At 46.0% G+C, this 127,594-nt stretch overlaps 1 protein-coding gene across 3 annotated transcripts; it reads left to right on the forward strand.

Annotated features, from left to right (window-relative positions):
• Positions 1-35,273: 35,273 nt before the first annotated feature.
• Positions 35,274-114,406, forward strand: SMOX (spermine oxidase). Of its 3 annotated transcripts, none has more exons than XM_021001103.2 (7): positions 35,274-35,413; positions 93,879-94,113; positions 103,360-103,586; positions 108,344-108,517; positions 109,508-110,267; positions 112,592-112,752; positions 113,912-114,406. In XM_021001103.2, exons 2-7 carry the CDS (start codon positions 93,906-93,908, stop codon positions 114,047-114,049), a joined length of 1,668 nt encoding a protein of 555 aa, XP_020856762.1. In that variant the 5' UTR covers positions 35,274-35,413; positions 93,879-93,905; the 3' UTR covers positions 114,050-114,406. The 3 variants fall into 3 exon arrangements, with proteins under 3 accessions (XP_020856762.1, XP_020856761.1, XP_020856763.1); XM_021001102.2 differs by lacking the exon at positions 35,274-35,413 and adding an exon at positions 41,706-41,812; XM_021001104.2 differs by lacking the exon at positions 35,274-35,413 and adding an exon at positions 76,312-76,446.
• Positions 114,407-127,594: the final 13,188 nt, after the last annotated feature.

Raw genomic sequence — 127,594 nt, forward strand, 5'->3', positions numbered from 1 at the left:
CAGTGCACACACTGAGCCTTCTATGGAATTTCTCTCCAAGTACCAGCTCTAGTCAGAGCTGTACAGGATAGCTCCGTGGGCTCCTGAGAGCCAATTGTTACATTTTCAGTGTGAACATTTGCATCTAGATACAAATCAGGTCTTGATTAATTGTTTCATTGGTTGTGTAGACTTAAGAAAGCAATGGAGAAAATTTAAATAATGCAAATTAAATTTATAAGTGTGTTATGTGGACATTCCATACATTCAGTCACTCACTTCTCAGTGTCGCAGCAATTCCTGGGTCCCTCACCGTTGTCTCGCCACTGAACTTTGATGATTCAGGTGGAGAGATGAGGCTGATGACTTTGTGCAGCCCCGCCTCACTTAAATCCAATTCACACAAGTCCAGATGTTACAAGTGATGTCATTGGTTATCTCTGAAAATGAAGGAGTGACAAGATTGCAGATGGTACACGGTTGATCTGCATTGCTGGAGGGAGTTTATACAAAGGGAGTCGCTGGTGAAATCAGTTCATACCTGCTGATAGAGCCCTTTCCCCAAATAAATGATAGGCACTGAATTGAGTCTTGGGTAATGTGGCCCCCTGGCCACCGTGGTCTCTCTCAGCCTCAGGCAACTCTCTGGGATGGTGAAATGTACTGGGTTTGATCTGTTTAGGTTAGAAGGAATTCTCACCTCAGGAGCTCACACCAAATCCTTGATATACTGACAGAAGAATAGCTTTGCTCAGCTGTGTAGAGGAGACCAGAGCAAAGTATCCTAGAGTCTCTGCCCTCAGGCAGCTCCTAGTCTTACTGGGGAGATAAGATTTAGTCAAGAAAAGTCAGCTAAGGAGGAAGACCCACTTGTGTGTGGCCATGTTTGGTTCTGATATCCAGTGTGACACTCTGCTGGGTCCTGTAGAGACAGGGGAGCAAAGAGTATGGCTGAGTGCCTGGGTCCTTGGGTTTGTGCCTGGGAATGGTGGGAAGCAGTGGGCGGTCTGGAGGCAGAATTAGAAATAAAACTAAATCATGGCAAGGAATTGGAGTTTTTGGTATTCCAAGCTTCACCCAGACCTCCAGGGACGGAGACACGGGGCACAAAGACTGCTTTGTCAGGGGTGGAAGAGGGGCAGAGGATGGGGAGGAGTGGAGGCCAGGGTGCTGGGGAGGATCTTCTCCACTCCCTCTGGGGCACTCAGGAACTCCTGACTCCAGAGCCCAAGCCAGCTGGACCAGGCTCCAGGGCCTTAACCCCTTGCTCTTCTTCTTAAGTGGGAAAAGCTTAATTCAAGCCAGCCCTGCCAGCCCTGTGGCTGGCTTGGGTTCTACCAGCTGGGCCTCGAATGAGCAGGGGACAGGCAGCAGCCTGAGCCGAATGTGCATCGTCCCTTCTAAGATCAGATGTTGCACTGTCCTTGGGATGTTTCCTTGTTCGTAGTAACCAAATTTAAACTTATTCTAACCACATTCTAAACTTACTTTAAATCTACCTTAACACTAAATCACTTCGCCTCTGCCTGCCTCAGTTTCCTCATCTGTAAAATGAGTTGGAGAAGGAAATGGCACTCCAGTATCTTTGTCAAGAAAACCCCAAATGGGATCACGAAGAGTTGGACGACGACTGAACAACAGCAGTAATAATAACAGCAACCATTCAACAAACATTTATTTAGCCCCTGATGTATGCCAGGGACTGTGTTGGATGCTGAGGATGCAAAGGCTAAAGAAAAATGGTTCCTGTCCACAAAGAGCTTACATTCCAATGAGGGGAGACAACGTATAGCTTCCTCATCAGTAAAATGGGGATTATAACTGCACCAGCTTCCCAGGGCTGTTATGACGATCGAACGAGATATTTGTAAAACTCTTTGCAAACCTTAAAGTGCTATCTAAATGCTAGCCGTTATTAACCCAACCCTAGCCAATTGGTCAATTGCTAAAACACTTCCTGTTGAAGCTCTTACTATGTGCCAGGCACCGTGCTAAGCCTGGAAATAAAAAGAGAGGTAAAAATCCTCTTCTTGCCCTCAAGCAACTCACAGTCTAGTGGGGAGACAAGCGGAGAAACAGCGTCCAGACCAGGTGGCTATGTGAGCGCAGAGAAGGGGACATTTGGGAGATGCCTTGAAGGTAGAATTGATAAAACCTGAAAATGGATTGGCTAGGGATCACAAATCTAGAGCTAAAGGGGGCCTCGGCGGCCATCTGGTCCAGACCCCTGATTGTACAGACGAGCAAACTGAGACCCGTGGTAGTTCAGTGACTTGTCCAGGGTTATCCAGGGAATAACTGTCAGAGGTAGGATTTGAACTCAGAGCCTCTCGTCTCTAGAAGCAGAGCTCCTCCATCGAGCCGTAATGGGTCACTACAGTCTCTCCCAGCTCTGGATTGATGAACAGCTGTGGAGTTGGAGAATGGGGCTTCTGGCATAGGGGCTGTCCCGGGGTTCTCACTAAGAGACGGTGACTGAGATTTTGCTTAGGGAAACAGCGGGAGTTTCCCGGACTATTTCTGCTCTAGAAATATCCTGACCTTTCTGGATCCGTGGGTGGTTCGGGACCACAGAAATGTACGAGCCGGCGCCAAGGGAAAGTCAGCGACCAGTTCTTAATTCCCCCATTGTCCTCCACGTAAGTAGGAGGGAGATCAGTGTTGAAATCACTCTCCCCATTTTAACAACCTCGGGGACTTTTCTTGGGAGTCTTTCTTCTTCATGATTAAGCAAAGAGAAAGCGTTTATACTCGCTCCAACCTGGGAGGGAGCACAGAAATGAACTAGTGACCTGGGTTTGAATTCTACCTCTGCGTGACCACGGGCTGGTCCGGGGCCTTGAGGCCGCATGTGGCCCTCTAGGTCTCAAGTGGCCCTCTAGGTCTCAAGTGTGGTCCTTAAGGGCTGCAGGTTCCCCATCGCGGGCTAGTCTCTTAACCTCTCTGTTGTTGGCTTTGTCATCTATAAAACGAGTGGGTTAGACTAGACGGCCTTTGAGGGGCCTCCCAGAATTTGAGTCTATGATCCTGTGATCTGGCTGGTCTGGTTAGGGTAAAGGGTCAGGATACCTGTCACCCGAGCAAACCTGGCCTTCCACAGCATATCGGACAAATGGCCATCTGGTCTGGGAGCTCCCCGGGCTACTTTCACACGTAGCTCCTGGTTCTCCTCTCTGGGGCTGAGGATAAGAAGAAGAGCGATAACTAGGAATGTTTATGCCTGGGGTGAAGGGAGGAGCAGTAGCCAGCAGTGGGCTGGGGATGGGGCAGCCTGAAGAGGACCATCTGCTTGGGCTAGATGCCGTGATACTGGGCGATGGAGAGACACGTCCCCCAGAGGGCACAAATGCCCAGCCCCTAGCTCCCATCCCTCTCCTCCAGGGGGTCTGGGAAGGCAGGCCCTGGGAGAAAGGGGCCACAGTAGCAGGTGATCCTGGGGTCCTGTGAGGAGGTCAGGGTGGTCAACATGAGGAACAAAAGGGGCGGGAAGGTGCTTCCCCTGGTCCCCTAATGTTGGTGCCCTGGGACATGAGCCACTCACCACCCTAATTATACTTCTGAAAACATTTGTAATTCTTCTAAGGAAGCATTAGAGCCCTTTGAGACCCTGCAGGCAGCTAGAGCTGTGGTCTCTCATTCCCTTCACCTGCCTCTGCAGGTGATGAGGGGGCAGAGTATTTATGTGGCCTCGGAGGAACTGGGTTCAAATCCTACCTTTAACATTGGGCTTAGTCCCTTCTCTGAGGAAGACAGTGCAGAGACGAGGTGAAATGTAAGATGCCTAATCCTGCAAACTGTTTCAGTTTCTGATGAGGTTTAAGTATCAGCCTCTCAAGAGAGTGTAACAAGAGGTGCAAATTAAGTTACTAAAACCTGTTTTAAGTCATTCTTTCAATGTACATCATGAGTCTTCTGGGTTTTTGCATTTCTTTTGTGGGTAAGAAATAAGTAGCCGTCCCTTACCTGATTTACATTGTACGTTAAGAAATGTTATACTCACTACTTTGAGGAGACCCTAGGCATGGACCAACTCTTAATCTTTAGGTAATTTTTCCCCTGTGGTGTCTGGATGGGGCATAATGAGCTGAAGGGTGTGAGAAAAGAGAGCCCAGCTCTTCTCTTTGGAGGCCAAGCTTCCCTAGGATGGATTCAGTTGAAAACTCTGTGTGTGGGTCCAGAGCAAGAGAGTCCCCATAGTGGAGAAAGGAAGGGGTGTAGTGGCTCAGTAGCAGGCATCAGTGTCTGCTGCTTATAACGTCATGCATCCATCTTACTCAAAGGAGCTCTCTGCTTCCACCTGCTCATTTCAGCTCAATTCAATAAACATATATTAAGCACCTACTATGTGTTAGGTGCTGGGCATACAAAGATAAAAAAAAATCCAACTAATCCAGAAACATTCCCTGTCCCCAAGTAGCTTACGTTCCCTCTCTTCCTTCAAAACAGAACTCAAGCATCACCTTCTAGGCTCCTTCTAAGCTGTCAATCTATGATCCTGTGGTCTGACCTGTGATATCTTGGGGAAACCCTTTCCTGAGCCCCTCAGCTGAGGAGCCTCCCTCCCTATCTTATATTTGTTCTCTTTATATTTATTTGATGTCTGTTTATATGTGTCCTTGTCATTTCCCTCTGACTGAATAATAATCACTAGCATTTCTAGAGAGCGTTAAGGTTGGTTGCAAAGTGCTTTACGTATGGAATCTTAGAGTCTCACAACAGTCTTGGGAGGTAGATGCTATTATTATCTTTGTTTTTACAAGATTATTATCTTGAGGAAACTGAGAGAGGTGACGTGTTCCAGGTCACACAGCTATTAAATGGTTGGGGCAGCATTTGAACTCGTGTCTTCCTGCTGCCAAGGTTAGCATTCTATCCACTGAGCCCCGTTGCTGAAGAATGTGAATTCCTTGTGAATAAAGATTGTTTCATTCTTTGTATCTGTGCTCCCAGTGCTTAGTAATACATTAACTATTAGATAGCAATAAAAATGAGATTTTAAAAAGTCTGTGATAACAAGTTGTACATAGTTATGCATAGTAGATTTGTAGTTTCACGTGCAATCATCTTTTTTTTTTAAATTGTACTATGTTATGGAAATGCTTATTTTATTCCATAAATTAAAAATTTAAAAAGTCTATGGTGTGGTGGGGAAAGAATGGCCTTCTGCTGGACCACAGGACAGTGGGAGAACCTTCGATGTTCCTGGAAAGGGCTGGATGAGATTACCTCTGGTGTGCCTTCCAGTTCTGAAATTCTGTGATTCTAGAGTTGGATTCATGGCTCCTGTTAGGGAAGTCCTTCAGAGACTGCAGAGAATAATGTGAGAGATGAGATCAGGGGTGAATATTTAACAATCAGATTTCTAGAAAAAAATGGAGGCATGGCACTCTTATAAGGTTAATCTGCATTAGTGACATTTTCTTCATCAATTTTTTATGTCTAGGTGATCAACGAAACAATAAAAAAAACCCCTTGATTTGTTGCAGATTACTCACACTGAAAACTTAACAAGCAGTCCTCAAGAGTGGTTGAAGCCAGGCTAACACGCTCTGGGAGTGTCGTTACCAAAGTGAGTTTGGGTAGGGAAAGGACATGGAAGACAGGGAAGGTATGACGGAAGAGAAACCGAGTCTCATTTGGCACCACGGAAAGAGCATTGGTCCTAGAGGTGGAAGATCTGGGTTCGTATCTTCCTTCTGCTATTACCCGTACTATTGTTGTTATTATTAGATCACGTCCGACTCTTTGTGACCCCATTTTAGGCTTTTCTTAGCAAAGATACTAGAGTGGTGGCCACTTCTTTCTTTAGCTCATTTTACAGATGAGGAAACTGAAGCAAACAGGGTGAAATGATTTGTCCAGGGTCACACAGCTAGTAATGTCAGGCTGGATTTGAAGTCAGGTTTTCCTTCACCACCCAGCTGCCCCACCAGATGATAGGACTGAATGAGCTCACTTACCCAAGGTGGTGAGAGCAGTGTCCTAACGCCCTGCCCCAAGCAGGTTAGGCTAACTTTTCCTAAAAAGATGTTGAAACTCTCCTTGGGATTGAATTGGCTTAGGGGACTAAAGCTTGGGATGTTGTAACACTTTCCTGTGTACAGAAAGTAGCCAGGACACAGAGGCTGGAGCCCTTCCCTCAGGGTTCAGACCACAGACCGCAGACGAGCAGCATGACTAGCACACATGTGACAGCTTTGCTCAGTGGAATCAGCTGTACCTTCAGTGAAAATCCTTCCCTGGCTGCCCTTCTTTTGCTATGGCTTGTAAACCTCCTTTTGTTAGCAGTGAGAGGGCTCTGAGGGCAGCCAGGTGGCGCTGCAGGGCCTGGAGTCAGGAAGACCTGGGTTCAAATCCAGCCTCAGACACTTCCTAGCTGTGTGACCCTGGGCAAGTCACTTCCCCCTGTTTGCCTCAGTTTCCTCATCTGTAAGCTGAGCTGGAGAAGGAAATGCAGACCAGTCCAGTATCTCTGCCCAGAAAACCCCAAATAGGGTTATGGAGAGTCGGACACAACTGAACAATGAAGATGGGCTACAGGTATCTCATTTTATTCCAATTACAAACCTAAGGTACCAGGTTAGAGACCGGTTAGATTGTCCTGCCACAAGCCCTCTCTGTTGCGGCCTGACGTGCAACGGTCTCTAGCATAAATATTCAAGTTTTTAGATTCATAGGATTTTAGAGTTAGTTGGTGTCTCAGAGGTCATGTCATCCAACCTCCCTGTTTCACAGAGGGGGGAACTGAGGCCTAGGTGAAATGACTCTTCCAAGGTCACCCAGCTAATAAGCAGCAGAGCCAGGATTTAGGATTGTAGGATGATAGGGATGGGAGCTAGAAGGGGCCTTGGGGCTCATTTAGTCAACTTCTTCATTGTACCATTGAGCCAACAGGACTAGAGAGATTCTGGCTGTCTAAGTCTGTGACTGTATCCATTTCCTAAACCCTATGCTACTGAAAGTATTAGTTGTGTGACCCTGGCAAAGTCACTTGGCTCTCTGTGCCTCAGTTTCCTAATCTGTAAATTGAGATGGTATTGATTTTACTGATCTCAGTCTGTAAATGGAGAAGGCATAGCCTTCCACCTTGACAACCTTCTGCCATTTTCCTTTGTTGTATCACTTCCAATAGAACATATATTCCTTGAAGGTAGAAACTATTTCACTTTTGAGGCTGTGTCTTCTACCTGGAGTAGTAGATAGGGAGCAGACCTCATGACAGCATCTTCTGGGTTCAGGTCCCGCCTCTGATATATATTGACTGTGTGACTTTGGCCAAGTCATTGAACTAAGCAAGTTCATACTGTAAGTTGTAGAAAAGGTGCCAACCTGCTTCGGTCGAGAGGGTTTCCTTTCTAGGAGTTCCTTCTAGTAATGATATCACAGGTCCCATGCTAGGCACATAGTAGGCACTTAATAAATTCTTGTTGATTGATTGGTTAAAATGAGAGATGCCCGGAGTTCTTGAACTCTCATGGCAGCTCCCATTCCCAGGTGGATCTAGCGAGTCAAACCCTGGAGGTCCCTGGAGGTCAGCTGGCTCTCTTGGCTTCGTCCGCTGATGGCACCAAGCCCTGCTTACGCACAGTGCAGGGTCAGATCAGACCACTGTTGGAGGCCAAAGAAGCCGGGCCTCGTGGTCAGTTCTGTGGGGAGACCCGGGGAGCAACAAAGAAGAGTTTGTGCTTGGCTCCTCCTGCCCGTCAGGAGGACAAAACATGGGGCTGGAGACAGCTGCCAAGAAAGGCCCGTTCGGAAAAGCTAAGGAGAAGATTTAGGGGTGGAGTTGGAAGGGTGCAGGACTTCCCTGAGACGGTCTTCCTTCCTCTCCTCCTCCTCCTCTTCCTCCTCTCCCAGCCCTACGGTAGACAACTTTCCAAGAGGCTGAGAGCTGACCTGGAAGGGAGAGGCTGCGTGCTGGGGCAGAAAGACACCCAGACCTGAATGGAGAAAACAGCCGTGTGCTGACACCTGAAGAGATACCAGAGACCAGGATATATGACAAGAAGTACTTTTCCAACGAACGACCGGCACCGTTGGAAGAATGATGGATTGGAAGTCAGACGACCCAAATTCCAGTCCTGACCTGGCTATTTAAATATGTGTGTGTGGCCTCAGAGAAGTCATTTCCCTTCTTTCTTTCTCTGTAAAAGGAAGGTGATGGACTAGACAGAAGGGTCAGCCACGTAACCTTTGAGGTCCCTTCTAGAATGTGGGACTGTATTTATTAAATTGTGCACTGGAAGCAGAGCCCTGAGTTAAACACTGGGTGAGATACAGCGTTTAGCCTGCCTGCAGTCTTAGGAGGGAAAGCAGACACAAACATAATTAACATACACAACAATACTTTTTAAGGGCCGGAGTCCGTACCAAGTGTTAGGTTAGAGTTGTGGTTGTTCAGTTGTGTTTCCTTGACAGAGATACTGGGGTGGTTTGCCATTTCCTTCTCCAGCTCATTTTACAGATGAGGAAACTGAGGCAAAAGGGGTTAAGTGACTTGCCCAGGGTCTCGTGGCTAGGATGTGCCTGAGGCTGCATTTGAACTCAGATGTTCCTCACTCCAGGCCCTGGGCTGTATCTACTGTAGCGTCATTTAGCTGCCTAAGAGGTTGGAGGGGGAAGAGTCCCTGGAGAAGGTGGTGTTTGAGTTGAGCTCTAAAGGAGGGCTAAGAATGCTCAAGTCCAGCCTCGGGTGAGTGCCAGCTGTGTGACCCTCAGCCAGCCCCTTAAGCCCTCTGGGCTCTAGACAGCTCCCTAAGACTAAATGCTGCAGAGCAGGGACCTTTGAGGGTGTTTCTAGGCCAAAAAAATCATAGACTGTCCTAGGGATATAAAGTGAATATTAGGAGGCTTCTGAAGGGATCTGTTCTGGCTGGAGGTTTGATGACAGCGTTGCCTACACAGCGTAATTTGAAGGGCTCTGGGAAAAATTTTTTCATCCCCTGAAAGAGCTTTGCTGACTAATTTGTCACTGGGCCAGAAAGCCACCATTATTAGACAATGAATCCCCGTCGACTCTAAAGACGGAAATGCCTCCCCCTCACCCCACGAAGGGAAACATAGTCAATTGCTCATGAATGAATTCATCAGATCCTCCTTTTACGTGACCTGAAATTCTCTCCCTCCATTAGATTCCTCTCCTGGATTAGGCAATAAAGGGAGGTGGGTGTCTCTAGAAGGCCCCTGTGATAATTCGTGTTCATTGCACGTCAGAGTTATGCTTCACTCTGGCCCACTGGGCCTGACACACAACGCCCTCCAGTCTGGGGATTCCTAAAGTGCCAGGCTTGCAGCACCAAAAAGCTGGTCACTGCCTAGTAAATGTGTGCCTTCATTCTACCCTTAAAGGTAGAATGGGCTTTCTGGACTCTGGTAGGGCTGTGTCTCCACACTGCTGCTGGCAAGAAACCCAATTAAATTCGTCAAACCTTTATTAAACACCTGCTATGTGTCAGGCACCATCCCAGATGCTGGGGATATAGTAATAATTTTAAAAAATAAATAAAAAAGGAAGTCCTTGACCTCAAGGCCCTTACCTTCTATGGGGGGGGGGGCAACAACGTGTATTTGAGGAGGTAGAGAGTTCTAACAACTGGGACGGATCAGGGAAGACTTCCTGGAAGAAGTGACACCTGGTCTTAGCCGTGAAGAAGACAGTGAGTCTCAGAGGGAAAAGTGAAATGAGAAGGGAATGTATCTCAGGAACTGAGGTTGTTCTTTAGCCATAGGAGATAGAACGTCAAATACGGGGCCAAGCAAGTCTGCTTCAGGGAAGAGAGCTCAGCCTCTGGGCTAGAGGACCTCGGGGCACATCTCACCTCTGGCACTCACTACTGTGCGATCTTGGGCAGATCACTTACGGTCTGTGGGTAGCGGTGTTCTCTTCTGTAAGATGAGGGGAGTGGACCGGCAGGCTTCTGAGATCCTTCACTTAACCCTGGGGGACTGGGATGTCTTTTCTAACTTTCCCCCATAGCACCTCACCTACTTGTCACCAGAAAGGAAGAGCTTTTAAATGAATTCAATTAACAGTTCCAGAAAGGAGCAATATGGACTACGGGGCATTTGACTCAATCATTAATAGGAGTCAGGAAAAGTCTCTCTAGAGCATTGATCCAGAGACTGTTGAATCTGAGTCAAGGGAGATATGGGTTCAAAACCTGCCTTTGTCAGTTACTACCTGTGTGACCAGAGGCAACTCACTTAATCTTATAGGACTTCAGGTTCCCATCTATAAAATGAGGACAATACTAGCCACAGCTCAGTGTTTTGCGGACAATAAAATTAGATAATGTACACTTTGTAAACCTTAAATTATCATGTACAAGCCAGTTATTACTAGAACTCTTATCTTAGAAGGTACAGAAAACAATAATCTCTGTGGGGATAGGATAGACCTGGTATAGAATTCATATAGTTCTTATGTGTGTCTTAGGAAGCAGGCTCCCAAATATTTTATATATTCCGCCGCTATTTTAAACGTAAATACTCTTTCTTTCTCTTCTTGATGGGTTTTGTTGATAATATACAGAGTTGTTAATGATTTGTGTGGATTTATTCTATATTCAGCAAATTTGCTGAGCTTACTGTTTCAATTAATTGTTAATTGACTCTCTAGGGTTCTCCAAGTCAACCACAGTATCATCTGAAGAAAGTGATATTTTTTTCCTCTCTTTTCACAATTTTTTCCATCTTATTGCTACAGCTAGCATTTCTAGCGTTGTTTCAGATAATTGTGGTGATAATTGTTATCCGTGTTTCACCTTGGATCTCATTGAGAAGTCCTCTAGTTTATTTCCATTACATACAACTTTGTCTCTTGGCTTTAGATATAACTTATCATCGTAAGGATCGTTCCATTTATTCCCATATTGTCTAGTTGTCTTTCTTGATAGTAATGGGTATTGTGAAGATGGCACAGTGGATAGAGCCCTAGACGTGGAGCTGGGAAGACTCATCTTCATGAATTCAAATTTAGCCTCAGACACTAGTTGTGTGACCCTGGGTAAGTTGCTTAACCCTCTTTGCCTCAGTTTCTTCATCTGTCAAATGATCTGGAGAAGGAAATGGCAAACGGCTCCAGTATCTTTGCCAAGAAAACCCCAAATGGGATCACAGATAGTTGAACATAACTGAAATGATTCAATGATGAAAATCTTGTCATAAGTATTTTCTGCATCTATAGACATAATCCTGTACTTTTTGTTTTCATGTTATTGATATGGTCTATTATGTTGATAGTTTTCCTAAAATTGAACCAAATCTACATTCCTCATATAATAGTATAGGTTATTTGTGGTACATTGCTGTAGTCTCCTTGTTAACATTCTATTTAATATTTTCACATCAATGTTCATTAAGGAGATCTATAATTTTATTTTTCTGTTTTGCCTTTCCCTGGGTTAGGTAATAAAATCATATTTATATTATAGGCTTTGGTTGGAGCCCTTCTTTTCCTAGTTTTTCAGTTTATATACAATTTCAGTTTATATACAATTAGAATTAATTTTTATTTCAAATTTGATACAATTAACTTATAAATCTATCTGTTCTAAGGGTTTTTTCTTTGGAAGCTCATTTGTGGCTTGTTCAATATTTTTTTCTAAGATTGGGTTAAGTCATCTATTTCTTGTTCATTTTGTATTTTGTAAATATGGTGAAATAGTTTCTAATAATTTCTTTTATTTCTTCATTTGTTGTGAATATACTTTTTCATTTTTGATAATGGCATTTTGTTTTGTTTTTGAAACTAAATTAGCTAACAGTTTATCTATTTTTATTGGTCTTAAAAACCAGCTCCTACTTTTATTTTATTAATGCAATTTTTTTTTGCTTTCAATTTTGTTAATCTCTTCTTTGATTTTTAGGATTTGTATGTTGATGTTTAATTGCTTTTTTAAAAATCTTGTTGATTTCTCTAGTTTCCTTAGTTGCATGCCCATTTAATTGATCTGTTTCCCTCACTCTCTTTTATTAATTAAAGTGTTCAGAGGTATAAAATTTCTACTAAGGACTACTTTGATTGCATCCCCAAAATTTTATGTTGTCTCATTTTTATCATTTTCTTTAACCTAATTATCTATTGTTTCTATGATTTGTTCTTTGTCTCAAAAATCCTTTAGGATCAAGTTGTTACTGTCCAGTTAACTTTTAATCCTTTCTTCACTGTCTCTTTATTGATAGGGGCAACTAGGTGGGTAGAGTGAAGAACTTGAAGTCAGGAAGACTTGAGTTCAGATCCTGCTGTAGTCATTTGCTAGCTTTTGTACTTCAGTTTCCTTATCTGTAAAATAAGGATAATAACAGCATCTACCTCACAGGATTATTGTGAGAGCTAAATGAGTTAACGTGCAAACCTTAAAGTGCTATATGAATTCTGGCTGTTATCATTATAATTTTATTGCATTGTGTTTAGTACGAAATGTATTTGATATTTCTGCTTTTCTGCCTTTGTGAGGTTTTTATGCCCTAATACATGGTCATTTTTTTTTTGGGTAAAGGTGTCATGCTTAGCTGAGAAACAAGTTTGTTCCTTTCTTATTCCCCTTCAATAATCACCAGCAAAGCATTGCACCTAACTAGATCTTAGTTTCCTTACCTTTTAGTTAGGGATAACAATTAATATTTCCCCTGATCTTACGACTATGATGTTGTTCAGTCATTTTTCATTTGTATGTGACTCTTTGTGACCCCATTTGGGGTTTTCTTGGCAAAGGTACTGGAATGGATTGCCATTTCCTTCTCCAGCTCATTTTACAGATGAAGAAACGTAGGCAAACAGGTTCAAGTGACTTGCCTAGGGTCACACAGCTAGTTAGTGTCTGAAGCTGGATTTGAGCTTGGGAAGATGAATCTTCCTGACTCCAGGTCTAGCACTCTATCCACTGTGCCACCTAGCTGCCTACAGGACTATGATGAGGAATAAATCAGGTAAGGAAGGCAAAATCTCTCAGCACCCTGTAAAATACTAAAATACACCCTATAAAATACAATGAGCTCCAAGAGAAGAATCCTTGTTCAGAGGCAGATTGGTTGGAACATGGCAGGAGCACATATTGGGGGGCTCATATCTTGCATGGGAATATCAGGCCAGGACTGAGGGGTGAAGAGGAAAGGTCCTGTTTAATGGGATGGGCAGGGCTGGGCTAGGGTAGAAATTGGGACTAAAAGGCACTGAAGATAGACATTACTTAATAGTATTAATTTTTGGTCTTGGTCAGGTTTGAGCAGGCTTGAGGCAAAGGTGGAGCCCGTGAGACCTGTGCCACTGCTGTTTTCAGATACTTTCCCAAGTCTACACAATCCCTTCCCCTGAATCAAGTTTTATGGTGATACTGATTTGGAAGGCTGGAAGGAAGCCTCTTCTTAGCCCCTTAAAATATTTGTGGAGCCTATGACCAGGATTAGAGATCTGTCTCTAGCTAAAGTTTGAGGGCAGTCTCTGGTCTTGGTTGGGTGGGTAGTGATGGTGATGGTGAAACTGTGGCCAGGTTCATTGCCACTGTCAGGGTTAGGGCTAAATCAATGTCTGGGATGATTGCTCAGTCTGTAGTTGAGCTTAAAGTCATTCTGTAGCTGGGATTAAGGCTCAGTATACAGTGAGTGTTAAGGGCTCACTCCGTGACTGGCATTAAGCATTAGACATTTTTTTGCTGTCCTATTTCCAGCGCCAAGTTCATTCTCCTTGGGAGGGAATAGAGACAAAATTGAGACTTAATTAAACAGTTCTGCCTTCTCCATTGCCAGTTTTCACTGTCCCCTTCATCCCAAGAAAAGGTCCAATCTCTTCTTTGCACCTCCTTTTTCTCCCAATGTAGCTAAAGCCCCCTTTTTGTTCTTCACTTCCCTTACCAGCCTCAGCTTATTCTGAGATTTAGAATTCACGACACCATTTTTAACAGGATGCCATGTTCATATAGTCATCCTTGGCTACCTGGACTTACTTCCTTCTTATGTGTTTTTCTTCATAACATCGAAGTTGATTGGCGAGTTGCCTGTGCATCTATGTTGATTTTTCAGACAAATCCCACTTTGTCTTTTTGTCATTATGAGTTATTTCCCTTTGTGTCTTAAGACTTTCATTTTTAAGTATCTCCCATCCCTGCTGGGATCACTTTTCCTGAAGCATTTTAGTACATGGCATCCTACCTGCTTTCTTTGAGCCTTCTGAAATATGCTTTACCAAAATCTCATTTCCTGGTCTCTATCATGCCCTCGAAGGGGTTGGTCATGTTGCCTGAGAGTTGTCACCATTCTCTCCTCCCCTCCCAGCCCCTTCAACCCGAGCCAAAAGTTCTTCCCTCTTAGTGAGACTCAGATCCAGAATGGAATTTCCTCTTATGGGCGCTCTACACTTTGAGGAATGAGATTTCCATTGAGGCAAGTCAATTTTGTGGGACAGCTCAGTAGTCATTTGACCTCAGCCCTGACCTTCCTGAGCAACTTCCTTAAGGTCCAAATCTGAGGAGCCAGAGCATGGCTTAGTCATCTTCTCCAAGAAGGATGTAGCTGCAGGAAACCCTTCCTGTGGTTATTTAGCACCAATGGAGGAACCCAGGAACTCCTCAACTTCAGAGGTAGCAACTCCCCCAAAGTCCATTTCTTATAATCACGGTTCAGTTGCCTATGCTCAGAAGAGGCAGCCAGAGTCTCAGACTCATCTAAGGCAACACAGATGCTCTTACTGCCATTTGTAAGCTGCTGCCATGGCCACCAGAGAGGAGAGGAGCCCTTCTCCTCCCTCATGGAGAGAGAAGAGAGAGGCCCACAGAGTCCTCACATACTTGGTGGATGGGAAGAGAGAGAGAGAGAACCAGCGGATGACTCTCTCCTTTTAAAGTCTACCGAGTGGGGTGTTCTTTCTGGGTCTGTATCCTCACCATCATGTGTCACCAGAGGTGGCCAGAAGAGCTCAGTTCAGCTCCGCTCATGAGTCATGGGATATTGTTAAATCAGTTAGTTGTGTCTAACTCTCTATGACCCCATTTGGGATTTGCTTGGCAAAAATACAAGAGTGGTTTGCCATTTCCTCCTCTATTTCATTTTATAAATGAGGAAACTGAGGCAAAAAGGGTGAAGTGACTTTCCCAGGGTCACATAGCTAGTAAGTATCTGAGGCCAGATTTGAATTCAGGTCGTCCTGACTCCAGGGCTAGTGCTCTTTACATTGCACCACCTAGCTGCCCAAGCCAAACTCTGCTACCCCGTCTTCCTCACAATCCTGCGATGGTTTGGGTATTGTACACCATTTTCAGGATGAGGAAAATGGGGCTTCCTAATGACATACTTTGGTGAGGAGTAGAACTCTGGTCTTATAACTCCCAGGCAGCACGGCACAATTAGAAAATAGGTACTTTCTGGGGAGGAAATAAATACTTGTTATATGCCTGATCTATACTGTACATCGAGTACCTTTTTGATCCCCTTTGGGGAGAGCCTAGAGATGAGCTAAACCTCAGCTTTAAGTAATTTTCCTTCTGGTTCCAAGGTGGAGACGGAAAGAGCCAGAGTCATGTGAGAAAGTGATGGGCTCCTCTTTTTAGAGGCTAGGCTGTCTGAGGTCTAAACCCATCCTCCATGATTCCAGAGTTGAAGAACTCCTCAGTGGGGAAATGGGCCCTATAGCTCCTGGACCATTACTGGCCTCTTGTTGTCCTGGCATGAGTATGCTTCACAGGTGATTCAACTGGGCTTGAGTCACTGTTTCTCTGTCCCTCAACTAACTAGCTTTGTGCTTTTGAACAAGTGGTTTAACCTCTCTGGGCCTTAGTTGCCTCATCTGCGACATGGGAATAATAATGCCTTATTGCTAGAAGGTAGGGCAGGATCTGAGTCAGATTTCCAGGTCTTGTCCCGCTCTGAGTTTTATGAGTCAATGAAATGAGATCATCGCTAGGAAAGCATTGATGACAGGGAGGGTAGAAGCTACTTTACATTCATATTGGCCTTTGACAAGTGACCCTGACCAGGACATTTCACCAATCTCTTATATAAGCATTTAATAAATGCTCGTTGATGGACTGAGTGGACATCTTTGAAATATTCAATTGGCACAAGAGTTTCCCTCTGAGAGGGCTGCTTATTTTTCTTTTCTCCTTTATTTTTCAATATTGTTATTTGTTTTGTTTGAATGTTAATTATTTTAGAAGACAATTTTATTGATATTTTCTGTCTTATTGATATTGATGTTATTTTACCATCATATTCGTAGTCCATTCTATCACTCTCCCACCTCTTCCCAGAGAACCCTCCCTTTGCAATAAAGAAAAAAGTTTCAGAAACTAACCAAAATACTGAAAAAGTGTGCTATGGTATACAGTGCTTCACATCTATGGCCCACTACCTTTGCAAAGAAGTAGGACTGTCTTCTCATGTCTCCTTTTTGGGTTGCTAGGTCAATACTATTTTACTAGTTGCTTGGGTTGGAGGCCCTTGTAAAGACTAGGCAGGAAGTGACCCATGGATAAACTTTGCAAAGTGTACTTTGTTTATTGAATTTTTGTAACTTTGTATTTGAGGCGATGATAATCTAGAGTTTACAGTTGTGCACCAGCAATGATAGGGTTAGATTCTAAGAAAACACTTAATTTGGGGGTTGTCTAAGAAATATGCAGAATGGCCTGCTTGGGACTCTTTACTTAGCATTTAGAAGATTGTTAAAGAATTGTAGCATGTGGAATTTCTCAAGACACCTTAGTATAAGGCACTGGAAAGGACAATGCTTGAACCTCCCTAGAGACCTTTTCAGAATCTGGGGTATGGACAACTGCTCCAAATGTACCCTAGCTGATTTGCTGAGATTGTTATTTAACTCGGGAGTATAATGGTGGTGACCAGGAACCATGGCCTTCCCCAGTGGACTCTTGCTACGATAAGCCCCATGGAGCACTTGTGCACTGAGTTGAGCTAGCCAGATCACTTCTGGTGAGCCACATGTCCTCTTTCTTAGTGCTGGAGGACTTCGCATATCAGGATGATTTAGAAATTCCTTGGTACCCATGACAGCAGCCAGAGAAGGGGGATGTATCCAAAGAGAATAGGCCACTGAGCCAGAAATTGCTGCCCACATGTAGAGCCAACTTCTGCTTTCACATGATTCCTATCTGCCAAACATTTAGGGAATCCACATCAACTCGCCCTTGGGTTTTCCATGAGGGGAGGATGGACACCTGTACCCTCCCTCAACCCACTAGCCATGGCAACTGCTCACCTATGGCTTTACGCATAGGTGCTGGTTACGTAAATCTGAGCTTGGATCTCAAGGCCTCAGCTAACTCTTCTGCTTCTGTTTCTTTCCCTGAGGATCCAGGAGTGGCTACCTTGAGAGTTCAGAAGCTGTTGGGGTCCCCAGTCAGTGTTGACTGGTAAAAAGAGTTTTGTGTGTCTACACCTTTCCTGGAAAAGATGTTCACCGAGAGAAGAGGCCCAAATCATGCCCTGGCTTGTCAAAAGACATGAACCTTGACGGAATTGTTTGGACAGTGAAGAGCTGAGGTGAAGGTGACTGGCTGTCCAGCAGTCCTACAGAATGTCTCCTGCTTTGATGTTTTAAGAATCAGACTCTCAGAGGATGCCCATCAATTGGGGAATGGCTGAGCAAGTTGTGGTATATGAATGTAATGGAATACTATTGTGCTATAAGAAATGATGAACAGGCGGACTTCAGAAAAACCTGCAAAGACTTATGCGATCTGATGCTGAGTGTAGCGAGCAGAACCAAGAGGACTTTGTACACAATAACAGCCATGTTATGCAATGACTAATATTGTTAAACTGAGCCCTTCTCAGCATTACAAGGATCTAAGACATCTCCAGAGGCCTTGGGATGGAAAATGCTGTCCACATCCAAAGAAAGAACTATGGAAGTCGAATCGCTATCACTTATTTTTACCTTCTGTTGAGTTTTGTTTCATCTTTCTGATGGTTCCTCCTATTGGTTTTAATTTTTACTTACAACTTCACTAATGTGAAAATACGTTTAATAGGAATGTAAATGTAAAGCCTATATCAGATTGTGCGCCATCTTGGGGAGGGTGGGGGGAGGAAGGGGGAGGAAAATTTTCAACTCAAAAGCATATGGAAGTGATTGTTGATAAATCAAAATAAATTAATAAAATTAAACAAAAAAGAATAAGCCTCTCAGGAGGCTGTAATTAGAGATATGGGTTAACACAGCATGTTTGAAGTCTTTGTTAATGCGCAATTATGAGATGTAAAGGAGGAAGTAAGTAGCTGACCCATACCTGATCTACTGACCCATCTGATCCCTTTTGGTAAGACTCTTGACATTAGCCAAACCTAAGCTTTAAGTGATTTTTCTTGGATTTCAGGTGATTAGAAGAATAACAAATCAAAGAGTATGAGAAAGTCCCTTACTCCTTTTTTTTTTTTAACTGACTTTATTTTTTAAAATTAATTTATTTTGATTTATCAACAGTCACTTCCATAAGCTTTTGAGTTTTAAATTTTTCTCCCCCTTCCTCTCCACCTCTCTCCCCAAGAGGGCATGCAATCTGATATATACCTTCCTATTAAACATATTTTCACATTCGTGATGTTGTAAGTAAGAATTAGAACCAATAGGAAGAACCACCAGAAAGAGGAAACAAAACACAACAGAAGAAAAAAAATAGCAAAGAGTATGCTTCTATCTGCATTCAAACTCCATAGTTCTTTCTTTGGATATGGATAGCATTTTCCATCATGAGGCCTTTGGAGATGTCTTAGATCCTTGCATTGCTGAGAATGCTAAGTCTATTATCGTTAGTATGTAGTCTTCTTGCTTATCTCTTTTGATAAGATCTATTTTTGCTTTTGCTTTGTCTGAAATCAGGCTTGCTACCCCTGCTTTTTTTTTTTTTTAACTTCAGCTGAAGCATAATATATTCTGCTCCAGCCTTTTACCTTTACCATGTGTTTGTCCCTCTGTTTCAGATGTATTTCCTGTAAACAACATATTGTAGGATTATAGTTTTTAATCCATTCTGCTATCCACTTCTGTTTTATGGGAGAGTTCATTCCATTCACATTCATGATTACTATCTGTCTTTCTCTCTATCTTCCCCCCCCTCCATTTATGCTTTTCTTTCTCCTTTCTCCTATTCCCTCCTCACTAGTGTTTTGCATTTGACCCGTGCCTCCCTCAGTCCTGCCTCCCTTCTATTAGCCCCCTCCCTTTTCTTCCCCTTTACCCTTAGTACTTCTCCTTCCCTTCTATCTCCCCTCCCTTTTCTTTCCCCTTAACCTCCTACTGCCTACAGAGCAAGTTAGATTTCTATACCTAACTGATTATGTTATTCCCTTCTTGAGCCAAATCTAATGAGAGTAAGGTTCAAACAATGCTCATCTCCCTCCCTTCTTTCCCTCTGCTGTAATAGGTTTTTGTGCCTTTTCCTGTAATGTAATTTACCCTTGTCTGCCTCCTCCTTTCCCTTTCTCTCAGTACATTTTCTTAGTTAGATCAGATTAATCCACTTACTTGGATTATTTGGCCCACTTGCTTAGATTTTTTTTTTATCATTACATCAAAGTCAGCTTATACCCACCTTCTTTATGTATACCCCTTTAACATGGTGTAATAACAATACAATTCTCAAGTTACTAAAGTGTCATCTTCCCTTGTAGGGATGTAAACAGTTTGCCCTTATTAATAACATGTTGTTTCTTTCTGTCCTGTTTACCTTTTTATGTCTCTCTTGAGTCTTGTATTTGAAGATCAAATTTTCTGTTGAGCTCTGGTCTTTTTATCAGAAAGGTTTGGAAGTCCCCTATTTCATTGAATATCCATCTCCTCCCCTGAAAGATCATGCTCATTTTCGCTGGGTAGTTGATCCTTGGTTGTAATCTAAGCTCCTTTCCATATGGAATATCATATTCCATGCCCTATGGTCTTTTAATGTAGAAGCTGAAAGGTCCTGTGTAATCCTGACTGTGGTTCCATGATATTTAAATTGTTTCTTTCTGGCTACTTGCAGTATTTTCTCTTTGGAATTTGGCTACTCTATTCCTTGGCATTTTCAATTTGGAATCTCTTCCAGGAGGTGATTGGTGGATTCTTTCTATGGCTATTTTACTCTCTGGTTCTAGGACCTCAGGGCAGTTTTCCTTGATGATTTCCTGAAAGATACTGTCCAGACTCATTTTTTCATCATGATTTTCAGGTAGACCAATAATTTTTAAATTGTCTCTCCTGGATCGATTTTCCAGGTCAGTTGTTTTACCAATGAGGTATTTTACATTTTCATCTATTTTTTCATCCTTTTGTTTTTGTTTGACTGATTCTTGCCCTCTCACAGAGTCATTAGCTCCCATTTGCCCAATTCTAATGTTTAACAAATTGTTTTCTTGTATTAGATTTTGTACCTCCTTCCCCATTTGGCCAACTGTATTTTTTAAAGGAGTTGTTTTTTACAGTTAATTTTTGTCCTTCCTTTTCCAAGCTATTGATTCTTTCTTGCATACCTCTCATTTCTTTTCCCATTTTTCTTCTACCTGTCTCATTTGACTTTTAAAATCCTTCTTGAGCTCTTCCAAGAAGGCTTTTTTGGGTCTCAGACCAGTTCATATTCCCTTTGGAGGTTCCAGATGTGGGTTTGTTGACAATGTTGTCCTCTTCAGAATTTCTGCCTTCATCTTCACTGTTCCCATAATAAGAATATATTGTATGTTTCTTTTTGCTCATGGCGTTTGCTAATTTCCTGGCCTTTAAAGAGATTGAGCTGTCCTGCAGGGGAGCGGAGGGCACTGACCCAAGCTTCTTGTGTTGGGAGCCTAGGGCCTGGTCGCTGGCTTTGTGTGCTGGGGCCTCCAATGCTGGCCATTGGAGGCTGTAGGATTCTGGCAGCTTACCTAGTATTGGGTTGGAATCAGCAGGATTGGGTAGTGTGGCTCCTGGAGATTTCCTGCTCACTGGGGGCCTTTCCTTCCTTTAGCATTCTTCAGCTCCTTTCAGATGGATGTTGCAGGATGTTTATCCACCTGGGGCCCCTTGGAGTGCTGCTTCGCTTAATTTTCTAAGGCATTGGGAGAGCCAGTTGCTGTAGAATGCTGGGGCACCTGGTGGTTTTTCAAGCTGGTGTCCACTGGTTCCCTAGCCCTTACTGGGGGGGGGGGTATCCAGGTGTTGGTGTTTGCCTGCCTCACCACCTGGGTTTCAGGATCTCTTCTGGTATTCTGAGGTGAGGCTTTCTGCTAATTTGCTGGGACACCTCCTGTTCCATATTGCTCCTCTTCCCCCAGGGCAAGAGGAGCCTTTCCCATTAATCCCTCAAACTATGTGGGCTTTCTGTACCCCATCTTTCTTCTAATTCAGCTATTCCAGGGTTTTTCCTAGGGTGACATTTTCTGGGCTTTCAGAGGTTAATCTGCTTCTTTCTTTAGAGGTCAGATTCCCACCAGAACTAAACCCGGTCTGTTTCTGAACCCAGAGATGAAGGACTCTTTGGTGGAAAAGGATCACATGACCAGAGATTCAGGTTTGGAAGTGACTTTTCAGGACTTCTGGTTCAAACCCCATCATTTTACAGAAGAGGAAAGTGAATCCCAGAGAGAGGAAAAGATTTGTTCGAGGTCATACAGTTATTAAGTAGCTAAGCTAGGGTTTAGATCTAGGTCTACATTCCAAACTCTTTCCACTAACTATCCTGTGACTTGACCACAGCTGTACAGTGGATGTGAGAACTAATACTAGTATACAAGTCCCATTGTTTTCAGTCCAGAGCTCCCTTCACAGAATTCCAGAATCTGAGATTTGGGAGGGACCTCAGAACTGCTTAGCCCTTAAATGGATGGATGGATAAATGGACAGATGGATGAATGGATGGATAGGTGGGTGAATGAATGAAAAACTTTTATTAAGCACGTGTGTTAAGCACAGTGCTAAGTGCTGAACATAGAAATGCAAGAAAGTCTGTGTTCTCACCTTACATGCATTTTAATAGGACAGATAATACATAGGCCAGGGACAGATGGTTTGGTCTGGCAGGGCACACAGATGATGAATCAGTAGGAATATCCTACACACTATCCTGGGCAAACACAGGCTCCCAGTTTTTCTCTCTTTCCACTGACCTTGATCTGTCAGCCAATTTTTTTAGTGTCAATTGTCGATGCGGTTTGGGTTGTAGCTGCTCTGACCTCAACCACTGTTTGCTCGTTAAATTATCTATGAATTTGATGCTAGCTTTGACCTTTCTTCAAACCGTTCAATGGCCTCACTACATAGGCATGACCAATTCTGAGTTGACTTCCTCCATCAGTAACTACTCATTTCCTGTCTGTTAAAACATAATCAAAGTCCCATTTTATGATGACGTCAGGCGCTTGCCACATCTGACCTTTCCTATTCTCTCCTTTGAGAAAGTCTTCATGAGGTTTAGAAGAAGGCTTCTGGGCAGCTCAAGATCACAGCGAATAGGGATTGCTTCATTCTTTGTATGTGTATTTGCATCACCTAGTACAGCGCCTGGCTCTTAATAAATGATTGTGGATTGATTGAATGAATATGACCCTTGACCTCTCTCATTTCTTTATCCTAAATAATATCCTAGACAATATTCCTAAATAATCCTTCCCTCCTTCCTTCCCTCCTTCCTTCCGTCCCTCCCTACTTTTCTATCACTGCAGCACCATCACTGGGAAAGAGAAAGCGAGCTGCCCGGGTAAGAAGGCAGTTTTGGCCTGATGGAATGCCATAGTGATCAGCATTTCTGAACTTGATTTGCCTGGGTGTGGGGCCAATATATAGTTGGTCTCTTGGCCCATACTCCAAGCTTTTCCACAATAGTAAGGTCTGACAGTGTATCTACTGTTAGCTCAGGCTTCGAGAACGCGGGCTCGTTCTATGGCAGGAAGGGGCATCAGCACAAGACTTTTGTGAAGGAAGGAGAACTATACAAAAGCCCCATGGATATTATTTATAATAATAATAAAAAAGAAAATAATAGCTCCATTGCAGTGTAAAAAAGTCACAAATATTGAAAATGCAAGGAAATTTGGAAGGGCACATCCAGTGATATACCATTCCTCCCACCTGGGTGGCCCTTCCCTCCTTTCTAGTTTACATTCTTCCTTTCCTTCAAAGTCTTTTCTCCAGGAAAACTTACCTGGCCACCCTGCCCCAAAATGAACTCTTCTAAATCAAATAGGCAGAAATTTAACATAAGGATGAGTGTAAAAAGTCTTAAATTTTTTTTAATAGCTTCACAAGTATGATATTGACGAAATGTGATTAGACAGCAGGTTGTCTGAAAAAGACCCAGGGGTTTTTTCAAACCGCAGGTTTGACATGGAAGCCAAGAGAGAGAACTCAAACTTAGGCTTCATTAAGGAAGGCACAGAGACTACTAGCACTGGCATAGCAGTAGTCCCACTGTACTCTGACCTGGTCATACACCATCGGCAATATCGTGCTCAGTTCTGGACGCCGTGGTTTAGGGAGGAGATTGATAAGCAAGAGACTAAGCAATTAGGCTGGTGAAGGGCCTCAAGTCTGTGCCAATGAGGATCACTTGACGTATCTGGGGATGTTTTATCTGAAGAAGACTGAAATGGCTCATTTTCCTCTCCTGACTCTACTTTGGACTTTCTGAACTTTGCTATCATGCCTAACTGCCTTCTTACCTGGAAGTTCCCTCCATGACTGTGGTGCGCTAACTCTTCTCTTGTGGGCTTCTCACCGTGGCACATCCCTTCTCCTCTGCATCCCTCTTCTCTCATTGGTGAGCTCCTTCAGGTACCTTCATTTTGTGGAAGGGCCCAGGCCAGCCAGCCTTTATTTCCTCTCCCTCCTCTGCTCTGACCCACCAGACTTTACCACTACGTCCCCACCTGTGGAATCCCACATCCCACTTTTCAACTGTCTCTTATGTATTGTCCTTCCCATTAGAAAATAAGCTCTTTGAGGACAAGGACTGTCTTTGCTGTTTGTATTTGTATCACCAGGGCTTACCATAGTGTTTAGAACTTAGTATGTGTTTACATCCATCCATCCATCCATCCACCCGTTATCCATCCATTGAATTTTTAGGGATATTATGCAGGACATTTTTCTTCAGCTGGGACAAGATGGTGTCATAGACCCCTTCCAGCTCTGAGATTCTGTGATTCCGAGACCTCTTACCATAGTCACACTTGTGGCTTGAGACTTAGTATCCATCACCTAATATTTGTTGCACAGCTTTGTATGTGTAACAAACGCCTTGTTCCTTCACTTAGATTATTAGCTCTTTGAGTGTAGGGGGTATGTCTCAGACTTCTTTTGATTCCCTTCAGTCAAGGACAAAACTGAGCAAAGGATGGTCATGGAACTGGTTTTTCCTTTTCACTGAGATTCATAACCTTGGCATCACTTTCGACTCTTCTGTCTCACTTGCTTCAGTTGCCAATTCCTGCCAATTTTATCTCCGTGATATCTGTACTATTTTTTTTTCTATTCACATAGCTATCACTGCAGTTCAGCACCTTGCTCGGACCTCTTACTGGGACTATTGTAATAGCCTCCTAATTGGTCTTCCTTTTTCCACTCTCTCCTGTCTCTCATCCATTATACATACATATTTTGTTTATGGATGGCCATAGTAAAATTCCCAAGATACAGGTTTAACCATATCACTTCTTTGCTCAAAAGTTTTCAGTGGTTTTCTATTACCTCTAGGCTAAAATAGAATTTCTGTAGTTTAGGATTTAAGGTCTTCCACAATCTGCTACAACCTACTTTCCTGATGTTATTTCACATTATTACGTTTCATGCATTTTATGAGTAGCAGCTGGGGCAACCCCTTTTTCGTGTAAGGGTCCCCTGAATAGCGATCCAAGTTTAAGGCACTCTGTGTGTCCACAGCCACTCACAATCAGTATTTATAATCCCTCACCAATGTGCTAATTTGTTTTTCTCCCTCGTCAACCAGAAGGCACAATTAGTTTAAAGCAAAAGCATTTTATAAAATAGCATAGCAAGAAAAGTTGTAGTAGAGTATTCCTCCCGTAAACACAGAGCATAATCTCTTTCAAATATACAGATCTTGGGGCAGCTAGGTGGCACAGTGGATTGAGCTCCAGCCTTGGAATCAGGAGGACCTGAATTCAAATCTAGCCTCAGACACTTGACACTTAACTAGCTGTGTGACCCTGGGCAAGTCACTTAACCCTGGTTCCCTCACCAAAAACAAAACAAAACAAAACATACAGATCTTAATATGGAGTTTGGATAAGCAAAGAGATCATGAATTAGAGGCACGATTGTGGGGAATGCAGAGGTTAGGTCGTAGGCATGGGAGGGTAACTCACAACTCCAGTGATTATGGACCATCGATATTCTCTGGTGATATTATAATTTTCTCTCTGTTGGGTCTGTTGTCACTAGTTGTCTTGACTATGTAGTGACACTGGTAGTCTTTGCTGGTCCCCTTTAGTCTACCATGTTGTAGCGGACTACATAGAAACCCTCCCTAATAAGGCAGGCTGATGGCTTTTTAGTCACAGCCGCTATCTCCAGGTAACAAAAGCCAGACATGACGTCTCTAGCTTAAGATTGTCCTTTTTTCACCTCAATGTTTGGGTGCAGATCAAAGCCCTCTGTTATAGATAACTATCTGATTTAGTTGCTCTTGACTATGTCCTGATGGTGATGATGGTGATGATGCACTCTGGTTCAGCATGCAAAGAAATTTGAGCCAGAACCAAAGGATAGGTCATCATTCTTCGCCCACCTAGCTGGCATTCTTGACTTTAGTATGCATATTTCAGCAGCAAAATCTGACTGTGTTGGCTTTGTGTTTTTTGGCCAGCAAAATCTCTGTCTCCCTCTCTATGTTCTAGCCAAATTAAAGTGGTAGCTGTTTTCTGAACTCTATCCTATATCACTGCTATGGAGTTGTACAAGCTGTCCCTCATTCCTGAAATTCACTCTTTGTGCATCTCTGAGGCTCAGCTCAGGGGCCACCTTCTCAATGAAGCTTTCATTAATTTTTTCCTCTCCTCCAGTTGTTAGCACTCTCTCCCTTCTTAAATTATTTTCTGTTTGTATGGGTGTTGTTTTCATATCAGTAGAGTGTAAGCTCTTTGAGGGCAAGAACTGTGTCGTCAGCACCAAATACAGTGCCCTATACGTAGTAATTATTTAATACATATTTGTTGAATTGAATAGGATTCCTTTGATCATTTGTGTTGTTCTCACAAGAGGAATGGATGTGCATTTCAGGCTAGGCTGGGGAGGGAGAATGGTGTGATGGCTAAAGTTGGAATGGGGTTGGTGCTTTCTGGAAAACAAAAAGGAACTTTGAATTCACCTTCCTTGTTCTTGCTTTCGCACTTGTTTATGAAGAGGAAAATGACCCATTTGGCTGGAAGCCGAAGGGATGGTTGGTTAACAACTTTAAAAGGAAGTGGTGACCACAAAGGACCAGCACGGCTTCATCAAGAAGAAGTCATGTTAGGTTAATCTCATTTCCTTTTTTTGACAGTTACTTAACTGGTAGTTATGGGGAATTTTATAGATATTGCTTACTTAGATTTTTTTTTTGCACTGTAATAATTGCCATTTTTTGTGACTCTGAACTTGACAAAGATGAACATTTCCCTGTATGAAGAATAGAAAAAGAGGATAGTGTATAAAATCACAAATCTCTATTATGTACAGTTTTTTTAAAAAAAGATATAATGAATTTCTGCTAGTTTCAAAGCTGTCCTACTTGTTTATGAGTTTTCTGTTCTCTTCTTTCCATTAAAAAGGTTCAATGATCCTCTTTTGTTTTTTTCTTTTTTGATATTACTATCTTCTTCCTAAATCCCTTCAATTAAAAAAAAATCCCTTGCAACAAATAATCGTAGCCAAGCAAAACAAATTCATACATTGGCCAGGTCTGAATAAGTATGTCATTTTGCACCTCTAATCTATCATCTCTTACCAGGAGTTGGGTAGCATGCTTGTCACCAATCCTCTGCAAATGTGGCCGGTCATTGCATGGCTCAGAGTTTTAAAGTTATTTTCATTACAAAATTGTGGTTACTGTATAGATTTTTCTTTTGATTCTGCTTACTTTGCACTGCATCAGTTCCAAGAAATCTTTGCAGGTTTCTTGGAAACTATCGCTTTCATTATTTTTTTATGAGTGGAAAGAAAGAAGAAAAGAAGGAAGAAAACAAGCATTTATTAAGCTCTTACTATGTGCCAGGCACAGTGCTAAGCAACATGGCACAATAATATTCTGTTGCATTCAAATACCATAGTTTATTCAGCTATTTCTCACCTCGACTTTTGGCAAAGTGTGTGATAAAGCATCTCATGTTCTTTTAGACAAGAAGAAGAGTTGTAGTACAAATAGATGGATTTGGTATTAATTGAGTAGTCAGACAGAGAGTAGTAATGAATTGTTTTGATGTCAACTTGGAAGAGACTTTTCAGTAGAATGCTCCAGGGATTTATGCTTGTCCCTGTTGCTTTTCAATATTTTTATTAATGACTTGGATAAAGGTATATATGTTGTGCTTACCATGTTCACAAATGATCCAAAGCTTAACGATGATAGTCAGTACTCAAGAAGCTTTTGACAGGTTTGAACATTGGATTGAATCACCTAGACAAAAATTCATATGCAAAAGATAAGGGGGCAGGGAATTTAATGCATAGAAAGCACAATATAAGTCAACAGTCAACAATATGGCAGACAAGAAAGCCATTCAATCTCTCATAAAGGAAAGAGAAGCGGTCTAGAGTAAAATCAGTTTAAAGAAAGGGTGGCAAAGCATCCAACTAAATAAAGTCATTCTGATGGCATTTAAAGATGAAAATGGAAGCAAGACAACAAACAGAAGAAAACCGGGAAAGATCTGCAAAGATTTTTTTAAACAAGTGCTTTTACTATCAAAGATAGCAGAACTATCACACTTGGACTCTAAACTCATAGTCCAAAATACGCTTATTCAGGAGGTAGAAATAGTAAAGAGAATGAAGATAGGAAAAGCAGGAGGGGTGGACCAAATACACACAGAGGACATCTATGCTAGAGGCAACACAATTGTGAGATTGTTGTGGAAAACAAGAACAAGATATTTGGAGGAAAGATTCCAAAAGATATGGAAAAATCTTGGACCTTATTAATACTGAAGAAGGATCCGATAGAATAATATATGTAAAATGGTTTGCAAAACTTAAAGTGTTATATACATGCTAGCTGTTTGTATTAAAATGGCAACTGAATGAACATAAATAGCTACCACTCTATTGGTTTTCTTTCCTTCTGTACAAAACTTTATGAGACTCATCTGCATTTGTAACATGAAAGCAATCGATGAAGGTATTAGTTGAAAACAGGTATGCTTTAGCAGATAATATTCTGCAATGGACCACATCTTTATTACCACACAGTTAATTGAAAGATGTAAAAATACGATTCCATTACTTTTATCATTTGTTTCTTATGAAAAAGCTTTTGATTTGAGAGAGCAAAACAAAGCCTTAAGTCTCTCTTCCAACAAGATATTTCCCATTCACCCACCAAAATAATTCAAGATTCCTTGAAAGACAATATCAAAGAAAACCTTGTTCAACAATCTTCTGATCACAAATGTCAATATTCAATGTCAACATTAATGTCAATGTTTAACAATTCTTGGGACTTGAAACAAGATGTGGAGGCTAGCCAGAGGGATTTGTCATTATGATGGAGTAGAGTTCGAACTAAGCAGGAATTCTCAGTGGATGATGAGGTCCACTAGATGTTCTTGCTGGGGATGACATTTTGCTGGTGGGTGCTTCAAGCCCCAGAACATTCACAAAGATCCTTAACTACCTGAGAGAATCTGGCCCAACCATCCACACAGGAAAATCTGAATGGATGAGGAATGTCTACTGGGAAGATTATGATATGCTGTTGAATAGACAACCTATAGCACTTGTCTACCACTATGTATAGTTATACAGATGGTGTAAATGATTATTGAGCTGGGCCCAGGATTAAACCAGAAAAAGAAACTAGGTTAGATAGCCTTCAAGAAATTGCAATACTTCTTTAGTGCCTTAAATTTACTAAGGTCCACCTTTTTAATATCAATATCAGCTAATTGATAATAATAAAAAAAATAATTATTATAACAACAATAACAACAGTTGCATTTATATGATGCTTACTATGTGCCAGGCATTGTGCTAAACACTTTACAATTATCTCATTTCAGCTGCCCAACAGCACTGCAATGTAGGTGCTATTATTATCCCCATTTTACAGATAAGGAAACTGAGGCAATCAATCAATGAGTATTTATTAAGTGTCTATTACAACCACTACTACTTCTAGTAGTGGCTAGCATTTCTATATAATACTTTAGGGTTTGCAAAGTACTTTACAGATATTATTTCATTTTATCCTTCACAACAACCCTGGAAAGTAGATATTATCTCCATTTTTACAGATGAGTAAATCAAGGCAATGAGAAGTTAAGAGATTTGCCCAAGGTCACAGCTAGGAAGTATCTGAGGGAGAATTTGAACTTAGGTCTTCCTGACCCCATGTCCTGATGCTCTCCCTAGCCACTGGGCCACCTTGCTGCCTACTGCCTGCTAGGCATTGGAGACATAAGTATAAATAATGAATCAATCCTACTTGAAATGAACTTTCATTTTAATAGGAGAGATAACAAGTACATAAAAAACTGTTTTGCCAGTTTTGTACTATGGCCATGAGGCGTGGAGCTCAACAGTCTTCCTGACTCTAGGTTCAGTGCTCTATTCACTGAGCCACCCAGCTACCCCAGTGCAAAGGCATGAAATGGGAGCTAGAGTGCTCTGTGAGAGAAATACCTAGGAGGCCACTGACGCTAGGTTGGGGGGAACTTTCAATGCCATGCAGAGGATTTTTTATTTGATCCTGGAGGTAATAGGGAGCCCATAAAGCTCCTGGAGCAGGGAGTGACATGGTCAAATTTGCCCTCCAGAAAAATCACCTTGGTTTCTGAGTGGAGGTTGGATTGGAGTGCAGAGAGCCTCAAGCCTGGGAGACCAGTTAGAAGCCTCTCACTACAGTATGAATGGTAAGGGGCTGCCCCAAAGTAGTAGCGAAGAAAAGGGGACATATGCTCCAATCAATCTGTGATCTCATTAATGGAGGTGCCCTCTTCGGTGATATAGATACCCAGCCCTAGCTGGTGTGACTCTTGTCTACATTCTCCTATCATTCCACCACTGGGCATCCACCCAATGTGCTAGAGGCCTGCCTCGATTTCTTCTGACCTCACTGTGGGTAGTGATTTTCCTAAAGAGATGTGGTGGAGGTAGAAATAACAAGATTTGTCAACTGGTTGGATATGGGGGTGATGGTAGGAGTTGAGGATGGCACCGATGTGCTTGGTTGACTAGGACTGTAACTGAAAAGTGTAGGTGCAGGGAGGGTTTTGGAGGAAAGACAGTGAATGGTGTTTTGTACACGTTGAGTTTGAGATGCCTGGGGTGCATGTTGTATGAGATATCCATATGGTGATATGTGGGGCAGGATATATAGATATAGGAGATCATTAGCACAGAGATGATGCTCGAATTGGGTGTTAATAAGATCACCGAGTGAAATGGTATGGAAGAAAAAGAAAAGGGAATCCCGAGCCACCCATGCTTGTTGTTGAGTTGTTCAATCTTTCTTTAGTTTAGTCTGACTCTTTGTGATCCAATCTGGGATTTTCTTGGCAGAGATACTGGAGTGGCTTGCCATTTCCTTCTCCAGCTCATTTTACAGATGAGGAAACTGAGGCAAAGAGGGTGAAGTGACTTGCTCAGGGTCACACAGCTAGTAAGTGTCTGAGGCCAGATTTGAACTCAGGTCTTCCTGACTCTAGGCCTGGCACTCTAACCACTGGGCCACCTAGATGCCCATGATTAGGTCAGAAGAGACTGAGGCAGGGTTATGGGAGGATGCAGGCAAGACTTACATAGGCTGGGCAGGCATGAGTGGGTTGGGTATCTACATCGCTGGAGGGGACATCAATAAGATCACAATTGCTTGGAGTATTGAGTTCCACGTGTAAGGCACTGTACTGTGTGCTGGGGTTGTATAGACAAAACCCCTTAGCAAACAGGTCCTGCCCCCTTAGAAAGAGGGATCTCCTGCTTTTTTAGCTTGAGAACCACTTAGGGTTACATTTAGCTCTTCTGTGAGACAAACCCCAACCATCCAGCTAGAGAAATTATCTGATTTGGGGTTAGACAATGACTTTCAACCCCGTTCTCTTCTGTGTCCTTTCCTGTGTCAACTCTGTGGACTCCGCTTAGGAGCTGGGGTGACTAGGCTTTTGTTCAATACCTGTAATGCCCTTCTTTGCCCTGCAAATTAATGTAGAACAGGACCTGGAGGGTCTGGAGGAACTGATAACCTCTGTGCCAGTTCCTTTGTCTTATACTGATGCCTTTTTAATGCATTTGTTCCAGCAACAAAATACACTTACAAAATAATAGAAAGTAATTTCAAGAGGGAGAAAGCACTAAAAACTGGAGGAAATCCGAAGGCCCCATATACTAGGTGGCTTTGGAAAGCAGAGGAGAGAAGGGATAGCATGTCAAGCACAAGGGGTGTTGGGTCACTTGATCAAGGGTCTGGAGGCGGGAGATAAGGGAACAGCCAGCACACCAGTCTGACTAGAACAGAGGGTGGGTGGCAGTGAGTATCTTGCTTTGAAGATATCCTCTTGTTTTTCTCATACATCTCTGTCTTGCCTTTTCTGTTGGACCTGGGACCCTTGAGAGCATATTTGTGCTTCTCACATCACACGTCTGTATCTAACAACCTTCTTCGTTGTCAGGAAGTCCTTCCTAAAGGCTAATCTCGATCCACTTCTTGTTTTGATCTTGGAGGGGCCTGGGTAGTAATGGCTGTCTAGGCCAACTTGTCATTTTATTGATGAGGAAATTGAAAACCAAGGTCATATAGGAAGTAATCATTAGAGGCAGAATTTGAACCCAGGTCTTTTGACTCCCAGTTCCTTTGAGCTTTTCCCACTATGGGACTTAGGAGACCCATAGTTCAGTCCCTTTCTTTCACGAATTCACTGTCTGATGTTGAGCAAATAATTTCACTTCTGCAAATCCTGAGATCCTCATTTTCAAGGTGGGGGGAAGGGCTTCAGATTGGTGACACTCACTGTGTGAGCAGAATCTGTGTCTGCTGAGTGACACATGTCACTTTCTGCTGAGTATCTCTAAGGCCCTCTCCAACTCTAAATCCTGTGATTCCGGGATCTGGTGAATCTAGGACTCTAACAAGGATAGGGGCTAGTGGACTGCTCTATCCTGACTCCTCAGTACTTTCTCCTTGGGGCAGGACCTTAATCCTGGACCTGTTCTGTCCTCTGAGGTCACAGAGGGGAATCATCTGAATCACCTTCTTTCATAATGGCCAAACAGAGGCCCCCAGTTGTTTTGCCCCCAGGGCCAGACAGTGAGTCAGAGGAGGAGTGCCAGATGCAATCCCACATACTCTGCTGACTGGGCCCATGAATGAGTGCCCCCAGCTGTGTCCTAGCCTGACTCACCATCCTTGGGAGGTACCTCTGGCCACATGTGTATGCTGGTTATAATAATAATAACTACTAACATTTCTATAGCACCTACTATATTCTAGGCACTGTGCTAAGCTTTGCAGATACAAAAAAGAAAAAAGAGTCCCTGGCATAGATTACAATCTAACAAGGAAAGATGCGGATAGAATGAAGCTTAAAAGGGAGGGGAAGGTGCTTTGTGTGCCAGTGTGGGTGGGGAAGTCAGTCAGAGAAGTCCCAAGGTAGCGCTGCCAGGTCAGGAATAAGATGTCTGAGGTGAGCTCTGTCCTTCAATGGAAGTTTGGTGTTCATGGCCCCACCCTCCAATCAGAGAGGCAGAGCAGGGTGAGGTGGAGTCCCAAGGCTGATGATATCTCACATGATGATGAGGTTTTCCGTGTCCTTCTCCCTAATGTGGATGCACTTTGCCTCAATTTCCTCAACTGTAAAATGGGTATAATAATAGCACCTACCTCCCAGGGTTGTTGGGAAGGTCAAGAGAGGTAACATTTGTAAAACTCAAAACCTTAAAATACAAAATCAATGTCAGTTATCATATTGATGACCTCATCAGCTTCCATGAGTTTTTAAAATTTATCATCAGCTAAATGGTATAACGGTTAGAGCACTGGACCTAGAGTCACAAGGAGCTGAGCTCAAGTCCAGCCTCAGACATCTACTAGCCAGGCAACCCTAGACAATTCATTTAACCTTGGTCGGCCTCAGTTACCACATCTGTAAGATGGGATAATAGCACCTACCTCCCAGGGTTGTTGTGAAGCTCAAGTGAGCTAATATTTGTAGAGTGCTTTGCAAACCTAAGAGTGTCATATCAATGTCAGTTATTATTCTTCCTATTATCATATACAGGTGACTCTCAGGTAACCAACCATAATTGCTCTCTTGAACTCAAGGTGGCGCCATCTTGTGATGCCTACAAGATCCTAGTTGATGCCTGGTGAGCATCTTCCATTGGATGTCTCACAGGCATCTTAAACCGTATTTCTAAAACAGAATACATTCTCTTTCCCCTCTCTTTGCCTGACTTTCCTGTTTCTATTTAGGCCACCGCTACCTTTCCAATTAGGGCAGCTAGGTGTGTGGTAGATAGTGTGGTGGGTCTGGAGTCAGGAATATCTGAGCTCAAGTCTGACCTCAGACACTTGTTAGCTGTGTGACCCTGTTTGCCTCAGTTTCCTCATCTGTAAAAAAAAAAAAAAGGAAATGACAAACCATCTTTGTCAAAAAAAAACCCCAAATGAGGTCATGAAGAATCAGACATGACTCAACAACAAAACCTTTCCAATTACCTGCATTTGAAACCTCAGAATCATTCTTGAGTCCTCATTCTGCCTCATCCCATGGATCTGACTAGTTGCAAAGTCTGGTTGATGCTACCTTCGCTACATCTTTTCCAAGGGTCTCCCTCTCCCCACTCACAAAACCACTGCTCTAAGTGGAGGCCTTCATCGCCCTTCCTCCCTTGGACTATTGTAAAAGCCTCCTCATTGATCTCCCTGAATCAAGTCTCTCCTGACTCTGTTTCACTCTCCAGAGCTGCCCCAGCTTGGACAAGGTCATGCTCTTGCTCAGCAAGCTTCAGTGGCTCCCTGTTGTTCTTGAGATAAAACATGAATTTCTTATTTAGTATTTAAAGTCCTTCCCAATTACACTGAAGCCATTTTCCCCGACTGATCTCCAATGACTCCCCCATCATACTTTGTATATTCCAGCCAAGCTGGTCTGCTCACTGTTTCCCCTATAGGACATTTCATCTCCTGCCTTGTAAAGGCTCCTAGAGGGCACAGTGCATGGTATGCAGCAGGTGCTTAATAAATACTTGTCGATTGATTGATACATCACATGAGATGGCCTCTGACTCTGCCTCCATTTAGATCCAGTACCAACCACAGACCCCAGATGGCACAATGCCCAGGAGTCTTCTAGGTGAGCCACAGCTTTTCTCTGCATCCTCTGGGAGCTAATAAATGGATGGGGGAAATTACTATGATGGTGGGTGAAAGCAGAGTTCAGAAACACAATCTGTTTACTCTAATTTTGCTAAAGATGTTTGTCTTTCCGCTCTAGAATCAGTGTTTTCTGATCACTGAGTTACAGACATCTCACTATTAAGTGAATATCCATCCTTCCCTTCCTTCTTCCTTCCTTCCTTCCTTCCTTCCTTCCTTCCTTCCTTCCTTCCTTCCTTCTTCCTTCCTTCCTTCCTTTCTTCCTTCCTCCCTCCTCCTTCCTCCCTTCCTTTCCTTCCTTCCTTCCTTCCTTCCTTCCTTCCTTCCTTCCTTCCTTCCTTCCTTCCTTCCACCTTGCCTCCCTTCCTTCCCTCCTCCCCTTCCCTTCTCCTTTTCTTCCTCCCTCCCTCCTCTTTTCCCTTCCTTCCTCTTCTCTCCTCTTTCTTTTCCTCTCTCCTTCCTTTTCTCTCATCTTCTCTTCACTTTCTTATCTTTTCTTCTCTTTTATTCCTCCCTTTCTGCATCTGGATCTTATCTCTTTTCTCTCACCCTCTTTCCTTCTTCTAGCTCACCCCCTCTTCGCCCCCAAACACTCTCTTTTCCAAAGAGCTGCAAAGGCAGTGGTGTCTAAGCCTCTGTGTTTTCCGGTTTGGACGCTAAGCCCAGCTGGTTGCCAGGGCAGCGATGACTCCAGCATGTTTACTTGTGGATGACAGAGTGGGCAGCCCCCGGTGGGGTGTGCTGCTCTCTGCAGGGGTGGGGGTTGGGTTGAACCAGGATACACAGGCAGCCAGACGTGGTCGGGGTCAGGATGACCCATAGGGAGATAAGGAGATCTGAGGACACAACAGGGCTGTGTTAGACTGAGGCCTGGAAAACAGTGTCTTCAGCAACTTGCTCCCGTGACCAGGATGATGAGGATACAACCAGTCCAGGCTACAAGCGATGTGGTAAGTTCAGCTGTATTTTGTTAATGTGTAAACTCCGCCCTTGACCCCCCTCCCCATTCCCCAGTGCCTAGCATGGGATTGAACTGAACTGCTAAAGGATGGAGCAGATGCGAGAGACTGGGTGCAATGTAGATTGACCTAGGCAGAGCCATAACAAGTGTGGGGCAGTTAGATTTTGACCCAGGCGCTAAAATTTAAGCTGCAGTGATGGAATCTCTGATCTTTTAGAGTAGAGAAACAATCAAGCTTATCACTCAGTGCCTTCCTTTCTCCCCCTTCGAGAGGGAGCTTAACTGCTCCCAGGTTTGGACGGCTACCTTCCTTCCAATGCTTTCCGATAAGATAAAATGCAGGACCACTAGGTCTTCCCTTCTCTATCATCTGACATCCAGGCCTTGCCATCTCTCCTGTGGCTACACCTGAAGGATTCTGGGGCCTTTCTGCCTGCCCTGCAGCTGAACTTTCTTTCATGTGTTGTCTGTTGTCTCTCCTAATTACAGTAGTTGCCCTACATTTATGAGCATATGCTATGTCTGGCACTGAGGAGAATCCAAAGATGAATAAGACTTAGCAAGCAACTTCTTTTTTTCTGGGCCTCAGTTTCCCCACCTGTAAAATTATGATCGCTAAGGTTTGACTTTTTTTTCTTTCTAGCTTTGATTTTTTTTCCTTCTAGTTTTGACTTTTTTGAGGGGAGACTCTTTGATGATAGATACTTAACTGGGTCAAATTGAATTATCGGAGACAGTATATCCTGCCTCATTTTGTTTATAAAATGGGACCAACTTGAGATTGTGGAGAATAGTAGTCCACATAAATAAAAAAAATGATACATTTGTGACCCCATGGATGCACAGCTTCTCCCTGAGATATCTTTTTCTAATTGTATTCTTCCAATGATTTCATATGACTATGAGATATGGAAAAGTGTCATCTACAAGGAAGTGAAGTGAAGTGTAAGATGTGCGAGGGTGTTTCTTCCAGTGGTGCAGACTGCAACCCATGCCCCATTGGACATGGGATCTCATCAATTTGGAAGTACTCTGCAATAATTCCTGCCTGACCTGGACAACTCTTGTCCATTCTGGCCAGTAAGTTTGCCATGAGGAGTCTACCTAATGTATTAGAGACCTTCTTCAAATCCTCCTGCCATCTTGGGGATGCCAGGAGAATATGACGGTTGGCTTGTCATGTCACTTGTCCCTTATTGCCTCTGCATGACGTGTTCTTCTTTTGATCAGTCATTTATGCTGCTTTCTCCCACATTACTCTTTGTCTATTATGTCTTACACCCTACCGCCACCTGTCATCTACCTCTCTTTGGATAGTTGGTCCACACTCAACTTCAATTCTTTGTACACATTCCATATCTCAGAGCCACCGAAGATCATTGCAAGAATAGGGATATTAAAAAGATATGCCAGAAAGTGTGTGTGTGTGTGTGTGTGTGTGTGTGTGTGTGTGTGTGTGTGTGTTGTGTATATATATAAAGATATATATGTAAAGTGTTTTGCAAAACCATAAATAGCTGTTGTTATTTAACTATGCAAAATAGTAATAGCATTTATTAGTGATTTAAGATTTACAAAGAGCTATAATATGTTATCTCATTTAATTCTTACAGCAACCCTTGCATATAGGCAATGGAAGGGAATAAGTATGTATATAGTGCCAATTATGTACCAGGCACTGACTAGGCTAAGCGTTTTAAAAATATTATCTCATTTAATATCCCTTCAAGATAAGTGCTCTTATTATCCTTATTTTACAGTTGAGGCAACTGAGGCAAACAGAGGTTTGAGTGGTTTGCCCAGAGTCACAGAGCTAGTGTCTGAGGTCACATTTGAACTCGGGTCTTCCTGACTCCAGGTCCAGTGCCCCATCTACTGTGCCACCAAGCTGCCTCTGTAAACGCTATTATTATCCCCATTTTACAGATGATGAAACAGAGGCTAAGTGGCTTGTCCGTAGTCACACAGCTAGTATCTGAGGCAGGATTCAAACTCAGGCCTTCCTGAGTCCGAGTCCCACACGCTATCCACTAGCTGACTCTAAATAATTAGGAAGCATCGTGGTATAGAGGAGAGGGTGTTGCTCATTGTCTAAGAGAACCTGAATTCAAATCTCAGCCCTGCTACTTATCACCCGTGCGACCTTAGGCAAGTCACTTCACCCCTGGGCTCATCTCTAAAATGGTGGAGTTCCTTATTGGTTTTTAAGCTATGGTTTGGGGAGAGGAAGTCATTTAGGAAAGCCTGTCTGTTTTCTCCTTAGACCTTCATCAAGGGCTGAGTCCCAATATGTGTGTGGGTCATTTTCATGAAGATCTTATAGAAATAAGAAAGTATTGATCAATAGTTGCTGAAATTTCCACGATCATTTTCTTTTTCTGTTGTACAGCTGGATGGATTTCCCCTCAATTGTTTAGTATTTTTCCCTCTTTCAGTTATCCTAAGAACCAGTCCCTTTAACACTCTCCAAACTGTTGGGTCAAGGGCGGATTTCCTTTGTGTAAATTTGGTCTGGTCCATCCACTTTCCTGTTTTTGTCTTATTTTGTGCCTCACTGGGGACTGAGATATTAGATTCCAAATGTGTCAGTTCCACTGTCATTGATGAAGAAAATACTTTCTTACAGAAATGACGACAAATCTGTTCCATTTTTAATCTATTTGTTCTCTTTCCAATTTCAACTTTAAATGCCCTTGGGGTGATTTGGCTTAATCTGATCTCTTGCCAAGCTTCCCGTGAACTCAATATCCCCTCCACTGCTTTTCATTGTATACCACTTAGAGTCCTCTCTCAAGGTTTTCCTCCGAAGTTTAAATTCTGAGTCACTATTGCCTTGGCTCACTGCTTGGCAAGAATATTAGGTTTTTGTCACCTAAGGTGATTTATGGGCCCCTTTGACCTTCTTGCTGTGGTGATTGTTTAACATAGGTCAAACTTTCACAGGACATGGATCTTTTAGATAGTTTTTCTTTTTCCCGTTTTCATTTTTCAAGGCCAAAAATTCACTCAGGTAGGTGAGGTTGGAGCTGTTATGATTACAGGTCATATGTCTTCTCACCCTTATCCTTTCTTCTGACTTGGTGTTGGTTTTGACTGTTCTAACAAGTTGTTGGTCTGACTGCGCATAGTCAATTGATTTGGATATGCCCCCCCCATTAATAATGAATTATTTTATGCTAATTAAAACCTGGATGTTTTGGAGTATTGAAGAGCTCTCTAAATTACATTTTTTGTGGTGAAGAATACAAATTTTGAATGACTTTTTCTTTTTTATGTATTTTATTTTTCCCTGATTACCTGTTAAAACAATTTGTTAACATTTCAAAAAAAGTTTTGAGTTCCAAATTCTATACCACCTTCCCTCCCTCCCCCTTCTTCCCCAGACAGTAAGCAATCCAATATAGGTTATACATGTGTAATCATGTAAAACATTTCCATATTAGTCATTTCAAAAAAACTTGAATAAAAAGAATGAAAGAGAAAAATGCTTCAGTTTGTATTCAGACAATTTCAGTTCTTTTTCTGGAGGTGGATGGCTTGTTTCATCATGATCCCTTTGGGATCGTCTTGAATCATTATATTGCAGAGAATAGCTAAGTCATTCACCATTTTTCATCATACAATATTGCTGTTACTATATATGATGTTCTCCTGGTTCTGCTCATTTCACTCTGTATCAGTTAATGTAAGTCTTCCAAGGTTTTTCTGAAATCATACTGCTTGTCATTTCTTATAGCACAACAGTGTTCCATCACAATCATATACTACGGCTTGTTTAGCCATTCCCCAATTGATGGACATCCCTTTGGTTTCCAGTTCTTAACCACCACAGAAAGAGCTGTTATAAACATTTTTGTACAAATAGGTCCTGAAGGGCATTTTCTAAACATACTGGTTGATGGATGAATGACTGCTGAGATGCATGCTTGGGTGTTAGGAGGGAATTTAGGATTTAAATCCTTTCCCCTAATAAGATGAAAATAAACAAATAAAAAAGCAATCCCAACTTAAAACCACAAAATATTGCTATATATAGGCTATAAAAATAGATAGTCTACATTTGGGTAATTGAGAGTTGGCTACTGTCATTTATTCCTGGCAATTGATAGTTCTCAAGGGTTACAAAGCCAAGATTGAAGAAAGGAAGTGAATACTTGAGGAAAGATTCAATCTTTCTCCTGGATTAATGGTGTGATGGAAAGAGTACTTGGATTTGCAGTCGAAGCACCTTGGTCTGGTTATGGGAAATAATGGTTCTAAAGTCAGAGGTTTCGGCTCAGTCGTTTTTCAGTCATTTCTGACTCTTTGTGACCCCATTTGGGGTTTTCTTGGCAAAGCTACTAGAGGATTTGCCATTTTCTTCTCCAGCTTATTTTACAGATGAGGAAACTGAGGCAGGGTAAAGTGACTTGGCCAGGGTCGCACAGTCAGTAAGAACCTGAGGCCAAATTTGAACTCAGGTCCTCCTAACTCTAGGGCTGGCATTCTGCTTCACCACTGAGCTGCCCCAGAGTCAGAGGACTTGGGTTCAAATCCTTCCTGTGACACTTATTTCCTGTGTGATCCTGGGCAAGTTACTTAGCCTTTCTAGCTCTTTCTTTTCCTCTGTAAATGAAAGGCTTGGTCTCCAAGGGCTTTTAACTCTCTTCCAGTTTAAAATCTGTAACCTCATGATGGGGGAGGGAAGAGGGTGGTACAATACTCTTTCTCCTCTACCCCTCAGATGATTGACTGGAAATTTATCTGAGGATCAGGTCTAGGGGCTACATGGTAGGAGGGTCCAACAGTCATGTTGTATCCAAAAGATGTACAAGCAGGAAAGGAGGCGGCTTGGCCGATTAGAGAGAAGGAGGGATGACTGATGGCCAGATTGTGCATGCTGATGGTACCAGCTACTGTCAAGAAACCCAGAGGAAGGCCTCCTGTGGGGAATTTTAGGGGGTATACAGACAGGCATGTCCTGGTTTGAGAAGGTATAATTGGCTTGTGATCTTTGCCATTGTGTGGGATTGCAGGAGGCTGCAAGCAACAAAGTTGAAGGGTGTGAGTTTAAGTCTAATTTCCCCCTCTTACTGATGAAGAAATTGAGGGCCAGAAAGGCACCGGGACTCATCCACAAATTAAGACTCTTGAGTATGCCACAGGGCATCCCTTCAGTTTTATTGAGGTGGGGTGAATTTCAGGCCTGGGGTGTGGGGGTTGTGGGGTGAGTCTTATAGCCTTTTGAGGGAACAAAGCTTACTGTGTAGAGTGAGCCAGAGAATGAGAGAGGGAGCTTTTTTTTTTTTTTAAAGAGATGATACTGAAGACCATATTCTTGGTGTCTCTAAGGAGGCAGCCTCGTATGGCAAAGAAGGATTTGTTTCAAATCCATCTTCAGATACTTACTAGAGGAGTGACCTTGGGCAAGTCACTTAACTTCTCTGTGACACTGTTTCCTCATATGTAGAAAGAGAGTACTAGACTTGATGGCCTATCCGATCCCTTCCAGTTCTAAATTTGTGATCTAGAGAATAGAGAAGTAGGAGGAGTAGGTGTGAAGGCAGGGGGAGGGAACCTCTACCTTCCAGACTATGGGCAAGGCTTGGAGGAAAAGGCCTGGAAATCCCGGAGCCCTGCATTCTGGTGCTGGCCAAGGGCCAAAATGCCGCATCCAAAAAACGGGGCTTAAAAACCTCTGTCCTGCCTAGCCCACAGGTAGAACCTGATTCGTTGCCTCATAGGATTTAGAACTGAAAGGGACCTTTAGAGACCACATAGTCTAACCTCCTCATTTGGCAAAAGGGGAAACTGAGGCCCAGAGAGGAAGATGGCTCGCTATAGCTCACAGATCCGACTATGCTTGGGAGAAGTTTCAAAGCTAAAAGCACATAGGGGGCTGGGTTTGGGTTTAAGGGGGAGTGTGTTAGGGCGCCAAGACGGGCTTTTCAGACTAGTGGGGGGATATGTCTTGGGTTCCCCTAAAAGGCGGATCGGACTATGGCTCCCAAATTCCAGGAATTGCTGCCCCCCCGCCCCCCATTCCCGGCCCGTTGGCTGTGGACAAGCGCCCCAGGGCGGAGGAGGGCGGAGCGCGGAGCCCGGGGCAGCCTCCGGGGAGGCGGGGCGGCCCGGGAGGGGAGAGGAGGGGGCCCGAGACGGGGAAAGCGAGGCGGAGCCGGGAGGATAAACAGGCCGCGGTGGCCGGGCCGGCCCCTACAGTCCCGGCGGCGGCGGCGGCTGCAGGAGGAGGAAAGGAGGAGGAGAAGGAGGAGCAGGAGGAAGAGGAGGAGGAGGAGGAGGAGGAGGTGGAGGAGAAGGAGGAGAGAAGAAGGAGGAGGCGGTTGCCGGGCAGGAGGCTGGAGCTCAGCACAGCCGCGATTCACTTCCCCGGGCTCGGCAGGGAAAGGTACCACGGGCTCCTCCCCATCGTCCCTTCCCACCGCAGCTCCGCGATGATCCCCAAGCGCAGTGTCCGCGCTCGCGCGTGTGCGCGTACGCAGGGTGCGATGTTGACTGGGCGGGGGGGAGGGGGGACGGGACCCCAGGTGGCCCCTGGGGGATATGGGAGCAAAATCAGTCCCTGTTAACGTGGGTGTCTGTTAACTAGGGTGCGGGAAGCGCCCTTCAAGAAGCTTTACGAGATTGACAGGCGCCGAGTTTCCCCAAATGCCAGTGCCTGCCGGTCAGAGAGGACCGCGACCTCCTCCCCTGAGCTGCAGTGATCGGAAGTGGGTGACTCCTGCGGGGGAGTGGGGGGGTGTATACACTGCTCTTGAGTGCGTGCGTGTGTGTGTGTGTGTGTGTGTGCGCGCGTGTGTGCGCGTGTGTGTAGGTGCGGTGCCCGAGGGGTGGGGGAGGATGCGTGTGTGTGTGTGTGTAGGTGCGGTGCCCGAAGAGTGGATGTGTGTGTGTGTGTGTGTGTGTGTGTGTGTGTGTGTGTGTGTGTGTGTGTATGCACGCACGCACGGGGGCCGGGGCTCGGCTGGCCGAGACAAAGCCTGCCCCAACTCTGGCCCCTCAACCCCTTCTCCCGGGAGGCGGCTGCTCGGAAGGGTGCTGGAGCTCTGAACCTTTCTCTGCCCGCTTCACTTACGCGGCCTCAGCCTTGGCCATGGGGGGGTCAAGTGTGTAGCTGCCTTTGTGCACTAGGTGTGTTTGTGCCTTTGTGTGGTACGGAGGCCCTTTGTGTGACTGGCGCTGATGTGTGTGTGTGTGTGTGTGTGTGTGTGTGTGTGTGTGTGTGCGCGCGCGTCTGTCTGCCTGTAGTGGCTGTGTGTGTGACCCTGTCACTGGAGGGCACCGGAGGTAACTCCAGGCAGGGAAGGATTTCTCGGTTTCCCAGCTCTCTTTCTTTGCTTTGAAAGCACAACCTGTCTCACTCACACACCCACACGGGACTCCCCCCACCCTTAGGCAGCCAGGAAGAGGCCCTGAGTCAGTGAGCAAACCAGAGACCTCGAGATGGGGTGTGTGTGTGTGTGTGTGTGTGTGTGTGTGTGTGTGTGTGTGTGTGTGTGACAGAGACAGAGAGACAGAGGTGGATGATGATGATGATGATGATGATGATGGTGTGAGAGGCACAGAGACAAGAGAGAGAAAGAGAGAGAGGTGGACGATATATGTGTGTTTGAGAGAGATGCAGAGAGACGGAGACAGAGATTCAGAGACACTGGGAGACAGAGAGATGGGGTGTGTGAGAGAGACAGAGTGTGTGTTGTGTTGTGTTGTGTGTGTGTGTGTGTGTGTGTTTTGTTGGTTAGGATTCCAGGGTGGTGGGTGGAGCCTCTTCTACTTCCCATTTCTTCCCCCACACTGGGGCTGAGGTGAAGGGTGCAGAGATACTTGTTTGTGCATGGTGGCTTTATGGAACTCATATGTAGAATCATAGATTTTGATGGAGCTGGAAGAGACTCCAGAAGTCATTTAGTCTAATCCCTTCATTTTGCTTTTAGGGCAACTGAGGCTAGAGAGGTTAAGTCCCACTTAAGTGGGAAGTATCAGAGGCGGTCCTGCCAACTGTGCGTTTTTGTGTGCTGTGGCCAGAATTGTAACATGAATAGCGCATTCATAGACTAGGTGATGTGTGTATTCTTTAGGGGGTAGCCTTAGGTGCACTTGTTTAGATGCCTGTGTTGTCATCAGCTGTTAGATAAAGTCATGGCCTCATAGGGTTTGGAGCTGAAAGGGAGCTCAGAAGTCATCCCAGTCCAGCTTCTTAACTTTGCAGTTGAGGAAACTGAGGCGTAAAGAGGAAGTGATTGCCTGAGGGTTTAAGCCTCTCCAGCCTGTGCTCCTCCACTATTATCAGGGCGCCTTGTTGAGGGCCAGTGTTATTATGTATATGAGGGGCTGCAGAACCAAAGGGTCTGACATGTAGTAGGCACTCATAAAATATTAGGTGACCTGAGTGGAAATACGATGTGTTCGTTTGCGTTCCCATGTGCTCTTTTTCTGTCGTAGCATGTTGGGTAATGGGTCCATAAGTTGTGACATGTGCTGTTCATATATGTATGTGTGCACATGCATGTGTGCATACACTGTAATACATATAGGTTCCAAGCTGTGTATGTGCAAGGGTGCACATATGTATGGTATGGTTTGTATGTGGTAGATAGGTGTAGGTTCTAGTAAGGGGGCACATGTTGGTGCTGGCCAGATATAGCAGCAAGAATCCCCCCATGGAATCAGACAGATGACTTGGATTTGAATCTTGACACTTCTAGGTCCTAAACTGTGTGACCTTGGGCCAATCACTCTTCTTTCCTGAGTCTGTTTTCTCCTCTCTAAAATGAAGGAGTTGGGTTAGATTTTCTCCAGGGTTTCTTCCAACTCTGCAATTCTGTGTGTGGGATGAATTCCATTCAACACTTCCCCTTATTTACAAGCTGTAGAGAAGAGACTGCCAGCTTCCGAGTCAAAAGACCTGGGTTCTAGTTCTGCCCTTGACATATTCTGGCTGGTTGACCATGGGCAAGTCATTTAACCTCTCAGGGTCCCAAGGCAACTCTGTAAAACTATGCTACAGTTAGTCAATAAGCATTTATTAAGCACCTACTATGTACCTGGCTCATTGCTAAGAGCTGGGAGTACAGAGAAAGGCAACAGATAAATCCAGCTGCTGATCTGTCTTGATGGAGGGATTTTTCCACAATGGAAGTTCTCCTTATTGATGGAATTAGTGTCTGGTTCCTGTACAAGGGAATATCAGCCCTCAAGGACCTTATGGGCCTCCATGGAGGGTCATAGATTTACAGCTGGAAGGGGCGCTAGTGACTGTCATAGACTGAGAACTGGAAGGCCATCTAGTTCCCCCCTCCCCCCATTGTATAGTTGAAGCCCAGTATCTTGGCCAAAGTCATACAGATGGTAAGTATCAAAGGTGGGATTTAAACCCAGGTCCTTTTGATTCTACAGCCAGCCCTTTTCCTGCTGTATTTCACTGTCTCCTTGTCCAGAATCATGGAATTTAAGGGTGGGAGAGGACCTGTGCTACTCTCAAGGCCACGTCAAAGGAATCCTCATTATCATTTACCCAACAAGTGGTCACCCCTGACTTTCTTGGTGATCTCTGAGGCCCCTTCTAGGGATAGGACCAAGATTCTACTTGCTTGGTACCAGATGTATTTGGATGGAAGGCTTCCCCTTAGGAGTTCTATGGCCTTTTCTCTCCAGGGGCATAGCGAGCGATGGTGTCGGAGGCAGCCTTCCGACAGAGCACTGTTCCTGCCCGACATAGACCTGCTTCCTTCAACACTTGTCTGACCTCAGGTGGTGCCAAAGAAGGGAGCCAGGTAGAGATATGAGCAGAAACCGCCTCCTTACTGATGGAGCCTCCAAGTAACCTTCAGCAAGCTGGAGTTTTAATTTGTTTTTTGTTTTTCCACTTTCTTAAAGGAAAAAGGAATTATCAGATATTGTGAGAAACTGAGCCATTTCAAGGTCAGGGCAGAGAATTGTAAACAGTAGAGTTGAGGCTCCCAGTGGCCCACTGGAGATTTGAGTGAACAGCAGAAAGTCTGAAGGGCCGAGGGGGGTAGTGGGGAGCACTGTGGGAGCCTGTTGGCGTAGGATTTCCTTTGTTCTCCATAATGAAAACCTGATGGGTCATGGGAGTCGGTGCTCTTTAAACATTCTTCCACCCCAAGCAAACCTGTGCTCTTTGCCGAGACTTTGGAAGAGGGACAAAGGTAAGGGTTGGTTGATAATAACCACACAACTCACGTTTCTAACCACAATGCTTTTAGGCTTAGAAAGGCATTCCTTCTACCAGGACTGTGCAGGAGACAGGGCAAATTATTCTTCTCATTTTACATAAGAGGAAACTGACACCCAGAGTAGGTAAGAGGCTTGACCATGACCATGTAGCCAGCAGGTGTCATAGTGAAAGACCTGGAACCAAAATCTGGAGGGAATCCTCCAGATAGGATCACAGACCCGGAGTGAGAGGCCTTAGGAGCCTTTTGGTCCAGCCCCTCTCATTTTAGAGATGAGGGAACTGAGGTCCAGAGAGGTCAAAGGTCCTGAGGTTGAAGTGATTTGTCTGTGGTCACACCGGTGGTAAGTAGAAGAGTGAGATTTGAACTCTGGACCTTGGACTCCAAACCATTGCCCTTTCCACGGTTCCACATTGGTAGGGGAAAGGGATGCCACTGAAGGATGGAGAAGTGGTGCTAGGATAGGGTGGGATAGTCAGACATCCTTTCCCTAGAGCAACCATCTTGTATTAGCCACGCCTCTCCTCAAGGGACTTCACTCCAGTAAATGCATGATGAACCTTTAATTCAATGAAAAATGCCCTCTGTGCAAGGTACTAAGTCACCAGCTACCTGTGCTGTGGCAGCCCTGTGTTCAGTGCTGGTGGGAGAGAAAGAGGATTTCCCTGGGGAACTTACAGTCTAGTTAGAGAGAGAAGACATCACTTGTGAATGACATTGTCTAACAATGTATTGTCAAATGGTAAACTGTGAGGCTGGACTAATCGAGGGTCAGATAGTGTCAGAGAAGGGAAAGAAAGAGTAATCCCAGAATCCTTCACGAAGGAAGGAGAAGGGATCAGAGAATCCTATATGTAGAACAGGAAGGGCCCTCTAATCCAACCCTCTCATATAACAGATGGGGAAAGTGAGGCCCAGAGAGGTTGGGACTTATTCAGTGTCACACAGGTGGTACATAGCAGAGGCAGCATCTGAGCCCAGGTCATCTGCCTACAAATACAGCCCTCTTTGCACAGTATCCTTCTGCCTTCTGGGACAACAGAGGATCAGTGTGGGATATGGATGAGGGAAGAGGAGGGAGGAAACTTTAAAATGCAGCAGATTTAGAGCTGAAAGACTGTCTAGAAATCATCTGAGTGAATCCTCTCATTTTATGGAAGAGAAAAGAGGCCCAGACAGGCAAAGTCTGATTGCCCAAGGTGAAGGGTGAGTGGATAGCTGAGCCAGTTCCCCTGAATCTGAATCTAATGGATTCTTACCCTCTAACTCAGTCTGCAAAGGCTTTGGAAGACAGGCCATATTGTGGGCTGTGAAAAGTGAGAAGGCTGGCCTGCTAGAACAGAGCAATTGTGTTGGGGAAAGGGAGAGTAATCTGGAAAGATTGCAGGGGGAAAGACTTGTGGGAAGCATTGAATGGCAGATCCAGCCAGCACTCATTGGCTGTGTCTCTTTGGAAAAACAGGCCATTTTTGCAGTTGCCCTTCAATGCCTCTATTGTTTGGGCTGAGGATGATGGAGGAGTAATATTGTGGATGAGCGTTTCTGAACTTAAAAGAGAAATCACAGTGTGACTGACCCCAGAGGGTGCAGATGATGGGAACTCAGGCTTCTTTTGAGCTTGGAGGCAGACAAAGCCTTTCCCCCATAACGATCCTACAAGGTAGATAGTACCCTTGGTATCACAGCTCTGGACTTTGAGTCCAAAAACCCCAGGTTCAAATCTTATCCCTGACACCTAATTAACTGTGTGTCCGTGGACAATCAAGGAAAGGTTTAAAAAGCATTTCTTAAGGGTTTACTCTGTGCCAAGCACTCTGCAAAGTGCTTGAAAATAGGCTATTGAGACTGTCCCCACTCTCAAAGAGATCACATTCTAATTGGGGGAAATGACATACATGGGAGAATCCTGCTGCAGGGCAGATGGTAAGGGTCGGTCATTTCTGCATCATGGCGGGGACGATGCCAGCGTTCAGGGCTTTGGTGGGTCCTTCAAGCAGGGCCGATGGCAAAGCAGTACACTTAGGGAAACTGTCTGGAAACTAGCTGCACTACTTTGGGACTTCTCTGCCTGTCCTGTCCACCATGGGGTGCCTTTTGGGATAGTCTTCTCCCTTCTGACTGTAAGCTTCTTGAAGGCATGGATTTTCTCTGTCTGTCTGTCTCTCTGTCTCTGTCTCTGTCTGTCTCTCTCCTCTCTTTCTCTGTCTTTCTCTTTCTGTTTCTCTCTGTCTCTCTTTGTCTCTCTCTCTCTCTCTCTGTTCCCCTCTTCCCCCAGTGTTTACATAGTGCCTGGCACATAATAAGTGCTTTATAAATGTTTATTGACTATTTTTGTAAAACGAGAAAAATAACTTCTGCAGTGATTACCTCAGAGTGCTGTTGGGGTTAGAATGAGCTAATATGTATAATGCGTTTTACAGCTTTAAAGTACTATATAGAAGCTAGTTATCTTATTTTTTATCTTACCAATTGTTGTCCTTATTATAGGCAGTTAGTGGGACGTGCTGGATAAAGAGCAGCAGGAAGGCCTGCTTCTGACGTACGCTGGATGTATGAGCCTGGGCAAGTTAACCTTTAACCAGAAATTTGCCCAGGCAAATTTCCAAGGCTAGAAGTTGTTGGAGTAGGTGGAGATCTGTCTTGACAGGAGTTTCCTCACTGGGAACTCTGTGAACCAATGGAACCCCAAGGTCCATCTAAAGCACTTTTTGTCTTCCAGATGATGACACTGAGGTTCAGGGTCGAGTGATTGTGGCAAGGTCACAGAGCTAATGAAGGATAACAATAATGATGATGATGATGATGTTGATTGCCAGCATTTCTAGAGCATTTTAAGGTTTGCAAAGCACTTCACAATGATTATCTCATTTCACCCTGAGGGGGAGGGGCTATTATTATTCTCAGTTTACAGTTGAGGAAGCTGTGGGAGACAGGTTAAGTGACTTGTCTAGGGTCACACAGCTAATATGTATCTGAGGCCAGATTTGAATTCAGCTCTGTGACTTCAGGTCCAGTATTCTATCCACTGAGCCACACAGCTGCATCAATGTATCAGAGTCAGGATTTGAATCCAGGACATTAAGTCTTAGAACTGAGTATTGAGTTTCTGGCTCAGCACTTTCTTCCAGGGTAGGGCTATAGGCAGGGTAGGAGACCATTTACAAAGTTTGATTTCAGAGTCACTAAAAAGTCTCTCTTGCCCGAACTATACCAATGGACTTGTGTCTTTGGACTAAACATTGTCTCTTTTTGGCTTCTCTTGTGAAGTCTGTCCTCCAAAGGATAATAGCTAGGTGGTAAAGTGAGTACAGTGTGGGCCTTCCACTTCCGGGAACCAAGATGACTGAGTAAGAAGTAAGGCGCTCTTACTCTCCCTTATTGGCCTTTGAAAGCCCAGAAAATATTGCCCCAGGAAAAACCCTGGAACAGCTGAACCAGAAAAATGGGGTGCAGCAGTCTAGTAGCCCAGGTAGCTTGAGGGATTAATGAGAAAGGTTCCTCTTACCCTGGGGGAAGGGGAGCGTACAGAACAGAGGCGTCCCAGCAAGCTAGCAGAAAGCCCCACCTCAGCATACCAGGAGGAGATCCTGAAACCTAGGTGCTGGAGCAGGCAAACACCAGCACCTGGACCCCCAGTGGCTCAGCAAAACTAAGGGAAGCAGTGCTCCAAGGGGCCCCAGGCAGAAAAACATCCTGCAACATCCATCTGAAAGGAGCTGAAGAAAACTAAAGGAAGGAAGGGCCCAGTGAGCAGGAAATCTCCAGGAGCCACACTACCCAATCCTGCCCCTAGAGTTCCAGCATCGCTGATTCCAGCCCAACACCTGGTAAGCTGCCAGAATCCTACAGCCTCCAATGGCCAGCATTGGAGGCCCCAGCACACAAAGCCAGTGACCAGGCCTTAGGCTCCCAACACAAGAGCTTGGGTCAGTGCCCTCTGCTCCCCTGCAGGAGAGCTCAATCTCTTTAAAGGCCAGGAAATAAGCAAACGCCATGAGCAAAAAGAAACATACAATATATTCTTATTATGGGAACAGTGAAGATGAAGGCAGAAATTCTGAAGAGGACAACATTGTCAACAAACCCACATCTGGAGCCTCAAAAGTGAATATGAACTGGTCTGAAGTCCAAAAAGCCTTCTGAGAAGAACTCAAGAAGGATTTTAAAAGTCAAATGAGAGAGGTAAAAGAAAAAATGGGAAAAGAAATGAGAGGTATGCAAGAAAGAGTCAATAGCTTGGAAAAGGAAGGACAAAAATTAACTGTAGAAACCAAATCCTTAAAAAATACAATTGGCCAACTGGAAAAAAAAAAGTACACTGAAGAAAACAAGTCCCTAAAAAATACAATTGGCCAAATGGGGAAGGAGGTACAAAATGTAATACAAGAAAACAATTTGTTAAACATTAGAATTGGGCAAATGGGAGCTAATGACTCTATGAGAGAGCAAGAATCAGTCAAACAAAAACAAAAGGATGAAAAAATAGATGAAAATGTAAAATACCTCATTGGTAAAACAACTGACCTGGAAAATCGATCCAGGAGAGACAATTTAAAAATTATTGGTCTACCTGAAAATCATGATGAAAAAATGAGTCTGGACAGTATCTTTCAGGAAATCATCAAGGAAAACTGCCCTGAGGTCCTAGAACCAGAGAGTAAAATAGCCATAGAAAGAATCCACCATCACCTCCTGAAAGAGATCCAAATTGAAAATGCCAAGGAATAGAGTAGCCAAATTCCAAAGAGAAAATACTGCAAGTAGCCAGAAAGAAACAATTTAAATATCATGGAACCACAGTCAGGATTACACAGGACCTTTCAGCTTCTACATTAAAAGACTATAGGGTATGGAATATGATATTCCATAAGGCAAAGGACCTTGGATTACAACCAAGGATCAACTATCCAGTGAAAATGAGCATGATCTTTCAGGGGAGGAGATGGATATTCAATGAAATAGGGAACTTCCAAACCTTTCTGATAAAAAGACCAGAGCTCAACAGAAAATTTGATCTTCAAATACAAGACTCAAGAGAGACATAAAAAGGTAACCAGGACAGAAAGAAACAACATGTTATTAATAAGGGCAAACTGTTTACATCCCTACAAGGGAAGATGACACTTTAGTAACTTGAGAACTGTATTGTTATTACACCATGTTAAAAGGGGTATACATAAAGGGGCTGGGTATAAGTTGACTTAGATGTAATGATAAAAAAAATCTAATAAGTGGGTTAAATGGATCCAAGTAAGTGGATTAATCTGATCTAAGAAAATGTACTGAGAGAAAAGGAAAAGAGGAGGCAGACAAGGATAAATTACATTACAGGAAAAGGCACAAAAGCCTATTACAGCAGAAGGAAAGAAGGGAGGGAGATGAACATTGTTTGAACCTTACTCTCATCAGATTTGGCTCAAGAAGGGAATAACATAATCAGTTAGGTACTAATATTGATAGACTTAACCCTTCTCAGCAATACAAGGATCTAAGACATCTCCAAAGGCCTCTTGATGGAAAATGCTATCCACATCCAAAGAAAGAACTATTGGAGTTTGAATGCACATTGAAGCAGACTATTTGCTATTTTTTTCCTTCTGTTGTGTTTTGGTTCCTCTTTCTGGTGATTCCTCCTATTGGTTCTAATTCTTACTTACAACATCACTAATGTGAAAATATGTTTAATTAAGAAATGTATAAGTATAGCCTATATCAGATTGCGAGCTGTCTTGGGGAGGCAGAGAGGGAGAGAAAAATTTAAAACTCAAAAGTTCATGGAAGTGATTGTTGATACATCAAAATAAATTAATTTTTATAAAAGAGTATGTTGTTGGGCCTGGAGTGAGAAAGAGCTGAGTTCAAATTCAGTCCCAGACTTACTAGCTGTCTGATCCTGGGTAATTCATTTAATCTTTGTATGCCTCAGTTTCCTCATCTGTAAAATAGTAATAATAATAGCACCTACTTCCCACGTTGTTTCAAAGATCAAGTGAAAATATTTGTTAGTCAATCCCTCAACATAGTGCCTGGCACATAGTAAACACATAATAAATGCTTATTTCTTTTCTTCCTTCCTTCCTTCTTCCCTTCCTTCCTTGTCAGTTCAATTCAAAAAGCATTAAAAAATGCCTACTGTGTGCCATGCAGGCACTGTAAAAGACAGTGGGGATACAGTGACCAAAAAATGAAACAATCTCTGCCCTGGAAGAAATTACATTCCCCTGGGGAGAACCAATAGGTATCCAGAGTAAATTGAAAGTAATTGATGGGGGTGGGACAGGGAAAACACCAACAGCTGGGGGCATCAGGAAGGCCCTGTTGGGGAGGGGGCCCCTGGTCAGGGCTCAGAAGGAAGCTAATGATTCTATGAGGTGGAAAGAGGGGAGTCCAGGCAGGAAGGAATAATCAGTTCATCAGGTACTTTTCTCCTTTACAGAAAGACCTGGGTCGTGTTAGGGGCCTGGGAGGGGATGATGTGGCAGAGAGAATGAGAAATGTGAGAGGAAAGGGACTAAGGCTGGTTCTGGCCAAGACCAAGTTCACTGGACTCTGGAACTGTCAGTATAATTCAGCTGCCTACTGACTGGCTTTGTGACCTTGGATGAGTCACTTATTTTTCTCTTGTGAAAAGCTAATGGTGTTTTCCACCTTGAAAGGAGAGGGTCAGGGCAGCTTGAGGACACTGGGTTAAGGGAGGGAGAGGGGGCTGAAGGGGTGGAAATGTTATTATTATTAAATACATTCATTCAGCCCTTATTAAGTACCCACTACAAGCTAGTAGATTCAAAGACAAAAGCAAAGGCGGTCCCTGCCTTCTCCCAGTTTATTTTATAAATGAGACAATGCAAGTGCAGAGAAATGAAGTGACTTGTCCAAGGTCATGCAGAGCTGGGATTAGAACCGAGGTCTTTTTTAATACCAAGCCTCGCTTTCCCCAGGCTTCTGTTTAGATGTGTTTGTACATCTTGGATAATAGACAGTCCTTGGGGTATTGAAAGACTTGCGTGCAGAATATAAATTGGCTGTTGGGCAGAGGAAAGTGAAAGGGAAGGCTTCCTTCTGGGTCCTCTCTGGCCGGATCTCCCGTTCAATGGGCTTATTCCTGGGGAGAAGAGATCTGCAGAAGCCAGCCTCCAATGGAGAGTCTCCTCATGGCCTGGTTTCCTGGAAGCAGGTCTGGACGGCTGCCTCCAAGAAGGTCTGAGCACACACTGGGAGTTTATCATGCCTGCTACTAAGTTGGAGTCCCAGAGTTTAAAAGGCTGCTCTAAGCCCTGGAGTGAAAAAGGCCAAAGATTTGGGGGAAAATGGGTGCCTTAAGATGCCTTAAGAGGATTGGCTAGTCAGTCAACGAGCATTTATTAAGCACCTACTATGTGCCAGGCACTATGCTAAGAGCTAGGGCTCCAAGAGAGGTAAAAGACAGTCCCTGCTCTCAAGCACCTGGAGATATTTACTCTGAGGAAGAGGCCAAGGATCTGTCCTCCCCACCCACCACGATACCTATCTTCAGTATTTCCAAGGTGGTTCTATGGAAGAGAGATTAGATTAACTAAACATAACTAACAATAGTGGGTGTTGATTGCAGAAGGTTTTCTGTCCAAACAGGGAGCTGTTCCAGAGTGGAAGGGCCTGCCATGGGAGGGAGTGAGTTTGTCTCCCTAAGAGGCCTTCAAGCACAAGCTGGATGGGGGCCCCTTGTCTGCTCTGTTCTAGGGGGCCTTTCTTGCGGAGTGCTGCTTGAACTAGATATCTACCCCCAAGGTCTCTTCCAGCCCTGAGATTCTGTGAGTCTGGGACCGGAGATGAGAGAACTCCTTGGCTTCTTGGCATGCCCTAGGGAGCTAGGCAGCTCCCATTTTAAGCCTTTCAGGCCCAGAGAAGTTAGTTGACTTATCCAAGGACACACAGAAAGTCAGGGAGAGATCCAGGTCTGGAGGCTGAGTCATCTAGAGGCAGCAGGGTGTGGTAGGAAGAATGGAGGCAGGAGGCTAAACCCCAGTTCTAACCTTAGCTGTGGGACCCTGGGCAGGCCATCACCTGTAGAATGGGGGTGTGATTGGGGAAAAGTGCTTTGGAGTACTGTTATCCGTTCTATGTCACTGGCGGGGTGGGGGGAGTGTTAGGGGTGTGGCATCCTGAGATCTGGAAAATCCCCGTAAAATGTTTTGGCCTTCCCTTCGTACCAGAGAAGAAATCTGAAATTTTCCCTTTTTCTTTTATGGGTTATTTACAGTACTTTGTAAAATTTGGGTTAAGTATTTGGTCATAGGCTCTGTGTTGTCTGCTGGCCTTTGTGTGTCATCTACAGCTTCTGCAAAACTCCCAAAAAATTCCCATTTAATTTCTTATGCCAACCCGAGATATATATCAAAGCCACAATGGGGAAAGTTGCCATGTGGAAGGGATTACTATATAGCAATGGCAGTACTTATGGGAGATCAGGGCATGAAAAGATCTTAGAAATCATCAGTTAATACCAAAAATGTTTATGAAGTATGATGCTGGGCAAGTCATTTCACCCCAACTGCATCCAAAAAAAAAGAGAGACAGAAACATTTATTAAGCTACTATGTGCTAGGCACTGTGCTAAAGCACTGGGGACACAGAAAAAGGCTGAAGAGGATCCTTGTTCCCAAGGAGCTCACAACCTGACCAAATTAACCTTGTCATTTTACAGATAAGGAAACTGAAGCCCAGGCAAGTGACTTGCCCAGGATCATACAGCTAGGAAGAGGCAGGGCTTCTGACTTCTAGCTTCCCATTACACCACCCTACCCTCTGGATCTTAGCCTGGCAATCTGTCTTTTATTCTAGGATGCCACTGGCCTGCTCCCCTCTTTATTTCTTTTCCACTGAGGCTGCCCCAGGCGGCTGAGTTTAACATATGGCAGGGCCCGATAGCAAGGTGAACTTCCTGATGACCAGATATCAGCCTTCATTAACTGAAGGAAAAGCCTATGTCAGTCAGGGGCTGATGATTCATTTCTCTAGTAGTTTGTGTGAAGAAGATAGGCAAAGACTGTATGTGGGATGATAGCGCTAACAGCTGTGAGACAGCATTCAAAAATTAAATGCTGATTTATTTGGTTGTTTAGTTTTGATCAAGAAGGTCTGGGGGCAACTAGGTGGCCCAATGGACAGAGGACTGGGTCTGGATTCAGGAGGATTTGAGTTCAAATCTGCTTTCAGATGCTTATTATCTGTGTGACCCTGGGTAAATCACTTAACCCCAATTGACTCCAAAAAAAAAAAAGACTAAGATTCTAAAGAAAGAGATCAGTATGGACTCCTCAGGTTAGGGAAACTTCCTGGAAGAGATGGGACTGGAATGAAAATAATATTAGCTCATAGTTACTAATCTTCTCTTACAGCAGAGAGGTGATGTACTGCTGGGGCAGAGTCCTGTATACGTTGTCAAATGAAGTTTCTTGGATTCTTAATTGTTTTTTTTTTTGACACCAGGGGGAATTATTGGGGAGGAGTCCCCCCCCTCCAAGGAGTGGGAGTGGGTGGAAATGAGTTTGATATGAAGACGAAAGGCATCAATAAACACGTACATAAACATTAATGAAACATTTACCTAGTGCTGTTAAAGTTGGTTTAGGAATGGATGGGATGGAGAAACAGAGTGAAGAGAATGATATAAAGGAGAGAATTCTGAGGCTGCGGTCAGGAAGACCCGGGATTCAAATTCTACCTCTGATACCTGCTAGCCATGTGACTCTGGGCATGTTGCAGTACCACAGATTTAGGGGCCTTAGAGGGTCCGAGCCCCTCATTTTACAGATGAGGAAACTGAGGCCTATGGGATGAAGTGACTTGCCCAGTGTCACAATGAGTGTCAAAGGTAAGATTTGAACTTGGGCCTTCTCAGCTCCAAGTCCAGTGTTCTGCCTGTATCATGTTGCCTTAGTTTTCTCATCTTGTAAAATGGGGATCCTACTCCTTTCAATGGTCACTTGGAAGGGCTGTTGTAAGACTTAAATGAGATATGGACTATGAGGTGCTTTTCAAATGTTAGGGCCAAATGTTTGTGTGTGTGTGTGTGTGTGTGTGTGTGTGTGTGTGTGTGTGTGTGTGTGTGTATGTAAATGTATGCAAACATAAGTCTGTGACCTATCATGATTAAAAGGGAGGGCATTCCTGAGTGGGGCAGGAAGAAGAACATGACCAAGGATTGGGAGGCAGAAATGACCATAACATGTTAGGGGAACAGAAAGACCAGCTTGACTGGAGAAGAGAGTGTTTCCTGAGGAGGAAAGGGCCAGGAAGTTGGACCATGAAGGCCAGGACTATATTTTGGTTAAAATTTCTATGTCTCCCAGCCATCTTAAAGGCAGTGAGGTGGATAAGAGTGCTGGGCCTGGAATCAGGAAGCGTGGGTTCAAATCTGATCTCAGATACTTCCTACCAGGGTGACCTTGGGCAAGTCACTTAACCCTGTTTGCTTTAGTTTCTTTATCAGTAAAATGATAATAATAGTAGAACTTACGTCCCAGGATTGTTATGAGGATAAGATGAGGAAATATTTGGAAAGTGCTTTGCAGACTTGGAGGTGCTATAGAAATGCTAGTTGTTATTATCTTGGCATAGTGCCCTTTGAGCAGTAGATGCTTAATCAGCATTTTACTTTATGAATTAAGTAGGGCCAGAGGAGCTGGGTTCAAATCTCACCTTGCCATCAGGGAACATTCACAGAGGGATAGAAGCAGGTAGGGACTCCAGAGTTGACAGCTCCCATGGTCCCCTAGTGTCTATACCAGAGGCCTGAGAGGACGGCTGTTTGCCTTCTGGCCTCTGTTCCTCTTCTGTACGATGTGAGGGTTGGCTGAGCTGTTCCTTCTGGCTCTAAGAACTATAAATCTGGCCTGGGATGGGGGGACGTTATTGAGACTCTCTGGTTTGCTTCTGCCTGGTGTGGAGGCAGGGGGATGGAGAAGATGACTTCAGCGGGGCCTTTCAGCTCCAACGTCTGAAGCAGCTTCTAGGAGCCAAGGTCAGGCAGGTAGCAGAGGAGTGGCCCATCAAGTGTCTGAGGCTGGATTTGAACTCAGGTCCTCCTGACTCCAGGGTCAGTGCTCTGTCCACTGCGCCACCTAGCTGCCCTGATTGTTTCTTTTCTTCGTTGAATTCTCCTGGGCTTATCTGCCGTTTGAGGAGGTATCACATTGCTCAGCTCTCCACTGCCATCAGTCACTCGGTCACCAAGCATTTATTGAGTGTCTATTACATACCGGGCACTATTGTTAAGCCCTGGAGATAGAAATAAACAGCAAGGATAAGTGCTGCCCTCAAGAAGCTTATGTTCTTATGAGGCAGTGGGAGATACTACCATGGATAATTAAGAGTTGACTGTATGTCAGGGCCATTGGAAGGTACTGAGTTTCCCCAGATTCTTGGCAGACGTCTCATTTCCCCCAAATTCCAGGCAGATGTATCAACCAGGCAGAAATTGGGACAAAAAGTGAAGGCTTTGTGGAATAGGATTAGCGTTCTCTGGAAGCAAAGCTTGGACGTAGACCCTGACTTTCCAAGAAACCTGCCATGTGACCCTGGAGCCTTGGGACTCTAGAACCTTACTTGACCCCTGTAACATGATGGTGTTGGCCCTGAGGACCATGCAGGCCTCTCCCAGCTCTGTGTCCATCTGGGGTCCTCTGACTCACCTCTAGTCACAGGGCCAGTAGGCCTCAGAGGCAGGAGCCAGACCCAGGCTTTCCTGACTCTAATTCTTAGTTTATGTTGTAGATGCTTCCTAAGTAGTTGGTGTGAGTTCAGTCCAGAGAGCTGGAGAGAGGCAGTGTGAGATGGTGGAATGACTGACTTGGGGTCAGAGGGCTTGGGTTCAAATCCCTGGTCTGTAATTTATTACCTGTCTGACTACAGACAAATCATGTCACTTCTCTTAGCCTCAGTTTCCTCATCTGTAAAATAGGAATAGTACCCACCCCAAAGCAAAGGATTATTATGGAGAATCAAATGAGATTTAATATATATAATGTAATCAAATTGTATTTGTATACGTATGTGTGTGTGTGTATATACATACATACATACATATACCTACACCTATACACACATACACACACATACACATGTATATGTGTATGTGTGTGTATATATATGTGTGTGTGTGCGTATACACATTCACACACATCTATAGACATCTTGGCAAACTTCAAAGCCTACATAAATGTGATCTATTCTTCTTCTCTTGGTAGTAGACAACAGGGAACCACATAGGATTTTTGACTCCAACAGTGACCTGATCCTGGCTGTGTTCTAAGAATACTGGGATCCTATTTCCCCAGAGGGAATTCCCCCTGGGCCTGGCTGACTCCAGATGAGGGCAAGTCTGGTTACATTCCTTGTGATTAATGTCCAAGAGAACGGATAGAAACCCAGAGACACAGAGAACTGAGGCAAACTGAGGCTGGGGCCTGGAGCCCCTGCTGGTGAGTGAAGCCTGGACAGGAAGGGCTTTCCCCACTGGCTGTCTGGCCATATGTCCTGGCTGGTGGCAGAAGCCTGGAATTCAGTGCTGGAGGCGATGGAGAGAGGGTGTGTGTGTGTTTGTGCATGTGCGCCTTTGGGCCTGGAGCTGGACATTGTTGGAATCACCCAAGAGTGGCTGGCTCCCTGGACAAGCCCGAGTGAATTACAAGTCCCAGCACATCATCCCTGCATGCAGAGAACCATGGGCACATTCTTTCTCTGAAACTTCCAGTTGCCCATCAGCCTATTTGCCTTTAATGTTCTTGGTTTCTGACTTTTATTCTTTCCTGTTTTGTCCCCTCACATACTCATTCATTCACTCATTCATCAATTCTTTCTCCTTTTCTCTCCATCTCCTCTGCTCTCTCATTTTCCCCTCTTTCTTCTCTCCCACTCCTTCCTTTCTCCCCCATCAGCTAATATAAAAATAATTTTGCTGTAGCTAAGCTGTTTTCAAACCATTTCCAAACTTATTTCTTCTCTCTCTCCTTCTCTGTCTCTCTCCCTCCCCTCTCTTTCTTCCCCCTCTCCCCCTCTCCCTCCCTTTCTTTCTTTTTCTCCTTCTCTCCCTCCCCTGACTTTTCCATTTCCTGTGCTCCCACCCCAACTCCTTTCCATGCCTACTGGTCTTTTCCTCCTTCTCCTGGTCTTTTCTCAGTCTCTCCCCTTCTATATATCTGCTTCTCCCCCACTGGCTCTGGAGACCTAGCCTCTAATGGTGGTGTGACCTTAGGAAACTCTCTCATCTTCCTCAACTTTGGTTTCTTCCACTATAGAAATAAGGGAACTGGGCAAGATGGCCTCTGAGGGCAGTTCTGGGTCTCTGGGTCTTTGTGTGAGGTTGGGCTTTAGTTAAACCAAAGCAGCAAGCATTTAGGAAGTACTTAACGATGTGCCAGGAGGTTTAAGTTCTAGGGATACAGAAGAAGGCAAGAAGACAGTCCCTGCCTTCAGGGAGCTTACAGTCTAGTGCTGTAGTCTAATGGGAGAAAACATGCAAATAGGTAGATATTATATGTAATTATATATGTATATGTACATACACATATACATACACGTATACACACACACATGAAATATTTTTTAAAAAGACCAAAGAGTTAAATGAATGTTGTTCTGCTACCACTGCAAAAAAAAAAAGGAAAAAGAAAAAAAATTAATTGCTTAAAATTTCAGCCTATTCCAAAGTATTAAAATGTGCCATTTAATTTCTCTTTTAAGGTCCAAAGACATTTGTGCTTTCATTGGGAAGAAAGGTGACTTTAAATTGTTTTCCTATATTTCACTCTATGAATAAACAAGCTTTTCAAAAAATGTATGCACATGGGTTTATTTTTGGTGTTGTTCAGTTGTTTCAGCTGCGACCTACTCTTCATGATCCCATTTTGGGGTTTTCTTGGCAAAGATATTGGAGGGGTTTGCTCTTTCCTTCTCTAGCTCATTTGACAGATAAGGAAACTGAGGCAAGAGTTAAATGACTTGTCCAGGGTCGCATAGCTAGTAAGTGCACTCAGGAAAAAGAGTCTTCCAGATTCCAAGCCTGGTACTCTATCCAATGTGCCACCTCATTGCCTGGGATAGCTACATCTATATCTGTATCTGTAACTATATCTACATCTGAATCTATCAGGAAGACCTAAATTCAAATCCAGCCTCAGACACTTAACTTCTATTTGCCTCAGTTTTCTCATCTGTCAAATGGGGAAGTTGGGTTAAATGGACCTGGAGGTCCCATTTAGTCCCAGAGCTCAGATCTTTCCCCAGGGGTCTTGAGCCCCCTTCTCCCTATCATTCATTTTCCATTCTGTGTGGCTGCCTTTTTTACCTCTCTTCCCCCTCCTCCCTCTTCCTGTACTGTCCCTCTCTTTCTCGGTGACTCTCTCTCTGTCCACCGTTTTCGCCTCTGTCCCCATCCTTCTCTGTCTCTCTTTCTCCCAGGATCCCACAGGCCTGTCTGGGCTGGGCTGGGCTGACTGATGGGTTCTTGCCACGTAGTTCCCCACACCCACCTGCTTCCTAGTTCTTCAGGCTTCTTGGTATCTTTGGCAACAGCTCTGACCTCACTGGGCTGGGACAGCTTCAGGTGGAAGTTTCACAGACAGTGCAAGAGGGGTGGGGTTGATCAGGAAGTGGCAGGAATTCCCAGCTCCTGCCCGAGATGGGGGAGGAGAGTTAGTAGGCTAGTGTGCCTTTCCAAGTTGTGTGAGGGGTATGAAGGCTGCTCCTGGCCCCAGATACCTTCCTAGGAACTTAATAAAGTGCTCACCTCTCTTTCCATCACAATTACTCTCCTGGGTTGGATAACAGTTAGGGGCCTTGTCTCCAGATAGCCCCTGATGGAAAGGTATGTTCAGTTAATTTTAATTCAATTTGACAAGCATTTATGAAGCCTCTACTGTCTAGTACAGGGGTGGGGGAACCTGTGGCCCTTTGACTGAATCCAAACTTCACAGAACAAGGGCTGCACTTGAGGACGTAGAAGGCCACATGTGGCCTCGAGGCCTCTAGTACCATCATGCCAAGTGCTAGGCACCTTGAAGGCAGCTAGGTGGCATAGTGAATAGTGTAGTCAAGAGGACTCATTCTTGAGTTCAAATCCAGCCTGCCGACACTTACTAGCTGTGTGACCCTAGGCAAGTCACTTAATCCTGTTTGCCTCAGTTTCCTCATCTGTAAAATGAACTGGAGAAGGAAATGGCAAACCACACCAGTATCTTTGCCAAGAAAACCCCAAATGGAGCCACAAAGAATCAGACATGACTGAACAACAACAACACAGAAAGACTGCTTGGAGATACCAGGACAAAACCAGCACCTTCCTTGTTCTTAAGGAGTTTTCATTCTGCTGGGGGGAGAGGAGATTAGATCTCGGTTGCAATCTTGTACTATCTGTATAACCCTAGGCAAGTCATTTCTCTTCATTTCTATAAAATGAGGGGTTTGGCCCAGTTGGCCGTTCAGGGCCCTTCTAGCTCTAGATTTAAGGTCCTAGAATCCTACGTAAATCTTTGAGGAAGAGAGTCAAACTCTGCAGATCCGCATTTGAAGAAGAGGCGGCATTAGTAGTGATTCTGGAGTGAAGATCTTTGGATTCTGAGTTGTGGGTAAGGGAGGTAGGACATTCCAGGCCCGGCCAGATTTGGGGGGACTGGGAGCCTGGGAGGATGCCTAGAAAGCGTGTTATGTTGGGAAAACTGCCAATATGGTCCAGTTTGGCTGATCCAAAGGCGAATGATAAAGCTGGAAAGATGGTGCCAAGTCAAGTCAACCAGAATTTATTAGGCATTTAGTATGAGTCAGGCACTGTGCTAAGTAAGCTTGGTGAACAGAAAAATAAGGAGATAGAGAGACAGTCCCTGCCTTCAAGGAGGTTACGTTCTTATGGGAGAAGACACATAAAAGTGTTTGTTTTAGTGTAGTGCCTGGCACAAAGGAGGCGCTTAATAAATGTTTATTGATTCGATTCATCTTAGAGCCAATCAGGAGCCATTTTTGAGCAGATGAATATTAAGGTCACACTAACTTTACTGTTCCTCGAACCTCCATCCATGCCTTTGCCCAGGCTGGTATGCTTCCCCTCTTCACTTTTACCTTAGAATCCTTAGTTTCCCCCCAAGTCCAGCTGGAGTGCTACCTTCTACATCAAACCTTTCCAGCTCACCCAAGCTGCTGGTATCTACTTTTACCTTTTATTTTGTGTGTGTGTGTGTGTGTGTGTGTGACATGTTGCCTTCCCTTTAGAATATAAGCTCCATGAGGGCAGGGACTGTTTCAGTTTTGTCCTTAATTTTTCAAATCCCAGTGCCTAACATGGTACCTAGCAGCTAGACATCTCTGTAAATAGCAGTTGTGTGGGGAACAGATTAGAGAGAGGAGAGACTGGAAGCTGGGCTATTACTACACTTGAGATGGGAACCCAAGCGAGGTAGTGGCCAGGTGAGTGGGGGGCAGGGAGCTGCTGAGACAGATGTGGAGGAATTTACAAGACTTGGCAACTGACTGAATAAAGGAGGGGGGAAGAGAGAAGAGAAGGTGAATTTGGAGTTGTAAGCCTGGGTGATCTAGATGATGATGGCTCCTTGGACGGAAATGAGGAGGTTTTGCAAGAGGGGCAGGTCTAGGGGGGTAGATGATGAATTCAGTTTTGGACATGATGAGTTTGGAACCTCTCAGGGAAAAAAGGGCCACGCACAAGAAGAAACAATTATAAAGCAACTTGAGACTCTTATGAGATGGTGTGTTGGTGCTGAAGGAGTGCAGAGTAAGGGAAAGATCCTAAGGGGATGGGATAGTCAGGGAAGAGTCCCTGCCAGACACTGGACTTTTCCGTTGGTCCTTGAATGTCAGTCAGTAAGCTAGGCTTGGTGCGTAAAAGGATGACCCTGCCCTGAAGGAGCTCCCAGTCTGGTGGGAGAGACAGCAATGCCCAAACAAGATACGGACGGGATAAAGTGGGGGTAAGCTCAGAAGGAAGGCACTATGATTAATGAAGACTGGCAGAGGCCTTTGCAGAAGACAGGACTTTGGCTGAAGGAAGTGAGATGAGGAGGGAGAGTGTTCCAGGCATGAGGGAGAGCCAATGAAAAGGGGCAGAGTTGGGAGGTGATATCACTGGGTCATGGAGGGGAACAAGAAGTAAGAAGTACTTACCTTGTAGTAAGAAGACCAGAAAGGTGACGGATGAATAGAATTGGAAAAAGCAGAGGGAAGGGCAAGGCAGTTCTGGTAGTGGGAACAGTGTAAGCAAAAGTACAGAGATGGGACTGAGCATGATATGGGGAGGGGCAATGAGGAGACTAGCCTGGTTGATGGAAAGTTCATGTAGGGAGGAGATAAAGGTAGGCTGGGGATCAGATCACAGGGAACCTTGAATTTTATGCCAAAGAGATCATATAGAATCAGGTCATAGGATTGTGTGTGTGTGTTATACACACATGTGCTGTCTTCCATTTAGAATGGTTGTTGTCCTTCACTCTTGAAGAGGACCAAAATGGCATCACCATGCTAGAGTCAAGCTACAGTGTGTCCGACTGTGGCTGATCAGACTAAGAGCTCAGAAAGTTCTACCACAGGGTGGACACAAATAGTCCATGTGAACATTTGGGGTGGATTCTCTAAATGTGAGCACAGCATCTTCTCTGCTGTGGGCATGCCGTGCTGGGCGATCCTGTGCCAGGGTCTCCCCATGTCACACAATCAGTTCCAAAGTTCTTAAGAGAGACCTTGCGAGTGTCCTTGTATCGATTCTTCTGACCACCATGTGAACACTTGCCCTGTGTGAGTTCTCCATAAAATAGTCTTTTTGGCAAGCTTTATGTTTTGCATTCGAACAGGGTGGCCAGCCCATCAGAGTTGCACTTTTCTGAAGCAGAGTTTGACTGCTTAGCAGTTTAGAATATAAGCTCCTTGAAGGCAGGGACCGTTCTCTTCTCCTCCAGGTTTCCCTGCACAACCGCCCCTCTCCCCGCCATGTCCAGTGCCAACCCATGTGTCAGGTGCTTCCCAGGGCATGCAAGGGCAACCTTGAACACAGCCCTTTCCTCAAAGGTCCTCATTCCTCATTGATCATAGGAGCTGCCATTCTGCCGAGAGTGGGAAGGATGAGGAGACGTATAACAGAAGCACCGAAAAGAACATATGAAAGATAACAGGGCAGGATTCTGGAGCAGGGGAGGGGCATGATCTAAGCAGGCTTCTAGGCTGATTACTCTGGCAGCGTGTGCAGGATAGAAGGGGGAGATTGGAGGCAGGCACCAGTTGACAAGGGCCTAGGCTAAGGTGAGGACTTGGGAAGAGAGAGAAGAGGATCTGTTCCATATGACTCCTAGGGTTGTGGAAGTGATCTGGGAGGAACCCCAGAGTCTGCCTAGTCTAACGTCCTCATTCTACAGATGAGGAGGTTCAGGCCAGGGAAGGTTGGTGATCTGTCCAAAGCTGCCACTCCAGGGATGGGGTCGAGGCTCTTTTGCTGCCTCAGAGCCAGGCTCCCAGAATCCTCTGGGCAAGGAATCCTTTTCTGAAATAGTAAAAGTACCTGATTGCCTTCCTGGAGGTGGTGTCTGGTGGAGAGGAGGAAGGACACGATTGTCCCCCACAGGCTATCACTCACCAGGTCTCAGAATTCTCCTCACTCTCCCCTAGAGCCCTCAGTTTCCTGAACCTTCTTCTCTCGCTGGCACCCAGTCCCCCCCCCTTTAGAGAGTAACCAATAATCACACTCACACCTAGTGTTAGGACTTGACCATTATAAAAGGAGACTCCCTTAAATAGAGGGGTCACCCAAGTGAAGACATGACCTCGATCAATGGCCCTCTCTTTTATGTCTTTTATGTCTTAGAGAGTTGTTCAGAACCGATGAAATCACCCAAGGGCCTGAAGTTCTGAGGCTGGAGTTTCCTGCACTGTGCGAGGCCTGTGGGAGATGACTTTCTGTCGGGATTGGGCAGGGAGGCAGGACCGACTTTGGTATCTCTCATGGGATCATTCATAACATCTCAGAATTGACCTTGTGTAAGAGCTCCATTTCACAGATGACGAAAGTGAAGCCGGTGAGGTTTAGTGCGAGTCCTAAGGCAGCAGTGGGAACTCCTCTGTGTTTGTTGTTCTTCGGTCGGGTCCGACTCTTCATGACCTCATTTGAGGTTTCCTTGGCAAAGATACTGGAATGTTGGCCATTGCCTTCTTCAGCTCATTTTATAGAAGAGGAAGCTGAGGCAAATAGGTTCAAGTGACTTGCCTAGAGTCACACAGCTAGGAAATATCTTATGCTGGATTTGAACTCCAGTCTTCCTGACTCCAGGCCTGGTGCTCTATCCACTGCCTCATCTAGCTGCCCCAGATATGTTAACCTCAAATCATACCTTGTAGGTCACTACTTACTATGGCCTGCCTTGAACATTAGCTCTTCCCAAGGCTTTCTTTCTTTTATTTTATTTGTCTTTTTGGCCCTGGGAGGGTAATCTGAATGAAGGATGTTAATTGGGACTCAAAAAACAAAATAAAAAAACCAGACATTTCTTCTCCTCTCTCCTTCTAGTTTCCTGGCACAACCCACTGTGTTCAGGCTCTGTTAACTTTCTTTGCCTTTTTTCCCCCCATCTGTCCCCCCAAATGGGCAAGAAGCCCAGGAGCTTTTAGAACCTGAAAAGGAGAAAGGAAAGGGGAAGTCTGCCAGGGACAGGAGATCCTCCCACTGACTCTTTTAAGATTCTTTCTACCCTGTGGCTACATCCTGGCTGAGATGTATTGAGTGGGTGGGTGGCAAGATGATAGGAGTGGTGGTGTAGGATTCAGAGGTAGAGACAGGAAACGTTTGGGAAGAAACCCCCTCCTCAGTGGTGGGGGGAGGGTGGAGGGGTAGGGTGGGAGGGTGGTGAGAGTGGTGGCCGGGGGTGAGGGGGAGGGAGGAGTTTCTACCCATTCCTAGCACCAAATTGATTTGGAGTTAGTGTTAGTGACATACAATGGGCTTTGGCAATGTAACTGCCGGGTCAAGCCAAGTGGCTTAGGTAGTGGGTTAGTCATTGGTGTAGCACAGGGCTTCTTAACCTGGGGGTCCACAAACCAAGTGAAGGTAAACTTGGATAGGAAAACCCCCCTGCAAATCTGCATCTTTATTTCAGTATAATTGATTTCCTTTGTCATCTCACGTATTTTATTTTATGCATTTAAAAACATGATTCTGAGAAGGGATCCATGGGTATCACCAGACTGCCAAAGAGGACCAAGATATGGGAATGGTTATGATTCTCTGGTCTAGAGGCAGTGTGTCAGTCAGTCAGTCTATAAACATTTACAAAGCACCTAATATGTGCTAAGCACTATCTTAGATTTAAAGCCTTGGTGACCTGACCCCTGTTGGCTATGTGACCCTGGGTAAGTCACTTAACCCACATGTTTTGAACAAGCCCCTAAGACCATACATTGTAGAGAAGGTGCCAGCCTGTGCTGAGAGAGGGAGTTGTCTTATCAGGAGCTCCCTGTGTCAGGGATATCACAGGGCCAATGTTTCTCTCTGGCCTATTGACCTATTATGGATCTTGGGTGAGTTAGCCCCCCACAACGGCCCCAGCTTCTCAGTCTCTTTCCTTACTTTTGTCTCTGGATGGAAGGCCCTAATGCTTACTAACCACCTATTGATTCCCTGATAATCCCTGGAGAAGGGGAAGGGAGGATGCTAAGGGAGGGTGCAGCTTGTTTTCTCTCCAAGAATCCCACCTGGAGTCAGAAAGACTCAAATCTCACTTCTGATATTTGTTAACTGTGAGACTCTTGGGAAGGAACTTGACTTTTTGGGCCTCATAAGGGCATCTAGGTGGTACAGTGGATAGAGCACCAAGCTTACAGTCAGGAAGGTCTGAGTTCAAATCCAGCCTTGGACACTTACTACTGTGTGACTGGGCGGGGGTAAGTCACTTAACACTGTCTCAGTTTGTTTGTTTGTTTTTTGCTAGGCAATGGGGTTAAGTGACTTGCCCAGGGTCACACAGCTGGTGAGTGTCAAGGTTTGAGGCTGGATTTGAACTCAAGTTCTCCTGACTCCAGGGCTGGTGCTCTATCCACTGCACCACCCAGCTGCCCAAAGTTTCCTTATCTGTAAAATGAGCTAGAGAAGGAAGAGGCAACCATTCTAGTGTTTTTGCCAAGAAAACCCCAAATAGAAACATGAAATCGTTTGTGACTGAGGCGACTGAACAGCCCCTTCTTCGGCAGCACCTTCTTCAGAGGGATGCTGCAGACTGTACTGTAGACGGGGATGGTCTAGGCCGGTCACTGAGACTCAGAGTGGCTGAGCTGTGTGCGTTCTTCCCTCCCCTAGGGCCATCTCTTGTCCAGCTGCCCCTCCCCCCAATACCGGTAATACCGGAATAAGATAAGGATCTGTGATTTCAGCAGCCCTGGAACAGCCCTGCCCTGCAGCCCTTGGAGGCAGCAGGTGAGGTCTAGGGTTACTGAGGCCCAGAGAGGTGACTTTGCACAGCTACTTAGTGGCAAGGGTAGACTCAGAAGGCTTTCTGCTTTCCAGTCCTGCTATCTCAAATACCATTAGTGCTGAGAATACAGCGTTGCTAGGTGATTCAATAGATAGAGCTGGGCCTGGAATCAGGAAGACCTGACTTCAGATCTGATCTCAGTCACTTACTGGCTGCTGGAGCCTGGGCAAGTCACTTAACCTCTGCCTCAGTTTCTCCATCTGTAAAATGGTGAAGTCAGAGAGACTAGAGCTCAAGTATAGCCTCAGACACAGTAGCTGTGTGACCCTGGCCAAGTCACTGGTTCTGTAAAGGGGAATAATAGTATCTCTTACCTCTCCCAGGGTTCTTGAGATAATAATTGTAAAACATTTTGACTTTGTGAACCTTGAAGCACTACAGAAATGTTATTTATTATTGTTGTCATTATTGCTGTTGTTAGGTAGACTGAAAGTCAGTTCTTTGGACACCATGCCCAGCACGCTTGCACTTATGTCTCCTAGCTACAGTGCTTTTGCAAATCTTATTTATGTATTTGATGAAGCTTTGAACTGGTCAGATCATCTCTGGTCCCATTACTTTCAGTACACCAAGTTCTTGGTAATTCTGGTGATTATTTTTGAGTTTCTGCTTTCCCCTTTGTAAATAAATCATCTTCCTTAATGGTAAGATAGATGAAATGTGCTAAGGCAAAGAGGTGAAGGGCCAGGGGCCAGAGCCATCTTATGGGAATAGGGTTAGCTTGTGTACTGAAGGTTATCCCAGGGGAGACGGGGGTCTGGGTCTTCAGCAGTTTTCTTTGATGCCTAGTTTGGGGGCTAGAACCCTTTACATGGCCCTCTGTCTAATGGACCAGCCAGTGTATCGGAGTGGAGACAGCTGACTTGCTATCAGGAGAGACCTTGGCTTGAATTTTCTCTTTGATACATGGTGTTGTTATTCAGTCATATCTGATTCTTTGTGACCCCATTTGGGATTTTCTTGGCAGAGATACAGGAGTGGTTTGCCTTTTCCTTCTCCAGCTCATTTTGTAGATGAGGAAACTGAGTCAAACAGGGTTAAATGACTTGTCTAGTGTCATACAGCTAGCAAGTATCCAGGACTGGACTTAAACTCAGGTCTTCCTGGCTCTAGGTTTGGCACTGTATCCACTGTGCCACCTAGCTGCCCTTGATACTTGTAATACCCTGTTGCAACAATCAGATCAGTTTAAGCCTAGGGAGAAATGTAGCAGCATCTGTGGTCTGTGTGGTTCCCTCCTCTTTGGCTGTAAGGAGTTTATTTTAGATAAGGAGTTATTAGTTCAGTGGTACCCTCTCTTAGCTCCTAGTTAGGAAAGTTTAACTAACATTTAGGTAAAGGTTGGGTTATCTGTCTCACTTTACACTTATATCTATCTCTGGTTAATCCCTGGCCTCTTTGTGGTGGAAGCCAAATTCATTTTACTGGAAATGTTTGGGTAGTGAACCAAGAGAAGATAGAAGATACTGTGTCTGTGGATAGACAGACATTGGGAGGGGAAGATGGAGAAAGAACTGGCCTTTCCTTGGGACGTCCCCAACCTGCATCTTCTATGAAATGGCTATAAAACTGATGGACCTCCTCCGTACGTCTGCCCCAGCTCAGTCTGCCCTTTGCTCCTCGAAGATGTGGTAGTGAGGTGCCTGATCCACTTTCTGGAATTCTTCCTCATTCTGGCTACCTCTATTTGTTGTTCTCATTGAGTTGTTTCAGTTGCGTTTGACTTTTCATGACCCCATTTGGGGTTTTCTTGGCAGAGATCATGGATTAGTTTGCCATTTCCTTCTCCTGCTCATTTTACAGATGAGGAAACTGAGGCAAAGAGGGTCAAGTAACTTGCCAAGGTTACACAGCTAGGAAGTGGCTGAGGCTGGATTTGAACTCAGGAAGATAAGTCTTCCCGAATCCAAGCCCAGTGCTCTGTGTACCACCCTGACTGCATTAACAAAGTCTGTGCTTATATACAAGACTTAGAGAGCATAAAAAAAAATTCCTCTAGCCAGTGTAGACTTCTTCACTTCATGCACTGGCTTTCACAGACTTCACATTTAGTCTAAGGTGTTTTGATTGATTTATTGAGGTATATTCTTACTTAACTATGGCTGTGTGACCCTGGGCAAATCACTTAACCACTCTGAGCTTCGGGGAATCAGAGAATTTGTGAATTAGATGGGACCTAGGCAGCCCTGTAAGTCCAACCCATTCATGAAAGAAATCCTTACACCTAAAAGCAGTTAGCCACTCTCTGCTTGAAGGTTTCCAAGGAGGGAGAATGCATGGCCTCTTGAGGTGGTCCTTTCCACTTGTGACTGGTTCTGATTGTCAGGGCCTTCTTCCTAACTTCTGTAATTGACCCCTTTGCAACTTCGACCCAAGCTGGTTAAAGAACTGATATGGTTCAGAGCCAGCGTAAGCCAATCCAAGCCCAGGAAGGTGTAGAGGAATTGTGTTATATAGAAAATTATGTATTGTGTCACAGAAACAATGGACATGAACTTGGACAGATTTGGGAAATAGTGGAACACAGAAGGGCCTGGTGTGCTACGGTCCATGGGGTCATGAAGAGTTGGACATGACTGAACAGCAACGGCAATCTAAATTCTATTCCTGTCCGTCAGATTGTAGGACCCTTTTCCTCTTCTTTCCCAGGAAAGAAGACTACTCACTTCCCTTAAACAAAGACATGAAAAAAAATCCTACATTATTCTGTGTGAACTTGACTGATACCTCCACAATTCTGGACCATCGTGGTCTTGTGCTAGAGTAGGAGCTAATCTCATGTTTGAGTATAATCTGTACCTTTGGATTATGAAAATACAGTTAAATGGAAAGTTAAAAAAAAATCAGTAACACGAGTACTATCTTTTGAGACTAGACAAGTGCTAGTCTTCTTGGGAAAAGGCTAATGGGGTCTATCTTCATTCATTCCCATTGCCCCTGGTGTGGCCATCTGGGGCCAAATGGAATAAGTCTAGTCCCCCTTCCAATATCGTCCAGATCTTCAGAGACAGCTGTCATGTCCCCCTCCCCCTCCTCCATCCTCCCAGCCTTCTCTTCTCCAGGCTGGGCATGCTCAACTCCTTCAGCTGGTCTTCATATAACATGGACTGCGGCTTTTTGATATCTTGGTTGTCCTCAAGATACTTATCAATAGTCTAAAGAAGACTTTGGTGTGCTGTTCTCACTTCCCTCCTCTGTGAAATATAGGTTATCATAGCAGTTACCTCACAGCATTATCGTGAGGATTAAATGAAATAATGTATGTAAAATACTTTGCAAATATTAAAGTGTTTTAGAAATGTCAGCTGTTATCATTCCAGATCCCCAAGGCCCAGAGTTCTGAGTAAATCTTATGAAATACCGACAACAGAAAAGGAATTAATAGATACTCAAAACCTCGAATTTTCCACAGGTCAAGCACAGAAAAGGCTCACAAATGGTGACATTAATTTAGAAAGCTAAGCCATCATACTCATGCTGAGTTAATAAGTAGTTGTTGATATTTTTAAAGTATGGGATTAGTTAGTAGGTTTACATGATGTAGGATGTTTCCCGAGGGGAGGCCCTAGAAGAGCTGTCTTAGGTTTACTGTACTTTGTACAGCCACATCCACATGAAGGCATAGTTCTTGAGCCCCCACTGATGTGTTGGTATTTTCTCTAGTTAGCCAGAGGCTATGTAGTTAGCTTAAAGCAAAAGACATTTAAAGAAATAGCATAGTAAGAAAAAAAATGCAATGGGACATTCGCCACATAAACCTGAGGCACAGTTTCCCAGAAATACATACAGTGGGAACAGTAGGCCATGGAAGGCACAGACATAAGGAACATATTCGGCCAGGGTACATTTGTGGAGGAACAATTTACATTTCATGTCTCTCTGGGTGAGCAGCTCCATTAGTACCCAATGACTGATGGATGTGGGCATTTCTGGTGGGCATTACTCTTTATCAGCTTCTGGTCTCTCCAAGGCCACCTGCTATGAAAGAGTGGCTAGAACCCCTTCCCCATAAGGGTAGGCTGATATCACATTAGGCATAGGTATACTCAGCTAACCAAAGCCTGTCAGAATGCTTCCAGGTTAAGATTAAGTCATTTCTTTCTCATCACTATGTCTAGGGGGGGGAGAGAACATCTGGTTTGGATTTAGACAAGGAGTGATTTGATGCAACAAAGCCTATTATATGGATGAGGAAAACTGAGGCCTAGAGAGGTTAGTGGACTTGCCCAAGGTAACACAGGTAACTTTTGACAATGGCCAAGTTGAGTTCCAACCCAACTATTTCCACTGTACCACTTGGGTCAATGGACTGTTGCTACTTTATGTATTGATTCATGTTTGCTCATTTACTTAATTTGCTCAAAAAAACCCCAAAACAACCCCACAACACCAAGCAGCTCAGGAACAACGGCAGGAGCTGATGTTTATCTGGTGCTGTAATTAAGGTTTGCAAAGTGCTTTGCCTCCATTGTTTCATCTGACCCTAGCAACAACCTCGAACCGTGGGGTAACCCTACCTCTATAGAAATTATTACCCCTATTTTACAGATGACAAAACTGAGGTTTAGGTAAGTTAAGTGACTTACTCCAGTGTCTGGTAGCTAAGCCGAGGGAGTAGAATTCAACCCGGGAGGGAACCTTTTTTGTCCCGCTGCTGGTGAGTTATTAACTCTCCTTTTGAACTCCTTGGCAACCTCTTCAGTTAAGTCTATTGTTCTTTCTCCACTTACTCAGTGTTTGCTTTACTCAGCTGCCTTTGAACTAGGGGGTAAGAGTGTGAAAGGAATGAAAAGCTCTTACCTTCTTGTCTGTATTTCAGAACCTCAGTCTGGGTGGGTCTCTCTCTGCCTTGGGGAGCCTCCTTTTTATTCAGGAGCTGGTGAGAGTGTTCTTTGGGAAAGTTGCTGGAGAGGAGGCGGTTAAAACAAATACTACTCCCCCCCCTCCCCTGTGGGGAAGCCCAGTGGAAGGAGTTCTACCTGGAAAGGTCCAGGTTTTAGTGCCTCAATTCAATTGAACAAACAATTAAACTCCTACTTGCTAAGTACAAAGTAGTCTGGTAAATTCTGGGAATACACAGAAAGATAAAAGTCATCCTGCCCTCAATGGGCTTACAGTCTACTTTTACAAGGAGTAGCCATGTATACAAATGGGTATAAACAGAATATGTAAGAAAGCTATTTCAGAGGGGAAAAAGTGAATAACTGTGTGTGAGAGAGATTGAGTCAGGCAAAGATTGATAGAGTGAGAGAGAAACTGAGAGAATGAGAATCAGAGAGATTAAGAGAGACAGAGACTGAAAAAATAAGAGAGTGAGAGACAGATTGAGAGAATGAGAGACAGAGATTGAGAGGGAGATTGAAAGAGAATATGAAAGAGTGAGTCAAATAAACATTGAAAGAGATAGAGAGATTGAGAGACAGAGAGATTGAAAGAGATAAAATGAGAAACAGAGATTAAAAGAGAGGTTGAGAGAAAAAAATGAGTCAGATTGAGAGAGAGTTTGATAGAATGAGAGACTAAGTCAGAGATTGAGAGATAAGAGTTTGAGAGTTAGATAGCTTGAGACAGAGAGACTGAGAAACTGAGAGACAGTCAGACAGTTAGAGAACCAGGGAGACAGAGGTGATCTGGAAACATTGAAGACTTGTGCTTGGAAGGGAGAAGTTGGGTGTTGCGTATTGGGAAGAGCTAGCAGGTCAGTTTGGCCAAAATGGAGGATTAAGATGAAGGCTGGAAGGGTAGGTGGGAACCAGGATATGGAAAGGCTTACATGTCAACATGAACGGTTTGTGTTTTATCATATAGGCAATGGGAAGCTATTCATTTTGTTTTTGATTTCAACATCCATCCAGGTGTTTTTTTGTGTTGGCGTGATAGCCAAAATCTTTCTGCTTCCTCCTTATGGCTATTTTATAAGTAGGGAAACTGAGGAACAGAGAGGTCATGATATGTAATAGGTTGCCCCCAGCACAGCTCTGATGGAGCCAGGATAGGCAGGGGTAGATATCTCGGGTTTTATGGTCGCAAACTAGCTCAGGGATGGTGGTAGGAGTCTTTACCAAGAGCGAAAGGCTGGTTGTGAAGGTCCCCAGCGCTTATCTCTTCCCTCTCCCCAAAAGCTGACTCTTGATTTTTGGGAGAGCAGAGGAAATGTCCCTGCTATGGAGGTGGGCAGAAGAGGGGACCAGGGAACTGGGCGAAGAGAGAAGATGGCGGCCACGTCTAGGGGCCTCTGGTCTCTGACTTTATTTCAGAGTCAAACCCAAACTATCTTTTAGCTGATCTCTCTCTTGTGTAATTTATGCTGCTTAGTAAGGTCACACCCTTCTGAGGTGGCCAGCAGGGACTTTTGACACCCCCTTTGTCATATGCGTTGCTAAAAATGTAGGGAAACAGTATCTACAGCATCGTCTTCATCTTCTGGTCTGGGAGCCTCGTGAGACAAGGAAGGGAGGTCAGCCTGGCCTGGTCCGTTCTTGGTGATGCCATGCTGGCTCCTTGTGATGTCCGCAACCTTTCATGTATGCTCATTGATCAGCCCTTTTAATAATATACTAGAGAATTTTGCTTGGAGCGAAGGTAGGATCACTGGTTTTTAATAGGCAGACATCATGCTTCCTTTTTGCAGACCAAGACATTTGCCATTATCTAATCCTGAGGCATCTCTCTTGTTCTCCACATCTTTCAAAGGCCACTGATGATGGCTTAGCAATCACATGTGCTAAGTGCATAGATAGACAGGTGACTTGGTGCTGGATTTGGAGTCAGGAAGACTTGAGTTCAAATCCTGCCTCAGATACTTGTTTGCTATGTGACTCTGGGCAAGTCACTTAACTTCTGTTTGCTTCAGTTTCCTCATCTGGAAAGTGGGAATAATAATAGCATCTACCTTGCAGGTTGTTATGAGGATCCAAAGAGATAACACATACACATTTCTTGTCAAACCTTGAAGAGGTAAGTAAATATGAGCTTATTTACTAAGAGTCTGAGAATGTAGCTCTTTCGGTCCTGATGACTTGAGTTCATCGACAACTTGAGTATCAACTCTCTACCATTTATTATTATTATTATTATTAGTTTTGCTTAGGCAGTTGGGGTTAAGTGACTTGCCCAAGGTCACACAGCTAGTAAATGTCAAGTGTCTGAGGCCAGTTTTGAACTCAGGTCTTTCTGACTCCAAAGCCAGAATCTATCCACTGTGCCACCTAGCTGCTCTGCTACCATTCACTTTTGTTCTGTCCTGTCCAATCCCAAGATCATTGTCGTTGGCTGAGCAATCAGAATCAAAACAAGAGGTGATCACTCTACCTTGCCTTCTCTCTGTTGACTGCCATGATTCTCAAATCCCCCTGGGTGGTCCTCTCCCAGTCATGTCCAATCTCTTTATTTTTTCCATGTTATTAAGCAATTGTTTCCTCCGTATGTGTGCCCAGCCTTGTCCTGGGGGCCTGTGGGAGAGGTAGAAGATAGAGAAGATGTGACCTTTGTACTGGGGAAACCCAGAGTTCAGTTGGGGACTGGAACTTAGAACAAGGAAAGAACAAGACCTAATGTTTTTAGTTTTAAGAAACTTTCAGAAGAACCAGAGAATGGCAATGAGATAGAATAAATAGTCACAGGCTACTGAGAGGGTGAGTTGTGGTTTATTATAATTTTAGGCTAATTAGAACCTCTCTAAGCCTCAGTTTCTCCATCTGTAAAATAGGGCTAATACCTTTCCTGCCTTGTCCACAGGGCTGTTAAGAGAGTAAAATGAGACTTGTGCTGTTAAAATCTTTAAGTCATTCGAGCCTAGTTTAGATCTAGGTGGGCCCTTAGAGACCATCTGGTCCTATCCACTTTTTTTTTTTTTAACAAATGAAATAAAAACCTGAAAAGGTGAAATGATTTGCCAGGGTTGTTCGGTAGCAAGTGGCAGAATTAAGATCTGAACCTAGGTCTTCTGTCTCCCTGCCCGCTTTCCATTGTGACCCATTGATTCTGTTTGGTGAAAGGAAACATTTACTAACAATGAGAGCTATTGAAGCATGGTATAGTGAATAGGGTGCTGATCTTGGAGTCAAGGAAGACTTGGCTTTGAGCCTTCTCTTAGATGTTTACTAGCTGTGTGACCCTGGGTAAGTCATTCAACTAATGAGCCTCAGTTTGCTTATGGGTAAAATGAATTAGTTAACTCTAGGTTAACTTCCAGCTCTAAGATCTATGCTCCTATGAAATGGGCTGCCTGGGGAGGTAGTGGATTTTCCCTTACTTAAGGTCTTTTAAATAAAAAAATTTAAAAATATTAACAAATACCTATTCTCTCTCTCTGTCTCTCTGTCTCTCTGTCTCTCTGTCTCTCTGTCTCTCTCTCTCTCTCTCTCTCTCTCTCTCTCTCTCTCTGTCTCTCTCTCTGTCTCTCTCTCTGTCTCTCTCTCTCTCTCTCCTCTCTCTCTCTCTCTCTCTCTCTCTCTCTTCTCTCTCTCTCTTACCTTCCTCTTCTCCAGTGGAAAAATAAAACCTTCTTGTTACAAATATGCATAGTGAAGCAAAACAAATTCTCATGCTGCCCATGTCCAAAAATACGTAGGTTTCATTCTGCTCCCTGGGTCTATCACCCATTATCAAGAGCTGGGTCACAGGAAGCCTTTGAGAAAGGTCCTGATGACCGTTTGTTGGGAATATTGGAGAGGGGATTCTTGGTCAATTAAAGACTGGACTAGAGTCTTTTGTGGTTACGGGGATCAGTGATTCTGGGTCTGGGAAAGTTAGACTTCCAGGGAATTGGGGATGGGAAAGGACCATGGGATCATGGATCAACAGCTGGATGGGATATCAGAGATCATCTCGTCCAATCTTGCCATTTTACAGATGAAAAGACCAAGGCCCAGAGAGAAGCGAGGCCACTCGTCCAAGGTCACGACAGGAAGTAGTTCAGGCAGGTGGGACTCGTCTAGATGGACAGACCATCGGGTGGGTTGATTGATGCTATGATCACGAGTATGGTTTTGGGGATAAGATCTTTCTGGCTGGAGGCTTTTGATGGAGCAGACACTTTAAGCTGGAGTCAGGAGGGGAGGGGGTAGACAAAAAGGGAACTGAATACTCTGTGTTTTTCATAAGCAAAAATTCTTGTTAAGTGATTATGAAAGGTTTGGTGGAAAATGCTGAGTGGGTTGTTTTTCCTGACCCTTTAGCAGCTAGCCTGGAGCTGTTGGCAGGGGATCTCTGGAAGATGGGGAGGGGAAGACTGGGAAGGTCTTCTAATAACAGTCTTCCAGCAACAGCAGGCGGCCCTGCAGACAGAACAAAGAAAATACCGGGACTTGAACTGTCTACTCCCAGGGATTCAGGTTAGACATCAGGAAAAACAGAGACAGTAAGGATTCAGATGGGGGGGGTGTGTGTGGAGTAGGGAGAAGGAGTGGTAGCTCCTTCAATCCTGAGGTCTTTAAAAGCTCAGTCTAAAATGATAGCATGAATTTATATGTGACTCTAAGGTTTGTAACTATCTTTCTATCTATATATCTCTATTTAAAATATCATTTGATCCCCGTGACAACCCTAAGAAATGGGAACTACAGTTAATTTAACAGTTGAGAAAACTGAGGCAAATAGAGATTAAATGACTTGTTCAGGGTCACCCAACTAGTAAGAATCTCAGACAGGCATGAGTAGCTTGAACTCACGTCTTCATGACTCCATGTCCATCCATCATACTGAGCTGCTTTAAGATCTGAGAAGATCTTGTAGAAGATCTTAAGTAGAAGATCCTGTTCCATCACAAGAACCCCCTGAGAGACAGATGAGAAAACTGAGGCTGAGAGTGGTTAGTGACAAGGGTCTCACCACCAGGAAGTTTCAGAGGCAGGATTAGAACTCAGATCTTCCTGACTCCAAGCCCGACAATACTCCATCTCGTTCTCCACCTAGCTGCCTAACTGCCCTATTCCTTCAAGCTGTAGGGAATCATTGAAGGAAATGTTTTGATCAGGGCAGTGACATCACCAGAGCTGTGTCTTTGACTTGGAGTATTGGAGCAGAGTATTGACTTGGTATTTATATGGAGGTATGAAAGTCTGTAATGGATTAGCAGTTTTTATTGTTCTTTGTTTCCTGGGAGTACTGGGGACCGAACAGCTGAGGACTCTGGGAGCCATACCCTGTCCCTCAGAAATGATGGCTCCAAATGGGCTCGGACTCCCCTCTTCCTTTTCTTCTTTCCACTTCCTCTACCAAAAGCCTGGTTGGAACTGCTCCCTCCAGGACTTCATGGACACTGGAGGTGTGAGGCTTCCCCTCCCCTCCACGGCCCTTGGACACTTCGAAGTGCCTTCTGGGTCCTGCAGCTTGGGTAGGGTTGGATGCTGTTGAGTTTGGGGAAGACAATCCACCTAGCAGTAAGGTGGGGCAGGAGGGGAGGGGGCTAAAGAATAGACCTGAGTCCAGAGTCGCTGCCTCAGAAGATGTCCCTGGGGGAAGGTGAATGAGAGGTTGAACTGGGTCCTGGCTGGTTTGGGGAGTGGAGTCATTCTGGCTGATCTGGGAGGCCAAAGCGGGGATAGACTGCCCACTTGTCAACAACCCATGGGCAGGAGGATGAAAAATCACTGCAGGCCTTACAGAATTTGGCATCTCCCTCTCTCTCCTTTGCAGATAAGGAAGCCAGGGCCCAGGGAGGGCTTGCTCCAGGTCAGCTGGCGCTAGGACCCAAGCTCTGGCTGTTTGCCTTTCAATCCACCAAATGTTAGCTTCCCCCAGGGCTGTGTGGCTGGGCTGAGAGTCAGGAAGTCCTGAGGTTAACTCTTATAAGCTGTTAGACTGTGGGCGAGTCATCTGCCCTCTCTGGTGCCAACCCTTGCAGGTGGCGGTGAGGCCTCTGTGCGCCAGGGTAGGTAAGGCACTTGGCAGATTTAAACCACTTCAGAAATGTCAGTGCTGGGCATGGTGCCAGGGAGATGAAGACTGATATGGAACAAGAACTTCAGCCTCCTTGGGGATCAGGCTGAGTCTCCCCAAATGGGCAGAGCTAGAGATTCCAGGTTGCTCAGGCTGCACTCTGTCTCTGGCCTTCAGTTTGGGGGGGACGTGGAGCCTCCTTGCCAAGGGCAGTGCAGAGGAGGAGGGGTGGGCTGGTGTCAGAGGGCATTGGGGGCAGGAGGGCAAGAAGAGTTGGTTGTTAGTGCTAAGGCAGTAAGAAAAAAAGAGGAGAAAGGAGGAATGTAAGAGGAAAGCAAGGAAGTCAGAGGGAGGGTGGAAGAAGAGAGCTGGGAGACAATGCACTGGGTTAGAGATCCCCTGAATGCATCACCTTGGACAAGTCATTTCCCTCTCTGAGGCTCAGTCTAGAGCAGGGGAGTTCTTACCGTTTGTTGTGTCCTGGCCTGCTCTGGCCATCTGTCAGGTGCAGCCTGGAGACCTCTTCTTAGAATCGTGTTTTTAAATGCAAAATGTATAAGGTTACAAAGGGAGACAATTATATTGAAAGAAAGGTGTCGTTTTTTTTCCCCTTGAAATCTATCTGTGGAGGGGTGGGGAGGGTGTGTGTCCATGGACCCCAGGTTAAACATTCCTGTTCTAAAGAGGTCCCTCTTGATCTATGATCCAGAGCTTGGAAGGCACTGTAGAGTCCCTGCCTTTTACAGTTGGAGAGAGGAGAGGAGAGCCATAGTCCAGAGTCACACAGCAGTAAATAGAGGTGGGATTCAAACCCAGGCTCCCAGGCTCCAGATCTGGGTCAGATTTGTACCATGCTGCTGGATCCCCTGGTGACCTCTTCTGTACGTTGAGGAAGTCAGATTCAATGATTTTCAAAGTGACATCCAGCCTTGACGCTGTGTGAGATCATGAGGGGCAGATGCAGTTAACAGCACTAAACTGGGCAAGTGCCCACTGGAGTGCTGGCACTCTGCCCTCGAGGAGGTGGGCATGTAATAAGGGGGATCAGGATACATGTAAAGGATGAGATAGAAGCCAGAGGGGAGATGTAGGCCTTTGCCATAGCCTACATGTAGGCTGGAGGAAAATTTGGGCCAGGAGAGATGGATCAGGTTGGGGAGGGTGGGACGTGGGGCCCTGTCTGGACAGATCAGGGCAAAGATGCTTCATGGAGCTTAGCGCTTGGGCTGGGGCCTAGAGGAGGAGAGCTTGGGGCCCTGCAGGAGTGCCCGAGGTAGGAGAGGGCAGGACTGGGCTTTGTCTCCTGTGCATTCAGCCCCCAGCCCAGGCTGTATGTGTTGGGGAGACCAGGGAAGGAGGAGACCCAGCCTTGGCTCAGTCGTATCAGGAAAGATAGGACTCAAATATAGGCTCCAATTAGAAAAAATAGTCATAAGCCTATGGTGCCAGGGGAAAGGGCTGTGGCCCCGGAGTCAGAGGATCTGGGTTCAGTTGCTGACCTTGGTGCTTACGGTGGGAACCTGGGGAAGACACTTTGTATCTCTGGCCTCAGTTTCCCTTATTGTAAAGTGGGGATAATAATAGCCCCTCCTTCCTAGAGAAGTGCTTGCTAGCTCCTAGTTCCATCCTGTAGGACTCTGACCTCGTCCCAAGGGGCTTCCTCAGTGCCTTGCATCCTCTTCTCCCTCCTCACGTGGTAGGGGAGCAGGTAAGCTTGGCTTGGAGTTCAGAAGACCTGGGTTCAGTTTGGCCTCTGGTGCTGTTAGCCATGTGGCCCTCTGTGAATTCTGAGCCTCTGGGTGCTTTAGGTAACTCCCCATGACTTAACAGACGATTGACATCTGCGTTGGATCTCAGAGTAGAGCTGTAACTAGCATGGGGCCAACCGAACTTTTGTCTCAAGGTGCAGACATTGGGTGGAGCAGGCAGTCCGTGTTTTCTTTCCACAGCAACTGTGGCCTGGACATGGGGCAGTCCACTGTGGTAGACCCATCACCTCCAAGGTTGTGTTGCCAGAACCCTCATGGGGGCCAGGACTGGCCAGCTCACTTCCCTGGTGGGACTCAGTATGTTTGACCTGTCCCCTAGACTACCAATCTCTCCGCCTTCCCCAATTGTTTTTTCCCCATCTGAAATATTTTCTTGTTCTGTCAGGAGGGGGAAAGGAATAAGCATGAATGTAGTAGTCCCTTTACAAATATCTCATTTGATCCTCACAAAACAACCCTGGGAGGTGGGTGCTATTATTACCCCCATTTTGCAGATGAGAAAACAGGCAAACAGGTTAAGTGACTTGAGCAGTTTTGAGCAGCTGGTAAGTGACTGAGGTCAGATCTGTCTTGCCTTTTCTAACTTGAGCAGTTCATGGTCTTAGGCTCTGACTTCTTTGGCCTCAGGGGTAAGGGTCTATCTGGGTCCTTCTTTATCTTCTGGGTGGTGGTTTCACCATCCTGCTGTTGTGGTTTGGAGGCCAGCTTTGGACTAATTAGCAAATGAGCACTGAATACAGGTGATGAATACTAAGAATAATTATAGCTTGCCTGGATATAGCGCTTTAACAGTCGAGGAGGGCTTTACATAGACAGAGACTTTTAGAGCTGAAAGGAGCCTTCCAGACCATGGAGTGCTACCCTCTTATTTTACAGAAGGGGAGACTGAGGCATGGAGCAAGGAAATGGCTTGCTCAAGGTTATTCAGCCATGGCAAGTGGCATGTGTAGGATGCCTGACTTGGTCCTCTGCCTCCAAAAAGGGGGAAAGCCCTGCTCTAGGCACCATGGAGGGAGAGCAAGGAATGGGGCTTGGTCTTTGTCCTTGGGGAGATTTCAGGATAGTAAGGAAGACAGGAAACAGTCAGAGGAAATGACGAGGATATTTGCAGGGCCGGGCCAGCAAGTACAAGATCATATGGTTTGGGGAGGTTCCTGGTGTATGTCTTTTCTCCCCATCAGACTGGGGGCTCTCTGGGGGCAGGGCCTGTGTCTCCCCCCTCAGACCAGGGGCTCCCTGTGTTGTGTTTCCCATCAGTCAGCCTAAGGTCCCCCAAGGGTTGACGTTGTGTCTTGCCTGTCAGGTCAGTGAGTCAGTCTCTAGCTTTCTTAAATGTTAAAATGAAGAGTACTTTTTTCCTTCTTCAGATATCTTCTGAGGCTAATTGGACTCGGACTGCAAGGGTGGGGAGGGATTTAGGTCTGCTCTCAGGGAGAACTCCTGAACTTGAAAGGATAGGCAGTGGGGGGTGTGGGTGGGAAGGGTATGAAGAAACTCAGTTCTTGGGGATGCATCCTGTCTGTGTCAGTATGGGTGCAGCCCTGCCTGGGGGGAGCGGGGGCTGGATGAGACAGCCAGAGGACCTTGGCATTTCTCTTTGCAACCTCTACCTGGCTGGCAGTCTTGTTTTCACCTGCCTGGGCATCCTCATGGAGCTCTTGGCTTTAGAATTGGCCTTTTTACTCTTGACTCACCCCATCAACTGTTCTGTTTTTTCTTTTTTATGTCTAAACTTTGCATCTGTTGATAGAGTGACCCCCAGGCCTTCCTGGGCCTGACTCTGACTCTTTCCCTTCCTTATGGCTGGGCCAAAAGGGCTGCTGTAGAAGCAGCAGCCTTGGGCTCAGGGTCTACTACCTGGACTTAAACCTTTCCTGTCTGAGGAAGGCAGAGAAAAGCCCACCTGGAAAGATTAGAAGTGGCCCCCTTACAATTGGATCTCTTCACTTTAGGAAGAGGCAATTGAATTTCCGGGAGGGACATGTGGGGTGGGAGGGCACGTGCTGGGTGAGAGGCCGCAGGGCTTTATGGACGCCTGCCAGGCCCAGACCTGAAGTTTGAATATAAGCTCTGTAAGGACAGGGACTCCATAAATTCATCTGTCTTTAAAACTCCAGCACCTAGAACAGGGCCTGGTACATAGAAGGAGGTCAGTCAATGTTTGCTGAAGCATACTGAGTACAGCATGCTCTAGCACGTGGAGCCATATACCTTCCTTGCATTTTCAAATCTCTTACCTTTATTGTCTTCTGAGGTAGGGAGAGTAGGTATGATTATACTCATTTTATAGATGGGAATACTGAGGCCTGGTAGGTTCAGTGACTCAGACTGAGATTTATAGAATCTATTGGGCAGCTTGGCCTAGGGGAGAGAGAGCCAGATGGAATCAGGAAGGCCTGGGTTCAAGTCCTGACTCTGGTACCTCCTGGCTGTGTGAGCCTGGGCAAGTCACTTGATCCCAAAGCCCCAGGAACATTTCTCATACTAGAAGGTGTGGAGGTGTTCATCTCCATGGGAATGGGAGTCCCCTGAATCAGTTACCTCACAGGTCCAGTGTCTGGGCAGAAGTGAATCAACCCCTGCCCTCAGGGGGGTTATGTTCCCTGGGGCAGACAGAATGAGCACGTGGGAGAACGTTCCAAGCTTGTGTCGGTCTGATCAGCCACAGTCGGACACATCGTACGTTGACCCCGATATGGGACATTTTGGTCCTCTTCAGGCATGCAAGACACCAGCTAGCCAACCAACCAATCTGTTTAGAAGTAAAAATCTCTCAACCTCTGTTGTCAAACTTACCTAGAAACAGCAGTCACCACAACGTATCTGAGGGTTTTTGTGGGCGACTTGTTGACTTAGTTTTAAAATAATGTTATCTATGTTTTAAAATTTATTTTCAGTAAATTCAATTCAATAAACATTTATAAAGTGCCTACTGTGTGCCAGGCCTTGTGCTAAGTTCTGGGAATGCAAATAAGAAAAAGAGACAGTCCCTGTCCTCAAGGACAGGGGCATTGGGGGAAGACAACACTCAAGAGTTAAATTTGAATGTGGTCCCCACATCAGCCTTGGGCAGTGTGGTGGGCTGCAGGCCACAGGTGGTGCTGCTCTGGTCCACACTGTTTGTACAAAATAGATTGTCTTTTTTGGAGGGAGGACACTAGCTGCTTGGGGCATTAAGATGGGCTACACACAGATGACTGTCCTTAGTTTAAAATGAATGAATGGAATGAAAGGGAATGAAAGGGAATGAGGGATTCTGGGGGGGCCTAACCAGGGCTTTGGTCCTGGCATCTGCCGAGGGCAGAGATGGAGGTTCCACTCTCCTCATACCTTACCTCGTAGTCCTTGCCCTGGGCCTTTCTATATAGGCAGCTCTACCCAGGGTCCCCTTGGTGGGCCCCTCTCTCACAGGGTTCATCTTCTCTGCCAGCCCCTGACATCTCCCGTCCCAGAGCATCTTCACTGTCACTAAGCTGGTGACTCAGAAGGGACCAGCCTGCGTAGTCTAAGGGTCTTGTAAGCCAATGGGAAGAGGCTGTATCTGGCCTGGTGTCCCCGATCTGCTACTGACTAGCTGAGTGACCTTGGGAAAGTCACCTAACTTCTCTGGGCCCTCATTTGCTCCTCTGTAAAGTGAAGGGGTTGGGGTCTGAAGTCCCTTCTGGCTCTGATGCTGTGATCTTGAGATATAATCCTTCTCCTTGCCTGGATCTCAGTTTCCTTATCTGTAAACTAAGGGGAATTAAAAAAACTTCAAACGTTTGATTTACTCTGGGCTAAAAGGTCCCTCTTAGCATTGACAGTTGAAGTCTGTGATTGAAGCTTTGATCTCTAGGGTAGACATTAGAATCCCTTCTCCTTCTGTCTCCTTGGAGGACAGTTATAATGACATCCTTCTCACAGAAGGGCTGGGGACCAGAGGGGGAATATCGGCAAATCTGTGATAACAGGTGAAGTGGGGAAGGCATGCCAGCTAGAGGCCACAGCATGGGCAAAAGCCCAGAGGCAGGAAGATAAGTCCCCTTGAAGTCAGTTTTCATTTTCTTCTTGGGTGCCTAGTATGGCTTTTTGTTTTTGTTTTTTTTAACTGGTACTGTAATTTCTGGGAATCCCAGCTCGGCTTAGCCGTGGGACTGTGGACAAGTCACTTCCCTCCGTTTCCTCCTCTGCAGGGTAAAGGGGCTGCCGCAGCCAACTTCTACATCCTCTCCCTCTCTGTTTCTCTTTTCCTCGTTGGATCATAGCTTGAGAGTTGGCAGGGACCCGTGAGGTCATTATTCTAATCGTCTCATTTTCTAACTGTTGGAAACTGACGCCCAGGGACATTAAATGCTTCACCCAAGGTCACGTGGTACTTAGCATCAGACTTGGGATTTGAACCCAGCCCCTAGACTCCTGAGACTATTCTTCCCGCTTCTCTGTTCTTTCTGCTTTTTCCTCCCCCACCCCCTTTCCCCCCTCCTTTCCCTTTCTCTCTGTTTCTTTTCCTTTCTGTTCCCTCTGTCCCCTTTTGTCCTTTCCCACCCATCTATTCCTCTTCTCCTCCAGGCCTTGCCTTGTTCCATGGGTGCCGAGAGGCCAGTCGGGCAGGGCTGGGGGGGACCCCCAGAGTTCTTTGCTGACTCAGCACATCCCTAGGGATAGATGTGGAGAGGGGGTACATGAGTGGTGGGGGAGTGGAGGGAGGCCTCCTCATTCCTGCAAACACAGGAGGCCCATTGTCTGCTGGGGCTGGACCCCTCTGGCCAGTGCAGGAGGCGGGCGGGCTAGGATTTCTGGGTGTTTTGAAAATCTGAAGAATGATGGCATTGTCCTTGGGGCCACGAGGACACTCAATCCTTCCCCGCAAGTGCCCAGCTGGGGTCAGCACGCTGCATTTCTCCCTGGCCTGCCTCTTGGGGCACCCATGGCATTAGCCCCAGGCCTGAGCCTTAGACTTCCCAGCCAGGCTTGTCCAGGCTCAGAGGTGTGGCCTTACCTGGAAAACCCTAAAGACGGGAGATGTTGCCTCGTCCCCCAAGCCATGGAAATTCCTCACTCTCAGGGGTGCCAGAGGAACGAACTAATAATAATAGCTAGCATTTCTCCAGCCTTTGAGGGTCTGCAGGGTGCTTTATGTGTGTTATGGCATGTGATCTTTTTAAGGTGCTATTATTATCCCTATTTTACAGCTGAGGAAATTGAGGCAGGCAGCAGTTAAGTGACTGCCTCAGTCATACAGCTAGTACACGTCTGAGGCAGGATTAGAATTCAGATCTTCCCGACTCCCAGGTTTGGCTACAACTTTTTTTTTTTTTACTATTACTATACCAGCTAGCATTCCCATTGCCAGGGAGCATCAGTGCTTAAATGGGCACATACTAGGTGCTTCATAAAGGCTTGTTGATTGGTTCATTGAATCCTGCAGGGTGAGATGGATAGCCGGGTATCCTAGAGTCAGTCATTACTTTGAGGTCATTGTTCCCCTCATTCTTCCCATCTGGGAAATGGAACCAGTGACCTCAGGTTGGACTATGTGTGTATAGAGGTGAGATGGAGCCCGCTAGACTAATGTGCAGACCAGGTTTGGAGGCTGGCTAGTTTTCACTATTTATTAAGTGTCTCTTGTGAGGCCTAGGCTGTGCTAAGGTCCGGAAAGAGTGGGACAGGGTATATGTGTAGAGAGTGGGCCTGTCCCCAGGTTGCATTGTATTTAGATTGCTGTATATGTACCTTCTTCACGAAATAAATACAATGCTCCGGGCCTGCTGGCAGAATAACCCTTGGCAGAGCTGTCTCTGAGAGGGGCTGAGCTATGCTGAGCCGTTAGTATCTTGTCCAGGTCCTTGGCCGCAGGCCAGATCCCTGATACAGGTCAAACAGCCTTAGCCTTGGCTGCAGACTGACTCCTAGCTCTGGACACACCATAGTCACCCTTAACTCTGACTTCCCATTGGCCTGGTCATATAGAATAACCTTATTTATAGCCATAGATTGACTCCTGTCCCTAACTCTGATCAAAAACTGAATGGAGCCCTATATGCAGACAAGACTGACCCTAGCCCTGGTTTTAGATTGACCTTTAACCTTGACCATGGTTTGGTGCCCTAGGCCTGGTCACTTAACCTTACTTATGGCCACAGATGGACCCCTAATCCTAACTCATTAAAGATTGACCCCTAATCTTGGCCACAGATGGACAATTAAGCCTTAGTCTTGGCCGCATACAACCTTGCCATGGCCGCAAACTAACCTAGCCCTCATCACAGACTAACCACTGACCTTTACTCACTAAAGAGGGACCCCTAATTTTGATCACAGACTGACTGTTGAGTCTTATCCTTGGTCACACAGCTTGCCCTTACCCATAGCCACAGAATGACCCTTGATCCTGGCCCTGGCCACTGACTCCCAACCCAGGCTCTGACCATTGACTGACTTCAACCTTAACCTTTGCCGCAGACTGACTCTTGAGCCCTAATCCTGCCCCCTACACTGGTCCATAAGCCCACTGGTTATGGGAGAGAGTCAAGCGGGAGGGTGTGAATGGCTGCGGGCAGACTACTTACTCAGCTGAGTCACGGCAAGCAGTGGGGGTGCCCTGTCCATACCAGGATGTTGGCCTTGAGCGGGCATAGCCCTGGTGCTCATGTAGCCCAGTTCCCATCAATGTCAGCAAATCACTGGGTCATCTTAGCAACCACAGCTGCATGTGATGCAGGGCTGACTCATCTCATGGGATAAGATGTGGAAATGGTGTTTGGAGAGGGCAGGGACCAAGGATTGCTGACCTAGCCTGGGCTCACCTGAACTCCTCTTCAAGGAGAACTACTCTCTGTGGGTGGCTTCCTCCCTTCTCCCTTTTCCATTCATCTCAGCCTTGCTATGGCCTCTGCTTTCCCAGTCTGCCTGAGCCAGTGGGGTCAGGGTTTACGCTATGCCTTGGCTTGGGGCTGGGGGGCATAGATGTCTGAGACACAAGTGACTTAAGTTCAGATCTCAGCTCTGCCTTAATAGCTCTTGACCCTGGGCAAATCACCCAATCTCTCTGTGCCTCAGTTTCCTCATCTGGAAAGTAGGACTAATCATGCTCCCTTACTCTACTTTGGAGGACTCATGTACTGTCAGGAAAGTGCTTTGAAAACCTCATTGTGCTACGAGTGTGAGTTATCATGCTTGAATCTTGCATGGGGAGGCCTTACCCTCATGGAGCATTTCCTGGGGGTGGGGGCAGGGAACAGCAGGGGTCTTGTTCCCTTATTGCTGGGAGGTGGGGCAGGCTTGGATTGATCAAGGGAGAAGGGGAAGATGGAGCTTGATGTCCTGTGGGTGCTGAGGCAGGGGGCTAGATGAGATGATGGCTTCTGGGTGACCCGTGCCAAGCCTGGGTGGAGGTGGGGGGGGGAAGAGAGGCCCCCATCTGCCCGTGTTCCTCCTTCCCTACTGAGCCATTGTGCTGTCTCCTCCCTTCTCCCCCCTCCCTTTTTTGCTTCTTTATCTGCTAAGCTAGCACAGAGCGTTCTGTCTTGGCCATGCATACAGATCAGAGGGCCGGCCAGATGTTCTTTTGATTTTATTTATTTATTTATGTCCCCAAAGCAAGCTAGGGTGAGGGGCTGGGGGGCAGGGAGGGAGACAGGGAGACAGCCCCATCTGTACTCACCGTTTAGAGCTGGCAGCCTTCTCATTCCCGAACAAGGCTTTTTATAGTGTGGAGGCCTCTGCATGTGGAGTCAGAGGGTGTGGGTTCAAATGCTGTCCCTGCTCATGCTGTTTCCCTGTGTGACCTGGGGCATGCCTCACACTTTCTGGACTTCACTCATCCACATGCGAAATGAGAAGCTTGGACAAAATGATTCCATTTAATTCAGTGAGTATTTCTTAAGGCTTCATGGCCAATCCAGTCAACTGGCATCTGTTAAGTGCACTGAGTTAAGCACTGGAGGCAGTGTTGGTGTGTGACTTTTTGTTCAGAGCTGATTGTGCACTCAGTGCAGCCTCTGAGGCTGAGATGCCACAAAGTGTGCATCGATTCTCTGCTGCTTGGGCTAATTTTGGCCTGACAGTTAACACCGAGAAAACACAGGCACTCCAGTAGCCACCACCACACCATCCATAGATGGAACCACCAGCAAATGGAGAAGTCTTGAATGCTGTGGAGAAGTTCACTTAGCTTGGTAGTGTACTTTCCAGGGACGTACACATCGATGATGAGGTTGATGCACGCATTACCAGAGCTAGCTCAGTGATTGGGAGGTGCCTGAGGAAATGGTGGGAGAGACAAGGTAGTAGACTGACTGCCAGACCGAGCGTCTACAGAGCCATTGTGCTGACCTCATTGGTGTATGCCTGTGAAGCCTGGACAGTCCACCAGCGCCGTGCCAGGAAACCAAATCTCTTGCATTTGAATTGTCTTAGGAAGATTCTGAAGGTCACCTGGCAGGATAAGGTAGCAGACGCTGAGGTTCTTTCTCAAACTAAGCTGCCAAGCATTCAAACTAGTGCAGAGCACAACTCTGATGGGCTGGCCACATTGTTTGAATGCCAAATGTAGGCTTGCCAAAAAGACTGTTTTATGGGCAAGTGTTTACATGGTCAGAAGTACACTCTTAAGGTCTCTCTGAAAAACTTTGGAATTGACTGCATGACATGGGAGACACTGGCACAGAACCGCCCAGCATGGCGTGCCCTCATCAGAGGAGCAAAGCAGAGTTGAAGTAGCTCAAAATAAATTTGAGATGTGCAAAATATAGGAAATCCACCCCAAATGTTTACATGACCTACTTGTGCCTGAGCTGTGGTAGAGCCTTTTGAGCTTTGTTGGTCTGATCAGCCACAGTCAGACACACCGAAACTTAACCCCGACATACTGATGTCATTGATCCTTTTCGAGAAGGAAGGACCCACACTAGCACCACTTTGCTGCCTGACATCTACTCTTCCGTCCAGTGACCCTAACCTCCTGCCTGTTCCACAAACAAAACAGTCCATCTGTCAGCTGCAGACATTTTCTCTGACTGTCCCCTGTGCCTGGAATGCTGTCTTTCCTTGCTCTAACCACTTACCTCCCTGGCTTCCTTGAAGTCCCAACTAAAATCCCATGTTCTGCAGGAAGCCTTTTCCTAGTCCTCTTAATTCTACTGCCCTCTTCTGTTGATTATCTCCCATTTATTTTGGATGTAGCTTGTTTGTGTGTATTTGTTTGCGTGTTGTCTCTTCTGTTAGATCATAAACTCCTTGAGGGCAGGGACTGTCTTCTGCTTCTTTTTGTACTCTCAGCATTTAGCACAGTGCTTGGCACATAGCTGGCACTGACTGATTGATTAACAGCAGAGAGAATGCTTTTTCCATTGCTCTGTGGGCTAAGGTGGGGAGTGGAGCTGGAAGCGGGTAGACTAGCCAGGAGTAGTATAAGAGAAAGATTTTTATAGGATCCTGAGTCTGGAGGGGACCTCAGAGACCGTCTGGTCTGATGTCCTTATTTTACAAAGGAGGAAACAGGCTCAGGGAGGTTTCGTGACTTGCTGAGCACCACATAGGGCGTAAGCATCCCAGGTGGGATTTGAACCGAGATCCTCTGGTTTCACGGCCGAAGCACCCTGATGTACAAACTGTGCGTGTCACCCAAGCCAAGCAGGCACTGGGGTAGGTGGTAGGAGGCTGTGCCGTGTCCCTGCGAGGCTCGCCTGAAGGCTGGTCATCGGCACCCAGGCCGGCGGCTGGTGCGGCAGGGTTTCCTGACGGGCCACGTGTATGTGTTTGGGGTTGGGGCAGGAAGTGAGCGCCACGTTGCCGGACGCCTCCGCTTCTCTGGTGGCCCTGGTTGCGTCAGCGTACTGCTTAGCAGCTGGCATGGTGCCCGCCTGGGCACGCTGTGAGTGTTTATAAACCTGACAGGGTTACATCCGGCAGCTGCATCAGAGGGGCAGGGAGCTGAGAGTGAGGGGGTTTGAAAGTGTTGGGATGAGGGCCTTTCCCTCCCCAGATTGTGAAAATATCCGGTAGCATTACTGTTCCCTCCCCCCCCCACCCCTCGTCATCTCTTCCCCACTGTCCACATCCTCTTCTCTAAATTTAGTACCTGGGAGACAGGAAGAAAAGTCTTTGGTCTCTGAAGAATATTATGCAGAAGGAGGAGGCTGCATGGGATGCTTTGTTGGGGGGGGAGGTGGGGGTTAAAAAAGAGAAGTGATAGAGAAGGGGGAGGGGGAAGAAAGGGGAAAATGTGGCGAGAGGGAGAGAAACAGGGAGAGAGAAGGAAGGAGGGAGGGGGAGAGAGAGAGACAGATAGAAGGAGGAGAGAGAGGGAGGGAGGGGGAGAGAGACAGACAGAAGGGAGAGGAAGAGAGAGAGGAGGGAGGAGAGACAGTGGGAAGGGAGAGAATCAGGAGGGGGGAGAGGGACATAAAGAAAAGTGGGGAAGGAAGGAAAGGGAGACGAGGGAGAAGAGAGGGAGATGGGGTCAAGGACACAGAGCTAGGAACCAGATTCATCATATTCTTTGCCTGACTTGGCGGGGTGGGGAGCTAAGGACCTAGGAGAAGGGACACCTGAAGAAGAGCAGCTTGAAGAGGTCAGAGCTTATTTGAGTGCACTTTGGAGCCCTCTGCAGATAATGCCGGTCCTCAAGCCTGTAGCAGCTGCCTGGGTGATGCTAAGGCCCTCCTGTGTTGAGCTTTGGATCGTTCTGATGAGTCCTTGGACTGACAGAGGGGACAAAGCCTTTGCCTTGGGGATCTGCTGGGCTGAGAGGGCTGACGGTCCCCCTGTTTGACTGGCGGTACAGGCTGTGGGTGCTCAAATGCCCAGCTCCCACATCCTGGCTCCTTTTAAGGCTATGGTCACAGCAGGGAGGGGCTGAGGCTGCAGACCCTGGGGGCTGAGCAGATGCACTAGCTCTCTCTTCGAAGACACATTCATTCCTCCTCCAGGAGGGTCATTCTCAACCCCTTGGGTCCTGCGCAGCTGCCAAGCTCTGTGATGGTAACTCTGCTCAGATCCCAAGAGACAGTGTGATGCTCCCTGCCAGAGTTCTCATAGGGTGGGGACATGTTCCAAATCCCTAAACTCCCTGAGCAGTGAGTGGCATCAGGGATCAGTCCTTGCGGGGAGGGGAGAGTCTCTTTTGGATGCTGGGCTGGCCTTGGAGAAACCACTTTGCTTCCATTCAAGAAATACTGTGTGTGCCTGGCGCAAGGCCTGGCAAACAGTAGTAGCTCAGTACAGGCTTGTTGATGGATTACAAAATGATTACCAAGTAATTTCAGTGGGCAGCGTGCTAATGTCCTGGAGGCATCTGGAAAGGCCTTTCACTGGAAGCAGCCCGTGAACTGAGCCTCAAAAGGCGCTAGGGGTTTCAAGCCACCAAGTAGCAAGCATTTATTAATCGCCGACTGTGTGCCAGGCACTGCTGAGAATTGTTGTTGAATCGTTTCAGTTGTGTCCAACTCTTTGTCACCCCAGTTGGGATTTTTTTGGCAAAGATACTGGAGTGGTTTGCCATTTCCTTCTCCAGTTCATTTTACAGATCAGGAAACTGAGGCAAACAGGGTGAAGTGACTGGCCCAGGGGCACACAGCTAGTAAACGTCTGAGTCTGGATTTGAATTCAGGTCTTCCTGACTCAGGGCTCAGTGCTCTATCCACTGCACCACCTGTCTTGATGTTGAGGATACGATGTTGAAAATATAAAACAGTCTGGATTCCCAAGGAAGCTGACATTCTATGAGGCATATGCCATACACATGCAAAGATACATTTTAGCCAGGGAAATCACACTAGCATCTGTGGCGGAGGATGGTGGGAACCAGGGTGGGCTTCGTGTAGATGGTGACACTTGAGCTGAATTCTGAGGGGAAATAAGGGACTCTAAGAAGGCGGAGTCAAGGGTGGAATACACAGCTAGTGCAAAGGGGTGGAGATGGGAAATGTAAGGGAGGAACGGCCAGAAGGGCCGTTTACCTGGACCAGAGAGGATGAAAAGGAAATTAATATGTAATAAGGTTGGAAAGGCAGGCTGGGGCTAGCTTCCAGAAAGGGGAGATGAAAAGGGAGTACATTCAAGATTTGGGGACAGCGTGTGTACAGGCATGGGGACCAGAGATTGAGCAATGTCTATAGAAGACATCAGAAATGCCTGCTCGGCTCTCAGCCCAAAGAGGCCCAGCTTGGTCTGGGGGGCTCAGGAAGCAGGGGTCTGGGCAAAGGAGTCATGCCACAGCCGAAGGTGTCCTCTTCCAACAGGATGGTTTGCTCTGGCCCCATGTGTGTGACCCTGAGAGAAAGGAGGATGGGGGGATGGGATGGCATGCCTCAGATTAACACTTCATTAGAAGTCTCGCCTCCTTCACCCATCCTGTTCATTGTACTGAGACCTCTATTTCCCAGGCCTAAAGTGTGTGTTTTGTGGTGACTGGAGAGGATGAAGAGAGGAAAGGCAGCCCCAAAGCAGGCTGGAATTAAAAGAGGCCACATCTTAGGCCTCCGTGGCACTCTCCAGGGGAAGGGCGGGAACCATATTCCTTCCCACCAAATTACCGGCCTCCTTAGGTTTTGTGAGAGAGACAGACACAAAGAGAGAGGGACAGCGAGAGACAGACAGACACAGAGAGAGAGAGAGAGAGGGACAGAGATAGACAGACACACATACACAGAGAGAGACACACACAAACACACCCAGGCAGACAGACACACATACAGAGGGAGACACACACACACACACACACACACAGACACACAGACAGAAAGAGACAGACACACACACAGACAGGGGGAGAGGGGGAGGGGAGGAGGAGGAGGAGAGGAGAGGAGAGGAGAGGAGAGAGAGAGAGAGAGAGAGAGAGAGAGAGAGAGAGAGAGAGAGAGAGAGAGAGAGAGAGAGAGAGAGAGAGAGAGAGAGAACTGAGGAGGGGGAGAAGGAAAAGGAGAGAAGAGAGCCACAGAAGAGCAAGGACAGAGAGGAGCATTTCCCCAGCCACCCTCAGAAGCCCTTTTGAACTTGACCTGGGTCATTGGATAGTTGGATTCAGGGTCCAGCAGGTGAAGCCTTGACCTTGGGCCCCTAAGGTTTCTCCTTTGCTTCTGAGCTGGGCCCTGGGGTTCCTCTTTTCTGTGTAAGGGGGTAAATGGGCAGGGGCTGGATGGGAAGCCTGGGGTGGGTGCTGCTTATGGGGGAGGCTGGGACACCCTCTTTGAGACTGCCATCCTCCTCTGGGATCCCTGCCACCCTCCACAACTGGGCCCTTTTATCTCCTTTTCTGCCTTCTCTTTCATTCCCTTCCCCCTTTTTCTGCTTTGCCTCGGGGCCAGTAGTCATGCCACACTCTGGCTGAGCAAAGACAAGGGTCCTCACTGGCTGAGGAGGGAGTAGGGGGGGTGGGAACAGAGCTGGCCATCCTGGTGGGATTCCAGGGCCATAATGGGGGATCCCTTTTCCCTAATTCCTTCGCCCTTTTGAAACTCCTTCCTTGAAGTTGAAAATCCATTCATTTCAATCGCCTTTGGGAAAGGGAACCTCGTAGACTTGTAGATTTAGAATTGGAAGGGACCTCAGAGGGCCCTTTAGCCCCCTTCTCATGTGACAGATAAGGAACTGAGGCGTGGGTATTTCTGAAGCTAGTAGGAGTTCTATAACCATGAATTGTGAAGAAGTGGGTGAGGGTGGGAGCTGGGCTTTGGAGTCAGAGGATCTGGGTTTGAATCCTAGTTCTGGCCGTTACTACCTGCATGACCCTGGCCAAGTCATTGTAGCCCTTTTGGTTGTCTTTTCCTTATCCATAAAAAGAGAGGCCACACGAAATGAACTCTAAGGCCTCTTCCAGCCATTGCTCTCTGAACCTGTATCATGTACTGCCATTGATGGGTAAAGGACTGGTATCAGGATCTTTCCTGAGGGTGGGGGTTGGTGGGGAGAAGGGCAGGGGATGCCTGGGAGGCCTGGGCTGGGAAAAGCAGTGTTTGGATTTCACCTTTGGAGGTGAGTGGGTGGGTGAGTGGAGGGATGGAGGGAGGGATGGAAAGAGGGATGGAGGGAGGGATGGATGGAGGGACAGAAGGAGGGATGGGGGGATGCCAGACTTCACAGGCTCAGCATTCTCTTCCTCCTTTCTTCCCCGCTTCCTTGCTGCCCCATGCCTTCAGGTTTCTTAGAAAGCGAGCTCGGACGGTATGCAAAGTTGTGAAACCTCTGGTGACAGTGCGGATGACCCTCTCAGTCGTGGCTTGCGGAGAAGGAGACAACCTCGAGTGGTTGTGATTGGCGCTGGCCTGGCCGGTCTGGCCGCGACCAAAGCCCTCCTGGAGCACGGCTTCACGGATGTCATAGTGCTTGAGGCGTCAGACCGCATCGGAGGCCGAGTGCAGAGTGTGAAGCTTGGTGAGAAGCCCTGCCCTCTTCCTTCCCATCCTCCTCCTCTTTTCTCCCCAAAGGTCTGCTTGCTTGCCTGGACAAAAATGTTTCTCTCACTACACTGTCACGTCCCCTGGAATTCCACCACTAGATGCTCATTCCTTTGGAATAGCATTCTCTTCTTGAAAAATGTTTCTGGAGCTCTTTCAGATAGTATTATCTCCTGATATCCTGAAAGTAACCCTGTGAGGCAGGGCTGAAGATTATTATCTCTTTCTTATGGTTCATTTGTGCAAGGCATGATGGTATGTTAGCAAGAACTCTGGGCTAAGTGGAGAACCAGGTTCTATGTGACCTTGGAAAATAATATAACACCTCACAGACACTGGAGTGGTTTGACATTTTCCTTTGCCAGCTCATGTTACAGATGAAGAAACAAAGGCAAACTGGGTTAAATGATTTGCCCAGGGTCATACAGCTAAAGTGTCTGAGGCTGGATTTGAACTCGGGTCTTCCTGACTCCAGGCCTGGTGCTCCCATCCAATGTGCCACTTAGCTGCCCAAATAATAAAAAAAAAATTTGTAAAGTGTTTAACACAGTGCCTCGAACATAGTAGGTGCTATAGAAATGTTGTTGTTGTTAATGATAATAATAATCTTACCCTCTAACACCTTGGGTAGAGGCTCATACTTAGTAGGTGCTTAATAAATGTTTAGTTAAGTTGATCCTCTGTCCCCTGGGACAGGAAGTTCAGATGTTTGGCAATAGAATCATAGACCATCAGGGATAGAAGGATTTCCAAATGAGGACCCCAGGTCTGAGCTGAGCTCTTTCTATTGGCTGACTCCTTGTGCTCCAAATATAACAGGTATGGGGGTCTGACTCTTCTGCTCCCTGCCTTTCTGCCCAAGTGGACCAAGTGCCCATACCCTCCTGGGTAAGAGCGATAGCACAGGACCAGGGTTCTCATTCCTGCTGGGTTCTTGGCTGGCTCTGCAACCTTGTAAAATTATTTCTCCTCTTGGGATGTTTCTTCATTGTAAGTGAGTATCAGTCAAAGGCACTGGGCTTGTTTAGCTTGGAGAAAGAAGAAGGCAAGAGCCTTGGCTTCATGCTCTTTGTGAAGAGTTATCTTGTGAAAGAAAGAGGGTTAAGCCTTTTCTCTAACTCGGGATAGAGTCAGGTGGATAGCGTGAAAGTTGCAAAGGGGTGGATTTAAAAATATATATCACATAAAAGTCATATATGTTTTATATATATTACAAGGGGTAGATTTAAAAATATATATCACGTAAAAGTCATATATGTTTTATATATATTACATGTAATGTGTTATAAATAATATAATGACAATACCTAGCATTTATGTAGTGCTTATCGGTTTAGAAATGCTATCTCATCTGAGCTTCACAACCACCTTGCAAAGTAGGTGCTATTATTTTATAGCTGAGGAAACTGAGGCAGACAGAGGTTAAGTGACTTGCCTAAGGTCAAGTGGCTAGTGAGTGTCTGAGGTCAGATTTGAACTCAGGTCTTTCTGACTCTAGCACTCCATCTACTGAGCTGCCTACCCCCCTAGATGTCAGGAAAAAAAATCGCTAAAAATGAGGCAGCTAGGTGGTGCAGTGGATAGAGCTCCGGCCTTGAAGTCAGGAGGACCTGAGTTCAAATCTGTCCTCAGATACTTGGCACTTACTAGCTGTGTGACCCTGGGCAAGTCACTTAACCCTAACTGCCTCATCAAAAAAAAATCTCTAAAAATGAGAGCTGTCCAAAAATGGAGTGGGCTGCCTTAGGGTGCTGGGTTCCCCTCCTTGGAGGCTTGACAACCACTGGTCAGGTTTGATATCCTGGGGTTTCCTTTTGGGCGGGGCTTGGTTTCGATGGCCTCTGAAGTCCCTGCCAACTCCGCAGTTCTGAGATTCTGTGATTTGTGATTTGTGAAGCGGAGGAATGATGATGGCGGCCATTGATGGTGGCCATCGGTGCCGACCTATTTCCATACGCTATATCATGTGAGCGTCCCCAGTGAAGTAGGTAAGACTTGTCTAAGCTCCAATTTACTGAGCAGGAAAGTCACTTTCCCAGGGTCACACAGTGGCAGGTATCAGGAGGGAGGAGTTAAGCCCAGGTTTTCCTGAGTCCAACATGTTCTTCGATGTCATTGTCCTTCTCTTTGGACTGGACCAAATGATCCTCCAGTTAACCGTTTGAGCAGAATTGCATTGGATGCCATCTGAGGGCCCTGCCAGCGTCACATTCACAGAGTTTGAGAATTGGAAGTGACCTTGGAGGTCTTGTCTGCTTGGTGGTTCCGTGAGCCATGAGCCCTGGGTTCTAATCCTTGTCACCAGTCCAATCTAATCATTAACTTTCTGTCTACTTGGACAAGTCTTCTCCCTCTTTATTCATCTGTCAAAATGAGGAAATAGACAATGTTCATATAAATATTTCAGGTGTATTATCTCTTTTGATTTTCACAACAACACTGTGAGGGAGGTACTCTAATCATCTCCATTTTACAGATGTGGAAACTGAGGCTGAAATTAAGTGCCTTGCCCTGGGTTACAGAGATAGTAAACATCTGAGACAGGATTCGAACTCAAGTCTTCCTGTCTCCCAGGAAATTAGTTCATTATATTACTACTACTACTGCTGCTACTACTACATTATCATCACCATCACCACTACCATTTCTATAGTGCTTACTATGTGCCAAGCACATAGTCCTCACAACAACCCAGGGGAGGTGTTATTATCCCCATTTTACAGATGAGGAAACTGAGGCAAACAGAGGTTGAGGGACTTGACCAGGGTTACCTGGCTAGTTAAGTGTCTGGGGTGGGATTTGAACTCTGGCCTTCCTTCTAGCTTCTAGCTTTCTGTCTATCTAGAGCTATCTAATGCCAGTTGCCCTGCCTACTTAGACTCATAAATTGTTAGAACTGGGTAGGATCTTGAAAGTCACCTACATTCATTGCCGGAAAGCTTCTCGTCTTACTTAGAGATGGGGAAATTGAGGCCCGGGGAGAAGTGATCCAAAGAATGCTAATGCTGGAAGAAACAATAGGGACCCTCCAGGCCAGGGGTTCTTAGCTTGGGATTCATGATCTTAAAATTTGTTTTGACAACTGTATTTCGATAGAATTGGTTTCTTCTGTAATCCTACGTAGTTTATTTGATACATTTAAAAACCAGATTCTGAGAAAGGGCCTGTGAGCTTTACCAGCTGGCCGCCTGAGGGATCTAGACCCTAAACGAGGGTAAGCGTGCCCGCTCCAGCCTGGCTCCCTTTTTTGTACATGAGGAGGTATTATGGAGGCCCAGCAGAAAGGACCGTGCTTGAAAAAAAATCCTGAAATTAATTAGTGTTAGTCTTATTTATCAGGCCGGTGGCCTTGGATGTCTGCCGGTCACAGGCTGTTACCCGGGGCCATCCTCCCGGCTCCCTGGACCTGTCTGCTTGCTCACTTTGGCAACACCTGGAAGTAACGGTGGCTCTGGTATGAGCTCAGAGGCACTCTGGGGAGCGGGCCTCCTATTTTTATCTGCAGCTCCGATAATGAGATGCTGCCTGGGGAAGAGGAGAGGAAACAGCTTGCTTCTTTCTTCTTTCTCCCAGCCTGCCCCGCCTCCATGCTAGAGCTGCCCCTCCCTGTGGGCCTGGGTTCTTACCACCACCTGGACCATGCTCCGTGGGAAGGGGGAGGGTGATGATGCTGGTGGGGGTGGGGAGATGGGATACTCAATTCAACCAATCCCATAGGGGACTCAGCGCTGGGAGCTTGAGATCCAAAGACTGCGTCAAAATGGCCCTGTTCGTAAGGAGCTTATATTTTACTGGGGCAACAGGGCAGATACACGGATAGGGGAAGAGAAGGTAGTTTGAGGCAGGAGTGTGTGTGTGTGTGTGTGTGTGTGTGTGCGTGTGTGTGTGTGTGTGTGTGTGTGTGCGTGTGTGTGTGTGTGTGTGTGTGTGTGTGTGTGTGTGTGTGTGTGTGTATACTTACATGTGCACACGCTCTGTGCACTTGAGCCCAAGGACAAAAACCAAAAAAAACCAAGGCCTACCTATTAACTAGGCTAATTGTAAGAGTTTTACGTAGTCCTCCTGTCTCTTCTTCCTGGGTGCTCCTTGCTAAATCCATTCATTTATTAAGAGCCTACTGTGTGTTAGGAACTCGGCTAGGTACTGGAGCTATAAAGGCAAACCAATCAGCAAGCATTTGTTGAGCACTTACTATGTATCAGGAACTGTGCTAGTCCTGGGGGCACAAAGCAGTCAGTCAACAAGACTTTATTCAGCGGGCCTTCGCTTCCAGGCACTGCTGGAGATAGAGAAAAAAATGAAACCTGCCCTTGGGGAGGTCTCAGTGTATTGGGGGAGATAGCAAAGGTAGATAAGTCTATACAAAATGTGTACAAAGCCAATGCAAGGACTTTTCTTTTGGTGGGGGGAGGGCACTAGTGACTGGGGGGATTGGGAGAGGCCTCTTGGAGGAGGTGATGTCTGAGCAGAGTTTTGAAGGAAACAAATGGTTTTTAAAAAGGCAGGAGATAAGGAGGGAATACATTTTGGGCAGCAGCGGACAGATAAGGCACTTCTCCCTCCTCTCCACACTGGGAATTCCCAATATTGATGAAATCACAGGGTTAGAGCAGAATGAATGAATGAATGGAGGATGAAATTGAGGCCTGGAGAAAGGAAGTAATTGTAAAGTGTGATGTGAAGTGCTATATAAATGCCTCCCCTCCTCCCCCTCCTCCTTCCTTCTTCCTCCTTCTCCTCCCCCTCTTCTTCTTCCTCCCTTCTTCCTCCTCCTCCTCCCTTCTTCCTCCTCCTCCTCCCTTCTTCCTCCTCCTCCTCCCTTCTTCCTCCTCCTTCTCCTCCCCCTCTTCTTCTTCCTCCTTCCTTCTTCCTCCTCCTCCTCCCTTCTTCCTCCTCCTCCTCCCTTCTTCCTCCTCCTCTTTTCTTCCTCCTCCTCCCTTCTTCCTCCTCCTCCTCCCTTCTTCCTCCTCTTCCTTCCCCTTCTTCCTCCTCCTCCCTTCTTCCTCCTCCTCCCTTCTTCCTCCTCCTCCTTCTTCCTCCTCCTCCTTCTTCCTCCTCCTCCCTTCTTCCTCCTCCTTTCTTCCTCTCCTCCCCTCCCCTTCCTCCTTCTTCCCCTTCCTTTCCTTCTTCCTTTCCTTCCTTCCTTCTTCCTCTTCCTTCCTTCCTCTTCCTCCCTTTCTTCTTCCTCCTCCCTTCTTCCTCCTCTTCCTCCCTTCTTCCTCCTCCTTCTCCTCCCCCTCTTCTTCTTCCTCCTCCCTTCTTCCTCCTCCTCCTCCCTTCTTCCTCCTCCTCCTCCATTCTTCCTCCTCCTCCTTTCTTCCTCCTCCTCCCTTCTTCCTCCTCCTTCTCCTCCCCCTCTTCTTCTTTCTCCTCCTTTCTTCCTCCTCCTCCTCCCTTCTTCCTCCTCTTCCTTCCCCTTTCCTCCTCCTCCTTTCTTCCTCCTCCTCCCTTCTTCCTCCTCCTCCCTTCTTCCTCCTCCTCCCTTCTTCTTCCTCCTCCTCCCCTTCTTCTTCCTCCTCCTCCCCTCCTTCTTCTTCCTCCTTTCTTCCTCTTCCTTCCTTCTTCTTCCTCTTCCTTCCTCTTCCTCCCTTTCTTCTTCCTCCTCCCTTCTTCCTTCTCTCCCCTTCCTCCTCCTTCCTTCCTCCTCCTCCCCCCTTCTTCTTCCTCCTCCTTTCTTCCTCCTCTTCCCTTCTTCTTCCCCCCCCCCCCAAGTCAAGCCGCACTTTAGGCCTATCTTTAAATATGTGCCCTTAGGCAGTCACTTTGCCAGCCTGGGCCTTAGTTTCTCATCTATAAAATGAAAGGTGGGACTTGACGATCTTGGAGGTCCCTACCCGCTTTAGAGCTCTGGTCCTGGGGACCCTCAGTGATCTCTTCTTCTCTTTCCCCTGGTCATTTTGTAAGGTTCCTTCCTAGATGCTGCCTTGTGGTCCATAACTGGGGAAGAGACATATGCAGGTTGTGGTGGCCTGCAGGCAGGCTAAAGCCTGGCCTCAGAGACCTGGGTTTGAATCCTGCCTCTGACACATCCTGGCCGCCAGAGAAGTGCCAGCCTGTATTGGTAGAGGGAGTTTCCTCCCCTGGAAGTCCCCAGTACCAGGGCAATCACAGGTACAGTCTCAGTCTCTCTTCTCTGGGAAAGAACAGTGTATTATTGTAGTGGAGGGGGTGCTGAGCCTGGAGTCAGGAAGACCTGGGTCTGCCTCCTACTGCCTGAATCATGTGGGACGAATCACTTAACCCCTTTAAATGTCAATGGCCTCACCTGTAAAATGGGCATAATGGCCCTAGAGGCTCTGTGAACCTTAGAGGGCTCTAGAAATGGGAGCCATTTTTGTTAATATGTTTTAAAACCCTTTAGGGAAGGAGGGGAATTCCCAGCGGGGGAATGCTGGTTGACCTCTCTCTGTCCAGGATGGAGTAAGAGGAAAGAATCACAGAGTGTCAGAGTGGGAAGCGGCTTGAGAGACTCCCTTGTCCAATATTCTTCTTCTCTTCCTTCCTTCCTCCCTCTGCCCTGGCTCTTGCACTAATTTTACAGATGAGGAATCAGAAATGTGAGGCTGAGGGTGGGGAAATCACTTGCCCAAGGTCATACAACGAGTGAGTAGCTGGTCGAGAATTCTAGCCTGGTTCACCCTTTTTATTTCATAAAGGGTAAATGCAGTATGAGGCACCCAGGTTACTCTGTGACAAAGGCTGAGCACTGTCCTGAGTTAGTGAGGGAGTTTCCTTCCTTCATGGGTTTTTAAGAATGCCCTTAGTGTTGATCTTTCCTAGCCACGGACCTCTCCAGTTCTCAGGAGCCCTTGTTGAATGAAGGTCCTGGCTTTCACAGAGTTGACATTCCAACTGGAAGAGACAACGCATCCAAGAAATTGAGCTACAGGGTGGAAGGAAAGGGCCAGAAATGCACAGGTTACATCAGTAGGTTATATGGCTGTGCCTGAGAGGTTTGCAGGCTAAAGAGACTGGACAGGTGATACGGCCTGGAGGACCTTAGGAGGCAGAGGCCTGGTGGTCCCCCATCGTAGGTGAACCAATGGAGTTGGTGGCTTCTGTCTCATCCAAGGTTTGTAGACAGTCATTCTGCCCATCCTGGGCTTCCTGGGCAGGGGAAGAGGTGAAGGGGAAATGGTATCTCCATTGCTTGGTCCGGGAGGGCTCAGGGCCAGTGGAGGGTGTGAAGGGGGATGGCAAGGAGAGAAGGGCTAAAAACTGGGAAGGGTTCAAGTGGTCATGGAAAGGGGTTGATGACGGGCCTGGTGTGAAGGAGGCGGGCATCCCAGCCCTGATCGAGCATTAACATGTTGTGTGACATGGGGGCAGGTTTTTTTTTAACCAATTACTGCCACTCTTTTAAAAAACATCGCTCTCCTTTCCAACGACCCGTTTCTTCCCACCATCCGTCTTCTCATTATAGTAAAGACTTAAGTTTTTTTTGGAGCCTGACCTGTGATTTCACTGGGGTAGGGAACTCTCAGAGAGTTGACTACCTTTACCAATACAATACAGACCTTCTCTGTCTTGGGGAATTGTGTAGACCACCGAGATGTGAATTGACTTGTCCAGGGTCACCTGAGCAGTGTGTGATAGTGGAGGATTTGAACCTAAGACTTCTTGACTCAGAGCCCCCACGACATACTGCTACTAAGCAATTCAATTCAAAATTTCAATTCCATAAATATTTATTGAGCGCTATGTGCCAAACACCGTGTTAAGTGTTGAGGATACAAAACAAGGCAAAAGACAATCCCTGTGTTCAAGGAGCTCACAGTCTAATGGGGGGGCTACCATGCAAACAAATGTATACAAAGCAAGCTACATGCAGGATAAATAGGATGGAGTTAACAGAGGGAAGGCGCTGGAATGAAGAGGGGTTGGGGAAGACTTCCTGTAGGAGGTGGCATTTTAGTTGGGAGGTCAGTGGTCAGCCATGGAGGATGGGAATGTTGCAGGCATGGGAGATGGCCAGAGAGAATGAGCAGAGGCAAGAGATGGGGTGTCTTGTTTGGAGGGCGGCGTCCGGGGAGTGGGGCACCAGAGTTCCTAGATCCAAGAGTACAGGTCAGGGAGGAAGGTGTAAGAAGACTGGAGAGGTGGGAGGGGGCCAGGTTAGAAGGGGCTTTAAATGCGAAACAGAGCATTTTGAATTTGATCCTGGAGGCAATAGGGACCCATTGGAGTTTAGGGGAAGGGGGTGACATGACAGAAAGACAGTTAAGCAAAAAACACCACCCCAACACATTTTTAGAAAAAAAATACATGGCAATGCCTCATTGTCATAGATGCGTCATTCAGCAGCAGTAGTCCACCACCTCTCTGCCAAGAGGAAGGAGTCAGTCTGTGCACTGCACTGATCAGAGCTCTGAAGTCTTTCAGTGCGTTACTTGAAGTAGTCTGGTCATTGAATGATGATGATGATGATGATGATAGCATTTCTATAGGGCTTCAAGTGTATGTAAAACACCTTATGTGTATTATCTTATTTGATCGTCACAACAGCTCTGTGAGGTATGTAGTGTTATTATCCCCATTTTGCAGATAAGGAAACTGAGGCTGAGACAGGCTAAGTGACTTTCCCAGGACCACACAACTAGTGAGTGTCTGAGGCTGGAATCGAACCCTAATCTTTGTGCCTCCAGGTCCAGTGCTGTCTACACCTACCCCAGTGGACATCATTCCCTTGGTTCTGCGATGTTGAAGATGGGAAATGTAGAAATAGGAAGGATTTAGAGGCCATGTAGCTCAATCCTTTCATTTTAGTAAGGTTCATAGAGGTGACTTGACTTTTCCCAGGTCACACAGTAAGAAACCAAGACAGAATTTGAACCCAGGTCCTTTGGTCAGTGGGTTCCATTTGGAGGCAAGTTAGTGCTGTGTGTGGGCTTACTGTTTTTAGCTCTAAAAGAGGTGTGTTAATGCCTGCCCTGCTAAGGCGGGAAAGTGAGGAGCTGCATGACCTTAAGCAAGTCACTTTCTGGGCCTCAGTTTCCTCATTTGTAAATGAAGAGGGTGGATGGATTCGATGACCTCGGAGGGGCCTTTTGCCTCTGGAGCCGTGCTCTTAGGACCCTGCAGTGGGATGCTGGCCAATTCACCTCACCTGTAAAATGAGGGGGTCCGATTCAGGGGCCTCTGGGCTCCCTTCTCATTCTATGTGACTCTAAGGAGGCTCTATACCAATGGGAGAGATGACTCTTGTGACCGTCCTCTTCATTAGAACACGCCACCTTTGAACTGGGAGCTACCTGGATCCATGGTTCCCATGGAAACCCTGTCTACCATCTAGCAGAAGAAAATGGCTTGTTGGAAGAGACAACTGACGCGGAGCGCAGCGTGGGCCGCATCAGCCTCTACTCCAAGAATGGCGTGGCCTACTACCTCACCAATCGTGGCCAAAGAATCCCTAAGGACGTGGTTGAGGAATTCAGCGATTTATACAACGAGGTGGGTGATGCGGGCGGAGGGAAAAGGAAGCAAGGAGCTCCTCAAGTCTGAGACTTGGGGAGCTGGAATTTGGGGGGCCTGGGCCTGTCCTTCACTTGCTGTGTGACTTCGAAAAACTCACTTTCCCTCTCTGGGCCCGGCTCGCCCACCTGGACCATAGCGTGATTATTTCTGCTTCCCAAGTGGGTCCTGAGAATTAGGTGAAGAAAAACAGAGTACAAATTCTTTTAAAAAGTTTAAGAAGATACAGTAAGTGCAAGGATGGTTATGGAGTCAGATAATCATTTTAATATTTGTGTGAGTAAGGACAGCAACAGTGACAATAGTTAGCATGCCTGGAGCACCTTAAGGTCTGCAAAGCGCTTTATAAGTATTCTGGTGGCGAGATAGCGCTATAGTGCACAGAGCACCAGGCCTGGAGTCTGGAAGACTCATCTTCCTGAGTTCAAATCCAGCCTCAGACACGTATTGGCTATGTGATTCTGGGGAAGTCACTCAACCCTATTTGCCTCAGTTTCCTCATCTGTCAAATGAGCTGGAGAAGGAAATGACAAGCCACTCTAGGGTCACAAAGAGTTGGACCCTACTGAACAGCAGCAATACAAGTATTATCTCACTGGATCCTCACAACAACCTTGGGAGGGAGTTGCTATTTTCAAACCCATTTTCCAGGTGAAGAAAACTGAGGCTGAATGGTTTGCTGAGGGTCATAAAGCTACTAATCTTCTGAGGCAAGATTTGAATTCAAGTCTTCCCTATCCAAGTCTAATGCTCTATCTACTGCTCCACTTGATAAAGGATCTCATTGGTGTGGGGAACCCTCAGTGACAGGGAAGGTCTCTCCATGAGAAAGATCAGCTACTCGATAACTCAGAGTCTTTGGGAGTGGCCTGGGCCACTGAGCCCTGATGGGAGTTGGGCAGGTTGCAGAGCTAGTGTGTGTCAGAGGGAGGATTCGGTCATTCCTCTATCCTTTCCACCATACTGCCTGGTGGTTTTCTATGAATACTTGCCAATTCATTAAAATAGGAGTTACTTTTTGTGATTTCCCATTGGGTCAAAAGAAATGGGGATGATTAGCCTTGAAGAATTATCACCTGGGGTGGGGATTAGGCTTGTGCTGCTTGGCTCCAGATTTCAATTACATGTAAGGAAACATTTCCTAATACCTGAAGCCTTGGAAGGTGGTGAGTTCCCTGTCACTCAGGTATTCAAGCAGAGGCTGGATCATCACTTTTTGTCAGGGATTTTGTGGAGGGGATTCTTCGTTGGGTCGAGGTCAGACCAGGTGGCCCCAAGTCCCTCCAAACGCCCAGATTTTGCGTTTCTGTTATTCTCTGACTTGCTGTGTAGAAAGTGAAACAGACTGGGGGCTCTGCCCTCAAGGAACCTATAGTTGGTATTCTGATGATGAATGGTACCTTGTATGGATCAGTTATTAAGAAAACAGACCCAGTTAGAGTTAGGAAGTTTTTCCTAATATCACACATTCCCTATGGGACTCATCTCATGTGGAGAGGGAATTGATTGACTTCTTGGTTGGGACCAAACTCTGTGTGACCTTGGGTAGCTTAACCTCTCTGGTACTGTTTCCTCTGCTGTCAAATTAGGGGGTCAGGCTAGAGGGTCCCTAAGGTCCCTTCCATCCTAACACTGTGACTCTAAGACTTCTGTGGGAAAAGAAGTTCCCCTCCCAGGTGACCTCCAGCTCTGGGGCCATGGGATTGTTTTCACACCCACTAAGAAGCTTTAGAGGGGATTTAGCCAGGGCTCCTGTTATCTGGGCACATTTCCCTCTCCAAATAGCCCTAACCCATGGCCTACCAGTCCCTGTAGGTGGGGTGGGGGTGAGTCCTAAGGAGACCCTACCTGAGCGGTGCCATGGAGGCATGACTGAGCCAGCCTGATGCCCCCCTTGAAATGACAGCCTCAGAACTCATGCTTCTCTTTGGGGAATGGCCTTTGTAGTCCATGAGTCTGCTTTCAAATGGCCTCAAAGGGGACCTTCTCCTCCTCCTCGTTCTTCTTTCTCTCTCTTTCCACATAAGGGGGAAGGGGAGGGAGGAAAAGGGTACTTTTGGGTGGCCATGCTGGGTCCCAGAAATGACTAGCCAATTCCAGGCATTAGAGAGTCAGGAGTGGTGCCCTCACCTCCACCTACTGGGCTAGAGATGGTTGGAGAAGTAGCCTAGGGTGGGAAGACTGTAAGAGGGGACACCAAGTCTGGCAAAGAAGTCAGGGAACCTGATGATGGGTATCGTTGGGGTCCACAGGAGCTCCTGATTGTAAATCGATGACATTGACTAAACTGGTTCTAAAAGCAGGTCTTCAAACAAAGACAAAGGAACGTTGGAAACTTGGCAGTGGGGCAGACCCTAAACCTGGGTGATTGGACAGGCTTGGGCAGCCGCACTATGTCTCAGAGGCCTCCCTCCAAGAGTTTCCCTATGTGAGCTTATCTCTTATTCACCTAGATTTAGGGCTGGAAGGAACTTTAGAAATCTGATCCCCTCATTTTACAGATGGGGAAACTGAGGCCCAGAGAGGTTATATGACTTAGGTTTGTAGATCTAGAGCGGTTAAGGACCTTAGTTGCCACTGAGTCCCACCCCCAAATTTTGCAAATGAGGAAACTGAGGCCTTGAGAGGTTAAGGAATTTGCCTGGAGTCATATAGTTAATAAGTTTTTTGAAGCATTTGAATCCAGGTCTTCCTGACTTGAAGTCCAGTGCTCAATCCACAATACTGTGGAGCTGTCCTTTTTGACGTGGCTCTGAGGTTGTTGTTTCATTAAATCAGATAGGTTGGCTCTCCATTGCAATGCTTGGTAACCAAGGGAAGGGTTGGGGTCTCTTAAGAAATCATTCCCCCTTCCCCTCTGCTTCTCTGATAGCCATCCTCCAGATCTCAAACGTGCAACCCTGACATAGAGCCCAAGAGAATTCTTGGAGGGGAACGGCAAACAAGGGGTTTGGGCTCTTTGGAGAGAGATACGTGCACAGACACATGTGGGACCTGGCCAAGGCCCTCGGGTGCTTCCTGGGGGCGGTGGGGACTGTCACGCAGCCTTGGAGCTGGAGGCCACCAGGGAGGGGAATATCTTTTTCCCACTAAGATCTTAGAGACACCCTGTCAGAGCCAGAAGGTCCTTAGGGATCTTACAGTCTAACTTGTTAATTTTATAGGGAGGAAACGGGTCTATTGAGGTTAACTGATATGTTCAAAGTCACGCAGGGAATTTCAGTTAGAACCTGAACCCAGTCAGGGCCCAGGAAAATTCTCCTTCCTCTTGGGGTTCATCAAGGACACAGGCTACCAGGAAACCAGGGAGAGCTCTGTGGCCATCAGTGGGTGGGGCTGCTTGGGAGGTGGTGGGCTTCCCCTCGCTACAGGGGGCTGCTTGCCAGGGATTTCATAAGGGGGTTCCTTCTGAGGTGTGGGTTGGACTGGAATCTAGGTGGTCACTGTGGTCCTGCCTCCCCTAGATTCTGTGATGTGGCCCTCATACGCCTGGACTCGCCAGTGTTACGTCTCAGCCGCTGGTCTGGTGGGGGAAACCCCTTAAAGCCTTCTGTCTGGTCTTGCAACTCTCAGGGACCTCCTGGTCTTATGGGAAAGACAACACCCACCCACCTACACATACAGCCCACCCCCCCTCGCTCACCCCAACACACACACACACACACACACACACACACACACATGCACACACACATACACCCCTTGTCTTTAAGAAACAAGCATTAAAAACAACAAGAGAAGTTAGTCTAGTGGAATTGAATAGGTAAGTGCTAAGGGGCTTGAATGAACAGGACACTGTCCAGGGAGATGAATCCAGGATGGCTCCCTGGAGGAGATGAGTTGGAGCTGGGGCCTGGAGGAAGGCTCCAATTGGAATGTGGGTTAGAATTGAGGCAGGGGAAGGGATGCTGGACCTAGAGCCAGAGACAGGACCCACCTAGACTGCTGGTTCTGTAACTTGCTACTTGTGTGGCTGGGCAGCTAGCTTAACCTCTGGGATCCTCAGTTTCCACATGTGTAAAATGAGGCAGTGGAAGTGGTTAGCCAGGTGAAGGGAATCTATGGCCCTGAGGCCACATGTAGCCTTCTAGGTCCTTGGTTCGGCCTTTTGACTGAGTCTAGGTTTTACAGAACCAATCCTTTTATTGAGGGGATTTGTTCTGTGAAGTTTGATTCAGACAAAGGGCCTCGAGGGAGGCCGCAAGTTACTCACCCCTGGTGCCTCTCAGGCTCTTTCCAGCTCTAGATCAATGGTCCCTATGACCCTGCTCACTACTGTCATGATTTTGGGCAAGTCACTTAGTCCCTCTGAGCTGACTCAGCCTCCTCATTAGAAAATGAGAGAATGAGAGGGCTGGACCGGATGACTTATTTTTTTTTTTAAAATTTAGGCAATTGGGATTAAGTGACTTGCCCAAGGTCACACAGCTAGCAAGTGTCAAGTGCTTGATCTGAGGCCAGATATGAACTCAGGTCCTCCTGACTGCAGGCTGGTGCTCTATCCACTGCACCACCTAGCTGCTCCAACCGGATGACTTCTGAAGCCCCTTCTAGCTCTGGCTCTTCCATAGGTGGCCTTGGGGAAAGTGCTTTGGCCTCAGTTTTCTCATCTGTAAGTTGAGGGGGCTGGACCCAATGCCCTCAATGACCCCTTCCATCGGTAGGTTGGTGAGCCTGTGAATGAATGGAAGCCATTCCACTTCTCAGCCTACGTCCTCGTCTCTTCCTCCCCCCAGGTCTATAACCTGACCCAGGAGTTCTTCCAACGAGGTAAACCAGTCAATGCTGAGAGTCAGAACAGTGTGGGTGTCTTCACCCGAGAAGAAGTGCGAAACCGCATCAAAGCCGACCCAGATGACTCGGACTCCACCAAACGCCTGAAGCTTGCCATGATCCAGCAGTATCTGAAGGTGGGGTGCAGCCTTGGGAAGGGCAGAGGCTGTGGCACCTGGGCCAGGTCACTGACCATCCCTGGACATGTTTCCTCAGTTGCATGTAAAGGGAGTTGAACTAGCTTATCTCTGAGGTTTCTTCTGATGGTTTCCTGATCTCTGTGGGCTGGATGGTGGGGGAAGACGCAGAGGGAGGAGACACATCCCCTGCTCCCTGGGGTCCCTGACCCAATGTGGGAGACAGTTCTTATTCTCAGGGAGTCTTTTGGCCTGATTTGGGGGACAATGTCCTCCCAACCCCCAAGAGGGCCTTTTGTCTAAGGAGGGGAGACAGCATCTCCCAATCGGACAGGATAGATCCTTAGAGGCAACTGAGTCTCACACCTGATTTTACAGAGGAGGAAACTGAGGCCCAGAGAGGTGGCCTGATAGCTTGTTCAGTAGGTGCAGTAAGTGCGCAGGCTGAGATTGGAGCCAGGGTCCTTTGACTGACAGTGAAGCATTCTGTCTGTTGTACCAAGCTGCCTCCCATCCGTGGAGTCCTTTATTAACTCATTCATGAATGTATTGAGCAAGCATTTATCAAATCTCAGGTGCTTGCAAGGCCTGGGAACTCCTTGCGTGATATTGGGGATAGTCTCAGACTTTGGCTGACCCTCATTCATTTGTTCCTTCATTGATTCACTGAACAAACATTTATCAGGTCTCTGCTGTATATGTCGTGCCCTACAGGAGGCAGCAGGGCGGATACAAACAGAAGACATGGGGTTGACTGTGGGACTCCTTGGCTAATGTCAGAAACGGTCCCTAACTTTGGGGGGCCTCCCAGTCTTATGAGAGAGACAGCAACTTGACTGTGTGGGAGGTTCCAGTCTATCGCGGAAGTCCTCCTGTCCTTTAGCTAGTTAGAAGCCGCTCTGGCGCAGCACAGCTCTGGCCCCAGGCTCTTTCCTCACTGTCTCCTTCATTCTTTCTCCCTCTTACTCTCCCTCTCGCTTCCTCCGTCAGGTGGAGAGCTGTGAGAGTAGCTCCCACAGCATGGATGAGGTGTCCCTCAGCGCCTTCGGAGAGTGGACGGAGATTCCAGGAGCACACCACGTCATCCCCTCTGGCTTCATGCGCATCGTAGAGCTGCTGGCACAGGACATCCCAGACCGCGTCATCCAGCTGGGCAAGGCAGTCCGCTGCGTGCACTGGGACCAGGCATCAGCTCGGCGTGGCGGTCCCGAGATCGAGCAGCTGGCCGACCACAATAACGACACCTCCGATGAAGGCGGGGAAGACCCCGGGGGGGACAGGAGTGAAGGAAGAGAAGAGGAGGGAAGCCAGTGGCCAGTGGCGGTGGAGTGCGAGGATTGTGAGGTGATCCCGGCTGACCATGTGATCGTGACCGTGTCCCTGGGCGTCCTGAAGAAGCATCACTCCACGCTCTTCAGGCCCGGGCTTCCCTCAGAGAAGGCGGGGGCCATCTGCCGCCTGGGCATTGGCACCACCGACAAGATCTTCCTGGAGTTCGAAGAGCCCTTCTGGGGGGCCGAATGCAACAGCCTCCAGTTCGTGTGGGAGGACGAGGCTGAGAGCCGGAGCCTCACCTACCCCGAGGAGCTGTGGTACCGCAAGATCTGTGGCTTCGACGTCCTCTACCCCCCAGAACGCTACGGCCACGTGCTCAGTGGCTGGATCTGCGGGGAGGAGGCCCTTGTCATGGAAAAGTGCGACGATGAGGCCGTGGCCGAGATCTGCACCGAGATGCTCCGGAAGTTCACAGGTGGGCAGGCGGGGCATCTGCCCTCCAATAGCCTCTCCCGTCAGTCAGCCTTCTTTAATGTCCAGAGTACGTTCTCATCTATCGTCAGAGGAGCGGATCTGCTAAGAGAGGCACGTCGGGGTGGCAGATTATAATGGAAAGATCACTGGGTTTGGAGTCAAAGGGCCTGAGTTCAAATTTCACCTCTAATGCTTATTGTCTGTGTGATGGTAGAGAAATCACCTCACCTCTCTGGTCTTCAGTTCTTTCAACTATAAAATGAGAGCTGGGAGAAAAGCCCTCTCCCTTCTCCTTGCTGCTAGAGGCACAGGCCATAGAGCTGCTTCCTGCCTCATACATGGTCTTGGACCAGCAGGCTCATCTTTCTAAAGGCTGCCAAGGTTGGGGCTAACTTTTGGCGCTCCCAATGGCCATGTGTCTTCCTAATTCTATCAAGGAGAGCTCCTTGCTTTTTAACAGGATAGCAGGGTTTGCCCTTTGTTTTAACGCATTAACATGTCGTTCCCTCTGTTCCCTGCTCCTTACCTGATTACATAAATCAGGCTAGTGGTTTCTACTCCACTTCCACCCTAATAATAGTAATGATGATGATGATCATAACAATAACTTGCATTTTGTACCGGGCGCCAAGTTAAGTGTTTTACAAATACTGTCATTTGGTCTTAAAAAAAAAGCTGTAGGTTGGCAGATGCTATTTTTGTCCCCATTTTACAGTTGAGGCAACCACATCACAGAGGTTCAATGACTTTGCCAAACTGATGAGTGGGAGAACTGGTGCTGTAATCCAGGGGTTTTAGCTCTAGTTGGGGCTCTAGACATTTGTGCCCTTTTGTTTCCAAGGCTCCTGGCTGAAGTCAGTACATACTGTCTCCTGCTAGGCCTCCTTTTTTCCATCTTTAAAGTGAGGTTGGGTGAAAATGCTTTTAACAGCTGTGATTTCCTTGCATGAGTCTTCCCTTCATTAATGTAGTTACAGCTCCCCTGAAACTTAACAGATGGTCATTGAGTGTTGCTGCAGCCAGCCTTCTGACAAGCTCTCCAAACTTAGCTAGTCTAGTCATTGGGTGGCAGATCTGCAGCCCATCCAGGCCCGTGCTTAGAGCCTTTCCACATTGGTAGGACTGGGTAGAGCATGGCTTAGGATGGTGTGGCATCCGAGGACCCAGGCAAACCAGGGTGAGGCTCTGGAGAAGGTTGCAATGGAGTTAAATTGGTTGAAAAAAAGACAACACAAGCATTCTCTTGTCAAGCACCTAATTCCGTGGTTGCCACCCCCTTTCTGTCTGATTGTCTATCACAAAAAGCATGCTTTTAGTCAAGTCAGAGCTTGGCTCTTTCATGGCCCCTGCCACTTGTGTTTATGTATCCCATCCGTTATCCCAATACAGTTTCACCTCTGGAGGTAGGGAGGAGGCATGTTATTGGCACCTATTTTCCAGATGAGGAAAAAAAAGCCCAGAGGGTTTCAGTGACTTAGGGAGTAGTGGTGGCCAATAGGATCATAGACCTAGAGGCAGAAGGGACTTGAGAGTAAATCAGTTAGCTAGCATTTATTATTCTAGGCACTGTGCTAGGTCTTGGGGACAGCAAGATAAAAGTGAAAGCAAGTTCCTGCCCTTGGGGAGCTGACAGTCTAGCCAGGAGAGAGAGACAACGTATCCAGATCTGGACATATAGAAAAGAACATGCAGAGTTATACAGGGGCCTGGAAGCTGGGCATGGGGTGGGTCAGGAAAGGCCTCATGTAGAAGGTGGCGCTTCATCTGCGTCTGGAAGGAAAGAAAGCATTCCAAGTGATGAAGGTGGATATTTCTGGGACTTCCCCTTCCACCATTTTGGAGCTGTAACGGGCCGAGAGGGTAAAGGGATTGTCCAGAGTTGTGTGTGTGATAAATGGCTGAACCAGGAGTTGAAGCCAGGTCTTCTGACTTGAAAATCTGGTGTGCTGTATCTCTTGGGCCAAGCTCAGATTTAGGGCTGCAAGGGACATCGAATACAAATTTCTCTTTTTGGAGATGAGAAACTGAGTCCCAGAGATGCCCTGATGCCCACAGTCCCCAGGAAGCAAGTGGTAGAGCTGTGATTACAATCCAGGTCTTTCTTACTCTCCAACTCCCCCTGTACTACACCGCCTCTAATCCATTGTGACTTCTTTTCCAACCCTCCCTCCCTCCATGCCTCTTCCCTACCCATCCCTGAGGTGGCCAGTGGCTCTACCTCTGCCTGTGGGTCAGGGAATTTCCTTAGCTTTCAGGCCCTTGGGGGGCTCTGCATCCTCCCAGGGTCCACCTCTCACCCCCTCCTCTTGTGTGGATCCCCAACAGGGAACCCTGACATTCCAAAGCCTCGCCGGATCCTCCGCTCCTCCTGGGGCAGTAACCCCCACTTCCGAGGCTCCTACTCCTACACCCAAGTGGGTTCAAGTGGGGCTGATGTGGAGAGACTGGCCAAGCCACTGCCTTATACAGAGAGCTCTAAGACAGCGGTGAGTAGGGTACCCTCCTGGATGTGGGAGGGAAGAAGGGGGGACCACCAATCAGTCTGTAAACATTTATGGAGCCCCTAGAGTGACTGGCCCTGGACTCAACTATGCTGTGGGGGAAAGCATGAGATCAGTCCTCACCAAGGTCTAACTTTGACCCTAAACCCAAATATGTGCCATCTAAGGAGAGAACGAGCTAAGTTCCATCAATAGTCATGGATGACCACCCTGGGAAGGATCAAGGGCTGTCAATCAGCAAGCATTTATTAAGCACCTACTATGGGCCAAGTACTATGCTAAGCTCTGGGGATACAAAGAATGGTAAAAACAGCCTCTGCCCTCAAGGAGCTTACCTTTTAATGGGGGGGGGGAATGTAGAAAGACAAAACAAGTCGGTGCCCTCAAGGAGCTAACCCTCTAATGGGAGAATCAATGTGTGTATCAGTAGGGATGTACAGTATATATGTAGAGTAGATGGACCAAGCATTGAAGGGGGAAACACAGAGGAAGGAGATTGCATGAAGAAAGAGGCTTAGCATCTGGGAATAAGGAGGGAATTGTCCTGGTGGTCTACCCTACTCAGCTCTTATGTTCAGTTCTAGCTCTGAAGTTTGGGAAGGACATGGAGAAGCTGGAGAGTGTCCAGGGGAGGCCGACTGGGCTGGTAAAGGGCGCCAGGGAGTTCAGGACATTTGAGGATCAGTTGAAAAAACCTGGGGATGTTTGGCGTAGATAAGAGAAGGCCCTTGGCAGGAGACATAATTTATGTTTGAAGGGCTGAGATTTGGATGAAAGATTCGTCTTGTTCTGCATTTTGGGCTGCCTTGGGAAGTGCTGGGGGCTTTCCAGCACAAGGCGGATGACTTCTTATCAGTTAGGTCATGGTGAGGATTCTTACTCAGGCACAGGCTGGACGTCATGGCTGCTGGGGCCCTTTCCAGTGTTCATAATCTGGCCTTTTGGGAGGCACAGTGTTCTTGCCTTCAGTTGTCTCATGGGATAGGAGTTGGAGAGGGGAAATAGTACCTAAACCCTCAGTAACTGCTCAGTAGCAATTTGAGACAAAAAGGGGCCCCCTGAGTAGACTAGCTTCACCCACTGTGCCAACCCAGGAGGCTTTTGACTCCCACTTACCTTGGTTTCTCTCCTGGTCTGTTTCCAGCCCATGCAGGTCCTGTTTTCTGGGGAGGCCACACACCGAAAATACTATTCCACCACTCATGGTGCCCTGCTCTCTGGCCAGCGGGAGGCAGCCCGCCTCATTGAGATGTACCAAGACCTTTTCCAGCGTGAGACCTGAGAGACTTCTGGGCTCAGAGAGCCTGTGACTCGGGACCCCCTTCCCCAGGTCCTCTCATTCTGCAAGGTTCATGGGATTATTTTTCTGATCCTGAGAAGAATTAATTTTTTTATCTTTTTTTAATATGCAGAAGCCTCAACTGATTTTACCCAGGGCATCCCCTGTAGCTTTCTTACATACTGTACTGTACCTTCTAACAGGGCTGGGGTGGGGATCCGCTTCTAACCCCTTGGACTTACTCTCCATGCACCCTTCTGATTGGATTTCTAGGTGCCTCTCAGTTTTCCTCTCCTTTCCCCCCGCTCTGTATTGTAAGTGCCTTTGATACTTTTGGAATAAAAGAGGTATCTGACCCTTTCTCAGTCCATCCATTCATTGATTCCTTTATTCACCATCCATAAAGCTGCAATTAATTACTTTGTTATGTATCTTTTGGTCTCTACCTTATGCTTTTTGATCATCAGGTTCTCCTTGAAAAAAATCATGTTTAGCTCCCTGGGGTGGGAGGCAGGGCCTGGGTGACCCCTAACTGCTGATAATCTAAAGAGACCCAGGGTCAGGAGTCAGCCTGTGGCTGAGGGCAGTTGGTGATTGGGGTCAGGGGCCAGTCAGTGACCAAGATTAGAGTACGTGATTGGTCACGTTAGAACCCAGTCTGTGGCCTTGTTTAGAGGTCTCAGTGCTTAGATTAGGAGTAGTCTTCTTGGGTTGAAGTTGAGCTCTGAGACTGTGACCTTGTCCTAGTCAGTGGTATCCTATCCTCATACCTGATCCATGATGACGGAAGGGCAGGCTGGACCTGCAGGAATTGGCTGATAGAATCACACTCTAGAGCACCAGGGGCCCCCAGTTTCATCACTGGATAAAAGTGAAATGAGTCACTTACCTTTCCCAGGGTCTGGTGGATGTCCAAGGGGGCAGGACTCTGTGATGTGATTCCACTTCCAGAGGCAGGGCTGACATCATCCCATCCTTAAATGAAGAAGTTCAGCCTTTTCCACTGGGCCATGCTGTTGCTATGCCCAGGGTATGTGGGAACTGGAGATCCTAGGGGAGAGCTCTCTGAAGGAGGGGTCACTGTGCAGAGCCACAGTTGGGCAGAATCTGATGGTTTGTGGCAACAGGCATGCTTTCCTTCCCCCAATTCTCCCTCTATGGAAGATGCTGCAGGTTTTCAAAGCCTCAGAGAACAAGGACAAACCACCCTCTCTGTCTTGGGAACGTGGTGTGCAGAATTCTGGACTGGGCACTGGGAGACAGGGACTGGGCCAGGATAGGATGGACCTGAAGTTGAGAAAGCACTGCCTTACCTTAGGGAACCCCTAGTCTCATAGAAAAGACAAAACACTGGCAGTATGTCCTTGAGTAACTTGCTGAACTCTGAATTTTAGCTTCCTCATCCATAAAATGGGCATAATAATAGGCAGCTAGGTTGCACAGGGCATAGGGTGGTGGATTTGGTGTTTGGAGGACCTGAGTTCGAATCCTGATGCTGGCACTTAAAGCCACATGACCCTGGACACATCACTCTCTCCTAGTTTGTTTCCTTATCTGTAAAATCCTCACCTACCTCCCAGGGTTGTGAGGATCAATGAGAGACCATATGTAAAGAGCATTGCAAACCTTAAAGTGCTATATAAGTGCTAGATATTGTTGCTATTACTACTCTTAATGATAACGAAATCAGAGAACTGCCTGCCTCCCAGGGCTGTCATAAGGAGAGTGCTTTGTGAAGCCTTAGAGCATTATAGAAAACTGAGCTATTGTTTTAAGGGGGACATATAGTCATTGACCCTCAGGGAGGGAGCTGGGATGGCAGTGGGAGGAGATAGCCCCTGCTCTTCAAAAGCACTGTCTTTGGAAGCTGATCTTTTCTTCTCCCCAGAAGACCTTGGTCCCACTGAGCCCTGTGCCACATTCTAGGTGAGAGATTGGCCTGGAAGCAGAACAAAGGCCTTGGGCGCCATCTGCCGGCCCTTACCCAGCATGACCCATCACTACGCCACACTGAGGAAGACCGTATATTTGGGGTATTCCCAGGGCTTCTTAGTCCCCCAGACATCCAGACCATTTGCCAACTATCTGACCTGTTTGCACATGTCACTCCAGCCCCCCCCCCACCCCGCGCCCTCCTCACAGGGTGGATCCCAACCTTTCTCTAACTAAGGAGGGACTCCTTGAGAGTGGTTGTAGCACCCTGTAGCTCACCTGGTGATGGGCTTTTCTAGTCTAGCCAGGCTGGTGGTGGAATGATGAGTATACAGTCATCACTGGATCAGTGCCCAAAACCTTCCTGTCAGTTAGGTGTTGCGGTGGATAGAGCAATAGTCTTGGAATCAGGAAGACCTGAGTTCAAATCCTGGCTCAAACAAGTGGTGTGAACCTGGACAATTCATATAATCTAAATCTGCCTCAATTTCCTCATCTGTAAAATGGAGATACTACTAGCATCTACTTTACAGGACCTTTATGAGAATGAAATGAAACAATGAGTAAAGTGCTTTGCAGACTTTGCACCACATAAATTCTATTGTTATTATGTTTGTGGGACGTGGGAGGAGGACTTCAGGGGAGGCGCAGAAATTCGGAAGCACAATCACAGAATCTCTGCATCAGAAGGGACCTCAGGTACCAGCTATAACGGAGCAGGAATCTGTTCGACAACACGCCAGCTAGATGCTCTCTGCTGCCTCTACTTTAGGAGGCAAGACTCCCAGCCTCCAGAGGTAGCCCATTCCACCTTCAGAAGGCTCTGTTCGCTGGTGCTTTCCCTCTGACATCTCATCCAGATCGGCTCTGGTGCTGCTTCCCGGAGCCAAGCAGAGCAAGTCTACTCTACAGAGGCCACAAGGTGGCGCAGTGGGACAGCTCTGCCCCGGCGTCAAGAAGCCCCGAGTTTGTCGCATCCACCTCATAGGGTTGCTTGGAAGATCAAATGAAATAATAAAGCGCTTTGCAAAACTTAAAGCGCTAAATAAATGCTGGCTATTGTTATTAACGATTATGGTTATAGTCATATTATCACTACTATTAGTAGTACTACACTAATTATTATGACTAATAACTAATACAAGAGTATTATGGATAATTATGATTAATAATTAAATTAGAATTGTTAACATCAGGAATCTTAATTGTTACTAATAGTGAGTAATAATAATAATTACTGAATACTATTAAGTTAATAATAGTACAATTACTAATTACTACTAATAATATTACAACTATAATAGTAATTATTATTAATAGTATTAGAAATCATATTACTATCATATGGTATATTATATATCATATTAGTATCATATTACTAATAATTATTAATAATACAATTACTAACGATACTAATAATAATTAGTATTACAGTTATAATATTATTAATCACAGCTAGCGTTTATATAGCACTTACTGTGTACCAGCCGCTGTACTAAGCACTTTACAAGAATTAACTCCTGTGATCCTTACAACAACCCTAAGAGGCAGGTGATATTGTCCCCATTATACAGATGGAGAAACTGAGGTTAAGTGACTTGCCCAGGGTCAAATAGCTAGTGAGAATCCGAGTCAGGATTTGAAATAATAATAATAATAATAATAATAATAATAATAATAATAATAATAACAACAATAATAATAATAATAATCCCCAGTACCACTCTTTTATACTTAAATATAGCTATAGTTTTCCTTTATGTTAAGCCTTCTTCAGAATCCTCAATTTGTTTGTTTTGGCTAGGGTTAAGTGACTTGCTCAGGGTCACACGGCTAGTAAATATCAAGTGTCTGGGGCCACATTTGAACTCAGGTCTTCCTGACTCCCAGGACAGAGCTCTACCCACTGTGCCACCTAGCTGCTCCTAGAACCCCTAGTTCTTTCACCTGATTTTTGTTTGGTATGGCCTCAAAGTCCTTCACCTTCTGGGTTACTATCCTCTGGCTGCTCTCCATTTCATCACTGTCCTTCCTAAATTATGATGCCTGGAACAGAACAGAACAGTGAAGATTGGATCTGACAAGCACAGAATACAGTGAGATGATTATATCCCGCCCTATCACTTAACACCTGTGTATGATCTTGGGCAAATAATTCTCATCCCTGAGCCTATTTTATTTTTCTTCTCATCTATAAAATAAGGGCATAGGACTAGATGATCTTTGTGGTCCTTTCTAACTTTAAATCTCTGATCATTTAAATCTCTGCTCATTCTGCATGTCATGTCTCAATTCAACCTGATGAACTCATTGTCTGACTTCATTATCTGATTCATGTTGAGGCAGTCAGTAGACAACCATTTATTAAGCCTTAGCTATGTGCCAGGCACTGTGTCATGCAAAGAATGGTGAAGAACACGATCTTTTTCTTCTAGAAGCTTACAATCGAATGGGGAGACAATTGCAAACAACTATGTACATACATGGTATACAGGGCATCCCAAATATCTCATTACAGTTTTACGTTTTAACAACTTCATTAGTATAAATTCTATAAACTTACAAAAATAGCATTTGAAAGTTGAATTACTTAAATTTTTATTACACTAATTTTGTGAGTTTTGAATAATGTGTATTTAATTTGAACAAGAAGGAGTACCTTGCATCATGCATTGCACGTATGAGAGTTTCTTAATGTAACTTTCTCAGATCTCTGAATCAGTAGAAAAGGTCCCTTTGTTCAGCCACTCTATTCACCTGATCTATTTCTGTTAGACTTTTTCTTGTAGGATCATGTTAAAACCATCATGTAGGCATCAAAACCTCATTCTTGAGATGATCTAAAGGTCAAGATTACAAATGCAATCCTTTCTGTCACTGAGCAGCAGCTGATGAAAATTTTTACAAAATTTGGAAATCTATTAGAATGATACAGGTTCTATTGAATTTTCATAAGAAATATATTAATCTTTTAAAAATGTAAATAACCTTTCAAGTGTCACTTTTTATAAGTTTGTACATTTACACCACTGAAGTTATTAAAGTATAAAACTGCACTAAGACTTTTGAGACACTCTCCATATAGCGTGAATGGAATATACAGTGTAAATGTAATCTCGGAGGGAAGACACTAGAAGGTGGGACATTAGATGAGACTTGAAGGAAGCTAGGAGGTAGAAACAAGGAGGTCAAATGATCCAAGCATGGTGGACAGTCAGTGAAAATGTTTGGAGTTCAGACATGTGTGGCGTGTTTGAGTAATAGCAAGGAGTTCTGTGTCACTGTCAATATCACATCTGAATTCATGTCCAGGTTGAATTGGAAATGTCCAGTACGGCATTGGTGATGGGAGGTACAAGAGAGGGAATGAAGCCATATATATAGGTTTGGAGGTAGCTAGGGGGCACCAATAATGCACAGTGTTCTGGGCTTGGAGTCAGGAAGACTTATCTTCCTGAGTTCAAATCTGGCCTCTGACACTTACTAGCTGTGTGACCCTGGGCAAGTCACTTAACCCTGTTTGCCCCAGTTTCTTCATCTGTCAAATAAGCTGGAGAAGAAAATGGAAAACCACTCCAATATCCACCAAGGAAACTCTAAATGGGGTCATGAAGAGTTGGATGTGAGTACAGATGACTCTTCAACAACAACAATACTAGTTTGGGAATCATCTGCACAGACTGATGATAACTGAGTCCTTGGGAGCTGATAACATCACCAAGAGAGATAGAGAGAAAAGAAGAGAGCGCAGGATAGACTCTTGGCTAGTGGTTGTGACCTGGCCAAAGGAGACAGAGAAGGAGTTGTGAGATAGGTAAGAGGTGAACCAGGAGATAGCAGTGTCATAAAAACCTGGAGAGGAGAGAGTGGGAAGAGCATTGTCACAGGCTATGAAAGGGTGAAGACTTAGAAAAGGCCAGTAGATACAGCAATGAATAAATTCCGGTTAACTTTGGATAGAGCAATTATAGTTGAATGATAAGATCAGAAGCTAGAAAGCAATGGGCTCAGATGGATTGAGCTGGAAGGAAGTGGAGGCAGCAATTAGGGATGGTTTTCTTCATGAGGTTAGCCATAAGGGGGAGAGAGAAAGATAGGAGGAGAGGCAGAGGGTATGATTGGATCAAGTGAGCATGTCTGTGAGTGTGTGAAAAGATGAAGGATGTTTATAGGGCATGGACATGTCTGCAGGGCGGCAGTCAGGAGACTGGGAGAGATGGAAGATTAGTGAGAAAGTGGAGATGTCAGAGTAATCCACTGGAAAAGATGAGATGTGCTTGTGCTTATATTGGCAAAGTGAAGGCCATCTCTTCCTCTGCAGCAGGAGGGGAGGAAGAGAGAGTGGTGGAAGCCATCTGGGAGAGAAGAAGGAGCTCTCAGCAAATTGTCTTCATTTTTCCAGGGAACTATGAGACAAGGTTCTCATCTGAGAGGGGGAGGGGAAGGGATGCCATGGGAGGCTTGAGGAAAGATAAAAAGGTTGGACAAGCCATTTTGTGGGTGGAACAGCAAATCACTTGACAGGTGTAGAAGGACTGCTTTGCAGAAGCACAGACTCAGTTGAGATCATGTAACATAAATTTGTAAATTAGTCAGCATGCCTTCAAGATTTTTCCAGCTGCAGCCAAAGGTGGTGGATGGTTGGAGCAATCCAAATTTGGGGTCTTGCAGGGAATGATGGTGATAAGACAAGAGGATAGTATTGAGCTGAATAGATGTTGAGCTTGTGGTATACTAAAACTTCAAGATCTTTTTCAGAGAAGCCAAGAAGCATTTACTTATCAGACAAACTGACATGGAGTCATCTTGTTGTGAAGTTGATTTTTTGAACCCAAGAGTAAGACTACTAAGCTTCACTTAATATTGGCTTCATATTCTACCTGGCTGAGAGATTTGGGGATCCTTCTGGTCACCCAGCATGTTAGCTACCTCTCCCAATTTTGTGGCATCCCTGCTTTCATTCAAGTCATTGACAAAAATATTTCACAGCCAGGACCAAGGACAGATCCCTGGGGCACTTCATCCGGGAGTTCCTCCGTCATGCCTCAGTCCATTGGTAACTATTATGTCAGTCTTACTATCTAATCAGTTCTGAATTTGCCCCCTTGTACTATTGTCTGGCTCACCTCTCTCCAGCAGTTCCACAAGGATAAAGAGAGACTTAACCAAAAGGGTGATGTGATCTGACTTATGGGCTACCAAGGTGCTTCTGGATATGGTGTGCTGGCTGGATTGGAGGGGCAAAGGGAGTCGATTTTGAATAACCTATCATGAAGTCATTGCATTCATTCAGATGGATGGGAATAAAAAAGACATGTTCTAGGGTCTTCACCATGGGGCTACCGCACACATGTATTATAAGTATACCTCTATGCACATCAGTCTACGTACACACACAAATTAAGAGCACATATTCCATATCCTTTATCCTCATTCTCAGCCGTTCTCCTCCAATCTAATCTAATTGAATCCCATCCCATCCAGTCAAATCCAGTACCTTATATTTCTTTCCATTTTTTCAACATTCTGATTTTATTCTAATATTCCTTGCTGTCTCATTGATTTCTCTTTGGTCTATTCTAATTTTCTCTTTCTTTCGTGAGGTAATTGGGGTTAAGTGACTTGCCCAGGCTCACACAGCTAGTGAGTGTTATGTGTCTGAGGCTGGATTTGAACTTGGATCCTCCTGACTCCGGGGCCAGTACTCTATCCACGGCGCCACCTAGCTGCCCTATTCTAATTTTCAAGAACTCTTTTTCTTGGGTAAGGTTTGACATCGTCTGTTCTAAGTTATTTGTTTGCTTTCTAATTCTTTCCTCCAAAGCTTTTTTATTTCATTTTTAAAAAATCCCTTGCCTCATTTCTTCTAGGTATTTATGAGTCCTTGAGGAAAGTCCATTTTTTCTTTCCAGTCTCTTCTAGAAGTTGTCAGGGTGGTTCTTTTGCCTTCTGGGTTGGATTTTTGGGTGTCTTTGAATCTACAATAATTTTTATAGGAGTCAGTGTCTTTTTCTGTTTACTAATTTCTCCTGTCTTAGCTGCTGAATTGGGCTTTTATGTGAGGCTCTGCCCCCTGATGTGCATTGAGGGGAGTGGTTGGCCTGCCTGATCTTGACCTGGATCACCTCTTTTCACTCACTTATACCCCTAGTGTTAGCCTTCCCTCCCCCAAATCTTTGAAGTTTGGCCCTGGGAGGACTTAATGGCATCTCAGGACAGACTGATATGGACTTCAAAGCTCAAGGTTCCTATCACCGTCCTGGTCTGAGTGCTGGTGCAATGAAAGGGACAATAACTACACTGGACCTGCTGCTCCTATTAACCTCCCCACCCTGGGCTTTTTTCCAGAGTGCCCACTACTCTTAACTACCCCTGGATGATAATTTTGCCAGATTGTCCTGATGGATATCATGAAAGCCCTGACTGTATTTTTCTCTGTATCATGATATAAAATCTCCTCCATCCTAGAAGACCTCAGGACCCCCTTAATTTGGTCACATAAGCAGGATGAAGTAGTGTTGTGGAAAGAACATTAATGTTAGAGGTTTGAATCCCACCTCTGACCATTGCTAGCCATGTGTCTTTGGGTAAGGCACTTTGCATCCATAAAATGCAGCTAGCTCCTTCCCAGCTCTACGTGTATGATTCTGTGACTAACACACATATAAAGGCTGACTGTATGTACCTTTATTCTCATTTTAGAAGCTCCAGGCCTCCAGGCTATGTGAAGAGGTGGTCATCTTGTTCTCAGCAGTTCAAACATCCTGCTTCCCAGCTTCTCCAAAGACCAGTTGCCTTTCTTGTGACATTTCTTGAACCCTTGCGTTGGGCCTGCCCGTTTTCATCAGACTTAGTCTATCCTGTGTTTCTGAGACCCACAAGCAAACTGCCCTCATCTCTGGCCCTGTCCATCCCTTTGGAGTGACTGATATGATTGACCTCTCATTCGACACCTTCCCTTCATCAGGGAAATAAATCTGCCTCCCACTTTCCTTTCCAATCTAATTTCAGATCACTCCCCTTCATGCACCGTTTGTGCTGGTTGAACTAGATTTTTAGCTGTTCCTGACTTGGCACCCCAGTTGTGTGTCCCCACCCCCATCCCGTTTTCCCTTATCTCCTCTGCCTTACATTCCCTAAAACTATTAATTCCCTAAGAATCCCTCAATTCCTTCCAGGCACTGCTGGGCCTCCACCTGCTGGATGAGGACTTTCTCACTCCTCTCAGGCCATAGCACTAGGTTCTCCTGCAAGTAACTTTGTATCACTCTGTATGCATTCTTTATTCACTTACCTGTACTAATCTTGTATCACACCAGGAGAAATGTATGTTTCTTGAGGGCAGGGACAGTTTCCTTTTTGTCATGGCTCAGTGACTTGTACATTTCAGTTGGGTCCAGCTCTTCGTGACCCCATCTGGGGTTTTGTTTGCAAAGATACTGGAGTGGCTTGCCAATTCCTTCTACCACTCATTTTACAGATGAGGAAACTGAGGCAAACATGGTTAAGTGACTTGCCCAGGGTCATAGAGCTGGTAAGTGTCTGAGGTTGCATTTGAATTCAGATCTTCCTGACTCTAGGCCCAGTACTCTATCCACTGTACCACCTAGCTTCCATTGTCCATTGTAGGTGCTTAATTTTTAAAAATTGAATACTGGATAATTTACTAACTCGTGGCTTACCTTGCAGACTTGTCCTCAGGTGGCCTTAGAAAAAACAGAAGCTTTGGGGAATCAGATCGCGGCAGACAGCCACTTGTTGCATGTTGGTCCCCTAATCTAGTGCCAGTGTCCTGACCCCAAATGTCGGCTCTGGCCATCAGTTTCCCTGCTTTTCTTGGGTCTCTTGGATCTTGGCAGGCTGGAGGGCCAGCCCCAACTTGGTCTGTTTTGTTATTTAATGTTTGCTCTTCTCCTAACACAAACACTACCCTTCAGGGCCCATTCCCTCCCCTGGGGCTGTTCCTAATCACTGGCATGTCTCCCTCCTTTTCTCCACCCCTCCTCCATGATTCAGAACACATCTGGATTCTCTATAGCATCATACAGCAGCAAACACCTGGGGTTCCCGCCACCCTCCCCGTTCGCACACCATATCTGTCTCCCGAATGTCCAGAGCCCCAAATACCACCTGGTTCCGTACTTCAGCAATTCTTATTCCATGTTTCACAGGAGAGATCTTCCAAGCAGAGAGGGCCAAAGGGACCATTCAGTCCTCTGCCCAACATCTGGTTTTAAGATTCACAGGAGCCACATAAAGAGGGGAAAAAACCCCCAAACCCAGACATTCCTTCCAGGGAGGAAAGTACATATATAACTAACTCCTTAGGGGGTCAGATAGGCTGGGAATAGAACAGGGTCAGCAAGAGTCTGGAGAAATTGCTGGAGGCCAGATCTCTAATGAGTCATAAAGGGGCTGCTGTGGTCTGTGGTGTAATGGAAAGAGTGCTAGACTTATAGCCAGAAGAGCTGGATTCAAATCCTACCTCAGATACTTCCTAGCCTTGTGACCCCAGGCAAGTGACTTAGCCTTGCTGTGCCTCAGTTTCGTTCTCTGTAAGAATAATGATAATACTTCCACTAACTCTCTCCCATGGTTGTTGTGATTCCTCCAGAGCTCAGTCTAGCTCACGTTTTACTTACCTTTCCTAGTACCCTAGGACTAAAAGGCTTCTTCCCCACATCACCTGTATTAATTTTCTTTCTACATATGTGCATCTTGTCCCCTGAGGGAGTAGGGGCTTTTGAAGGGAGGGACTATTTCATTTTTTGTCTTATATCTCTAGTGCTTTGCAGCTAGGTGGAAGCTGCAGGGCTCCCTGAGGGAGAGACAGGAAGCAGCATATGAAGGTAAGTCAAACTCCCACCTCTTTGACCACCATCTCTCCTCAGACCCTGATGGAGATGGTTTAGGACCCTGAACCAAATGCTTTGGGATTAGCATTAATTCTAGCCCGGTGACCACAACCATCATCCTGGGAAGCAACCCTGGTAGAGATGCAGCCTGGCGACTGCTCCCATGGGTACTACAGCCCCAGCTACTGAGCACCCAGAAAGGAAAGTTCTTGCACTACCACACTTGGCACGGACAAATGGTTCAACAGCAGAAACTAGGATGTTTAAGAAACATTAACATCTGTTTTCCTCTTGCACCCTGAGGACCATGAAACCTTTTTCTCTGATTGGCAGCTGAAAGCTTCCACATGTGGTGACTCCCCCGATAGAATATGAGCCCCTGGAGAGCAGAGACTGGAGACTTTTCTGTTTGTGCCCCCAGCACTGTCTAGTGCTTTACACAAATTAAATGCTTAAGAAATACTTATTCATTCATTTTGTCACTCACAGTGCCCAGCATATCATTAGGCATTTAATAAATTCTTCCTGATTGGTTGAGTAGTGTTATACAAATATTTATACGCTACTAAGTTATATATTACTAAGGTGAGTAATTGGAGTCCACTCCTGATTTGTGAGAATAGTGTTGGGACCTCTTAGATTGCCTCTGGAGTCCTTTGCACATCCTTCCCTCCCCCCTTCCCCCTTCCTCTCTCTTTTTTCTCTCTCTTTTTCTCTTGCCTATTTTCTTTCCTCCTCCTTTTTCCTCCTTCTCCTCTTCTCTTCTTCTTCTTCCCTTCCCTTCCCTTCCCTTCCTTCCCTTCCCTTCCCTTCCCTTCCCTTCCCTTCCCTTCCCTTCCCTTCCCTTCCCTTCCCTTCCCTTCCCTTCCCTTCCCTTCCCTTCCCTTCCCTTCCCTTCCTTCCCTTCCCTTCCCTTCCCTTCCCTTCCCTTCCCTTCCCTTCCCTTTTCCTCTCTCTCTCTCTCTCTCCTCTCTCTCTCTCTCTCTCTCTCTCTCTCTCTCTCTCTCTCTCTCTCTCTTCCTATGATATTCAAGGATGACCATAACTTCTTTCTGTCACTTCAGGTCCATGTGAAAGTGAGACCTTGGCAAGGAACCTGGTGCTGAGGGCCTTAAGTTTTAACTTATCCACTACCACGTATTTTTAATACTTGGAGAGGTATCCTAAAGACCACTGAGTTCAGTCCCATCATTTTACATGAAACAAGTCCAGAGAAATTAAATGACTTGCCCATAGTTATACAGATACTATTACTACATGGGGCAGCTAGGTGGTACAGTGGATAGAGTACCAGGGCTGGAGTAAGGAAGGTCTGAGTTCAAATTCTGCCTCAGACACTTACTATTTATGTCACCACAACAAGTCATTTTACCCTGTTTGCCTCAGTTTCCTCATCTGTAAAATGACTTGGAAAAGGAAATGGCAAACCACGCTAGTATCTTTGCCAAGAACGCCCCAAAAAAGGGTCACAAAGAGTTGCACAAAACTGAAAATGTCTGAACAACAATTACTAGCACTATCACTACTACTACCACCTAGTTAGCATTTATATAGCACTTTAAAATTCCCAAAGCTCTTTATGAACATTATCTAATTGTATTCTCCCTATTCTGGGAGGTAGATGTTATTATTATCCCCATTTTACACAAGAGGAAACTGAGGCAGACAGTGTTAAAGTGATAGTTCAGGGTCACACAGCCAGTGAGTGTTTGAGGCAGGTTTTGATTTTAGGTCTTGACTCCAGGTCTGACGGATCCATTGTGACATTTAGTAGAGCCAGGATTTGACCCCAGATCCGCTGACTCTGAATCTTTTCACTGCTGGTCTAGCAATTGCCCTAGGTTTAGGGCTGTGGGGGTAGCCTGGGTCCCTGGTAACAGCTTCAATAGCTGAGCACTGCGATGCATCCCAAGGTCTCTTTCCTTAAGATCAAGAAACTCTTGACAGTTTCTTCATGTAAAGTGCTAGGTAGCCTTCAATGTCCCCTCCAGTCATAAGGCTGTGATCTGATCATTCCTATGACTCTCCTTTGGTTTAGTCAAATGAATTAACATGGGCAAAGCATTTAGGAAACCTTTGAAGTGCTCTATAAATAAATATAATAATGGCTATTATCGTCATCGACATCACCGTCCCCCCCCCCCCCCCCCCCGCCGCCATCATTCTTATCATTGTCTTCCTCATCTTGTTTCCGAGGTCAGATTCTCACCGTGTGTAATTCAGGGAGTAGCCACTAGATGGGTGTCATGGGGCTGCCTTCCATGGAAAGCTTTTCTGAGGCTTAAGTTGGGCAAATTTTTCTCTAGTCCCATTCTGCTACCCTTCCTCCTCTACCTAAGTCAACAACTGTACTTCCCACCTCACCCCTCATTTCAAAACCTTTCCCTTTGCTTTCCAAGGCCACAGACCATGAGCTCATCAGATGAACTATCCGTGTCTGTTCTAGTGCTAACAGGAGACAGCTGGGAGAAATACCCTAAGCCATCCCTCCTATTCCTAGGCAACACATAAGAAGTTTCACAGAGTCAAGACCCCTGGATTCTTTTGCCTAAACCAGGGAAGCCACTCTAATGTATTGATTCCAGTCAGGGAGAAGCAAGTGTGTAAATGAATCAGTTCTACTGGGTCTTAGGAAGTCCCTTCCCTTCTTCTCCTCCTCCTCTGGGACTCAGTTTCCCCACCCCCAAGTGAGGTTTAGACTAGGCAATCTCTACAATCCCTTTCAATTTAACTTTTCTAGCTCTTAAAGGTCTGCAACCAT

The sequence above is a fragment of the Phascolarctos cinereus genome, unplaced genomic scaffold, assembly GCF_003287225.1.
Source record: "Phascolarctos cinereus isolate Bilbo 61053 unplaced genomic scaffold, phaCin_HiC Scaffold_2;HRSCAF=192, whole genome shotgun sequence".
In the NCBI taxonomy this organism is placed as follows: Eukaryota; Metazoa; Chordata; class Mammalia; order Diprotodontia; family Phascolarctidae; genus Phascolarctos; species Phascolarctos cinereus.

Coding starts and splice junctions, on each gene's coding strand:
- SMOX (XM_021001103.2), top strand. CDS start 93,906: ATGCAAAGTTGTGAAACCTCTGGTGACAGTGCGGATGACCCTCTCAGT. Junction 94,114..103,359: donor AGTGCAGAGTGTGAAGCTTG/GTGAGAAGCCCT, acceptor CCTCTTCATTAG/AACACGCCACCTTTGAACTG. Junction 108,518..109,507: donor TGATCCAGCAGTATCTGAAG/GTGGGGTGCAGC, acceptor TTCCTCCGTCAG/GTGGAGAGCTGTGAGAGTAG.